Source organism: Phoenix dactylifera, chromosome 6, assembly GCF_051530095.1.
Source record: "Phoenix dactylifera cultivar Ajwa chromosome 6, Ajwa_hap1_PhDact_Kaust_v1.1, whole genome shotgun sequence".
In the NCBI taxonomy this organism is placed as follows: Eukaryota; Viridiplantae; Streptophyta; class Magnoliopsida; order Arecales; family Arecaceae; genus Phoenix; species Phoenix dactylifera.
Genome location: NC_143195.1, coordinates 22,833,087 through 22,977,265, shown reverse-complemented (window position 1 = coordinate 22,977,265; position 144,179 = coordinate 22,833,087). Strand labels below are relative to the sequence as shown.

The 144,179-nt window shown below is 40.2% G+C and overlaps 4 protein-coding genes and 1 long non-coding RNA gene across 7 annotated transcripts; all 5 read left to right on the top strand.

Annotated features, from left to right (window-relative positions):
* The first annotated feature begins 10,911 nt into the window (after nucleotides 1-10,911).
* Nucleotides 10,912-21,556, top strand: LOC103710307 (actin-depolymerizing factor). 3 transcript variants are annotated; one of them, XM_089923895.1, is made up of 3 exons: nucleotides 10,912-10,923; nucleotides 19,292-19,557; nucleotides 21,375-21,556. In XM_089923895.1, exons 2-3 carry the CDS (start codon nucleotides 19,310-19,312, stop codon nucleotides 21,523-21,525), a joined length of 399 nt encoding a protein of 132 aa, XP_089780021.1. In that variant the 5' UTR covers nucleotides 10,912-10,923; nucleotides 19,292-19,309; the 3' UTR covers nucleotides 21,526-21,556. The 3 variants fall into 3 exon arrangements, with proteins under 3 accessions (XP_089780021.1, XP_089780022.1, XP_088579516.1); XM_089923896.1 differs by lacking the exon at nucleotides 10,912-10,923 and adding an exon at nucleotides 11,839-11,847; XM_088723390.1 differs by lacking the exon at nucleotides 10,912-10,923 and adding an exon at nucleotides 18,286-18,294.
* A 9,671-nt stretch (nucleotides 21,557-31,227) lies between these two features.
* LOC103710306 (BEACH domain-containing protein C2-like) lies at nucleotides 31,228-91,651 on the top strand. The gene is made up of 32 exons (XM_039126789.3): nucleotides 31,228-31,352; nucleotides 31,614-33,573; nucleotides 36,621-37,402; nucleotides 38,144-38,869; nucleotides 40,564-40,698; nucleotides 41,546-41,650; nucleotides 45,414-45,527; nucleotides 49,031-49,107; nucleotides 49,546-49,627; nucleotides 50,803-51,135; nucleotides 52,011-52,630; nucleotides 60,059-60,143; nucleotides 63,352-63,546; nucleotides 66,124-66,672; nucleotides 66,752-66,895; nucleotides 67,014-67,505; nucleotides 70,568-70,710; nucleotides 72,107-72,176; nucleotides 72,299-72,382; nucleotides 72,472-72,528; nucleotides 72,620-72,688; nucleotides 72,775-72,861; nucleotides 72,951-73,067; nucleotides 85,062-85,211; nucleotides 85,388-85,472; nucleotides 85,559-85,679; nucleotides 86,229-86,325; nucleotides 86,408-86,521; nucleotides 88,739-89,108; nucleotides 89,874-90,676; nucleotides 90,784-90,906; nucleotides 91,182-91,651. The coding sequence occupies exons 2-32, from the start codon at nucleotides 31,623-31,625 to the stop codon at nucleotides 91,245-91,247; spliced, it is 8,946 nt and encodes a 2,981-aa protein (XP_038982717.3). The 5' UTR covers nucleotides 31,228-31,352; nucleotides 31,614-31,622; the 3' UTR covers nucleotides 91,248-91,651.
* An 8,395-nt stretch (nucleotides 91,652-100,046) lies between these two features.
* LOC103710305 (uncharacterized) lies at nucleotides 100,047-112,553 on the top strand. Its single transcript, XM_039126790.3, has 10 exons — nucleotides 100,047-100,575; nucleotides 100,693-101,690; nucleotides 110,319-110,403; nucleotides 110,517-110,612; nucleotides 110,721-110,873; nucleotides 110,984-111,091; nucleotides 111,613-111,732; nucleotides 111,839-111,964; nucleotides 112,123-112,206; nucleotides 112,289-112,553. Exons 2-10 carry the CDS (start codon nucleotides 100,702-100,704, stop codon nucleotides 112,412-112,414), a joined length of 1,887 nt encoding a protein of 628 aa, XP_038982718.2. The 5' UTR covers nucleotides 100,047-100,575; nucleotides 100,693-100,701; the 3' UTR covers nucleotides 112,415-112,553.
* Nucleotides 112,554-131,337: 18,784 nt separating this feature from the next.
* LOC103710322 (receptor-like protein EIX2) lies at nucleotides 131,338-134,569 on the top strand. Its single transcript, XM_008795994.5, has one exon. It carries the CDS (start codon nucleotides 131,463-131,465, stop codon nucleotides 134,310-134,312), a length of 2,850 nt encoding a protein of 949 aa, XP_008794216.5. The 5' UTR covers nucleotides 131,338-131,462; the 3' UTR covers nucleotides 134,313-134,569.
* A 6,042-nt stretch (nucleotides 134,570-140,611) lies between these two features.
* On the top strand, nucleotides 140,612-141,879 carry LOC148703163 (uncharacterized). The gene is made up of 3 exons (XR_016395733.1): nucleotides 140,612-141,439; nucleotides 141,556-141,759; nucleotides 141,862-141,879. It is a non-coding gene; the product is annotated as an uncharacterized LOC148703163 (long non-coding RNA).
* Nucleotides 141,880-144,179: the final 2,300 nt, after the last annotated feature.

The following is a 144,179-nucleotide window of genomic DNA, read 5'->3' as shown; positions in this document are numbered from 1 at the left end:
TACTGCGATAATAATGGCGCCATAGCTCTTGCTAAGGAGCCAATGTCTCATCAGAAGTCCAAGCACATAGAGCGGCGCTTTCACCTCATACGCGAATACCTCGAGAAGAAATATGTCGAGGTACAGAGAGTAGACTCCGCAGACAACGTGGCAGACCCGCTCACTAAGCAGTTAAATCAGCAGAAGACAGAAGCCCACCTTGAGAAGATGGGACTTAGATATATGTCTGATTGGCTTTAGTGCAAGTGGGAGATTGTTAGATGTATGCCCTAGAAGCCAATCTGGCGGACACATTATTAATTCTAGGACATAAATTTGTACTTGACTTTATTATTATCGAATAATAAATGGGCATCTTTTCATTCATATTGTTTATGTGTCTATGAATCGTCCAAGAAATTAATAAGATGATGGTACATATTCTCAAGAGTTGAGAATTTGAGCCATGTATCATTGGTGATTAATTTCTAAATGCTCATGATCAATGGATCATCACGAGGACGGTGATCGATCCGATCAGTGCACAGATCGCTTTCCTTATGGATGGACGAGACTCGAGTCCACAGTGTAGGGACACTGAAGTGATAGTGCAGGTGCTTGTTAGAGAACAAGGGTACTGAGCGTGACCAAGACAAGAAGTCACTTGGATGTCTATCCACTCGTCAGTGACTTGCTTGATGTTGCAGTAGTATGACTGGTCCTTTGACCTGCGGTGCTTCAGCTACTCACAGTGAGGTTATTGTAGTTTGACTACACGTATACATGGTCTCTAGCCATATGGGTCCTTGTAGTGTAGATTGGCTGCAGTAAGTTCACTGTAGGAGTAGGGTATGCACTTACATGGAATCTATTGACCTTGATAGAAGAGGAGTGATCCTATGTGATTTATTAGACTGAGTTCTAAGACCTTGGCCAGGGCAGTAATATAAAGTGGAGAAAGAGTTTTTCACTATCGAACTCAAGTCAAATAAATCTAGACATATGACAGACGACGGGGTTTGACGAGTTATCCATGACCTCCGGTCTGTAGGGATCCACGATAGAAGGACTATATCATACGATTGCTGCACCTAGAGGTTCATCATTCTATTCTGCTGGGTGGCCACTACATACTGCTAGGTGTCACTGGTGGATGGTGAGACTCACAGGGATCATCTCGATGGTCGATAATCCCAGGTGAGTTGAGTTGGAATTGTTTCAACCTATTGAAAGGAGTTTTCAATGATATTGTGATAGAGATCATAATATATCTCACTACCAGTCAGAATGGAACCTATGGGGTCACACACATTAGAGGTATTGACCTATCCAATGGTTGAATGTGATTAGGAATCACAAATAATCAATTAGATTGATAAATGAAAACCCGCTAAGAGTTAGTGGCTAGAAGAAGGAATAATTGTAATCGGATTGTAATTTAATTTAATTAATTGGATTTAATTAATTGGACTAGATCATGAGTCCTACTTGGAGTAGGATCTTTGGAGTCCTAATTGGATTAGAATTTCAAATTAAATTAGAATCCTATTTGGAATAGGATTTCTAAAGTCCAAATTGTCTTAGGGCTGAAAATTGAACAAGTCCTGATTAGATTAGGATTTTCTTAAGTCCTAATTAATTTTAAATTTAATCTAATTAATTTCATGACTCCTAATTGGATTAGGATTGAAGAGTTCAATAGAGTCAAGGCTCAATTAAATTCTAATTGGATTAGAAATTGGAGGAAATTGAAATGGGTTCATAAAAATCCTATTTTGACTAGGATTGGACTCATGCAATGGACCCAAATTAAAACCCCCTTTAATTTATTTAAATAGCAGATTTAAATGAACTTGAGGGAGGGGCCCACGCCCCTCCCCTTGGGGTGTGCGTGGGAGAAAGAGGAGGGGCGCACGCCCCTCCTTGTTAGCCAAAAGAAGAGATAAAGATGAGTTCCTAAAAAATAGGAACTCATCCTTATCTCTTAACTAATTAAAAGGGAGCATGGAATTTCGAAAAAAAAAGTAGGTTTTTTCTCCTCATTCCAGCCGTGAGCACCCTCCTCCATCTTCCTCCTTTGAGCCACAATCAAGAGAAGCAAAAGAAAAGCTTGGGACGCCCTCTTCCTTCTTCATCTTGGTTCGAAAAGGAAGAAAAAGAGAAAGGCTGCGGGTCTTGTTTTCTTCTTCCTAAATCCATCCTTCTTCTTCTTCCTCTCAAGCCAATCAAAGGTTGATTCAAAGGAGAGGACTTCAGCCATCCATAGTCATCTCTGCAAGGGAGCTAGCACCCCGGTGAGATCCAAAGGCTTCGATCGAGTCAGTACTTCGTGTGGATACCTGTAGAGGCCGGACGCGTGTGCGGCTTCCACTGAGCCTTGATCAAATACCACGTAAATCAGATTTGCGGAGACCATCTACCCGCACAAGGTGAAGATCTGATCTTCTTAATGATTTTAAAATGGTTTAAAATAATTTAATTCTAATCTATCTACAAATGAAAGGTTTTAAAACACATTCATGCGATGAACGGATCCCGCATATGTTTTTCCGCTGCAATCTGAAAATTATTTCGAATTTTTATGGCATATGTGGGATCCTAACAGCAACATGTTGGATGTGGAAAAAATTCAAGGTCGAGATGAGATCTCGTACCTTCCGAAGATACTCCTGCATTGTGGGGTCTCTGGCTTCGAAGTCACCCAGGATTTGGTTGACGACGAGCTGAGAATCGCTGAAGGCCCTCAGGTCTTTCACTCCTAGCTCTCTGGCTAACTTGAGCCCGGCGATGAGTGCTTCGTATTCCGCCATGTTGTTGGAAGCAGGAAACTCGAGGCGTAGAGCTTATTCGGCAACCACCCCATCCGGGCTGGTGAGGATGAGACCCGCTCTGCTGCCCCCCGAGTTTGAAGAACCATCGACGTGCAGAGCCCACGCCAAGCTCGGGGTCTGCTCTGTTGGCGCAGGCTCAGGTTCGGGCTTGGCCTCGTCCGGTACAGTGCACTCGACTATAAAGTCGGCGAGTGCCTACGCCTTGATCGCCAGTCTGGATCGGTACTCGAGGTCAAATTCTCCGAGCTCGACGGCCCACTTGGTGATCCGGCCTGCGCGGTCTGATCTTTGCAGGATCTGCTTTACTAGCTGGTCGGTCAGCACGACCATCGTATGGGCTTGAAAATAGAGCCGAAGCCTCCGAGCTAAGATGACCAAGGCATAAACAGTCTTCTCCAGCTTGGAGTATCGGGTCTCAGCATCCCTCAAGACCCGGCTGGTGTAATATACTGGTTTTTAGAGCTTGCCTTCCTCCCGAACCCGAACCGAGCTTACTGCTACAGGGGAAACAGCTAAGTAAAGGTAGAGGAGTTCACCCTGCCGAGGCTTTGTGAGCAGGGGAGGGGACGCAAGAAGGTGCTTGAGCTCTTCGAAAGATTGCTGGCACTCGGCCGACCATAGAAAGTTCTTTGGCTTCTTAAGAGTTGCAAAAAATGGAAGGCAGCGCTCGGCTGATCGGGAGATGAATCTCCCGAGGGCTGCGACTCAGCCCGTGAGCCGTTGTACCTTCTTGACTGTCCTTAGAGGCGTCATCTCTTGGAGTGCTCGGATCTTTTCAGGATTGGCTTCGATTCCCCGCTGCGTAATTACGAAGCCAAGGAATTTGCCCGAAGTGACTCCGAACGCACATTTGGCCGGGTTGAGCTTCATTTGGTACCTTCGGAGTGTGGAGAATGCTTCACCGAGGTCGGTCACATGATCTTGCGTCACCTTGCTTTTCACCAACATGTCATCAACATAGACCTCCATGTTTCGGCCTATTTGGGCTTTGAAGATCCGGCTGACCAGCCTCTGATAAGCTGCTCCGGCATTCTTTAAGCCGAATGGCATTACTTTGTAGCAATAGGTACCTCCGTCGGTGATGAAGGCCGTCTTTTCTTCATCTTCTGGCGCCATCCGGATCTGGTTGTATCCGGAGAAGGCGTCCATGAATGCCAACAGCTCGTGTCCCGAGGTGGAGTCCACGAGCTGGTCGATACTGGGGAGTGGAAAGCTGTCCTTTGGGCAGGCCTAATTTAAGTCGGTGTAGTCCACGCACATGCGCCATTTTTCGTTAGCCTTTTTAACGAGGACCACATTGGCGAGCCACTCTGGATAGGATATCTCCCGGATGAAGCCAGCCTTGAGAAGTTTATCAACTTCCTCGGCTGTTGCTCGTTGTCGTTCAGGAGCGGCACCTCGCTTTTTTTGTCGCACGGGCTTGCAGGACGGCTTTACTTGGAGTCGGTGGACCATGACCTCCGGATCTATCCCCGGCATATCCGTGGGCGACCAGGCGAAGACGTCCATGTTGTTCCGCAAGAAATTGACGAGGCGATCCCAGGCTCTACCCGATTCTTCTGAGGGCCGACCCGTGCCTCCAGGGTTTCAGCCGAAGGCTGGTCTGTTGTTGGGACCGACACCTCGGCCGGTCGCTTCGCCTCATGGGTCGCCATATAGCATCGTCTTGCTATCGCCTGGTCCCCACGGACTTCGCCAACTCCTTGGCTGGTGGGGAATCGCATAAGCAGGTGGTGAGTTGAAACCACGGCTCGAAGGGCGTTGAGCCCTGGTCTTCCAAGAATGGCATTATAAGCCGAGGGCAGGCATATCACAAGGAAGCCCATCCTCACGGTACTTTCCTAGGGGGCGAGCCCGACTGTGACCAGGAGATCGACCTCGCCCTCTACTGGGACCGAGTCTCCAGTAAATCCGACCAACGGAGCATTCATCCTCTGTAGTTGCTTTTCTGTCATCCCCATTTTACAATAGGCATCAAAATACAAAACGTTCGCCGAGCTTCCATTTATCGATTAAGATGCGTTTTACATCAAATCTATTCATGATCATAGAGATGACCACATCATCATCGTGGGGAGTTACGACTCCCTTCAAGTCTTCATCTGAGAATGAGATGGCTTCCGAGGCGCGTAGGCGCTTCGAGGAGGTCCCTTCCCCTGGAGCTTCTCCAACCGAGGCTCCGCCTCGGATGGTGTTGATGGTGCCGGCGATGGGCCTATTGGCGTTTGGATCTTCAGGTTGTGCGGCTCTTTCCGCTGGCCTTTTCTCTTCACGTCGGCCTCGTACAAACCGATCGAGCACCCCTCGGCGAATGAGTGCTTCGATCTCGTCCCGGAGCTGGAAGCAGTCCTCCATATCATGGCCATGATCCCGATGGAAATGGCAGTACTTCCGGAGATCGCGCCGGGCTCCGGGATCTCGTCTCGGGGGCGGGGGCCGAAAATAATCCCGGCCCTCAATCTCCATGAGGATTTCGGTCCGAGGAGCAGTAAGGGGAGTGTAGTTTTCATACCTCCCTTCGGGTATGCGGGCCCGTGGTGGAAACCTCGGGCGGAGCGGTGACCTCTGCCGAGGTGGTTCCCGTAATTGGGGTGGACTCTTCAGACGGGGCGGATTCTTGGCTCGGTGCGGGGACAGGCTTCTAAGATGGCCGCGCTCCTCGCGGCGCCTTTTCTGCTTCTTGGGAGTCTGCTCGGCCCCGCTTCGCCTAATGGCAACAGCTTCCTCGGCTTTTGCGTACTTCCGCGCTCGAACCAGCATTTCAGTGAGGTCCGCGGAAAAGTTCTTCTCAATGGAGAAGAGGAACCTGTAAGACCGGGCTCCAGTCTTTAGTGCTGACATGGCAATTGACTGGTCAAGCTCCCAGACTTTCCATGTCGCGGCGGTAAATCGGTCCAAATATTCCCTAAGGGACTCCCCCTCCTTTTGTTTTATATCAAGGAGGGAGTCCGAGGTCCGCCGCTGGGGTTGGCTGGCAGCGAAGTTGCTGGCGAATTGTCTGCCGAGCTGCTCGAAGGAGGAGACAGTGCTTGGCTTCAGCCCGGTAAACCAAAGCCGGGCTGGTCCTCGGAGTGTTGCCGGGAAGGCTTTGCACAGCATGGCCTCCGAGGCTCCCTGTAGGGCCATTGGGGCCCGATAGCTTTCCAGGTGGTCAAGGGGGTCGGTCCTGCCATTGTAAGGCTCCACCTGGGGCATCTTGAACCTTGGCGGGACCGGTTCATCTTCAATCTATTGGGAGAAGGGGGACTTCGTGGTGAACTCGAAGTCACCATCACGTCCCGACCTCCTTTCGTGGAGTGCCTGAATCTGGCGCTCCAGCTTCTCGACCTTCTTGTCGAGCTCATCATTCTGGGGGATCGCCGCGGCGGTCCGCTCCGGTACAGGTTGCCCTGGGACCGACTCAGCCTCTGATGGTTGTGGCCAGCCACCAGGACCCCTAACCGGATGCTCTCTCCAGAGGGAGGCCTGAACTTGAGAGTCCTGACCTCGAAGGGGGAGTCTGCTTGTAGGAGGCACCGGCTGAACTGGAGCTGGAGGGAGCGGTGCTGTCGGGATGCTCCTGGGTTGCAAGCTTTGGAAAGCAGTGGCCAAGGCCTGGACTTGTTGCACCAGGGCATCAAACTGCTCCGGCCGAACTTGAGGAGTTGACTCGGCCGGAGGTGGCGAGTTCTGGACGGAGTGTCCGGGACTGAGTGGAGGACGTCGAGAGGCATTGGAAACTCCTTTACTTCTCAATTTCATGGCTGCGACTCGGGCCCTTCCTCTAGCGCCAACTGTTGCTGGAAATTGGACCTGGGGGCGACCGTGGGCTGAGAGGGGAGGAGCTCCGCTGCTGGAACAGTAGGTGGCGGCGCGTCAGCTGGAGGCGTCCTCCTGGAGAGTCCTGCAAGAAGCCGGTGGCCGGGATCTCCGACGCCGGCCCTCCGATGCTTAAGTCAGAGGGGGGGCTAGTATATGAGTGGAGTAAAAGAGGAGAATGTTTGTTCTTGTGTCTGTCCCTTTCTTTTTTTCTCCAGGTTCCCTTTTATAGAAGGATATTATGTTACCTGAGAGGTGACAGGGCAAATTGTCTTTTTCGTGATAATTGGGCACGATCATGCTCATTAATGGCGTTGTGGAGAATAAGATCGGATCAGACCGGAGTCAGCGAATTATCATGGTTGATCGGACCTGTTGGAGTGGTTGAACCGCCGGCCGTGGTGGGCCTGGGGTTCGTAGATAGCAAGTGCATTAATTGCTGAGTGAACCGGTGATCAGGGAGAGCCATACGCTTTGATAGTCTAGTGATCCGGAGATCATCTTGAGCTGTGTTCATTTAATGGTTGAGTGCATTGAAGGCCCGCAGGGGTCATACGCATTAATGATAGGGCGTGCCGAAAGCCTGCGGAGGTCACGTGCCTTAATGGCTTGACGACGGCAACAGAGTACGGTGGAGTCAGGTATCTAGTTGTCAGATTCTCTAAGGGGTTAGGCTGGGGTCAAATATTTGGACAAGGCATAGGCTCGGCACCTGGTCGGGTGCCGAGCCGAGCCAGTTGCTCAGTGGAGGGCCTCCAGTTTGAGCGTTGCGAGGTCGGGCGCCTTTATGGTCGGCGCCTTCCTGGTCGAGCGCCTTTCTAGTCGGCGCCTTCCTGGTCGGGCGCCTTGGTCGAGCGCCTTCCTGGTCGGCGCTCCCTGGTCGAGCGCCTTCCGGGTTGGCACGACTTGGTTTTTTCCCCAATGGTCGGCGCCTTCCTGGTCGGGCGCCTTTCTGGTCGGCGCCTTCCTGGTCGGGCGCCTTGGTCGAGCGCCTTCCTGGTCGGCGCTCCCTAGTCGAGCGCCTTCCGGGTTGGCACGACTTGGTTTTTCCCCCCAATAAGTATTATTATCAATGATGAACTGCATCAATTAACTGTACCCCAATTAATACAACATGGGATTTATACTCCATCAATTAACTGTACCCCAATCAACTACAGCCAAAATGTTTCCTATCATAGTTGGAACATTAATATTATTTTTTTCTTGCATGAATCCATGTTATGACAGTGGAAGAGTACTTTCAATCCATATTTGATATCTGAGTAGCCAAACAATTTCTAATACCGTGGTTACTTGATGCTCGGTGGTATTAGGAGCATGCAGACACCCCTCTGCTATTCAATGACAAATTGCGATTGCTAACCTAGAACTGAACTTGGAATGGTAGTAACACTCCTATCTGCTCGGCAACTAAAAATTTTAGCTTCAATTATTTTTGATGATGCATTTCTAAAAATCTATGCCTTGATAATCAGAAATGCGGTCCCATAGGGGGCTGCTAATCACAAATGCCCCTGGTTAGCGGAGGCTAGAGAAAAGCTACCGATCATCATTGACCTTATCATTGGAAAAACAAAGAAAATAAAAGAAAATTGCTGCCTAAATACCAATGCTTCTGAAACCGGACCGACAGCGAACCAGCAAGCTGTCCAGTTCCTAGGTCGACTAGTCCGACCGCTTGGTTGACATCAGTAGACATCATGACATCATAATTATGTTTTATTTTAAAAAATATAAAAAAAGAGAAAAATCAAAAAATATAGAAAAAAATCTCAAAACATAGGGAGAAAAAATAGTTGTTTTTCTTGTTCTACAAGAAGAATGTTTATCCTACTGCAATGAAATGAATGTTGCTCTAAATTAAGACGAGATCAAGAAATTCCTCAAGATTTGCCCAATTTCCAAGTGAAAACAGAGAGAGAGAGAGAAAGAGAGAGGTCCGATCATCACAAGCATATAGGAATCAAGATATTCACCATAAGATGCGTACTATTTTCACATGAATCTAGCCACATTTAAAAAAAAAAAAAGAAAAAGAAATCAAGAAATCTTAAAGCAAACTGATCAAAAGTAGCACTCATTAAACAAAATGCAAAAGAAAGAGTAGCACAAGCAAATACTATTCTGAACGACATGGCTCCTCCTCCATCTCAAAGGCAGAGAGAGATGGATGAATGAATGAATAAAGAGAGGAACGGGGAGGTAGGGAGATTAAAAAGGCTGAGTAATTTGGTCGGAAAGGTGAACAAAAAAATAAAAAAAAGGAACAACAGAACAAAAGAATATTTTTTTTCTCTGTATTTTTTCAGAAAGAAAAAGAAAAAAGAAATCAAGAAAATATTTAGAGGAGAAAGATGGAGGAAGACCATGGACGAAGAAAAGGTAATTAAAGGAGAGGAAATAAATAATCCCAATCCCACTCACTGGCTCCCAAAAGACACTAACAGTAGTAGAGGGGAAAAAACTAGAGCGAATTTGTCATGCAAAGAAAAACTGGAAGAAAACGTTGGATCAGAATGAAAGGAGACGAGATTGGTGTACCTTCGATGATGAGTTTGAGGTGTCGATCTGGCGTCTTCTTCTCCTCCTCTTCTAAGTCAGCCGGGACTGCGGGCGGGGGTCAACGTAGGAATTCGGGTGGTCGGATTGGTGGAGATGGGACTCGGCGGAAGTGGATGGCGATTAGTTGGACCATCTAAGCCTTCGTAGAGGAATTAGGGTCCGATTAGTCAATCACATCGGCCCTAGGGTGAACCAAAAAAAAATGTAGGAATCGGACCGAAGCGGCCAAGGACGGTTGGAGGGAAGGAGGAGGGGCCAATGGCGGTGGAGTGGAAGGAGATATAAAAAAAAGGAAGGAAAGGTTTTAAGCATTGTTACGAGGCCCAAGAACTAATCCCCAAAAAGTTTTCTATGTCACCTATTGTACCATTATACTCGAATCACGTCAATCAAGTTGTGTGAGCAACCATTCTGGGGTCGTGTAGCATTCTAGACTAGTTTTTCTTTTTATTTTTTTTTAGTTTTTTTGAAACTTATTTGCATTCTTATAGGCCTCCAATGATGTGCTTTTAGAATAGCAGTTAGGGATGGAAATGAGTTCGGACCGGCCCGAAGCTCATCGGGCCAAGTTGACTTCGAATCGAGCTACGAGCTAAGTCCAAAAGAGTTTAGACCAGATTTGGACTTAAATATAGAGCTCATTTATTTTTCGCATTGGCTCAGATATTATTGACCTAGCTTGGGGTAGGCCTGGGCCCGAGACCGAACAAGACCCAAAATGGAGCCTGAATTCGGTCCAGACCTAGCCGTTTTAGTTCTTAAATAGTCCCATCCTCAGTGGCTCAGCCCGAGCCTTTTATATTATATGGCTTGATTAACTTATATTTGCTAATATCCCCATTGTTGAAGGCTCAATTGCTCGAACTGCTCAAATGAAGCGAAGTCTCCCATCTCCCCTCCTCCATGGCATTACTAGGGCCTTTTCTCCCATTCTACCTGCTGCCTCTCCCTACTCTTCCTCTTCGCCTTTGGTCCTATGCAAGAGCCTTGCCCTTCGAACTGTGTCGTCGTTGGTTGTCGATCACTATTCTTCAATCAAAGTAGGGCGGATGCCAAACGACCCTCCTCTCGTTGGTTGATGGATCTTCCATTCAACTATTGAGGGTTTTTGGCTTACTCCCTCCCTAGCCTATAACCTTCCTTGGCTTCTCTTGTGTTGAGTTCCTCCAAATCTTTCCATCCGTTGATGTTTCTAGGGTTTCATTCCATCCAAGTAAATCATATTGTGATCTCTCGATTTTATCCTTTCATTGCAGTGAATCCTGTTCTAATATATCTACCTTGCATTATATTAAGTGAAATAGCTTGATTTTTATATGGTTCTTGATGCGCTCTTTAGATCCTCCCCCACCCCTTCTTCTCTTGTAATTTCTTTAGATTAGGATAGTTCGTGCACTGGTTCTTTGAAATGGTTTGTAAGGTTCTCATTATTATTATCATGGAAAGAAAGCCTATGTTTAGAATGAAATGGTTCATTTTGTTAGTCACATTATAAAGGCTAGCTTCAATATCCATCTAAATTTGAGTTATAAAAAAAAAGAAAAGAAAGAAGCATATGCTTGGAGTTATGCAGCAAGATGTTAGAATCCCCTAAGAATGTTGTAGACTTTTTGGATTGCAGAAAGCATGGATAACAAAGTATCAACTAACAAAGTTGGGGTGTAAGAGTATATATCAAAATGAGAAATATGTAACAAATTGTTCAGTTGTATTTTACTTATAATCCTGTATACACATGCTATCTAGAACGGTTAGAATTGACCAAGACATGTGTAGATTAAATCTCACACTGAATATTTAACTTCAGTCATAGAGAACTAGTGAGACTATATCTCGAGTTATAGTCATAGAAAATGAGCCCAGCCAAATAAGATCACAAGCACCACTAGTAAAAACTAGAATGTGTCTCTGAGGGATATATTGGAACAACACACCAATGGATGCTTTATTGAGTTATTGTTAAAATCTAACCTAAAAGCTTAAACAACTAGGTGAATAAGCCTGTGAGTCTATAATCACTGGAACTACAACCACAATTTGCTTTTCTCTCCATTCTTCATTTTTATTCCTTCAAAACTTAAAAACAAAGACAAATCATGGCTATAATGAAATATATGGTACATTACTGCTTAAATTGGGAAAAGAGATGTCTGCTGATGTTGTCTTCTTTATAAACAATTCTTATGGATCATTCTCTTGTTCAACATGTGCCAACTAAGAAGCACACAATTGTACCAATCCAATATGGAACTATCCTTCAACACCATCCCTATCCAATATGGGACTATTCCTCAATACCACCCCTCACATGTAGAGAGAGAGGCAACGTGTGGATTAGTAAGTAGGAGCATGAAGATATTGGCAAGCAAAATGGATTGTGGCTCTAATACCATGTTAAAATCCAATCCAAAAGCTTGATTTAGTAGGTGGATGGGTCGAACCCATGAGTACATAAGCACCACTAGAATCCTTCACCTATCCAATATCGGACTATTCCTCAACAATTATAAAGGATGGTATATTACAAAGAACCACAATCCTCCCAAAGTCCAATTAAAACATAAGTAGTTATGGTGCTATAGGTCATAAAAAATCAATTGATATGGAAGAGATTTGATTTACATATAATAACATAAAGACCTAATTAGGACCCTCACCTGCTACACTGCAAGTTGTCATCTCACAAATCGCTCAAAATATTCCATATTATTGTGTATCTAAAAAGCTATAAAATGAATGTATTCTTTCTTGTAATAAGGCTTAATAGACAAACTATCTATTGTATCCACCAAATGCCATGTTGTTTACACTCTTTTATAGCTCACATCCAACTCATATAGCCTTCCAAAACTTCACAAGACAAGAAAGCTTGAAGACTAGCATTTTATAAATACACATTGATCAATGGATACCTGGTGGCTATATGATGTCGCCCCCTCCTCCCTCCCATATGTCACATTATCTTTTTGGATTTTATTAAACACCTTGATATACCATTAGAGGTCATCTCTCCTCATTTGAGCTGGATTGATATAGAACCCTATGTGTTAAATTGTAGCTAAAATTACTGACAAAACAACACATTAGCAACACCAAAAATGATCAAATTACCAATGGTCATTTGACAATGGATCTTTCAAAATGACTCAGTTCACACACATGACAGTCATTCACACATGTAGGAAGATTTCCAAAGTGGTAACTCCATTTCCACATGTGAATTGTGCGATAGAGAGTTGGGTTTGAGCTAAGGTTGAATTACCAGGAGGCCATAATGATGTAATTAGGTTGTTATGGGAATGCTTAGAAGAGAGATGGGTCATTAGGCTTTTTGAGTCTATGAGGGTATGATGGGTTTGGGATGTGTTTTTGATGGGCCTTAACACTGCTTGTTTTTAGAGGCTAATTACGCATGCTTGAATGAGAAGCATGGAGTGCTGCCGACCTAATTTGTAAAGTATCAAACAAATGCCTGCAAAAGTGGGCTTTGGTGAAGCAAGCCTATTAGGCTTAATATGCGCTTGCTTCCAAAGCAAACAAAAAGTTTTGGATGGATCAGTAGAAAAGCATATAGGTTGAAGTGGTCCATTGCCCTAACAATCTCTCTCTCTCTCTTATTAAATTTTCTAAGTTGGTAAAATTGATTCCAAACTATTTGCGAGGAAGCAAGTCAGCAAGCCTGTAGCCTTGCTATGGGCATGCTAGGAAGCTTGTTTCACAAGTCTCGGATCTAGAATGGATGCATGGGTGTGCCATCAATGTTGAGCTAGCCAAAAATAGGATAATCATAAGATCATAATGAGAGCTGCATAAATTTAGATGCCTTGACTTTCAAGAATTTTGCTAGCATCACACCACCTACTTCCGAAGAAAATAGATAAAGTTAGATAGGACATAGCCGAGGCTATGATAGAAGAGATCTACTATTGCTATTATACCTAAGAGTAAAGTAGAATACTATTGGTAAACTACGAACAAGCTAAAGTAAAAGTAAGGCAAAGATAGTTAAAGATAAATAGGATTCATTGATGTGTCCAACGATGTTTTCCTTTTAGCATTATAATATGATATTTATAAATGACCTTTATTAACTACTGTGATACTTTTTCTTACCATTGCATGCCATATAAGCCATTATTGCCAAGAGTAGTAGGTAATACTACCACTCCACTCACATCCGAGTTAGTGGTAAGATGAGTACCATTAATTAGTTCTTCCACTTATCCTGGTTATTGTACTACATGACCTACTATCCTTATGCATGGTAGGTAATGCCCCCATTCTTCTCACTTCTTAAGTAGTCTGACTACTCCCAAATAATGCATATGGAAACCACTATCCTCAGACTCCACTCCACTAAAGTTCTCATCCAAGGTCGATAGCTTTCATTTTCTTCTATCTACACTATAATCATTCAACCTACACCTTTGGTGTTTCAATCTATACTTTTGATCTGCACAACCCACTTGATTATCTACTACTTGGCCTACTCTAGAGGGCCTTCCAAGGCTTATTATTTGATCAACCTTTGGAATACCATTATTGTTTTGGATGTGGTGTAAACAATGCCTCCCACATCCCATCAGTCGATGGTTAGGAGGAGGTAATGGGATGCATCTGATAGTACATCCATCTATCTCTTTGATATCATTCAACTTGGCCGATTTGGGAAAAAAAAAGCCGATAGAGATCTTTCAAACTTGAGCAATTAGTAGAAATCATGAAACTTTAATAGAGGTAAGACCCATCGTCGTATTTTTCCACCAGCATAGAGACTTGATATATATATATATATATCAATCCAGGTAGCCTTGGAGATCTCCATTGAGAAAGTTGCCTTCCAACATGGAAATTCACCATGCATGGCTACTGATGAAGAGTAGGTGAGGGTACCCCTTAGGGTGGTTATTCTCCAGCCCTTGAAATAGAGGCAAGTTTTGTTGTTGGCTAGTTGAATTGTTGCTCACCATCTGTTGCCTCTAAGAGACAATAGTCCCTAATAATAGGGATTTGTCAGCATAATTCAACTAGCATTTCTTTTAACATCCATCGTGGACTAAGATGGTCGAAGTGTCCCTTGGGCTCTATTGTTAGCCTCATGCTGAATAGAACATGTGCAATCGCACATTCTGACTAACTCTTTCATCTAGCATTCTCTTAAGTAATCTCTCTTTCACCTCGATATTTAGGCCCCAAGGATTTTCCAAGATAAAATTTTCAACCACATCTTTCTAGTAAGCCAAAGCCCAAAAGTCAAGTTTTCTAAGAATCCTGATGCTTTTGTATTATAAAAAATGATGAGCCGTTATGTCCTTTTCAAAGGCATGGTCGGTTGGGTTTGTTGCATTATGCATCAAGTCATTCTACAACACATGGTACTCGATTTCAATAATCAAAATAAGCCTCTTGACTTGTTCCGCCATCACAACTGACGATGAAACATGTCGCTCCAGTAGTAGCCTTAGTGCCATGGCCACTTTGTTTATAGCTACTTTGTTGATTTTTTTGTGTAGTGATATGACAATGCTAACTATCCTATTAGGCATACCAAATAAAACTTATTCGTGAAGAAGCAAGCTGACAAGCTTGCAGCCTAGATATAGGCATGCCAGAAAGATTGTTTCACAAGTCTTATGGCAAGGGTAGGTGTGTATGCCTGCCACTGATGTTGGATTAGCCAAAAAAAAGATGATTATAGAGAGATAGTAAGAGTAGTATGGGTCCAAGTGCCTTGACCTTTAAGAACTTTAACTGCGGTCACATTGCCTACTTCAAAAAAAGATAGATGGGGTTGGGTGGGGTATAGCTGAGGCTATGATAGAAGAGACATACTATTATCACTACTTCTAAAGATAAAGTAGAGTCCAATTAGTAAACTATAAGCATGATAAAGTGAAGGTAATGCAAAGATAATTAAGGATAAACTAGGTTCATTGATGTATCCAAGGGTGTTTTTCCTTTAGCATTATAATATGACATTTATAAGTGACCCTCATTAACTATCTTGAGGCTCGTCCTTGGCCATGGCATGCTAAATAGGCCACTATTGTCAAGAGTGGCAAGTAGTGCTACCACTCCACTCACATCCTAGGTAGTAGTAAGATAAGGATCATCAACTAGTTCTGCCACTTGTTCTTGTTGATATACCACATGGCCCACTATTCCTATGCATGGTAGGTAGTGTAACCACTCTTCTCACATCTTGACCGGTTTGACTACTCCTCTCACATCATGGATATGGCAACCATCAACCTTGGACTATGCTCCACTAAAGTCCTCATCCTAGGTTAATAGTTCTCTTTCTCTTCAGTCTATATTACATTATTTGGCCTATACCCTTAATGTTTTAGCTTATATCATTGGTCTATACAACCTACTTGAAGACCTACTACTTGCTCTATGCCAGTGGATCTTCCAAGGCATTATTTGATTGGCCTTTGGAATACTATTGTCAAGCTAGATGTGGTATAAGCACAACCATTCATCACTCCATTAAAATGTCAGATTATGCTAAAAGTTAAATTGATGTTAGACTGTATCTACTTCTCTTTGCACTCCTCCTTTATTTATCCCTTCAACTATCCTTTGGACCAAAAACACCAAAATGGCTCCACTAAGCCTACATGAATGACCACAAGGTTTAGACCAAAAGTACTCCTTTATACAATAGTAGCAAGATCACCAAATTAGTATCGAGTGTTATACCAGCCAAGTACCACACCAACCCATGGTATACTGGAGGCTATCCCACGCATAATCTCGTGGAGGCTATCCCACACATAAGCTCGTGGAGGCTATCCCAATGTGTTAGCCCATGATACTGTAAAGATTTCATGCATAAACCTGTAGAGGTTATCTCATGCATAACCTCGTGGAGGCTATCCCCATGTGTCAACCTATTGTGCTATAAAGATTTCACGCTTAAACCCATGGAGGCTATCCGATGATGAGCTTAGTCCAAACCATACCTTGTTTGTTTAATTTACATATGGCTCTTGTCAAATCAGTTACCATTATATAACGATTTTTTTTCAAATTCAAAGTATCTTTGTTCACATAATTATGTTCTCAATAGCTAATATGTATGATAACCATACGAATATATTTGTACTGAAAGTTATTTACAACATACCATCATAGGCTAAACCAAATTTATCTATGCAAATCTCATGAAGTAAATCCAGCAATACAAACCAATGAACATATATATATATATAATGACCGAGTATAGAGATTCTTACCTCTACCGAATACTGACTAAACACAATGATTATTGACCCACTTCACGGTCTACGAGCTAGGGTGCAGAATACCCTAATCAGAACTGTCTTGCATATATGACTCCTCCTCTACAGAATTAAATTCGATTATCAAAATAAAATTAAACAGTGGACTGTAACTTAGACCACCTATCGACGTCCACTAGGGTCCATTACCTGATCCTCCAAGTCCTAGTTACCACCTACCCATGTCAAATAGAGAGAGACACCAATATAGAGAAAAAGAGGAAGAAGGAAGAGAGAGAAATAGAGAGGAGAGAGAAAGAGAGGGAAGAAGAGAGAGAAACTCTCTCTTCTCTCTTCACGAATGGGGAAGCTCGACTTCCCTCTTCTTCCCTCTTCTAGATCGCTCCTTCTCTCTCCTCTCTCTTCACGAATGGGGAAGCTCGACTTCTCCTTCTCCTTTCTCTTTCCCCGCAAGTCCAATAGGGTGGCAGCCATGGTGGCCTGGCCCCTACTCGACGACAGTCATGGGGGCCGCAGCCCTGGCTAAACTAGCGGCCGGCAGCAGTAAAACTTAAAAGAAGAAGCCAAAATAGGGCACCCCTATTTCACATCAAATCTCGACGATTTGCTAGTATAAAAATAAGGTAAATCATTACTAAAAGACCGGAAGAAATAAGGAAAGAGAGAAGTCGAAAATCATACCTCGGTCTAGCGAAGTTCCGATAACGTTTCTGGCGAGGAATCGAGGAAGGAAACTCAGGAATAAAACTCGGAATCGATGGCTATTCTTAACAATTCTGGTGGTGGAAATCAAAGGAGGGGGAGGGAATCCTTAAATAGACAAAAATCCTTATTTGTGTTGCCTTGAAACTTTGGATTTTCCGGCGTGAACGGACCGAGATCGAGGCGGAAGAAGACTCCCAGCCGGAGTCTTCCTCCTCATTCCCTCATGCGCCGCGCACGTGAGGCGTTGTGGGCCTAGCTACTTCGGGCTGGCGGACAAGCCAATGGACCACCATCACAGTTATAATTGAAAAATTTCAACAAGCAAGAGATATCATGAGAATTACAAATTTGGGTTGGGGGGGGGGGGTTAGAAATTAATTTGTAATTCTAGAATTTAAGAGTCGTATAATTCTAATATTTAATATTTTGGAAAGCCAGTGACATCTTAAGTAAACAAAGAGTTATGTAGAGATCAAAATGTCACTTTTGCATTCATAAGTGGTAGCCTAGGAGTCGCTTTTTATATCTATAAAAAGGTGGGCTAGAGTCTCAGCATGGACAAGCCATTGGGAGCCTCTTGTTCCACTCTAGTATGCATGAATAAAAATCCTCCGTGCTTCTCACTAAAAAATTCTCCTTATTTTATTTTTGTACCAAACAGAAACAGCAGGCACCATCTCGCTCCAGCGCTTGGCAACTCAAAACAGTCTCCAGGCAACGGATTTTCATTCAATGAGTTGAGAGCTACACTTCAAGGATGTGGTTTCGCCCCGTGCATGGTGCGTGGCTCCCTGAAGTTACCTACGGGACCCAGACCTCTAATTCGACTTCGTTTGGAACCCGCATCATTTATCCTTTTGAACTAACTCTAAATATGATAAACTAAAATGGGGGAGTACCGTTCTCCTTCATTCCTTTCGGGAAAAAAAAATGTTAATAACGGCTTTGAGTAGCCGTTATCATGGGATAGCTCTGGCTTCAGGAAACTCTCTCAACAGAGGATACGTTTGTTTCGGAATAACAAATACGTGCCGCATCCACATACGCAATGGAGTCATTACATGTCATTTGGCCAGCTCAAAAAGAGTGGCCCTCGTTCAAAAGGTGAGGATAGATATGGTGATGACCACCCCTAATTAGAGAGACTCGAAGAGTGGCTTAGAAGTTGGGTGGCTTTCAGGTAGTACATGTATTTTGGGAGGCGAACAGGACAGCAGACTGAGTCGCCTCCTTCAGAAAGTTTCTTTGGACATCTATAGGAGAGATTCCTTTCTCTTTGTACTTTTTATTTTCTCGTGATGTGATAGAATGTACTCACTTTAGAGCTATATAATTTGTCATTTGAAAAAAAAAAAAAAAAAAAAAAGAAGAAGAAGAAGAAGAAGAGAGAGAGTGGCCTTGCGTGCACATGTTCTTTGATGGGCTGCTTAGATGGGTAGAAAGGACATGGTGATGGTTTCCGAACTCGTATATCCATTCTAACTTCCCATGTACGAGGGCTCGGTCAAAGAGCCAAGAATGTATTGAACCAGGCTGTTCCCAGACGTGGCACCAAGCAAGTGCTTTGAGGACGTTACGCTGCTGCCGGCTCTCCATTCCCCCACTTTTTCCTCCTCCCCTCAAAGCCATTCCCTAAGAATATTCACCCAACCATCTTCCCAGTACTCCCTTTCCTTAATTCCCTCCCCTTCTTCCTTCCTTTCCCTCTCTCTCTCTCTCTTCCTCATTTCCCAGGGATTGGCCAATCCCTCGTCAGAAAGAAACCATGGTAACTCTCTCCCTCTCATGAATTTGATGGCTTCATATTAATTAAAACTTTTGGTCTTAATTCATTAGTCACATAAGGTTAGCAATATTTCTAAATTTGCTTCTCCAATACCCAACATGTTGCCATAATCATTAATTCTTAGAAGATACAATCTTGACTATGAAGCATTGGCAAAGTAGTATCCAGGTAACAAACCTCAGACAGTTGAAATAAAACTTGTTGCTTAATTATTTTTTTTTAATTTCTAATTTTGATCCAATTGCTTTGATGATACTTATTGCTATAAAAAAGTTTTTCTGAAAGGAAAAAGGATATTTATTATTATTCAAATGAAATTACAAGCTTTATATATATTCTTTTGGGGGTGATAATTGATCGTTTTCATATATTTTGCAAAGGCAAATTCTGCATCTGGAATGGCAGTGAATGATGAGTGTAAGCTCAAGTTTTTGGAGCTGAAGACAAAGAGGAACTTCCGTTTCATCATCTTCAAGATTGACGAGAAGATACAGCAGGTCTCTGTGGAGAAGCTTGGCCAGCCTGATGAAAGCTATGATGATTTCACCGCAAGCTTGCCTGCTGATGAGTGCCGCTATGCGGTGTTTGATTTTGATTTTGTCACTGATGAGAATTGCCAGAAGAGCAAGATCTTCTTCATTTCTTGGTAACGGATGCACCAACCAACATTTTGAAATCCATACATGAATTATTATGATGCTCATCTATTAGCCTTCTATGGAAAATCGATACTCTTTCTTGATTATTATTATTTTTTTTTTTTGATGTAAAATCGGTACTCATCGATTACCCATATCCATGGTTTTCTTCATTCTTCTTTCATAGAAGCAATTGAAGCTGCTTTAGTTGTCTCACTAGTGATATGAATAATACACGATCCAAATACTGCATTTATAGAAAATCCTTAAAAATCATCAGTGGGAAAAGGATTTCTTCTTGTCAGACCTTAAATCACTTTAAGAACGAGCCAAACCTTTGTGATGTCAGAAAGTATTTTATAGGGCTCCTTTATTCAGTCAACATGTCATGCCAAAATAAGAGATTCTTGGTTGCTAATGGGATATCTGAACTATGAAAACAAGTGGTGATCAAAAATTGAAGGTTTTTGGAATTTGCTTCTTGGAGAAGATCTGTTATGGCATTTTCATCATAATTTTAATATTTGTGTGGACTTCAAGGTATTGATTCATAAAGCTAGCTAATCGTTCATTTCTTTGAAGAAGAAGCAGTAGTGCGGTGGCAAGGTGAAACTCTTGATCAAGTGTAGTATAAGAGCATTCACGGGCTGGGGATGTTTCTGAAAGACAAGGAAGATGAGATCTCTTTTTGGTAGAAGATGAAGAAGAAAGTAATCGACCATCTTTCTCCCTTAAATTTCTGTTGAGACTTGCTCCTAAAGTTGCAATCTCTTTGATGAGGACAGAAAGCTACAAGCAATTGACCATATGACATATGAATGTAAATAAGCATCTAGTTTCATTGGAAGCCAAAGGTTCTTGTCACTATATATAAGATTGTTGAGGTTCAAATCAGAGATTAATTTAAGTGGGTAACTGAAAATAATAGGAGAACTAATCACCTGGTTCTTTAGTTCACTGCCATTTTATGTTTAGTCCTTACACACTTAGCATTTACAAATAAGCCAAATGACTGAGGCAGGACATCAGTCACACTAAATTTTGTTCAAAGGGATGACTACCTTTCCTCCTAACCAATTCCTCTGATGGAATGTGAGAAAGCAAGCAAGTCTATACCTTTTCTGATGTAGCAAGCGCAATTTTTCCTCAATCACTTATATGTTTGTAAGATTGCTCATAACTTGGTTGACCTGTATTAGCCAACCACACAAGGAAGAATATTTAATAATCGAGGAAGCAAATTTGGGTGAAACATGGGGAAACGCTAGAGTATTATAGGTATGAAGTTCATAGGAAACTGCAATTGCTTTCACAAGTTGATCCTTTTATTATTTCTTTCTTGTAATTGTAAGTGTTCCCAGCACCGTCATTTGTTGATCATGATTTTGTTGGACTGGATAGCATCATTCTCCCAATTTAACTCTTGATTCAGAACTTGAAAGATGTATGTTTATTTTGAAGAGAATTTGTTCTTGGCAAGCAGTTCTGTTCATGCTCTTCTTATCAGGGAAGAAAAGGTCTTCTCAAAAGCAAAAAGAAGAAAATCTCACCAATAAGTGATAAGAGTAGACTTTAGTAAACTAAACATGTTAATATTCTATCTACGATGTAATGCCGTTATCTGAATTTAAAAAGTAATCTACAATAAAAAGTTAATTTGATGCCAATTATTTCATCTAGATATACTGTAACAAATGCAAAATAATCTGCAAGGAGTGTCCGCAGAATACAACCATGATATGTGAATGATGCATACAAAGAAACTAATCTGTAAAATCTCCTGCCCAATATGTGGGCAAAATTTTACTGTTTTCTTTGTTCGCAGGTCTCCTGATACATCGAGGGTAAGGAGTAAGATGCTATATGCTAGCTCCAAGGACAGATTCAAGAGAGAACTTGATGGCATCCAAGTTGAACTACAAGCAACGGATCCAAGTGAGATGAGCCTCGATATTGTCAAAGGGCGAGCTTTCTGAAGAGCTGATTGTTTACCCTCTTTAGCTCTGGGCCAGAAGTTTCACTAAAATGAGTTACCGGTCTTTATATTCGATGATCTTTACGTGATTAATTCTTCAAACCATGCCAAAAATGTTATAATGTGTATTCCATTTTCTCATTTAAGTTTCTAAGAATTTCAAATGTGACTTGATTGTGACTAAAGGCATTATTTAATGTAAAATAGATATTCAGATTAAGCAATTGTTGTTTTCTTCTTTCATGAGTATACTATGCTTTATCAGTTTGAGCTTTGTGTTTTCCTTTGCCGAGAATCATTTGTAAAGAATAATAAATTTGAGCAATAACAATTTAGTCAGCTATTTTTCATATTTTCTTCTGTACTGAGCTTGGAGTTGGACAATGCCGCTATTAGTTTATCATATAACCATAGGCATACAGTTAAACCTCAGAACCCATGCCACCCATGAGATAATTATTACAAAGTATTTTCCATGAGTAATTCAATACGAGCACAAAGAATAAGATCATGATTGATTTTTGGCTTGATAGGATGTTAGACAAGTTGACTTTCATTCCCTCGAACAGGTGCCATCAGGATTGCCTGTCGCTTCCAATGCCAACAACAAAAAGGACGGAAGACTAAACAAGTCAACAACCATATCTGACCCACATTACTGAAGAACGAATATACAGTATCTCCCCCAAACCTCCTCTTGAATACGTTTTATAGACAATAAGAAATTCTCTAACTTCTTTGGTCATTAAAACCTCAGAAAATAGGTATTACACTCTAAACCTAGAGCATAATAAATGCCGCATACTTATAGAGTGGACCATACAAGCAAGCAAGGCTACTGATCAAATTATAATAATTTTAAAAATAATAATAATAATTTTTTAATTCTCAAAAATTAATTTAATCAAGATCCAATCAAATCATTCTCATAAACAAATATCCCAAAAAAACAAGAGTCATATTGTTCTAACAAATTATAGAAAACTAAATGACACTAAACTAAATCAAAGTAACGGGTCCAAATAATCATGAATATCGTCAGAAGATCTAGCGCACTCCCACATATCCCAAGCAATTCATGACTCAAGATCTGAAAAATAGAAAAAAAAAAAGATTAATAAGCTATACCGGCCCAATAAGTAATAAAACACTTTAAAGTGGAGTCTAAGCATGCAAGTAGATGGTGAATCAAATCTAATTTATAACATATAATTGACCGGACATATTAAACTTCAGAGAATAATATTCTTTTTACTGTTTAAGAGTTTCAAAAACTAATACTAAACCCATCATCAGACTATGGCTCTGTAACCCAATGGCATGTATCGATATAATAGATACAAGGTGCACAAAGTGCCTAGATAACAAATAGCACTATTTTAATTGGTGGCTTGATGCCAAAACTAGTTTCTCGGATTACAAGTCGACATGACTAATGTATAATCTCTATTGACGGGGTCAGATCATAGTCATGCTGAGAATATGTGTATAAAAAATAAATTTCATAAATAACCTAGTCAAATTTTCCAAAATCTATCTTACAAAAATATCAAAATACATAATATATTTTCAAATAATTATGACAGTAATAATAGCATAGTTGATCTGCTAAGTCAAATATAAAATAGAAATCATAACCAAATTTAATAAACTAATTAATTTTTTTTAAAGTTATTAGAAAACACACTTCGAAGCGTTAAGTTACTTATCTTTTCTCGCTTCAAATTTCTACTTCAATCCAGTAGATCAGATACACTTGTTCAAGATCATTGAAATTTAATAAATTTTATAGTCAATGTCTTAGAAGCCCAACGGATAAGAAACTTTGGAGAACCTAAACAGGTCAAGAAACCTAATTTGGCAGTTATATCAAAAAAAAAGAAAAACTATAACAAACACATATATTTAGAAATTAATTCATACATAATTAGTCCTAATGAATAAAAAAAATATGACAGATTTTATATATAGTCATTTACTTATACATTAACCTATTTTAATGTATAACATGGGGTTGGTTAGACCATAATGAATTCACCAAACTATATAAAAATAATTACAAAACTTACAACATATATCAAAAGCCTCATGCAACGACTACTCTACCTTGACAATTATTTGCAATTTCAAAGGACTACACTCCAGGGATCATGTAATTCCATTTTCTAAACGAAATAGTAATGACATAACTTATTCAACAAATGGAACTATTGTTTCTTGTGATGCAGGTCTCATGATACATCAAAGGTGAGTAAGATGGTATATGCCAGTTCAAAGGATAGATTCAGAAGAGAGCTTGATGGCATACAAGGGGAGTTGCAAACAACCAATCCAAGTGAGATGAGCATGGACATTGTAAAAGGGCGAGCTATATAAAGAAGGAACATGCCTTTTACTCTATTCTAAACACTCAGCCTTCTTTTCACCCAAGCGGTCATGGTGGCATTTATCTCTTAAAAATGGACTACGTTGAACTTTACCCTTGATGACCCTTGTGTGAGTAGAGCATCAACATCAACATCAACATCAACAATGTTATAATATCCATTTCTTTTACTTATAAATAATTTTAAAGATCATAAATCTTGTTGCCCTTAAATGATTATTTCTAAATATGCAAGAAAAATTTAAAACATTTATTAGTTTCTCTATGTTGACCCTAAAGGGTTGATTTTGATGATACAAAATAAATGAGTAAAAAAATAACTAATCTATTGCTTTAAGTTTAATTGATTGATTTCAGAAAACAAAAAAAGAAAGCCATCGGTTACTCCCAAATGAAGATTATCTATCTGAAGCTCCACATCAAGAAGCATAACTCTAAAAAGACCATAAAAATAATCCTTAGAAGCTCACATATGACTCTAAGAAGGATAACTCTAAATATGACTTTCCTTCGTTTCATCCTAAGGTACCTCAAGAGTCGACCCTAAGCTTGCAACGAGTAAACCCTGGCACACTGTCACTGACTAATATGCCTTCATGGGCCAACTCTAGAATAGACTTGGAAGATAGACAGAAAGTCATAAAATTTAACATACTCATGAGCAGACCCATGAAGTACACAAGCTGACTCTAATCAAATAAAAGTCGAGCCTAGAAAATAATGAGTCGACCCCTAAATGGCTATAGAAGAAAGATAGAGAGTAATAAAAGTTAGTTTGTTGAAGAGTCAACCCCTAAAAAATAATGAGTCGACTCCAGAACTGAGAAAGCTGACTCCATAATATATATAGAAGAAAGACAGAGAGTAGTAAAAGCAAAAGCAAGCTCGAACTGACTCTTGAAGATCATGAGTCGACTCCCAAAAATTACAAGACGACTCCTAAAGATCATAAGTTGACCCTTGAAGATGTCGAGTCGACGCCTCTACATCTAACAACAGAAATGACTAGTTTTGTTATGAGTCAAAATGGTTGTTTTTCATCTCATAATGGCTCTTTTACCTATCTAACAGCTAGGAGTATGTTCTAACATCTTCCAAAGGGTATAAATGTATGAGAACACTAAAGGATAATGAGAGCTCAAGTAGTACAAAGAAAAATTCAGTAGAGTAAGAAAAAAAAGAAAAAGAAGAGAGATTCAAACAGAAAATCATTTAAGACTATTCATAATGAGCTGAACGATCACATCTTCTAAGTGAAGGTGCTCAGTCGGTGACAATGTGCTGGGGCCAACTTGTTGCAAGCTCGGGGTCAACTCTTGAAGTAGCTCAGGAGAAAATTTTTAGTACTTGTCTGTGAGCTTTTAAGAAATGTTCTTATGGTCTTTTGGAGTTTGGCTTCTGATGTAGAGCTTCAGATGGAATCTTCTCTTGAAAGTAGCTGAAGATTTTCTTCTTTATTTTCTAAAATTTTTCACTTAAACTCAAAGCAAATAGATTAGTCAACTTTTGACTCAACTATTTTGCATTATCAAAATCAACTTTTTAGGTTCAACAATGGCACATCTGTGCATTGTGAATCTACCTTTAGCTATGAGACTTGTCAAACAAGCTTTCTGGCATGCCCATATCCAACCTTCTTGTGGGAAGATAGGGAGCATGAGAATCATTCATGGACAATGTTGCATAGCTTGAGGTAGAAGAAAATATATGCAAAATTAAAAATATGAATTCTAGCTAGAAAGTATCTCCTTCCATAGTTATATGATTTCTAAAGGTGGGATCTCTATAGATTGAAAGAATATGGAGGTAATTATAGATTACAACCCACCAACTAATGCATCTGAGGTTTGTGGCTTTCTCAGGCTGGCTAGAAATTACTAGAGGTTTGTTGAAGGATCTTCTTACATCGAAGTGCCTCTAACCTGCTCGGTTTATAAAGAAATTAAATTTGAGTGGATAAAAGAATGTGAAAAAATCTTTTAGGAGCCAAAAAAACTTCTTGTATTGTCCCCTATTGTCACACTAGTTGAGGCTTCACCCTTTATAGTAGTGCTATAAAGAAAAGTCAGCTACATGTCCTAATGTAGAAAGCAAGATGATGTTTTAAGCCTCCAAGTAGCTCAAGCCATGAAGTAGAACTACACTCTCTATAACTTGTAGTTGGCAATGATGTTTTTTGCCTTTAAAATTTGGAGATGCTAACCATATGAAACCTAAGAGGTTTTGAAGATCACAGGTTTCTGAAGTATATCTTCACTTAGAAAGAACTGAATTTGAGGTAGAGGAGGTGGTTGGGGCTACTAAAGGATTATGATCTAATTATCGATTATCACCAGGAAAAGTAAATATAATGGTAGATGCTTTGAATAGAAAATCCATGGGTGACTTAACAGCTTTGATCTCTTTATAGAAGCATCTTCTAGAAGATTTAAAGAAGTTAAGAATTGAACTGTGGCTGCATTTTTCTGATGCCCAACTTGCTACCTTTAGTATACATCCTTCCTTGATTGAGAAGATCATGGCATCTAAGGAAGACAATCTAGAATTATAGAAGATTGGAGAAGGGGCACAATCTAGCACTTAGTTAAAATTTAGAATATATGAAGATTGTTTTCTAAAAGTTGGTAACATGTAATATATCCTTAAGAATCTAAAGCTGAAGAAAGTGATTTTAGAGAAGGCCTATAACATTCTTTATACCATGCCCCATGGAGGTATAGAGACTTAGGAAAAAATTTTGGTGGAATGATGTGAAAAGGGAAATTACCTAGTTTATTGCATAGCGTTTGGTTTGTTAACAAGGAAAAAATGAGAATTAAAGGGCCACAACAACCGCCTCCTGCCCTAGAATGGAAATGAGAGCATGTAACTATGAACTTCATAACATGGCTACCTAATATTCTTAGTAGAAATTGGTGTTGTTTGGGTGACTGACTAATAAAGTCAGTACATTTATATTGATGAGATCATATTTTCTCGGTGCTTATTTTCTCTCGAAAGGATAGCAAACCTGTATATTGATGAGATCATAACACACCATGGTACTCTAAGACATCTATTGTATTTGATAAGCATATAAAATTACTCTCTCAAATTTGGAGAAATTTGCATCAAGCCATGAAAATGAAATTAGAGTACAACATAACCTTTCACCCTCAAACTGATAGGTAGTCATGGAGAATAATCTAGATTGTATAACATATGTTGAGGCCCCATATTTAGGATTTTAGCAGTTGTTGGGATGAGCACTTACCCTTAGTGGAATTTGCTTATATCAACAACTACTAGGCTAGCATCTAAATGGCTCCTTTTGAATCCGTGTATATGGGGTGATGTAGATCTTAAATATCGTACGACGATATTGGTGAAAGAATTATTGGGTTCAAAGATTGTGTAGCAGATAGTGAAAAAAATTCAGCTTATCAAGAGAGACTCCTTATGGCTCAAAGCAAATAGAAGAGCTGTGTGGATCATAGAAGGAGAAATCTTGAACTTTAGGTGAGAGAGAATGTGTTTCTTAAGGTGTCACCTACCAAGAGTGTAATGAGATTTGGAGTTCAGGATAAGCGGAACTCCAAATATGTGTGCCATTTTGAGATCTTAAAATCATAGAGGTAGCCATCGCCTAACTCTACTATCTACTTTTGTTAAAGTTAATATTGCATTTTATATCTCTATGTTCAAAAAAATGTGACATATCGTAGCTAGATGGTGTAATTCAAGTCTTCATAGCTCAAAAAAGATTTCTCTTATAAGGAGCAACCTATGAGAATTATGGATTGGAGGGAGCAGGTTTTGAGGTGATATACTATTTCATATGTTAAGGTTTAGTGGAGCAACTGTTTAGAGTACAAGGCAATTAAGGAGCATAAAGAGGAGATTAAGAAGAAGTACCCTAATCTTTTTGAAAACTTATGTATATCAAATTTTGAACATAGAATTTCTTCAACATGGTAGGATGAAACACCTAACTTCTCCTCCTCCTCCAAGTCCTCCACCTCTCCTTATTTTCTTGTATATCCTTCTTTTTGTTTCATTTCCTTCTTCTTCTTCCCAACTGAGCATCAAGTTCCTTCTTCTCTTCCCTTTTTCTTCTCCTTCCTTCTCTTCCTTCACTTCTTTCGTTCTCTCCTTTTCTTCCCTTCCTCTTCTTCTTCTTCCTCTTTCCTTCTTCTCTACCAAGTCAAGCCTCTTTCCTTATTCTTCTCCATTTTTTATACTTCTTTGTTATTTTTTCCACTTTTATTCCTTTTTCTCTTCTTCTTCTTTCCCCTTCTTTCCTCAACACTAGCCAACCAATAAGGCCACGTGAACCGCCTATGATTCTCCCCTCCTCGTTTCCTTTTTCACCCTTCTCCTTACATGCTAGTTCGCTCTATCTTTCTTTTTCTCTCCCTATGTGGATGTAGTATCCTCATAATCTCGTGCACCTTTCTTCTTTTCTTTATCTCACTATGTGCCCTCTCTGTGCTTTTGGTATGCCTCTTCTCCCTTTTCTTTCTCCCTTCTATGCATTTCTCCTTGTTTTCTTTTTTATTTTCTCCCTGGTGTGCACGACTTTTATCTCTTCCCCTCTCCCCCGACACAATATCTCGAATGCATGCCCCGCCTCTCTTTCTTTCTTTCCTTTCTCTTGCTACACTGCATGCCTCCCTTTCTCTTTCAATTTTCCTCAATGCATGCCTCCCTTTCTCTTTCAATTTTCCTTCTACATGACAGCATCTCCCTCTCTCACTCTTCGTCATTCTCTCCCTGCTAGACTCCTCCAACTCTCTCCCTTCCGGTTTATTCCTTCTTCTCCATGCTATCTCTCTCTTTCTCCTTTTCTTCATGTATGAGCATCATCGAGCACCATCTTACAATGCCATTGTATGAAGTACTCTTTCTCTATCTTCTCCCTCTCTCATTCACCAAGACATCTCTTTTTAATTTGCATACATGTTCTTTCCATTCACCCTTCAAGATAAAGAGGCTAGAGCCCATGATCTCCTTGCAACATCCATCTTTGAGGGTCAATTCGTGCACCTGAGATAATCACAAAACACCTTTTTGGCATAGATTAGTTTATTAATGTTTAGATTAGAGATTATTGCATGTTAAGAATAGATTAATTGATTAGTGATCCATATATTTTAGCTTAATGGATCATGTGCCAGCATTGGAAAAATAATATCTAGAGGTAGAGCTTCCAATTTCCATATTTAGGGTCAACTTTTCCAATCTAGAAGGATCCTAGGGTGGAGAACCCTGAGGGATCTTGTAACACCATAGGACCTTTTATATGCCTAAAAGTGAGAAAAATGTTAGAATGTATAATTATGCTTTAGGATTATCAAAGGAAGCCTAAGTGATTGATATAATTATTTTATATTGGAAAGAGTCTTTTGCTGAACAAATTTATGAATTTTGTTGCTCTTGATCTATAAATGCCTCTACTGCCCTAATGTTTCATCATGCATTTCATGCAAAATTATTAGAAACTTTATTTTTAATTTTTTATCTAGATTCAATGAAACCAGCATGATTACATCCCTAGTTTAAAATATGTATTTGTAAAATATAACAATTCTTAAAAATTGAAATTTAAGAAATTATTTATAAAATTAAAGAAAATAAGTATTATGCTTTGATTTACCTTACATCATTTTTAAAAAGTTGATCAAGCATGGAAAAATTTATTGAGCATGCTAATAGATTTTTCATGATGTAAATGTGTTAAAAAGAGACATGTTATATTGGTGTATCATGTTGAATCATGAAATTTTGCAATATTATGTTATTTTCATGTTGATACATCTGAAGAGCTTATGAGTATTTGAAAAATCTTGTATTTGAAAAATCTTGTATTTGTCACTAAAAAGATAGTTTGGAATTGATATGAAAAATTCTTGGTTAATCTCTAGTCTGACTATGACTGAGGCTTGGACACTAGGAGAGATTACTAGCAATCATGTTTTTTAGAAACTAGTTTCATTTAGACCTCCACACAAGATTAAATGTGATTTTGATCCTTGTCGCATGACTAATCATGGCAGTAGTCATAAGGAGTAGGAAAGGGTTGTATATGTAAATATTTCTTTGATAGTTTTATAAAGTTATTCTTTTCTCAATGGTTATATCAAACCAAGTTATTTTACTCTTACTTTGAAAGGTTAATTACTTCAATGTTTGAAATATTTATAAGCCAAGTATGAAATTCTTATCTTGGTTACAAATTATTTCCTTTATGAATCCATAGTGATATCTGCATATATCTAAGTAAAATTTTATTATATAATTGTTCCAATTAGTGGAGTTAGAGGTATCTTATTGCATTGTCATCCATTATTTATTTTACTTCATTTTCAGATCCTGAGTAGACTAGATTATAGGCTATGTTCTAGAGAGCTTAGGGTTCAGTTTTGGTTCCTTACTCGAACATATATATAAATTGGGAAAAAACCTATATATGATTAATTGGTGATCTAAAGACCATGTTTTTGGTTGATCTTAACTTGATATTTATGAATTATGAAACATTACTATTTAAATTCTTAAGTTTTTAGATGTTTCAATATTGTTTCCTGTTATAACTGTAATAACTCTTTTTGGAAGGTAGGCCTTGCAGGTCATGGGGCTAAGCCCCATGTAATGTGCAGCCTTTTGTCATAATACTTGGCTTACATCATTGTATTGCAGAGTGACAATAAATTTATCATGATGAGTTTATTTCTAAAGTGAATTTTTTCTACAATATCTATTATAAGTTTCTAATGGTATGCATAACATTTTGTTTATCCTTGCATAAAGAACTTTTAGATGAACGATTTTAAATTAATTGTCAAAAGAAATTTTCAGAAACGATGGATCTATTCCAAATTAACTACAGACTATTGCTTCTACCTATCTTACCAGAGCTTAGTCTACAAACATTTTAAAAGGATTACATTAGCTCTCAATTATATTATATTATATTTTATTATATTCTAATATGATAGTACTATATTATTATCATTATTATATCATAATAATTATATTTTAATAATATTATATTATTATATTTCTATAATGTTATAGTAATATGTTACTATGTTATACCATGTTAAAAAATTGACAATACTATGCCATGTATTTTATTGTCAGTTTTCGTACCAATTTTTTATTTTAATTTAGATATCAAATTGATGTTAAAATTTTATAATATTTTAAAAATATAATTACCAATCAGTAAATAGTTTTTTTTTTTGGTTAAAAATCTCTAGCAGCTCTATTGATAAAAGATTTATTATCTACGGCAACCGGGTAAATCAATTTAGCTGCGGAAGAGGTTGGAAGCAAACCAAATCAAGCCGGTTCATAGTCTATTCCCTCCCCATCCCAGTTTACCACCCTCCCCTTCCTCCTACCTTCTCTCCCCCTCCTCTCTCTGTTCCCGTCGCCATGCTTCTCCTCTTGTAATCCAGGTAAGATCTCAGTCTTTCTATTCCTTCTTCATCTCTCCCTCCGTTTTCCGCCCTCTCATTTCTTCCAATCCTTCTCAGATCTCATCCCGCACTCTCCTCTCCCTCTCCCTCCCCATTTCCCCTCTTTTTTCTCGGTCAGATCTATAAACGTTTAGTCCAACATCGGTTTCTTTTCTACCACTCGCTCTCGTCATCTTCTCTGACCCCATCGCCCTCTTTGTTTTATTTTATTTACATGTTCGGATGAACTCTTTGATCCAGAAAGAAACAATGGAAGAGGATCCGCAAGAACCCGCCGAAGCCTCCCCGGAAGCCTCCTCGTCGCAGACTCCGGCATCCAGCGGGCCCCATCCCCCGGCCGGCAGCTCCCCCGCGGGCCCCACTCCCGACGACGACCTCTTTGAGCCCGTCTCCCTGGGAGATCCCGACCGCCCCGCCCCCGATCCATCCGCCTCCGACCGTGCCCACGCCGTCGAGTCCGTCTGCTCCTCCACCTCCGACAACCTGAACCGATCCTCCGGCGCCGACGCCGTCTCCAATTCCTCCCCCGCTGCTGCGGCCGCGGCCGCCGCCGCCACGGCCGCGGAGCTCCACGACTCTCTCTCCGCCGACATGCAAAATTCTCCGCCCTACAGCCCCTCCGGCCCGGCGCTCAGGCCGTCGCCCTCCTCGGGCAGCTTTGACTCCTACACGTCCCCCGCTGGCTCGCCACAGAAGCCGAGTGCAAAGCCGGCCATGCCAAACATTCCCCTGGAGCTCGTGCATTTGGTTGACTCCGCCATAATGGGGAAGGCGGAGAGCATCGAGAAGCTCAAATCAATGGTGTCGGATGGCGGCGGCGGCGATATCGGGGACGTGTTGAAATCCGTGGTTGATGCGCTGCTTGTTACCATGGGAGGTGTGGAAGGGCTTGATGAGACTGAAGGCGGTGCGCCTGCAAATCCTCCGAGCGTGATGTCCAGTTCGAGAGCTGCGGTAGTTGCTGCTGAGCTCATCCCTTGGTTCCCCTGGGAAGGAGACTCGGAGACCCACATGTCTCCGAGAACAAGAATGGTTAAAGGTTTGCTTTTAATTTTGCAAGCTTGCACCAGAAATCGCGCGATGTGCTCAGCTGCGGGATTGCTTGGAGTCTTGCTGCAATCAGCAGAGCAAATATTTGTCGATTCCATTGATCGGGTATCCTGGGATGGGACACCATTGTGCCAAAGCATTCAGGTTTTAGCAGGGCATTCGTTGAGTGTGATCGATCTTCACCGCTGGCTTGGAGTGGTCAAGAAGGCATTCAGAACTGACTGGGCAGTGCCGCTGATGCTGGCACTGGAGAAGGCCATGCGGAGCAAGGAGGCGCGTGGCCCGGCCCACTCATTTGAATTTGATGGTGAGAGCTCTGGCTTGCTTGGTCCAGGGGAGAGCCGGTGGCCTTTCTCCAACGGATATGGATTTGCCACATGGATATACATTGAGTCGTTCGCTGATACTCTCAACACAGCGACTGCTGCTGCTGCCATTGCTGCTGCAGCAGCTGCATGGTCAGGGAAGACATCTGCTATGTCGGCAGCAGCTGCAGCAAGCGCGCTTGCAGGGGAGGGTACCACTCACATGCCGAGGCTTTTTAGCTTTCTGTCCTCCGATAACCATGGTTTGGAGGCCTACTTTCATGGCCAGTTCTTGGTAGTGGAGGTTAGTGGTGGGAAGGGTAAAAAGGCTTCTTTACATTTCACGTATGCATTCAAGCCGCAAACTTGGTATTTTGTTGGGTTAGAACATACTTGCAAGCAGGGTTTGCTTGGAAAGGTGGAGAGTGAATTGAGATTGTATGTAAATGGCAACTTGCATGAGAGCCGCACTTTTGAGTTCCCACGGATCTCGAAGCCATTGGCTTTTTGCTGCATAGGGACAAATCCACCACCCACGATTGCTGGTCTCCAGCGGCGTCGGAGGCAGTGCCCCCTGTTTGCAGAGATGGGGCCTGTTTATATCTTTAAGGAACCCATTGGGCCAGAGAGGATGGGTCGACTGGCTTCAAGGGGAGGAGATGCACTGCCTTGTTTTGGAAATGGTGCAGGTTTACCCTGGTTGGGAATGAATGAACATGTGAGGAGTCTGGCAGAAGAGAGCTCGAAGTTGGATGCTGAGATTGGAGGAAGCTTGCATCTTCTCTACCACCCCAGCTTGCTGAGTGGGCGTTTCTGTCCAGATGCATCTCCTTCTGGTGCAGCAGGTTGGTTAGTTTGTCATTTTTTTAATCTTATGCACTTTCTTGAACACTGAGGAACAATGAAATTTTGGTGGATTTGTTGACAGAAAGGCAATAATACAAGTTTAAATAAAAAAATCATGGCAAGATTTGTAGTGTTTATAAACATTTCCTAGATCATACTGTATGGAAACTCAACTTAAGGTAGTAATTTACCCCTGAAGCTAAATGGTCCACATTTACGTAGTAATTTACACAAAAAGATGCTTTATGATATTTCTTTGGGCACTGTTCCATTTCCATAATGCACAAATGGTTCAGTTGTTAAGTTGGGGCCAAAATGCTAACTTTGCCCTTGTGGTTCATAATAAAACGTGGGTTGAAGCCATTTTGGGGAGGTTTTGGGGGATAAAAGCATTTCCCATATTTCCTTCCCAATGAATAGAACTGTGGATCATTTTCCCTTTGATAACTGTTTTATGCTTTAAAACTTGAACACCATCTCAATGACCTGTTCATAGAATGTCTATTTTATCCTTGCATAGTGTACCTTTTTGCATTGACAAATCTGCTTAGTCAGGCTTAAGAAGGGCAGGAGAAAACATTGCTGAAAGTAAACATTACAGAATGAAGAAGACTGCCCCTAGGATAACCATTTGCATTTTGACCTAGTTTTAGAGCTCCATATATTAAGATTCCTGAACACCTCTGGGATACAATTGGGGTAACTTAACTTACAAATAACTAGTTTAGAAATTTCTAACACTAGCATTACTCAGAGAATGGGGTCGTGAAGATACTTGGACCTTCACTACTATTCATAAACCAAGTCCTTAGCCAACTGACGTTGAGCTCTTTGATGATTGTTCCTTACCAAACAAAATGTGACTTTTCACTGACCTTCCTCCTTTTCAACTTTTACCAATCATGAACATTTATAGTAATAAAGATAATTTAAAAAACTGCTTATTGAACTTATTATAGTTGACGAACACTCAACTTAAGTCTGTTGTGCTTCAACTTGCTATTATGTTTCACACAACTGACAATTTCTTATTTGTTATTGCATGTTAAATGAAAAATGCAATGTGATGTAGGACTTTATCTACAACAGAAGTTATGCACCCTAAAATCAAACGAATCTAAATCATTAAAATAGTGGTTGGTCTAGAATCTAGTTTTACTCCCTCTTATCTTTTTTGACAAGTATACGATCTCTCTACGCAACTGAATCTCAAATGTCTTCAAATCTGATTGCTGAACTGTTGTAGAGGGGATAATTTCAGCAGCTTCATTCCAGATTTAGCTTCAGATCTGTTAAAACAGCAATACCCTGCTTTGACATTGCAGAGTTTTGTCACAGCTGAGGGCAGAATTCATATATAAAGAGAAGAGAAGAGAAGAGAGAGAAAGAGAGGGATAATAAGAAACTTTGAGAAAGCTTGGAGAAGGGCAAGGGAATAAGAGAAATGGATGAAAATATAAGGGAAGGGGAGGCCTGCATCCCTTCAATTTTCATGTACTAATGTCTCATAAAAACCATGAAAAATAGCCAGCTCTACTCCCCCTTTCAAGAGCCTTGGTTGGATGTAGTTTCTGAACACTGTTTAAAGGAAAGTAATAAAATTGTAGGCTTGCCAACTATTGCTCTATGTCTGGTAATAGAACAGGGTGGCTTTGTTTGACCAACACTCCACTTTTTGATCTGCCCATGGAACGTACGAATTTCCTGGAGGGTGAGACAGAATGGGTGGGCATGAGCAGTCTGGTATCCGAGCCGGTTGGTTTGGTCAGACAATGACTATTGCATGTATTAGATTAATATTAGCCACCTATCCTGGAATAGACTGGGATGGAATAGAAAGAATGTGAAGCACAAAACTGCACAGCCACATAAGTTTTCTAATTGAGCCCTTTTTGGGACCTGTAATCGATTTGTAACTTTCTCACATTGGACACTTATGGCTTCCTTAAAAGTTTCCTCATTGTCAGATTTAATAGAAGTTCCAAATATTTATAAGAGGGCTTGCATCTCAAGCAAAGGGCAGGTCAAAACCATTTTTGACCACAGCGATCAGGGAACCAGCAACTACCTGATTGAACTGGTCCTTTGCACCAAGAATGACTAAATGGTCATCTTGAGGTCCAGAGGGTGGGGGGTTGGAGGAATCCTTGTTCTCCATTAAAAGAATCAGCGAAGAACTATTCAATTAGTCTGGAATTAGACGAGAGTTTAATGATTTATGCATGAAATAATCTTGAGTAATTCAAGAAGCCATAAGCCTTTACTCCATTACAAATAAGTGATGTGATATATTTTTATTAGTGGTGCTGCATTTGATATCACTTATGTTCTTGCATCTCTTATGCTTCTTTTTTATATGATAAATACATAAATATTTTGATAATTTTGTATGTTGTTTATTTTTTTCCTCAGGTTTAGTTTTCAAGTTTTTTTTCCAAACTTTCTTGTATTTTTCTTTTTTAAAATTTTCCAGATTCTGAATATTCATCACTATCCAAGTTGTTCCCGAATGCTGAACTTGTTACTATGATAATTGTTGCTCAAATGTGCAAAATATTTTTTTTCTTGTACCTCAAATGTGTTCATAATGATAGTAAATAGCATAGGAGATGCAAGAAAATTGTTGATTGTTTAATATTTGATATACCTCAAATTTCGAACAGGTCAGGCTTGTTCATGTTGGCCTATTGGCGAGAAGAATTTATGACTGTGTCTTGAGATTATAGTTATTGATGAGTTGCACTGTTCTTCTTTTTCCCACCATCTGAACCGTAAAATATCATCTGTGTGGAAATATAGGCGTTCTGAATCATACATACAATCCAACTTGATTTGATTGGTGCCTTCGTATTATAATGCATCATCTGGACTTCACCTTTTTAGCTTCAGGATGAAACATTCAGCTTCCCTGTCTTGGGTAATTAAATCAAATACATGTTGTTCTTAAATTGTTTCCATGATTCTTGAGGATTCCACATTATGGCTTACATGTTCTTAGGGTGCTTGCTGGTCAGATAATAGTTTATGCCTTTCTTGAACTTTTCAGGTATTCACCGGAGACCTGCTGAGGTCCTTGGGCAAGTTCATGTTGCTTCCCGAGTACGCCCAGCAGAATCTTTATGGGCCTTAGCATCTGGGGGACCATTGGCTTTACTTCCACTGACAGTCAGCAATGTGCAGATGGATAGCCTGGAACCTGTAATTGGTGATTTTCCGCTTGCAACAACTTCACTCTCCGCCCCTATTTTCAGAATTATCTCCATTGCAATTCAACATCCTGGAAATAATGAGGAGTTATGTCGAGCACGAGCACCTGAGCTTTTGTCAAGAATTTTACATTATCTTCTTCAAACTCTATCAGCACTGGAACTTGGAAAACAAAATGGATTGAGTGACGAGGAAATTGTTGCTGCAATTGTGTCCCTATGTCAATCTCAGAAAAATAATCATGAACTTAAAGTGCAGCTTTTTAGTACTTTGCTGTTAGATTTGAAGACGTGGAGTTTGTGCAATTATGGTTTACAGAAGAAGCTTCTGTCTTCACTTGCAGACATGGTGTTTACAGAATTATCGGCCATGCGGGATGCCAATGCCCTGCAAATGCTTCTTGATGGCTGCAGAAGGTGCTATTGGGTTATTCGTGAAAAAGATTCTGTTGATACTTTTTCACTTCATGGTGCCCCGAGACCTATGGGTGAAGTGAATGCCCTGGTTGATGAGCTCTTAGTGGTCATTGAGCTTTTAGTAGGAGCAGCATCATCTTCATTTGCCGCTGATGATGTCCGTTGCTTGATAGGTTTCATTCTTGACTGTCCACAACCTAACCAGGTAGATTCATAAATTGTCATCAAATCATTTATTATTCTAGTAAAATGTCATGATGCCTATGGCCTGGTCAATTCAAATAATTCTTCTCCTTGAAATTTTAGATTAGTTGTTATATCATTGCTTATATTGCTCTTTTATTTTTTTTAATAATTGTCTTAGTAGTTAATTGCATTTGTCTGCACTTTCTTTAAGCTTTTGTATCATTGATTGAGGAAGCTTATGTGCAGCTTTCTTGCATGGCTTCTTGAGATTGACTTTCCCAAAACACCTTGAGGCTTATGGTTGAGGCTTTACATGGTGAAATATATCATATAAATTAGCTTGCTTGAACCATATGTGTAGCATTATGAGTGCGCCTTAATTTTTTTCACCTAATATTCTTTGCATTACATTATATGTGGATTTAAGTTTTAAAACTAGGCCGAAACTTTTTATTTTATCAGTTCCAACCGAAACCTAACATCCTTTAACTTTCTTATATTCACACATTTTTCTTAAATTTTTGATTTTTTATTATTTTAAACTTTTTATTTTTTGATCATTGCATAATTCATACAATATAATTTGTAGACCTGATGTTTGAATTTCTTGTGATTGAGTCTACATGCTTAGTGAATATTAGTCAGTTTCACTCTAATCATTGTGCAGTTTTTAATTCTAATTTCTTTAGTAATATGCTTTGCACTAGAGTTCTACAAGTTATTTGGTTAAGAACGTTACTTAGTTATGTTTTTTTTTCAGGTTGCAAGAGTGTTACACCTAATCTATAGACTGGTTGTGCAGCCCAATACGTCTAGGGCTCACACATTTGCACAGTCATTTATATCTTGTGGTGGGATAGAAGCACTTCTTGTTCTTTTGCAGCGAGAAGCCAGAGCTGGTAATCATAATATTTTGGATAATTCTAGTGTATCTCACGCTGACAATGCATCCTGGGCATCTGGGAATGTGTCTAGGTTGGAAACTACTGGTGATGAACCAAAAAGCCAGGAGGATGAACTAGAATCTCCTGACCAGAAGGAATCTTGTTCCCATGAAGAGGGCACAAAATCTGGGTCATCAAGTACTCATAATGGTTTTTTTAAGGTTTCCTTGGGCATGAATATTGAAAGAATGGAATCTGCTTCTGATAACCAACTTTTAAAGAATTTGGGTGGCATTAGTTTCTCAATAAGTGCTGACAGTGCTAGGAACAATGTGTATAATATTGACAATGGTGATGGAATTATAGTGGGGATAATCACCCTATTGGGTGCTCTTGTCGCATCAGGTCATCTCAAGTTTAACTCAAATGCTGCTTCTTCAAGTTTGCCTAGTAACATTCTGAGTATTGCGGGCCCTGAAGAAGGGAGTACCATGTTTGAAGACAAAGTTGCTTTGTTACTTTTTGCATTACAAAAAGCACTGCAAGCAGCTCCACAAAGGCTTATGACTACCAACATGTATATGGCTTTATTGGCAGCAACAGTATGTACAGTTTGCACTAATTTGTCAATATCTTCTATTATGATTCCTTCCAGTATAGATTTAAATAGCTAAGCTATTTTGAAATGTCAATCATACACTACTTTATTGAGGATTTGGCATGAATAGTCTCACCTATGTGTATCATTTCTCAAAATGTTGAGACTCATACATGAGTGAAGTTAGCTGTTTTAAGTTAGCTGTTTTCATAGATTTTTTTCCTGCCACACTTTTCCACCTTATCAGGCTTTTCTTTTTTATTCATGACAATGAACTATTCGCTACTTGCTGGAAATGTTAAATTCTGAAATTTTTATGTATTCATTTCCTTGCTATTACTTTGTATTCAGATAATTAAAGTCCATCAGGTCATCTTGCATGATTTTCTAGTACTTTTCTATTTGGTTGTCCGACACCATTTGGTGCTTTTTCATCATGTTACTGTTATTACTCATAAAAACTCTTACATGGAGTTCAAGAAGCAATTTTTTTTTTGAGAAAAATGTTTGTCCACAGAAAAATATGTCCTGTACATGAAAATGTTGTTTAATACAAAGACGATATACTTGTCCAGTTGTCCCAGTACAGGTAAAAGATACTTCGGTAATATAGACATGAACAATCATGTCAGAGTTGTTGATAGACTTAGTCATGACTGCTATTGCAGAGCAGGTAAGTTGACCCATCTACACCTAAACATTTTAGTACAAATATAAGTATGTTAACTAGATTCTGAAAAGTGGCCCTCCATGGTTTTCTCACATGGTCTAGTTCTGAAATATGGACTAATTGAATCTGGAACCATTGTGCAGGCAGATATTTCAAAATTTTCTTAATGTTGCTAAAGCTGACTTATATTGCTGTCTTATAGTAAAGAGGTAAACCGTATAAAATAAAAATCTCTATAAAAGGTACTGCAGGAAGGATTTTGAAACTAGAAATTGATTTTAAAACACTTCATTGGTAAGACTATCTCTGTAATTAAAAATATACTGAAAGACGGTCTGGCTAAGCATAGGTTCTGTTAGATGGCTGAAGCTGGTTTGGCACTGCATAAGTTGCAAATATGAAAAGGAGAGAGTTTTAGGGCTATGCTGTTTTGCCCCTTTTTATTTTTTCACTAGAAATGCCTATACAGTGTGGCTGCAGCAATTCTCAGTTTGTTGGAGCAACTGATTTCTCAATACTATTAAAGGATGATAAGTGCACCTGATTTTCTATTTTGATTTGAGTTAAATCTCATTGGCCAGATATTTGGAAGTTAGAACATGTTATCTCTCACAGGAGAAGGAAAAATCTCCACAAATTTCATTAAATGTGGACTTCCATCCACTATGCATGGTTCCCTTGCTCTTTCTAGTATCACTTTTATGTGGTAATGATTTGGAAATTGCAGAGAATGTGGTGGTTATGGTGTTGTATTTTTATTTTTTATTTTTATGAAACCAGCAGCATTTAAGTGAACCCGAGCTAGTCCTACATCAGTTAACTATAAAAAGGCATTTACTTTTTTCAAAAAAATGCAGTTGGGTATTTTAAATTGATTTGCACAAAAAATACCTAGATAATATTTTGAATTCATATCTTAGTTTGGTTATGTTGATCCTAAACCTTAACATGTTCTTGCAGCATTCATACCCTTACTGAATCATTGGCGTGTGTAAATGCTAAACCACATTGTCTATCTTTTGATTCAGACAAATGTTTTGTCAACTGATGATGGCCTGAACCTGTATGATTCTGGTCACTGCTTTGAGCATCTCCAACTTTTGTTGGTCCTTCTCTGTTCGCTTCCCTATGCATCCAGGGCATTCCAGGTTCGAGCTATACAGGTAATATGCTAGGACCTCTTTTTGTAACTTCTGTATGGTTATTTCTTACAAGTACTTTATTTTGACCTCATGCCTATGTCGTGCATATCACACAACTGTATGTTTCTTTTTTCTAGTAATAGTTCTTTTATGAATGTCTTGTGGTACTATAGAAGCCATCCACTATGAGATTATCAATGTCGAGTCTTTGCTGATATCACTAGCCAGGCTTTTAGATTATTGATCTCGTTCATTCTGTGAAGCTTTTGTCTAATTTTGTTCTTGTTGACATGATAGTTCTATCATTGCATAAGGCTTTCTAATGATGTCATTGTTTATATATGATCATCATTTCTGTAAAAAAAAAAGGGAAATACAAAGGGGAGTAAATTTTTCTATAGACCCCTAATCATCTATTAGGATTGCATTCTCACTGAATCATCAAACTTCTACACGAGTATGCGGTAGCCTAGTCTGGTCTATTTTCTGTACATATAATGCAAAAAGTAAATATTCAAGTTGAATTGCTTATCATTTTTGTAATCCTGGTAGCATACTGAGGCAATAGCTGTTGCCATGTATAAACATGCATTAGTTGTCGACTTATGCTGCCATCTCTGCTCGTGCTTTATCCCTTCAAAAGCGCCATGACAAAATTAAATAAGATAATAGCCATGTTGTAATAATTATTAGACCTGTTGCCAATAATTTTATTGCACTTTTATATACATATGCTGCATTACTTTTCTTAAGATGCCCATAAATGTTTGGCTCATCAAGACAGTGCATAGGTGGTTTCACTTTTTAACAACTCTATTAACTTGCTGATATGTTGTTTAATAAGAAATTTTCCTTTATATGATTTCAGGATCTTCTGTTTTTGGCTTGCAGTCATCCAGAAAATAGAAGTAGTCTTACTTGCATGGCAGAATGGCCCGAGTGGATATTGGAGGTTCTAATATCTAATTATGAGGTAAAATGTTCTGTTATGGCATTGCATTCTGTATAATTACACACAAATGTTTTCATATATGTATTTTTGTTAAGAAAAGTGGCAACTCTATGCATGCTAGTATGCATTACCTTTTTGGTATGGTTGTATGCAAAGTTTTAAAAATTGGTACCGAGCTTGGTACTGGTTTTTGGTTGGACTAGTATGATACTGGGCCGTCCCATACAGACATGGTACAAGGCTTCGTACTAGTAGCATACCTGGATGGCCAGAAATCAATTTTCTATTTTTCTTTGCATCATTTTTTTGTTCTATGCATAGTTATATTTAACTAGACATTGTTTTCTATTTTTTTTACAAAAAAGACTCAATTATCAATCAGTTAACAATATTTATGAGTGATGAATAGCAAATATAATACAGTATTGAAGAATTATATTAACTCACTTTAATAGTCTAATGCCATGTAGAATGTTGATTCCTTTCATATATATCTGGGTCTTGCGATTAGTTCGGACCTGGAATGTTTACCTATTTGGATATTGTCCCCTCCCATGGGGTCATAAGATGTTGGCTAATCACCTGGCTATGACTCCTGATGTTGCAGGTGTGTGTATATCTGATACTACTTGATCTGAGATACTGCGGCCCGACATCCTCAATCACCTTCTTCATCAAACCCAAGATGTAGTTAGAATCATGAATCCAATTAGATGCAACAATCGAGGTGTGAGAGAAAGTTAGCTTGTCACAGTATGTTAGGAAGTTGGTGATGCTTCTCATAGTTGGCTCGGACCTTCCATCACATCAGTGTCATGCCCTATAACAAATACTGCTACTTATATTTTTTCTAACCCTTTACCTCTGCCTTCAATTATGGTCCATGTATCTCATATGAAATGGGAGACTCAGTACTTAGACCCTACTCCTACACTTCGGTGATCATGTTTCAGATGAAATTGTTTGCTGCAGCCATGCTAGTATTTGACTATAATGGAACCACTAGGCTATGGTGGCCCCTACTATATGCTTCTTGTTCTTCTTGATGTAGCTGGGCTGCTTAGCTATTTGGATTGGTAGGCTATCGGATGGATGCCATAATTTGTGGGACCTTACTTGGTATTCTTTGCTTTCCCTTTTTGAAACATTCCGAATGGGGATTTGACCCCCTTGCCACCTCCTTTATGCACCGGGTCCTATGTAGCTCAAGGCTGTCCCTGGCTGTGTGCCCTCCCTTGGATGCACCAGAACCACCATCCCTCTCATAATGCAAATACCAAAACTATCCATGATGCCTTCTGGCCTCCTCATACTCCCACTGTTTAGAGGCCCGGACGACCTGTATCTCAACTACCTCCATATTGCCTGGATCAGATTGCTTAGTCCCATTGGCTTCATCATCCCTGCCATGGTGATCAACAACCTCCATGGCCTGTGGTCGTGTTGAACCAACTCATATTTGCCCACCTATTTTGCTTTCTTTAAACTTTGAAGATGGTCCCTCATTGCCCAATTCACCTGCCTAGACACTTTGGTACACTTCTGCACATCACTATAGCCATTCACCGGGTGCTGCTTCAACCTTTTATTGTCCATTATCACAATAATTGCGTACCTAGTGATGTCTTTTTGTGTCCATCCTTCCATGGTGTCACCCAAGATTTATCGAACCGGTACTGGAGGGCGTTCCGGCTGGTGATTGGTTCGGCATGATATGGGTCCATATGGTGCCGTTTTGGGATGTACCGAAATAGGGCGAGCTGGAGATAGAAGGGAAGAGGGAGAGGGAGAATAGGAGAGAAGAAGAGAGAGAGGGAGAGGTAGGGAGGAAAGGAGGGAGGAAGGGGAGGGCCGAGGGAAACCCTAATCCTAACGTGAGTGAGTGAGAGAGAGGGGGAGGGAGGAAGGGGGAGGGCTGAGGGAAACCTAACTCTAACCTGAGAGAGAGGGAGGGAGGGAGGGAGGGAGGAGGGTGCCTACTAGTGGTGCCAAGGGGAGGGCGAGCAGCGTCTCGAGTGCTCTGAGCGGTCGCAAGCCTCGAAGGAGAGTGCTACAATCATGAGTGGCAGGGGAGGGGGGATTCTCTTGAAATTGCAAGCTGAGGGGGGACTGAGCTGGGAGGGGGGCCTTAATTGAGTTGGGTGAGGGGATTGAGCCAGGAGAGGAATTTTTTATTGAGCTAGGGTTTTTTTTTAATTGAACTCGGGGGTTGGTGGAGGGTTTGGATTCCGTTCTGAATCGGCAGAGGAACCATCCTCGTTTTCCATCGGTTTAGCTAGGTAAGTCCCGAACTAAGCAGTTCGAGACGTTACGGCCAACCATAGTGCCACCTAATATCGAGTTCTTTCTAGCCCTTCTTACTAGAAGCCATCTGCCAACTCCCTACACATCATCCACTTAAATCAATAATCAGACTTTTTTGATGCATATTTAGATTGCTAGAATTTTATCCTATTATTTATTGATAATCAATATCTTTTTTATTTAAAAAGTAATTTGAAGATTATGATATTTTTATCAATGAACAAAATGTAATTATTATTTTAGAATTGTTCTTAGTAATTATCAAATGCATGTTCTTCATTTTTAACAATTAAATAATTTTTATAACTATTTAGTAATTTTCCGTAAAAATTTTGTTGAAAATTATAAAATTATATGTTAATCAACAAAATACAAGATGACAATTTTAGAACTCATCTTTTTAATTATGAATGCATATTCCATAATTGTTACATTTAGCTAACATTTTTTAATTATTTATTTATTTTTCATTAAAAATAGTCCAAAAATCAGGAAAAATCCATTGCTATCGACATGCATGAAATTAAAATTTTAAGATTACATTTATACTTTAGGGCATCTTCTATTACATTTTAGATTTTAAGGAACTTGGTCATTTTAAATTATTTTCTTGATTTAGAAATTAGTTAAATGATTAAAACATATTTTCAAGAAGATATTCCAGCCATAAATATTTCAGCATGTGCATGCTATGAATGCAAGAATGTTACAGTTTTTGGACTAAATTGCAATATATTTCATTTTTATTAATATTTTAATGTGGGAATACATATTTTCTAATAATAACATATTGTTTGGAAAATTAAAAATACCATGTTGTTGGCTGCTGCCCAACCAGCAACATATCCAAAATTCAAATTGAAAAAAAATTGACATGGGTTTTTCTTTCTTTCAATTTTTGCCAACTTTGGGCCAAAAAAGGGGAGTTTGGAGGGCCTCACAAGAATGGAATGCCCTCCCCTGTTGCGGCGCTGGCAACCCCTCAGTAAGAGGAAAAACGCTCTCCTTCTCTCTTTCTTTCTCTCCTCTTCCTCTATCTTGTTTTCTCTCTCTCTCTCTACCCTCCTCTCTCTCACTCTTTCTCAAACATGATGAGGTTAGAAGGGCCTTACGAGGTGCCTAAAGGCATCTCTAAACCCAGCTGGCCTCCCCTTTTCCTTTAAAAAAGGATTCACGAGGTGTCCCGGTCAGGATAGCCTTTTACCAATAATATTGATTTTGGTAAAATCGATGCCAAACTGGTTTGGAAGGTATGACTGAACCGGATGGTTTGGAAGCCAGTACCAACCCGTTCCAGCGGCCCACCTGGGTTGGTTTTCAGCGACCTAGCCCTGGCCTGGTGCCTGAATTCTAGTGGAATGGTATGGTAATGCTGTACCATCCTGTTCCATTGATTTTTAGGACCATGGTTTTCTGTCTGATGTGGTTGAGGTTGCCTTTTGTTTTATTGGTTGTTTTAATATATCTCTTTCTTTTACAGGTGGGTTCAAGCAAAGATTCAACTTGTGTAAGCATTACTGAGATAGAGGACCTCATACACAACTTTCTCGTAATCATATTAGAGCATTCAATGCGGCAAAAAGATGGATGGAAGGTAAGCTTCTTTTATCTGTTGTTGCTAATTAGTTTCATTGCTCATTTCCCTATACTATCCCTAATTTTGTTGATGAATATTCCTTACTTTAGTGTTATGGTACTTACAGAGTAAGATCTGAAGGGTTAAGGTTGCAAGAACAATTCCACAAGGTTTATGACGTATTATGGAATGTAGTCAAAGTGATGACTTGGGCATACATTTTAGTGGCTATGTTTGTTCTTTTGAATTTGTTTTATAACCTAATGGAGGGGCTGATTAAGGAAAGCCTATAGAATTATAGCATTTCGATGAAGTAGAGTCCATCCTATTAAAAATAAGGAACAGAAGAAGTATAATTGTCAGAAAACAAATTAAAGCAAATTCGCCTTGCATTGTATTACTTGGGTTTTCTCATGGATTGAAATAGAAAACAAGCTTATGATTTTGTTACAACTTAGAAACTCACAATTGATGCAATTTGTATATTTGTCTGGACAGTAACTACAAGCAAATTTGAATTATTCTCACTAGCACCATGTACATGGGAAAGGTACGGACTGCTGTGATTACTCTAGGAGGCTGCATGAATATGGACCCAGGGTGGGGATTCTTTTGGGATATGCATGATCTTACTTTCTTGCTATTGTTAAAATGGTGCGTGTCTTGCAAGGAATAATATTATTAAAACAAGGCCTGATGTAAAGGCCTTAGAGGATGGATACACATGGCGGACTCCGGTTATAATATAGAATATGAATTCTTCTCTAACCATTTGAAGCTGCTCAAAAAGGGGTGGGTTTCATTTTCATTTAGCCGTTGTTATAAGTAAGGTAAGTTTTTCTAAAAGGTGGGAGTATCTGGTGAATTCCCACCCACTTTTCCTATGCAGTATTGTGAATGAAATTCATTTACAACTCTCACTTTTTTATGTCTAAGCAGCATTCACCTCTTCATATACAATAGTTGTGTTTGGCAAATTTTGGTCGCGCTTACAGTCTCCCCCTGTGTTTAGCACACTAAGTACTTGATCTTTTATGAGCTTGAGCCTTTGGATTTAAGAATTTTCAAATTCCGGAATGATTGGATATGGAGTCATTAGGACTCACAATTTAGATAAATCTATAATATTGGGGCTTATGTGTTATTCAGCTACATTGGGCCTAGAATTTGTGGCACAAAATTTTGACAATATTGTTTTCAGGAGAGAAGCTAAATGCATATATCATCCAAGGTTTGCTTGTCCTTGTCCAATTTAATGAACCACTTCTCACCACATACCACATTTGTTAGAAAGAACTATATAATTTAGAATTTGTGATTATGATCTAGTTAACTCTAATCTCCATGTTATTTCCTTTTTGAAGCCTAAGTTGGCCTGATATCTGGACTTTGAGGTGATGAGGCAATTGAAGGTTGCAAAAGGGGAAATTTATGTGCATTTTAGTCATGCACAGAAAGCATTATAAGCAATGATCAGGACCATAGGTTATGCTCTTCGTTCTGATAACAAATCAGAGTTTGAGTTTGAAAGGAAAAAGATTGGATCAGCAATCGGGATATGATGTAGAAAATGTTATTGAAGTTTGTTATACTACCAAATATAGATATATTTGGTTATTATGGGCATGTTTGTTGTTGCTTCTACTTTTCAGATAGTTCTTACATAAGAAACCTGGTCTAGGTTTTCTAGTTTCTTCTAAAAGCACTTTTTAAACTTTTTCTTCTAGTAAAAGTACTTTTCAGATATTGTTGCCAACTCGTATTTTTTCTAGTAAGCAAATTTTTGCTTCGGAAGTTGTAAAGTTCTGTTTTTTTCTAAGTAACACCAAGATACCCTATGCCAAGGTTGCAATGCCTTACAGAAGTATGTTAATGAGCTTACAATTTAAAATGAGGTTCCCTTGTGGAATTTGAGACAAAGTTCTATATAGATTATCCATAAGATTTTGATTGGAATGAAAGATGCATTTGATATTTACATGTTTATTGCAGGTCCGTTGCTGATGTTTTGTCAACCTGATAGGTCAACATTGGTCTAGCTATGCATAGATATTCTTTTCTACAGAATATTTTTTTACTGAGTATCAGTGTGATAGTGTTATAATATATTTAATTGTTTATAAAACTACACATACTACAGCCTACAAGTAGCATAAGTTAATTAGGTTAGTAGTTTTATAAATAATTAAATATATTGTAACACTATCATAAGGATACTCGGTAACAACTTATGCTACTTGTAAACTACTAAATTTGTAATATATTATGTGGCTGGACACTACATTTTTCCTAAAAAAGATACAACTTTGGGTTTTTATTTAAAGATATTTAGAAACTTGACTCAAAGTGGAGAAAGAACCAAATTCATCACATCTTTGAACCAAGATGGGGCATAGGAATTCTTAAAGTATAATGAACCAAAAAACTAAAGAATAGGTTATTGTTTCTGACACAGTGAGCTTGTCCTTTTAATATAGGTAACCTGTGATGTATGTGTAATAGATGAAGTGGAGTAGTTCTAGCTCCTGCCTCGAGATTAATGGTCAGACCAGTGGTTCAACAGGAAATATATTTAAAACATGTTCCCGTAATTTGTTAATTGATGAAATTCTATTTGTTTGGAAATTTAGATCTCTTCAAAAAATTTCATGAAGAACTGAATAAGTGAAACTTCAGTAGTTAAACTGAAGATTCCATTATGGGTACTAAAATAGCAAATGTGGCTGTACCTTTCACCATTCTCTTGATAAGCTTTCTACAAACTAATTGCATATTCTTGATTGTACAAGTGTATCTATATATTAAAATATATTGTAAGATATTTATGTATAAATATCTAATAATCTTCACTCTAGATGCCTACCTAGCTGTCTAGACTTTCTGCGTAGCCTTCAAGAGTATCATGATCTAGTAGGGGTGCAATCAAGCCGAGCCGAGTTGAGTAGCTCAACTCGATTCAAAATACTCGGGCTCAAAACTCGACTCGAGATCAATCGAGCCTCATTATCCAAGTTTGAACCCGACTCGATAAAAAAAAAGAAGCAATGTTCGAGATCAACTCGACTTGAGACAAATATCAACCGAGCCATATCGAGCTCGAATTGGCGTCTTGGTCATAAATAAAAAAGTATGGTTAAAACAAAATATAGCATAATATTATATTTTAATATTAAATTAATAAAATACATTATAAATAAAATAAAATATTATTAAAATATATATAGTCGACTAGTTTTGGGAGCTTTCGAGCCAACTATTTTGCTACTTGAGCTTGACTCGAAAAACTGTTCGAGCTACTCGAGCTCGGTAATAGTCGAATCGAGTTCATCTTGGACCTGAATCGAGCTCGAGTAGCTCGCCAGTTGCTCGGCTCATTTTCACCCCTACCACCTAGGACCACTTAGCTTTTTATACACTGTAGTATGCTGTTCATTGATATCAATTTACCATCCAGCAATTTTCTTACTGTTGCTTAGCATAAATCATGGATTATCATATTCATCTCATCTTTTCATTTATAGGATGTAGAAGCAACAATTCATTGTGCAGAATGGCTGTCAATGGTTGGGGGATCTAGTACAGGGGACCAACGAATCAGGTACCTATGTGAAGCAGTCATTTAAGAATCATATCATAAATGTTATTATCTCATACTAAATGTTAACATTGCTGTTTGTTCTGCCAAACTATCTCCAATCTTGTGGAGAGGACAAATTGTTAATGTATCTTTTTAACTGATGAAACCTTTCTTTTACTATACTGCTAATTATTAATATTCTAATTTTATCGCTCACTAATTTTATTAGTGGCAAAGATCATTAGAAGAAAAATGCAATTTCTGGTTAAAAATAAAAATGAAGATTTGTCTGAATTGTTGTACTTATCTTTTGAAAGACTAATGATGATGGGCTTTTACCTTGAAGCATATTGCTTCTGACAGACTATAACTTATATCCTTTTAGATTCGGTTTATGGACCTATGCTATGTAAAAATTATTTTACATCACCTTTATTAACTCGGTTCTTATATTTGAAGACGTGAAGAGGCATTACCTATCTTCAAAAGAAGACTGTTGGGCGACTTGCTAGACTTTGCTGCTAGGGAGCTTCAAGTTCAAGTAAATTCCAATTTCCAAATGTTTAATTTGCTATGTTATGCACTTAACTTTTAGTTAAACTCTTGTATTTCTTTTTTTTTCTAAATTCTACTATTGTATAATTCTTTTTCTTTAAATTCTTCATATTGTCACACCTGCAACTATTCTCAAATAGTATACTCTAAAAGAATCATATTGGATATTTTATCTTACTGGTGTCATTGATATTAAGTAATTTTGCATGATAAGGCTGTTATGTTTGTGGCAATATATCACTGAATCTAGAATGAAAAACATTTGTCTAGATGATATAATGATTTTCAGTTCAACTATCACCACAGATCTTGTGGTTACCAGATGTAATCATAAAACTCTAGGATCACACAACTTGCATGATGTTCTAGAACATTTTTTAGTCTATGAACAAATTGACTGGGGTCTAGTTTATTAGCAAATTATCTAAATAATGATATTACTTATGATTGCATCATGCATGCTCACAGAGGGTGTGGTAGCCACCGCATGCTCACAGGGGGTTGGCCTTATAAGCGTTCAAGGCATTCCACTTTTCAATGAATCAATATAACCTATAGACATCATGTAATTCATATACAGGTAATAGTGATTATCAGGACCACTAAACTATTAGAACAAAATAGCATATCCAGACATGCACTCCACTGCAAATCATAAACACGGGTCTCCTAAAATTTACAGCTCAAACTTCTAACATTTAAGTTTAGATATAACTCTAAACCACATTTTAGTATATATGAATGATCAAAACCAAGCATGCTAACTAGCAAGATGGCTTTACCTCTATTTACGCATCCCCAATTCTTGGTCCAGTAAGGATAACCCCAGCAAATTGTCATCCCATTGGTAATAACCAAGTTAAAAGCGCATGTGCTTGGTATTGCACTTAATCTTCTATACATGTGTTGTATAAAAATGTATATGAAGGGTGCTAAAGCAAATAATGCCTTCGTTCTGCCATTGGTCTCTGTCTTGTTTCTCTAATCTCTAGTTGAGTATTTTTCCTTTTTGTGCCTTTGCTGCAGGATATAGAATTGCCAACCATATATAGTGTCAATGCTTAAATTTTATCATGTTTCACAAGTTGAACCTAGTTTGCTGTTATTTGACAAATAGAGTTGCTGCAAGAGTATCTTCATCTAGCTCTTGTTTCGCTGCAGACTCAAGTTATTGCAGCAGCAGCTGCTGGTGTAGCAGCTGAGGGGTTGTCACCACAAGAGGCTAAAGCACAAGCCGAAAATGCTGCTCATCTTTCAGTTGCTTTAGCTGAGAATGCAATTGTAATTCTAATGCTTGTAGAAGATCACCTGCGGTTACAAGGGCAGCTATTTTGCACTTCCAAGTCAGTTGATGGCAATGGATCTCCTGCTGCAGTGACATCATCCACTGTTAGTCGCTCAAATTCTCTAGGTAGAACTGGCAGTGAATCTATGGATACCATTGGATCCAGGAGGACATCATTGTCCAGTGATACTGGTGGCCTTTCCCTTGATGTACGAATACTGATATCTCTGTAATTATTCTATTATTCACTGTGTGATAGTTGTTTTTATGGACTTTGCTTCTGATTAAGTGCCGGTTCATTTGTTGCTTCTGCTTTTATACTAGTATAATGAATTTATCTTGCTTTTTTCATTTAAGATGCCAATTGTTGCTTCGGGTAATGGGATGCTGGTATCAAATCACCCAGGAGCTGCTAAACACTGGATATGATTATGATTCTCAGTGAATTTCTGGTTATATCTACAGTTTTTAGAATTTTGTTGATAAATGTAAGAGGCTGCCTGTTAATTTTTTGCTTTTTTTTAACTTCTTTTTTTTCTTTAAAGCTCTGATGGAGTATTCCATTTGGTGACAAGATATCAATAATCTTTCCCTACGTGATTATATATCAGTATGTCTTAGTTTTCAGTATTCAATATATCAAAATTCTGTTTGAGTGGTGTAATTGTTCATTTTATGGTACCACACTAATTATTTTTGACAGAATATATGGGTTTTCCTTGGACACTCAACTTATGTTTGCATGAATTTTAATTTTTTTTTGTTACGTTAGAATTAGCTAACATTTCAAGCATACCAATGCCCACCAATTTGACACTTAATATGAGAAACAGTCTTTACATATCCATCTTTATAGCCATCAGCATGTATTTAGGTGTTCTTTGATGAAATGATTTTTCAAGAACGAAATTTTATATATCATATCTTGGTTGATTTGGGATATCGATACCAACATGTTGATGCATATATTTACATACACACATAAACATATTCAATTCTAATTAAATGACTTTATTTCTTGCTGAATCTGTTTTTCCATATCATCCTGTTCCTCTCTAATTATGTATACTGTGCTCCAAATCAGGTCCTTGCATCTATGGCTGATGCAAACGGCCAGATTTCTGCAGCAGTTATGGAGCGCCTTACTGCAGCAGCTGCTGCAGAGCCTTATGAATCTGTTCGGTGTGCATTTGTATCGTATGGGAGCTGTGTCTTGGATCTAGTTGAGGGTTGGAAGTATAGGAGCAAATTGTGGTATGGTGTTGGCCTTCTCCCAAACTCAACAGTCTTTGGTGGTGGGGGAAGTGGTTGGGAATCTTGGAGATCTGCTCTGGAGAAGGATTCAAATGGGAACTGGATTGAGCTTCCATTAGTGAAGAAATCAGTTGCCATGCTGCAGGCACTTCTGTTAGATGAATCTGGAATTGGTGGTGGTCTTGGTATTGGAGGTGGTTCTGGCACTGGGATGGGAGGAATGATAGCACTCTACCAGCTGTTGGACAGTGATCAGCCATTTTTATGCATGCTTCGGATGGTACTTTTGTCAATGAGGGAGGATGACAATGGTGAAGATGACATTTTCATGAGTATAAGCATAAAAGATGGCATATCACAAGGGTTGAATTATCAATCTGGGAACACCAAGCCATTAGATAGTAATAATCGCTTGTCAACAAGGAAACCTCGCTCAGCACTGCTTTGGAGGTAGCATTCTACTAAACCTATCTTGTCCATTACACTCATAATTGGTGCAACTTTGGATCTACATTTAATTGATACCGTATCTCTTCTACTAGATCAGTGTGTTGTTTCCTTTCCTCCGTTTGTAATAATATGCGATGCTATGTACTTCCAATGGCCATATTTAGGTCCTTTCTTTATCCCAGTGAATGAGGCCTATGTTTGTCCTCGAAGAGTCATGTTTCTCAATCCATTCTCATTCATTATATTTCTATAATGAACCACTGAAGTTTCTCATGGTTTACTATTTTTCTTAAATTACTCATTCAAGTTTTGTTGCAAATCCAACTCTGCATCTTGTCCATTACACTCATAATTGGTGCAACTTTGGATCTACATTTAATTGATACCGTATTTCTTCTACTAGATCAGTGTGTTGTTTCCTTTCCTCCGTTTGTAATAATATGCGATGCTATGTACTTCCAATGGCCATATTTAGGTCCTTTCTTTATCCCAGTGAATGAGGCCTATGTTTGTCCTCGGAGAGTCACGTTTCTCAATCCATTCTCATTCATTATATTTCCATAATGAACCACTGAAGCTTCTCATGGTTTGCTATTTTTCTTAAATTACTCATTCAAGTTTTGTTGCAAATCCAACTCTGCGTTTTGTCCTTGCACGGTGCATAGATTTAACACCTCATTAGTGCATAACTTGATATTTGTGGCATAAGAATAATATTTAGACTTTGATGTATTTTTTAATCAATATAAGATATTGCTTCAATTTACGGAAATAGCATATTTTGTCTTTTGTATCTCTTTCTCATGCTACAGTTCTGCTTTAACTTTTTGAATTCTCGGACTGCATTTGGTTGTGCAATAAGTTAACCTGGAGTAAATGGGTTATCTCACCCCTCACTCACTTTACTCTAGAATAAAATTCTCCATCTTTTTGGGTGGAATAATTTTCTCTCGGATAGGTGAAAAAAAGTACTTTTACCAACTTTGAAATCTCCACTTTTTCCTTGGAATAAATTGGTTTTCTAGTGTAAATGGGTTAAAGGAGCCTATGTTCCATTTAGTCCTTCTTTAACCCCTGACCATATACATCCTAGGACCTAAATGCCCTATGTCCATTTTTATCATAAGTAATGAACTATGTCAATGTGATTCTGCACATGAGATCAAGGTTTGCCGAACCAGGCCGTACCACCTGGTTCAGGCAGAACCGAACCGACCCGGTCCCAGAACCAGACCGGAACCAGTCCGGGTCGGTTCGCTATAGTAAAACGGTGGGCGAAACCTCAATGATATCGGCTGGAATCGGTAATTTTTTAGCCGAAACTGGCCAGAACCGGACGGTCCCATTCGGTTTGACTCAGACTCGGTTCGGAGGCCGGAACCTCAATGATACCGGCCGGATTTTTAGCCGAAACTGGTTGAAACTAAATGGTTCCATCCGGTTTGGCTCGGACTCAGTGCAAACTGACAGGAACTAGACGGTTCCATAGGGCTGTAGCCCCCATTGGCAATTATTGCCATAATGCGGGCGTTGTGGCGTGGCGTCGGCTTTTTGGTTCCACAGGGCTGTGCCCCCTATGGCAATTATTGCCATAATGCGGGCGTTGTGGCATGGCGTCGGCTTTAAAAACCGAACGCCATTGAAGGGGAAGACCCAAGAAGGCCTTCCTAACGATCAGCTCAAACCTCTCTTTCCAAAAAAAATCACAAGTAACACTGCTTCAGGCTATAAGAAGGAAGAGCCAAGGCTAAATAAGGCATGCTTTCTTTTTTCTATCTTCTTTCTTCTTTTTTTTAAGAGACTTTGAAAAAATAGCTCAAAAATTGCAAAATAAAAGAAGATTATGCTAAGTTTTTCGATTTGGGCTTGATTTTTTATATGTTGTAGATCTGTGGATGATGTATATGCTGACATAAAAATTTTTAATTTTTGGATTATATATAATTTTTAAAAATTAAAAATATATTTTCGAATTTAAAAAGAATATTTTTTTAAAATAAAAATATAAAATTAGAAATATATTTAGATGCATGCAAGCAACTCTATATAAAAATTTGGTGTCCATTCATTGAAGTTTTGATGTGATCGTGAGCACAGTAGCTTACACCTAAATTTGAAAAAAATAAAAAATAAATAACCTTTATGTATATCTGAGGGTCTAGAAAAATATATGTAACATCCATTATGGGATTCTATATGGGTTTGAACTGAAAATAATTTTTTAAATATATTATTATTTAAAAATTAATTTTAATTTAAAACTAATTTAAAATATATAATTAATACCAAAAATTAGTAGCACGTATTAGATAATTTAGAAGTAATTTCTGAGGAAGAAATATTATATTTCTGAATTTATGATATATAAACATTTTTTTAAACTAGAACTTATTAAAAATATATAAATAAATAAGAAAAATAAGAAAAATTAGGGTTATCTATTAGATAAATCAGATGTATTTTTTGAGGTAAAAAAATATCGTTCTCGTATTAATATTTTGCTAATTCTAAATAATTGATAAACTAGCGTACTTGATCAACTCGGTGTAGGAATGGAGCCATCAAGAAAAAAGAACCCAAAGCGTGATATTGGTTGGGAGCATGGGCAAATGCTATCGAGCCAGCACCAGTGGTAATGCAACTGGTGCAACACAGTTCAGGAAAGAAGGGATAACCAAGTTGAAGCAGCACTTAGGGGCAACCAGGTTAAAGCTATGTAATTAATTGTATCTTGATTTGAGAATTTTTTATGTTCATCTTATGATTTGTATCATTTTAAAGTAATAAGATGTATCATCTAGTTTAAACCGAAATCATAGAAACATCAAAAAACATGAAAAAAAAAATTAAATTAGACTTATTCATAGTAAAAGTACGAAAAGAGAGAACTTCAAAAAAAAAAAAATAGGGTGTGCCGGTTCGTGAACCAGCACGCGCAACCGGTTCGGTTCGGTTCCGTTCGGTCTGAACTGGTACTAAACTGTATCAGGTGCCGACTAGTACGACACCCAATACTGGTTCAACGAACCTTGCATGAGATAGAGACATCCTTTCAGGTTAGATTTTGGATGTAAGCTTCTATAGTTGCGTTTTTTTATTTTTATAATTATATTTATAGGGTTGTGATTCTTGTGAACTTCATCAGCATACATACATGAGAAAATTGTCTCACATAATTAGAAAAAAAATTATAGAATAGTTATTGTGATTATTGATATAATTCTATTTTTATCATGTGTATATGTATGTATCATGGTTGACAGAACCGTCCCAAACTGTCTAGTTTGGGGCGTACCGAGCTATACAGTGCTAGACGGGGATGGTTTTGCCAACAAAAATGAGAAATCAGTGATGGAGAGGGAGAAGGATAAGGAAAGAGAGGAAAAGAGAGGGAGAGCGAGAGGGAGAGGGAGAGGAAGGAAGAGAGAGGGAGGTGGAGGCTGGCCGGCGAAGGGACGGGGAGCCGTGCGGATGAGGCAGAGGCGGGGCTCTGCCTCCAAGAAAGCCTCATATTTTCTTGGATCTCAGAGGGCCACCTTTTTATTTTCACAATTTTTAAGTAAAGTCGGCAAACTCCTTAAAAAAAGTTTAGTGCAGTCGGCAAGGGGTTTGCTAACTTCACTTAAAAATAGCGAAAATAAAAAGGGGCCCGTTCGGAACCCTATTTTGAATGAAATAGGAGAATAGGTGGAGCCCTCCGCCCCTCCGCACGGCTCGCCGGCCCTCCGTCGGCCTCCACCACCCTCCTCTTTCCCTCCCTCTCTACCCGTTCTCTCTCCTTTTCTCTCTCTCATTCTTCCTCTCCCCCGCCCCCTCTACTGTGTTAGTATGGGTTTAGCACGGAATGGCATGGGACCGTGCCGACCCGTACCCTCGGACAACCGGTTTGGGCTCCAGTTCCAACAGGCCTTAGTATGTATGTTGGTGTAAAGATACAAAATGATTTTTTGACATGGAGGGCACATTATTTCTTGGGTGTATCTCTCCTATTGGTCCATCATTACCTGTTGGGACATTTTTAATCTTATACACTTTCTAGCATTACAATTGTAGAGTCAAGCTTTTTTTTCCTTAAAAAATACTTATTTGAAATATCCCTATATAAATTAAGTGAACTCCATAAAACTACATATGGACACTTTTCTACTAAATTAATGACATATTTTAAAATATGAATATAATATCTTCATAGAAATTCTAATTTATAGATAGATGGAAAAGTTGAAGACTTGAAGAATTGTTAGTTAATTTAATTTACACATGTTAAAGGGCTTCTAGCTGTCACAAGTCATTACTTGTCAAATTAGTTGTATAAATTAATATGTGATTATCGAAAGGTGCAGTGTCTTTTTAAACTTGCTGATGCTCAAATTTTAAGTCCCTCATGTTTGTTTACATGCTGCCTATAGTGGCATTGAATATACTAGTTTTAAATAAGTTAGTTGGTTGCTGATCTCTGTCGAAGAATTCCCGTTTAAATTTTGCCAGTTAATTCATACAAAAACGTCCTGTACTTATAGTCGACCCTTTGAGTTGGCCTGTGGTATCAGGGTTTCAGCAGCCTTCTCAGATTTGACACAGCTTCAGCAGTTGCTGTCACATTTGTATTAAACAGGGACAACTATCAGATTACATCTCGTGAAGCTCATATTGTTTATTTGCTTGTGTTTGGTTTAAACTTTGTAACTATATGTTTAAACATTCTCTTGTGTGGCTATTTCATATGATTATTGCCTTCTATTTGGCTCTCAATTATGTTGCCCAGTTGGTAGTATCACACTTCAGAGTCAGACATGTGGTACTTTACATGGTTCATGTCTTGCCATGCTTTAGCTGGCATTTTACACAGTTCATGTTGTGCCATGCTGATAGTTGATGCGCAATGTAACAAGAAATGCATATGTTAAAGACCATAACTGGCTTGCTAAGACAAATACCTTGTTTGTCTTTTCTAGTGCATATTTTCATTAATGCTAGTGTATAGATATATTTTAACAAATAAGTACAGTTTTTTGCTAATCTAACATTATAAATCATCTTGGATATCTATGTTGTATGTTATGTGTTGCATGGTTTGAAGTAAAATATGATAAACTAACATTAAATAATTGTATTTAGACGTTAACAGGCCTAGAATTAATGATAGCAACTATAGGGAAAAAATTTTATTGACAAAAATAGTTAGATACACGTGATCTAAGTGATGTCTGTGGATAAATAATATAGTTTGAGGCTTTGAGCCAAGGTCCACAGTCTCGATACTGGGTACCATATCGGTATCTTATTGGTTCAATATGGTACGGTACGGGATACTTGTGCCGAAATAGCTCTCTTACCTATTTTCTCAATTGTCATCTTGGTACGCACCTTGGCATGCCTCGGTACAGGTCAGTACGCCTCGGTACGAGATGATATAGCTTGGTATGGGCAGTACGGGGTTTGTACTGACTTGATTGTGTGTTTCGTACCGGTTTTCTTTCGGTGCGGTATGGTATGCTTTGTACCGAGTGATACGGAGCGGTACAACAGACCTTGGTTTGAGCTCTTTTCCGAAAAAGGATGTCAATTCTTTGTCTTGAATCTAGTCATGAATGCGCCATTTTCTTGGGATACACAAACAAGATCAGATGACTCTTTTCAGAGAAGATCAAACAATTGCATCTGACTTTTGGTCTAATACGTAGCAATAAGAGTTGGGACGTATGGCACACAATATTGTGCCCCTAAATTGTACCCTTCTCCATCAAGGACTTTGTATAGTAAGATACAACATGATACAAACCGACTAATTTTTGTTTCTCCAAATTAGTCGACTTTGATTCAAGGATTGAACCGAGCTGGTTTCAGGCTGGCATGCAACCGGCATGTGGTATTGACAATGTTGGTGCCAAGTAGTAGAATGGAGCTGGTATTGTACCAGTGTTGCATGCCAGTAAGGCACTGGCAGGGTGCATACCCTATTTCCATGCCATGCGACCAGCACTTATTTTTCTTATATCTCTCCGTACACGCTTGATATATTTGGGACAAATTCTGTTGTCTATAGTATCATGTCTGGCAGCTAAATCCTTTAGCTGTATTCATGCGTTCATGATTTTTGTTTGTATGGAGATCCAACAAGCCTACTCTTTTGGAGTGGTCACCGTCTAGCAACTTGTTAAAGTATTCTCCATTTTTCCTTACTAAAATGAGGCTAAGCTGTCCTGATGTATGGTGCATTAATATGGCTTATACTCTAAACATCTTTTAGTTTTGCCATCTTATAGATACTTTTCCTCATTAAGTTTCAGCTAAAGGGGGCTTTTTGGTAAGAGAGGAAATCACAGTGGGTGTAATCTGTCAATTTCTCATGTGTATGCCCATATTTATTTATTGATTTATCCAAAGCTAGTTGAAATTTATTACGGTATATATCAATCTTTCTGTGGGACAATGGTAATTGGTATGTAACAATGTTGGAGTTGGTTGACAAGATGAGCGAGAGAAAGAAATTGGACTATTATACTGTAGCACCTCAGGTGCTCGGTGCTTTTGTTCTCTTAACTTTGAGGAAGGGATGCTCAAAAGAACTAGGGAAATTAGGAAATCAAGTCTTAGCAGTCTAGTTGATGATCGTTGAAACCTCAAAACTAAGTGCATCAAGGATTTAGGTCCCATGCAGTGGGATGCTACCATCGGTACTGTATCATTTTGATAGGGAACCAGGACACTTGTGGGACACTAGTCAGCTGTTTCGAAATAAATAAAGAGAAGTGAGAAGTGGGGAGCCACACTCTCTTTCGCGTTGGCTTGGTCACAGGGGGCAGTGTGGGCAGAGATTGAAAAGAGAGGGAGAGATGGGGAGATGGAGAGAGGAAGAAGAGGATAAACGAGGGGAGGGAGGGCAGATCTGGCCTACCCTCATAGTGATCTAGTCTCCTTGATGCCAGAAACCTCCAGAAAAAACATGTCAATATTCGCTCAAATGCTCATTTAAGGCAAAAATTTAAAAAGAAATTGAACAAACAAATGAAAAGATGGCATCAAGGTATGGTACTGGATTTCAAACATCACGATCGGGACAAAACTGGTACATGGTCTGATACTGGTACCTAACCTTTTGTTGCATAAGGATAACTAATGCTGATGTGTAATATGTTAGAGATAATTAAAAATATTTACTGCAGCAGTTAGATAAAATAAGATGAATTTTCTGTTGCTAGTGAATTATGTTTAGCAAGCATGGACTTATTTTAGAAGTTTGGTAGTGAAGCTTTTACACGACAATGATGTGGTATTGGATATTTGTCAGAGATCTAAGACTCATTTTTGGTTTTAATTTGTTTTACTGCTGATGCTGTTCTGTTGTATCAAAATTTTGTAGATCATGCTGTCTGAGGGTTGGTGTATTTAAAAAAATTAATCTAATAATATTCTTCTGATTTACAGTGTACTTGCACCAATTTTGAACATGCCAATATCTGAATCCAAGAGACAAAGGGTGCTGGTTGCATGTTCTGTCCTGTACTCTGAGGTTAGTTAAATTTGTCATTTCTTTCACTTTTTCGATCTAAGTAAGATGTATTTACTTCTCTTTCTGGGAATGATCTAGTGATATGCCTAAACATGATTACAGATTTCAATTTGCAAGCATTTCATAACCTTTCATATTTGTATTCTAATGGTTTCTCTTGTTACTTATTTCAGTCTAAGATACTACTATCTATCCAATAAATCTGTAAATTGCTCCACTTTGTTTTTGCCTAAATTTCTAAGCTGTCACTATAATTTTATTTCTTTTGGAACCATTGGGACTTGCTTTTCTCTTCTCTCTTATCAGCTTGACATTCTTATAACAGGAATGCATTATTTTCTTAAAGATTAACAGAATTGAAACAGATATATGATGCAGAACTTGAGGGATAAAAATATGGTTGGATTTTCCCCCAAAAATTGTTGACGGAGAGCATTACTAAATTTTAGATCCTCTATCAGTATTATTTAGGTGAAATGAGAGATGTACAAGGTTATTATAACTTTAATGGGGGGAACAAGGGATATATGTATTAGTTGTGTAATTGGCACAGCTGGTGAACCATTAAGCATGATCACTGACGCTATTGTTTGGCTAGAAGTGTTGGATGTAGTAAAGACGAGAATGCTGTGATGTAGACATGGTAGAATGAAAAAAATGTAAGAAGTTGAATTCACTTTACGATCTAGAAATAGTTTTTATTTTTTATTTTTTTCAATTTGTATGCTGTTTTACTGTTGCTTTAGAACAGTAGTGGTGGAAATGACTATCTCTTGCTATTGTCTCTTCACCTGCACAGGTTGTACTATATACTGCATCATGTATCGGAAAAAAAGAGACTGTTTTAGACTCCATGATACAGTTGATTAACTTTAGTAATGCTTTAATGAGAACATGGATAAGGTGGAGATTAACAAGAATATGGTGTACTTATTGGATCATAGTTTGCTGTACCAGTCGGTACCGGGGGGTGTACCGAGTGTTGTATGCCGAACCGACCTCCATACCGGGTGTACCGATATAGTATTAAGATAGTACTGGTATGAGATCCAGTACCAAGATGGCGAACCTTGAGTCATTGGGTGCATAGACCAGTTGTTGGGTAGTGGCTATCTCCTTAACTATCTCCTTAACTAGTTAAGCATGAATAAATAGATACACACTTTAGTTTATGCACATCTCTTTTCTAGATATTATTTGAATAAAACCATGAACATGTTTTAATAAAATTAGATTGTGCATTTTAAATTAATTGATATATGCATTTACAACCTCATTTTGCAGCCTCAAAATGCTAATCCTAATGTATATGTATTTGTAGTTCAAAGTGAACCACCTTTTTGGCCCATATGTGGGCCTTACTTCATATCATATCCGCATATGAGGAATGTAGCATAGTCAGGGGATTGCAGCTGCATATGTGGCCACAGCTTCATGCACCACATTTTAAAACACCAATATCAACTGTTACTTCAAATATCCTCTACTTTGCTAGTATCATTTGGACTGTGGCACAGTACATGTTACGATGTATTATGTCGAGTTTTGAAATAGGGCTTAATAGTGTACAAATTTGTCAGTCTTAACCTTATCAGGGTTGGGATGATGATAAAGTTGGGTACTTGTTAAGTGTTTATGTGCCTCTTTTGATTTCAACTTGTTTACACTGCAGCTAGGTTATCACTCATCCTGGCCAAAGTATTCACAGAGAAAGAGAGAGAGAGTTGGGTTGAGGGATTGCAAATTGTGGGCTTATGGTCGAGGTTGAAAAAAGCTGTTCAATGTTAACCTCGTCGGCCAAAAACAGAGCACATAAACCAGGATCATATATGGCACAACAGAAAACATATTTAAATTGACACTGGATAAATACATGCTGATTTCAAAAAGCAATCCAAGAAGTGTAGTAAATAATTGCTGTCACGTTAAACAATCTGACAGCGAGCATAATGGTGTCTTGTAAGCTGCCAGATCACAAAAAGTGGAACATGAGTGATGATTTCATGGAAATTTTAAACAGAATTGAACTGTCAATGTAGAATATTAGAGAGCATGGTTTTATGCATCTAAAAGAGATAAGTGGAAAGGAACCAAAGACTTACTTTCGCTAAATACAATTAAGGTAAGAACAGTGCTTTGCTAACACATAAAAGATATGATGCTTTATGTTATATAATGTTGTATTATCCAAAATTCTAGACTTGAGGCAAAGATGTTAAAACATTATGTAGATGCTTTGTTTGAGATAGCTCTGACTATAACTGGTCGCATATCTCTTTCTTCTATGGGAACCTTAGAAGATCAAGAAATGCAAAAATTTGACATTCCAAATTTACTGCCCCATACAATGTCCTTTACTGCCCCATATTATGTACCATATTGACCCATATCGATCCATACTGTCATAGGTGTATCATCCATTCCAACAAGCCATGCGCAGATATGAGCGATTTACCATGAATTAAATATTGTCGAAATGGGATGGTACTACTGTGCTACGTGAAATCGGCATGAATACAAGCACCAGGATGCTGAAACATGAGAGATAGGGGCTGACAAATCTGAGAAGGAGAAAGAGGCGGCGGAAGCAAAGAAGGAGAAAGAGGCGATGTGGCCAGAGAAGGTGGCGGGGTGCCTAGAGAAGGCAGTGATTGGAGGTTCTAGAGGAGGTGAACAAGGGGGGGGGGGGGGGTTGGTGGCCTCGATTCACTTAATGGTACTTATTGGTACAAGGAAAGGCCTCTCTGCCATCGCTTCTCTGCTCCAGGCCAAGTGGGAGGAGGAGGTGGCCATGTAGGGAGATAGAATGGAGAGAGGCATAACTGGGGAATAGACAATGCATAGCTTCCGCAGCTCTTTGCTTCACAAGGAGGAGAGGAGGAATTGGGGTCCTCTCCCTCCCATTGCATACCGACCCATAGACCCAGTGAAAACAGTGCAATAGCTGCAGTGACCCATAGACCCGTACCACAGCTATTTTTGACCCATATCCTGTACATTTTGTCAAAAATAGCTGCAATAGATGGTCTATCCTCTTATTTTCCTAGTGTCAGTGCTTTGCAGTCACTGCAGTAGAAACTTTCCAACTAATGCTTTCATTTCCTTGGTCTGCAGTATTATTCCCATGTATGATTCATTATCATTATAATAAGATTTACTGCATCTTAAAAGGAAAAAGATTATGCTATTTATCAATCTCATGATGCAGGTATGGCATGCCATTGGCAGGGACAGAGAACCTCTTAGAAAACAGTATGTTGAGGCAATTTTACCACCATTTGTAGCCATTCTCAGACGGTGGCGACCCCTTTTGGCTGGAATTCATGAGCTTACTTCCTCGGATGGTCAAAATCCCCTCATTGTTGATGATCGTGCTTTGGCAGCAGACGCACTGCCGGTTGAGGTGAATAAATTTCAGCTTTGATTTAATTATTCCTTTTATATAGACATAACTTCAAATTGTTTCATAACTTGGAATTTTGCTGCCTAGGAACCATGATGTTTTTCCTGTTAATCTCCATGTTTTACTTTTGAAATTAATTTGCAGCAAAAACATTACCATTTTCTTGTCCCAACAAATTTCTGGATTATTTACATGAAATATAATGTAGATTCTGGTTTCTTTACTTAGGTTTTGAGAATTTTATTATAAAAGTTAAGCTAATTGACCATGATTTATTTGGATTGTAATTCAACAATAAATTGGCTTTTGAACTTCATACATTGCTTGATTGAAATTCATGTCTAAGCTTCCTTTCTGATGCATTGGCAGTTTCAGTTGATTTTAGGGAGTTAACTTGCGAGAGTAAATTTAGTTATCCTTTATTATTTAATTTTATCATTAAAACTCTCTGATTTTTTTTTAAACAAGTGATTTAATGTACTTGTAAAGACTTTCTAGAATTTGGCCTTGTCAATATTGAGACATTGAGCTTCTGTGGACATGTTTTCTCTGTGTCCATTTTTCTTTTCTACAAGCCTCAGTTAAGTCAATAATCTGCAAAAGAGCTCCTGCAACAATCATATTGGTTATTTCATCAAAACCTAAGTGTTTCATGAAAACAGTTTTTACCAACATTTTGTTTTATTTGCTGGATATCACTGCATGCAATAGATTTCCTTATGTTTTCTACCACTTATGCTTGACTTGTATGAGGGTTTTGGACATTGCTATTCATAATTGCTCCTCTGATATTCTTCTCTCTTGTCCCTTCCAACCAAGTGTTTGCTGTTAATTTATTATGGTGCTTGTGTACTAGTTTCCCAACATCCCAGCCTGTGTAGCCTGAGTATCTGGCTTGATGCAACATTCGTTGTTAAACCTTTAGCTGTTTCCAGCTGATAGTTAATTAGCTAATTTTACGCATAAATGACTAATCTACTTGAACAGGCTAACATTTTGAGGAAGATAATGATGGGTATAATATTATTTAAGGGTTGCTACATCAGTTGATGAATTTATGTGATAGTCTTTTTGGATCATATATTTCTTAATCTATTTACATTGATGGACTAAGGGAGTACCAAAAACTTACACTGGTATTAGACAATATGAGAACATTTATGATATGGTTTTGGGATATATTTCAGTGCACTATTTTCCATAATCTGGTATTCATGTGCTTCAACTAGTTGTAAAAGCATTTCCAGTCCTACTAAAAACATTAATTAGACCTAAAGATAGGTTTAAGTTTAACTACATATTTTCATCCAAGCATGATTTATATTTTACAATGGATTATTTAGTTTAGATGATCTATTTCCAAATTAAATAGTTTTGGAGTTTGTTATCATTTATCTTATGATGCAATAGCTGATAATAATTAGAAAAATCATTGTACAAAGATTTGATTTGAAACATCATTTACTGCACTCTGCATATGTAGATGATTCTGAACAATTTTAGACTGTTACCTGCTAATTGCGTGTACCTCATTTTGACCGCTTCAATAATTTGTTCTAAGGTCTACTTGGTATATGTTCATACATGTAATGCATGCGGCACACCTATTAGTTATGCTTGGAATGATAATGATGACCTGTTACTTGTCATCTACTATACTTATTATTGAATATACAAAATTTACAGATCTGGAGGTCTGTAACCCTACATTTAATGATCTACAGTTTGATATGATGCTTCGCAGTTTATTCATGCCAACGTTTTATACTTGTGACATACTCTAGAGTTTCTTATTGTGTAATAAATTTGTTCTTTGGGTACCATAATATGCCAAATATCTTGTTCAAATGTACCAAAAGAGTATCTGAACTTTACTGTTGATTTACCTGGCATGGTTTCAGTTTATTTCCTGGTAATTACAAGTTTATTGTCTAACTTCATACAATATCATTTCCAATTTTATATCATTAATAATTCGTATAAACTATACTCAAAACTTGGTTCTGGCACTAGTTGTTGCACCTTTGCTCTCTGCATAGTCTTGTCATTTGTTTTCTGAGCTTGTATACTCTTATATAGTGAATTGGATTTTCCTGATGCCATTTTTCTAAAAAGCAGCTTCAGGTTATTTTCGTCGCCATTTTTATGAAATATTGATATTGCTCTAAATTTTTTTTCTCTCTCCGAATATTTCTTTTATGTCTTGGTAATACATCATCGATGGCCGAACTCAGGTCCTTGATTGGTTAACAAGGTAAAAATTGCTTTGTAAAGCTAACACCATATTCTATGGTCAGGTTTGTCTTCTTCTATTGTATTCCCTGCGTAAACTTGATATTTGTTTTCTGTGCTTGTATACTCTTAAATTGGATTTTCCTGATGCCACTTTTCTAAGTGCACCTTCAAGATGTTCTCATTTTCATTTTTATGAAATATTGATATTGCTCTATATTTTTTCCATTCTCTCTGATTATGTCTTCTATGTCTTTGTAATACATCATTGATGACCAAACTGAGGCTCTTGGTGGGAAAATATGGTAAAATTTCTTGATTAATAATTTGCTAACGTCATTTTAGGCCGCTCTTTCGATGATATCCCCTGGCTGGGCTGCTGCTTTTGCATCACCTCCTGCTGCAATGGCATTAGCAATGATTGCTGCAGGTGCTGGTGGTGGAGAAGCTGTGACATCTGCAAGAAATATCCCACTTAAGCGTGACACATCATTGCTTGAGCGCAGAACAGCTAGACTGCATACATTTTCAAGCTTCCAGAAGCCTCCTGATACACCTAACAAATCTTCACCAGTACCAAAGGACAAAGCGGCTGCAAAGGCTGCTGCATTGGCTGCTTCTCGTGATCTTGAACGTAATGCCAAGATTGGCTCTGGTAGAGGTCTTAGTGCTGTAGCAATGGCAACATCAGCACAAAGGAGGAGTGCAAGTGATTTTGAGCGTGCAAAGAGATGGAACATATCTGAAGCCATGGGTGCTGCCTGGACAGAATGCCTCCAGTCAGTTGATTCAAAAACAATATCAGGGAGGGATTTCTTTTCTGCATTGTCCTATAAATATGTTGCAGTCCTTGTCACAAGCTTTGCTTCAGCAAGAAACATGCAGCGCATGGAGGTGCGTTTGGCATGCTACTTCTTCCTCTTGTCATGTTTCTAAATAGTGATATAGCATATTATAACATTCAGACTTGCAGATGGATAGGCATGCACAAGTTGATGTATTAGATAGATATCGTGTATCCACTGGGACTCGTGCATGGAGGAAGCTTCTTCATTGCCTAATAGAGACGAATGGGCTTTTTGGACCTTTCGGAGATTTCCTGTCTAATCCTGAGCGTGTATGTCTAGTGTTATTTCTTAAATTATTGTGGTTCCTGTATTTTCTTTTCTCATCTGTATCATATTTTTTTTAAACAATATTAAATTTAGAAAATCTATGAATGTTTTAATATGCAGGTTTTTTGGAAATTAGATCTTACAGAAAGTTCTTCAAGGATGAGAAGATTTTTGAAGAGGAATTACCGGGGATCTGACCATTTGGGTGCAGCTGCTGATTACGAAGATCGATTGCATGTTAAATATGGTGAAGAATTAGATGTATGTAGTGCTGATCCTGATGCTTCGTTGACCACCAACCTTTCTTCTACAGCTTCCATTATAATATCAGAGGCAACGTCAATGGAGGAAAGGAATGAAGACGATGAGCAGATGGAAAATGAGAGCACTGAGAATAGTATGGACAACCGGAGGCTTTCTTCAGCTGCAGATCAATCTTCAAAGGCATCATTAGATTCTAGAATTTCTGGAGCTTCTGGTGATCAAAATTTGGTTCAATCCACATCAGTGGTTGCTCCTGGGTATGTGCCTAGTGAAACTGATGAAAGAATTATTTTTGAACTAACTTCATTGATGGTGCGGCCTTTGAAGGTTGTACGTGGAACCTTCCAAGTAAGTGTATATGTGACATTTATGCTTATGCTTAAGCTTTATGCTTTGATATGCAGTGGTCCAAGCTTTTGGACATCTATCCTGCTCATTTTAATACTCATATGAATTGAATGTGCTGGTATGCACTAATCTAGTCTTCTTGTCAAACATTTCCTTGCAGTTTTGAGTTTTCATCTGAATTGGAAGTCTTCGAGTTTGAATTCTTTAGAGTTTTCTGAGCTCACAAGATATTATGTCACAAGGTTTTGCAACAATCATATAACTAACACATTGTGGTTTTGGTTTCAGTGGGACTGAATGTCTAAGTGTACCTAACAAGCTACATCCATTGTTCGTGCTATTTCTATGTGGTTTGATTTGAAATGAGATTTTGATGGAAACTTTTATATCTTCAATATTTGAAATTTTATTTTTTTTGAGGTTTACTGTTCCAGCCTGCTTAGACTCTCAATTGGTGGATATTTGGAACCTCCTGTTGTTGTGGGGATTGGCTGGTATTAAAAGGGAGCAGAAAGGATTAAAGAAATTGGGAAGGTCTACGGACTCGAATCCCTAGATCTCATGGTTACCAAATTATATTTGTCATGCAATTTAGTATTCTGAGGGTCTAAAGATTGTAGAATTGCTAAACTTTTGATCTTCTAGACGTATTGCTTCTGCCACCATCTCCTATTTGCTTCACACTTAAAATTTATCTTCAGACATACGATTGGATATCCAAGTTGTTACCCAGTACTAGGTATTGAACCAGTACCTTATTGGTGTAGTATGATACACCTAGTATGGTATATCTAGTACGATATGGTACAGTACGTCAGATATGGTACAATATAGCTCCAATATTGTCACAGGGTCGAGAGACCTTTTTCTCGTACTTAACTATGGTATTACTCAGAATTCGTTGAACTGGTACTAGGATCCATACTAGTAGGCAGTCGATTTAGTACCGAACTGACACGGTATGCAGAGGCATGCTGGTTCTAAAACCTCGTCGAATGACGATGCCTTTTAAAGATATTCGGACCATTAGCATAATAAAGAGGCACATCAACCCATCTCTCTAGCCAAGTGACATTATAGTCCTGAATGCTCATTCCATAAGAAATGCGCTCTGGGTTATAACCAGTCTCAGATCTCTTATTGAAGCTCTGACTCTAAGAAATATCATTTGGCCGATAATACGACTGTGGAGGGGCCTATTTGAATTTGTTGGTAGCTAAATATGACCCATAAAATAATTTGGATTGCGTAGGACAAAAGCCACCGGAAGATGATGCCTTATGCGTACCATATCCATATTTGTATCTGTATGGGTCATAAGTTGTCTGTGGTTGCGGGTAATAGGATTCACACTCTCCATCGGGGCTGCAACTGTTTTTTTTTTCTTTTTTGCTACGCTGAGCAATTGTTTGCTTTTTCTTTGTGTCGCTCTCTATCTGGCTACGTTGGAAGGATGGATGTTGCTAAGATCTGTGATTTCAGTATCGAATACTGTATCGGTACCTTATCGGTTCAGTACAGTACGGTACGGTACACCTCTGTTCCAAAATATCTCTAGCCAATTTTCTTAATTTTTATCTCGGTATGCCTCGGTACAGACCGGCAGCACCAGTATGCACCTCGGGACGCCTCGGCATAGGTCCGTACACCTTGGTACGGGGCGGTACGCCTCGATATCGGTGATATAGAGCTTGTACCAATAGGTAGGTATGTTTCATACTGGTTTTCTTTTGGTACGGTACGCTCCGTATAGGGCAGTATGGGGTGGTACGGCAGACCATGGATGTTGCCCTCCTAATCGAGTGGACCGGGTAGTGTGGTGGCCTCGTTTAAGCAACTCTTGATCATATCTTTAGGAAGATGTCTTGGACAATGAGTCATATGATAATCGGCACCCCAGCGACCCCCGTGGCCGTGGCTGAATCATCTGTAAGGATGCATGAAATGTTGCGATCTGCCCATTGCCCTGTATGCACCCTAGTCTCACTGGTTACGAAATTGGCATGTCGTGGAGCCGATCCTGACTCATCAAACTTTGACTCTTGTTGTTAGCCCACAAGCCATCTAATCATTAGATCATCCTCATCGTCAACAAAAGTGTTGTGAATCGGATCTATGTGCTTTAGCTTCACTTCCTTCTGAATATACTTCAATCTCAACCTCAGATTGTAGTGAATATATACAAGATTATTGAGGTGCTTCTATGATAGACAGTTCCTCTGTTTGTTGTGGATCGTCGAAAGCAGTGCGCCTTTGGCCTGAGGGGGGAGTGTTTGAAAAAATCGTAAAGGAAGGCTTGGCCTTCCCACTAGTTAAAAAGAAAGGGGGGAAGGGAGAACTAGTTCGGACCGGTTTGAACCGGTGCAAACCGCCATGTTCACACTCAAAACCGTCCGGCTCGGATTGGTTATGAGTGATTTGGGGCCGGTTCCATATTCCACCACCGAACCAACCGGTCCTATGCCGGTTCGGTTTGGTACGTCTCGAACCGCCCAGTTCGACAGTCCCTGGTACCACTCAAATTGGGCAATATGGATTAGTACAACATGAAACCGAGTGGAAGTGGTTGGTTCCAGTTGGTACGAGCTAGTTTGGCCTCTGTATCGTTATTGAACTTATTGGTGCAGTGCGCTATGCATGGTATGGGACGTTAGGGGTCAATATGATGAACCTTGGTTTTTGTCATTGTTTGCAAAATGGAAATAGACCCGTCATGTTCTTTCATTTGTCTCATGTTTATCCAACCCACCAACCCCACCAACCCTTCTTTCCCAGCCAAATACAGTCAAGTAGACGGGACCTAAAATAACGCTAGGGTTGTCAGTTTCTCTAGTCTCTTTAACCGCATTTCTAATGTTACAAACTTTTTTGTTTAGGAAATATGTTATAATTTTAAAAATCTCTACTCTGTATATTGCTTATTATTGTATTATCAAAATGCTCCACAATAGAAATTCCATTGAATTATCTTGTTCTTTCTTGAATCATTTAGTTCATTTTGCAGCATCTAATAATTTTTGTATTCATAAAATTTTAATCTAATTTACTTTGCCACTTTCTAGATAACAACAAAGAGAATTAATTTCATAATCGATGAGCGCACCAAGGATACTTCAATGGAAGAGTCTGTGACTGCTTGTTGTAAAGAGCAGGACAAGGATCGAAGCTGGTTGATATCATCCCTTCATCAAATGTTCAGTAGAAGGTAAATGTGGTTTTACTATTATTTTTATTGCAATTATAGTCTGTCCCCATAAGTCTTTTTGTCATGTAGATTAATATGTGTTCTAAAGCAAGAAAAAAGAAACAAGAGGTTTGGTACAGACTGTCTTTCCTGCCACCCATAATTTGCAGTTTTGTCAAAACTCCAAATCCACAACAGAAAGGTTTCAGTTTTGAATGGTCTGAGTTTCCACTGAAACTAACTTATAAGGTCAATTATAATAATTATGTCTTTTTCCTTTTCTTTTTTTTTGTTATTGTTGATGGAAAGAAGAATTTATTTCTTGATCTTGTGGGAAGAAAGACACCCCCAATTTAAACCCTAACATTTCTCGCCAGGGAAAGGGCCCAATTACAACCACCATGACTAGCCCATGGCCAGCCTTAAAGGGGCTTATGCTATAGTGTCCCCTAGCTACATGGGCTCTGGACTAGGTCCTCTGATACCGTTTCTAACGACCTAGGATCTCATCTAAAAAGGGCTAGCCAGAAGCTACTAATTGGGATCGTTGGCCTTGCTTAACTACCCAAGGCCTCCTTAATGGACATTAAATGCGAGACTCAACACATGCTTGCACAGGTCCTCACATTCTCCCTGTTTAATACCTAGCATCCTCACCAAGGGAAAGGTCTAATCACAAACAATGTGACTGGCTCATGGTGAGCTCTAATAGGGTTGATGCTACAATGTGTTGGCTTCAATACCATTTATTATGACCCAAGACCTCAACAAAAAATGGTCAGCAAGAAATTACTAAATTAGATCCTTGGCCCTGCTTTGGGTACTTAAGTAGTGCCAAGTACCCTAATTAATAACTTTTTGGCTAGCCTTTTCGGATGAGGTCCGGGTCTTTACAATTATGTCTGGTTTGATTAAACTTTTATACATTGTTCCAATCAAACAATCACTATGCTTATGCCAAGAGGGCAACTTTGACCATCATATTGTGATCATTGGGTATGATAAAATGGAAAAATTGCAGCTCAAGAAACAAGCTGCTTGTATACGATATATGTACTGAAATATACTTGCACAGAATACCTTGAATGCAATTGTTACAGATATTTACAGGCAGACTTCTACCAATTAATGTATGTGCTAATAATGGTTTTGCTTCTTATATATGGTCTTATAGGTACTTGTAACAAAGAAAATTGTTATTTTGGTGCTTGTTATTCTGGTGATTTTTGCTGGAGAATATGTAATGTATAGTGCATTTTTCATCTATATATGATTGACAGATGTATTTAACCATAAATGCATTTGTATATGAGTAAAGTTGCTTCTTTGATTGATTTAATACTCTGCAGCCCCATTAACTTTTAAAGTATTTAATGGTTAACATGGTCTCTGTCATTCTGTGACATGTCCTTTGCAGATATCTTTTAAGAAGGAGTGCTTTGGAGTTGTTTATGGTTGACCGGTCAAATTTTTTCTTTGACTTTGGGGTAAAAATTATGTGATCTATAGGTTTTTTCTCTTCTCATATTTCATGATCACATGACATGCTTGCTGCAACTGGCCATCATATTGCATAACTATGTTGAACCTTTTTTGCAATTCAATCCAGAGTATCGAAGGACGCAAGAATGCCTACCGTGCTATTGTTCAAGCTCGGCCTCCTCATCTAAATAATATATATCTGGCTACACAGGTCCTTTTGTTCGCATTACGATGAATAACTTATCATTGTTGTGGTCTAGTTCATATCAATCATCATTGCAACTTTTTAATTGTTTGCAGAGACCTGAACAAATTCTCAAAAGAACTCAGCTCATGGAACGTTGGGCAAGGTGGGAGGTAAAAGATAAGACTGTATTCTTTTTGATTCCATAGTTGTTACGTTTTAGGGATTCAATGTTAATAATGAAGTACAATCACATCACTACAGATTAGCAATTTTGAGTATTTAATGGAACTCAACACTCTGGCTGGGCGTAGTTACAATGACATCACCCAGGTCAGTTTGCTGGATGGCTTCTTTTAGTTATTTTTTGATTAATTTCCTCGTAAGTCAGTTCCTGAATAACCTTTTATTCTTTGTAGTATCCTGTTTTCCCATGGATCCTGGCAGATTATTGTTCAAAGGCATTGGATCTTGCAGATCCTGCTTCATACAGAGATCTTTCGAAGGTAGACTTCGTTTTTTTTTCAAGGTCATGCTTGTACCTACTATCTATAATTCAATTCTATGCTTGACCAGACTAAATATAATCATGCAGCCAATTGGTGCATTGAATCCTGAAAGGCTAAAGAAGTTCCAAGAGAGGTACTCCAGCTTTGATGATCCAGTTATCCCCAAGTTCCATTATGGTTCGCATTATTCTAGTGCGGGAACGGTAATTATTTTCTTTCTAATTTAACCTACGTGACCATCTTGGCTATCATGAAGCTACAAGAGTAGGCACATGAATCTGTGCATCCATAACCTATGTCCATTTCCTCCTTTTGTTTATGCCTTCATGCCTTCATGCCTTTATTTGCTCTGCCTAATTTTCTCAATATGAGTTCTCATTTCCTCATACTGTAGCATGGATATCATAGAACTTGTTGCTTTGATTTCATCGGGTAGGATCTACATTGTCACAAAAAATGTCAGAGAATTATACATGATAAAATATTAGAACTCCAGAGCTAACCAGTTGTATGTACCGGCTTTAATAAATTGTGTAGCAGATTGATGCACTGTAGAGATTGATGAATTTGAATTGTGACTAAGCCTTAGATCATTCAAATTTTTCCTGTCATGTGCTTGACTATCTGGTATCATTCATGTCCTTTAGGCACTACAGTTTAACCTTAAAGGCATTGACCATTGAGCTTCTCTACCGTTGGTGCGTCTTATAAAGTTAGTGTTTCTTATCATTTATGTAGGGTATGCAAGGTTTAGAAGAGAGCCTAGACTAGACCTCTTCACTGTCAGTCACGAGATTATCTCCTCTGCTGTAATCCTCACTCCTGATCAAGGTCCGCTGAACCGGTACCGGAACCTATACCAGTCGACGCGCGGTATGGTTCGGTACTGGTTCTGTACTGTACCGAACCAGTATGGATAGGGCGTGCCGATTTATAGACCAGCATGCCTAATATTTTTTTTTGAGTTTGCAAGAATATTTAATTGGTAATCACTTTTTTTTGACCTTTTGCAATGAATGTAAGTCTAATTTGATTTTTTTTTGATGTTTTTGAGGGTTTTTTAATGTATTTTGATATTTCTATAATCTCGATTTAACCTAGATGATGTATCTTATGCTTTAAAATGATACAAATCATAAAATGAATAACATAAAATATTCTCAAATCAAGTAGTGATGTAAAAATTAAAAAATAATATAATCAATTATATATATTTAAAGTCTAATATACATACTGATATATAAAGTCGGGTTGAGTGGCGATGCCTCGTAGATATCCGGATCATCAGTATAGTCAGGAGGCACATCAGTCCATCCCTCTAATCAAGCGGCGTTGTAGTCTTGTATGTTCATTCCATAAGGAACGCGCGCCAGGTTATAAGCACTCTCGGATCTTTCGCTGAAGCTTTGACTTTGAGAGGTGTTCTCTAGCTGATAATACAGTTGTGAAGGGGCCATCTGAATATCTCGGCAGTAAAATTCGATCCGTAAGATGCTCCTAGCTGCATAGGATAGTAGCCACTAGAAGATGCCTCAGATGCACCATAACTATATTCGTATCCGTATAGGTCATAGGCTGCCTGTGGCTACGGATAATAGGATCTAGTATACAACTTAGAATCTGATACGTCTATGGATTCTAATCCACATGCGAGGTTATCTGCAGCTGCATCATGTCCTGAATGACCTCGAGGAGTCTGTTTTTTATATACAATCGTACTCTCACGGGCTCTATCAGATCGTGCACCGTAATTCCTATTCTGTATAGTATGCGTAAGCTGAAACTCACTGGTGAATTGAAGACCACCCTATGGCTGTCTCATAAATAGTGGTCTCCTGTCATTCACTCCTCTGGCCGGTAGATTTATGACCACCAGAATTGTCATCGCTGCTACTTTGGATCTCTGAATCTGAGTATACTGACTCCTCAACACTCTCCATTGGGACTGCAGGTGCCTTTTGTTTTCTTTGATGTGTTGGGCAATTGCCTTCTTACCCTCGTGATTCTCTCTGCCTAGCTATGCTGAAAGGATATATGTCGCCCTCTTGATCAAGTCGACCGGATAGTATAGTGGCCTCGTCTAAGCATCTCTCGATAATATCTTTGAGAGTGTCTTGGACAAGGAGTCATATGGTGACTGGCTCCTCTGTGGTTGTGACTGATCAGCTGGAAGAACGCGTGGAATATTGCGCTCAACTTATTGCCCTGTATGACCTTAGCCTTGCTGGCTACGAAACTGGTCGGTTGTGGAGGTGATCCTTGCTTATTAAGCTCTGGCTCTGGCTCTAGCTCCTGCACTGGCCCACAAGTCATCCGATCATAGGATCATCTCATCATCAACGAAAGTACTATAGATTGGATCTGTATACTTGAACTCTATTTTCTCCTGAATGCACTTCAGTCTCAACCTCAGAGTGAACATATACATGGTCGTTGAGGTGCTTCTGTGTCAAAACGGATCCTCTTCTTGCTGTGCATGGGGGTTAAGGTGGATAAGTTGCGCTCACAGCCACTCGAGGATATCGTCTAAGAGAGAATCCGGATAGCTAGCCGCTTTAGATTTTCCGCGGACAGCGTAAAATGAATCCACCATTCAGCTGCAAAAATATTGAAGAAAATTACATATAAGAAGTACCATATTAGTAACCATTTAATGCCAAATAAATGTCCTCCTAATATGCTACATACCTGGATTCATACTTTTCTTACTTACGACAATTGCCGAGACTCCAAAGCTGTCGATGCCCTCTCTAAATATTTTAGTTTGTGAAAAAAATCGTATTGTACTATATTAACAATAGAAGATACCAGTAACTTATACTTGTCACTTAAGTTAATCCGAATATATATTTTAATCTGAAAATATATTTTTAATTTTGAAAAATTATATATAATCCAAAAATTAAAAATTTTTATGTTTCTGTGTAGATCGTCTATAGATCTACAACATATAAAAAAATCAAGCCCAAATCGAAAAGTTTGGCATGATTTCTCCTTATTTTCAATTTTTGAGCTATTTTTTTAAGTCTTCAAAAAAATGAGGGAATGAGGTAGGAGAGAGGAAGCACACCTTATTTAGCCTTGGATCTTCCTTCTGATAGTCTGAATCGATGTTATTTTTGAAGTATTTGGGAAGGAGAGGTGGTGGAGCTGCTTTCAAATACTATTGGGAAGGCCTTCTCGGGCCTTCTCAATGGCCGCCTGATGCTTTAAAAGCATCAGGTGGCAATCATTCAAGGAACGGTGTCAACCCGGTTCGAAATTGGGTTGACTCGGTGCGAACTAGCGGGTTTGCACCGAGTCTGCACCGAACTGATTGGTTCCGGCCGGTTTGGATACTTACTGACTGGTTTCCGGCCGGTTTGGTAGAGGTTCTGGCCGGTACGGGGCCGGAACCAAAAATATTAGTCGAACCAATCCGGTTTCGCATTGGGTCGGCTCGTCCTTGCTCAAACCGGGTGATTCGGGTCTGTTCGGTAGACATTGCTCCTGATGGTATTTTCCCCTTTCTGCTTGAGTGCTCAAAATAGGAGTTGTTGGCAAGGAAATCTAGAGGAGTAAGCATTGTCGTTGAAGAGAAGAGTTATTTGTATCCCTCTCAAATCGTCCCTATATATGCAAATACATATACATGCATTATATATATGTATTTATGTATGTGTATATGCATATGTGCCTTATGTATATGTATACGTGTGTGCATGTGTGTGATATCTAACTGTTGCTGGAAATTGGACCCGGGGGTGACCGCGGACCGAGTGGGAGGAGCTCCGATTGGTGGTGCGGCGGCGGACGACTGTCTCCGGCGGACCTGCAAGAAGCTTGTGGCCGGGGGTTCCTGCGCAGGCCCTCCGATGCTTAAGTCAGAGAGGGTTTTAATGGAGAGAAGAAAAGCAAAGGCATGGATGTGTTTTCAGGCCAGGGCGGAAGAGCCGCCCCCTTGCCTAGAGCTCCCCCTCTTGTTATAGGAGGGAGGGGCGGTTACCTGTGATCGGGCGTGATCAGGCGAATTGATGAGTTACCATAAACGATCCGAGATTTCGGGCTAGCTGGCGATTCGTCGAAATCGTGAGTATTCAAATGTTGACAGCCGTTAAGGCGGAGATCGTGGGATTTGATCCCAGAGATGGAGGGCTTAATTTTTGGTGTAGAGGGGGAAGTCAATTTCTTCCTTTGACTGGATCTTTCTTGGTCATGAGGCTGATCGGGCTCAATTCTGTCGAGATCGAAGTCGTGAGCTCTGTGGCTGTCGGTGCCGAGACCGGGTGCTCTGATGTCGGGCGTTCTGAGGTCGGGCGCTCTGTGGTCGGGACTGCCGAGAGCATGTTCGCCATTGTTACCTTCGCCGCCGAGTGCTGGCAGTTTGTCCGCATGCTTGGAGTGATCTATTTTTCCCCCAATACTACCCTCCGACTTCCGAGTTCGAGATATTTCAGAGCTCGGGCGAAGGAAGTAATTCATCTTTATCATGCGGATGAGATCAGGTGGATTTGAATCGTTTTGTCGTTTCGAATGGAGGGGGAAAGGGCGCTTTTGGGCGTCTTTAATGAGAACATAAGGTGGCGGCTTTTTGCTTTTCGAGGCGATTTCGAGCCGTGGGCTCATGATGAGGCTCCAGTATTCGACGAGACGCCGCTTCGATTCTGCTTTTTAAGCGATGATCCGAGTTGATACGCTGCTTTGGTTTCTGGGGTCGGGCACATGGCGCGATCTGGACGGGAGGCACGGTTCGCCTTCGTTGATCTGAGCCATTAGGAGGGTCTATATAAACCCTGGCCTGGCCCTAAAAGTTTTCATTTGGCTGTCATAGTCCTTGTCTCCTTCCTTTTTTGCCTTCTTCTCTCGGTCCTTATTCAGCTTCCTCTGGCGGCGTTCTGAGCTGTTTTCTGGTCATCGCCTTAATCCCTCGCTTCCGGCCGTCGGCGTTTTCGGTGAAACCTACAGTAGATCTCTTACTCACGTTTGCTCGGAGGGCTATCATTTTTCTTTTTCTTCTCCTTTATTTTCTTCTATTTGGTGAGCACGGCAATGTCGGGTGGTGCTTCATCTTCCGGCAGGGACCTTTCTCGTCAGAGGGAGGTCGCATCGGAGATGGGCCATTGCCCAGACGGAGTCGGGTCGAACTTGGCCGAGGAGTTGGATTTGATTCGAGCCCGGTTTTTTCCTCAGCACGGGTTCCGCCTTGAGCCTGCGAGGTCGGAAGACCGGATGACGAGACCTCCGGGTCGGATCGGAGTGTACATAGAAACACTCTAGGTCGGCCTGCGGTTCCCTCTGCACGGGTTTGTGAACGAGCTCTTGGCGGCGTACCAGCTCGTCCCGGTGCAGCTCGCTCCGAACTCATGAAGGACCATCATCGGCTTTTTGTCACTTTGCCTGGCGCACGAGATTTCGACCACGGTAAATGTTTTCCACTCATGTTTTATGTTGAAATCCAACCCCGCTGACGGAGAATGGCTTTATCTCGCCCTTCGGGGTGGTAAGCCGTTTTTCTGAGGTGCTACTTCCTCCATTCGTGGGTGGAAGGAAAAATTTTTCTTCCTCTCCTTCGAGCGCACGTGGGAGTTCGACCCATCATGGGGGCTACCCCAGCTCAAGGCCATCAACAAGCCCCTCAAGCTTTCGGTGAGCGAGCAGAAGATTCTCGACGCTCTTCGCAGCATCGAGGGGAACATTCTTCTGAACGACCTCCTGAGCGAGGAGGCTCTGGTGAACGTTGGCCTGAGCTCGGTGCGCCCTATGGGTAAGGGTGGTCGTATTGCTCCCCTTCTGTTCCGTTGCTTTAATATTTCTTTCCCTCTTTATTTCCTCAGGACTTTGCTTGGCTTTAGCTCTTTTCTTTTTTCCAGAAGTTTCGAGGATGGTGTCAGCAACAACGCTCTCCTTGCCCGGTACAACAAGAGGGTGGCAGAAGCTGGCGGAGCTCGTCCAGTCCCAAGGAAGAAGCCTAGGACTACCTCGACTTCTGCTCCCATCGAAGATCTTGAGGTTGAAATCCCTCAGCTTGTTCGAAAGAGCAGCCGAAAGGGGGCTGGGGAGTCTGGGCCGGAGGAGGCTTGAGCGCGTTACCTTTGTCGAGCGCACAGTTTCTGCTGAGGCCGCGGAGAAGCCATGGGGGCACGTGCTTGCCCGACCTCGGGCCCTTCTAGGGCCCGCACGGTCATTCGTCTGCAGGCGCTCAGGACCCGAGGCGGGGAGCGGTCTAGGGGTCTCGAACTCTTCTCGGACTCCTTTGCCGGGTCCTCCGGGGCCCGATGTTCCGAGCTCCTGGGGGGTTGAAGATCGCTTCGAGAGAAAGCTCTATTGCCCTGAGTGGGCAATCTTCGAGGATGACTCCGCACTTCATAATAGCGAGGTCACTTGCCAAGTCATCCACGGCGCCCTTCTTCCGGCTGACCGCACCAAGCTACATGCCATCGGAGTCAGCGACTTTGTTGATCAGGCCTACTGTTCGGCTATCAGGGTAAGTTCCTTCCTGCTCTTTCATTTTCATGCCCCGTCGGATTTCCAATCTTGGTTGACCTTTGCTTGTTTTTGTTATAGCACTTCCATGATATAGATATGTTTGTCTCTGCGGTGGCTGACTACCAGGCTCGAGCTCGGAGAAGCTAGAGAGGGGAGGAGGTCGCGATGAAGAAGCTCGCTGAGGGCGAGGCCAGGTGGAAAGAATCCATCATGAAGGTGGAAGCTCTCGAAGCCGAGCTCAAGCTTATGGCTGAGCGTTTTCAGGAGGTGGCGGCTTCGCACACCCTCGTTAGGTCAACTCTTCGTGCGGCTGAGGCCCGCTTGGCTGATGCTCAGTTCGAGCTCTCGGGCCTTAGGCACGAAGAGGGAGTCCTCCAGCTGAGAATCGAGCAGCTCGCGGTTCGAGAGAAAAGGACGACAGAGCAAGCCCGGAATGCGGTGCAGATCTTTCGTGAATCAGCCGAGTTTCGGAACTTGATAGAGGAGGCAGTTGACGCGCTTATCCGCAGCTTCGAAGACTGCCGGTCCCAAGTGTGGAAACTTTGCCCAAAGCTCGACCTCAGCGGTCTACGACCCCGCCTAGGGGTCGCTGAGGACGACGATGCACCTGGGAGCCCTGAGGATGACAGCACGCTTGACAGCGAGCCCGAGAGTCCTGAGGCCGAGACTGAGCATGCCGTCGCCGAGGCCGGGGTCGGGGTAGCTGAACAAGTTGCTCGTGAGGTCCTTCTGGAGGAGTGACTCTTGAGTCTGCTCCTGAGTTCGCACATGAAGCTGCTCCCGAGGCCGCGCCTGAGGCCGCTTCTGAGGTCGCACCTGAGGTCGCTCCTGAGATCGCACCGGAGGCCGCTTCCGAAGTCACACCTGTGGTTGCTCCCGAAGTCGGCTCTGCATCAGAGGCAGCCTGATTCCCCTTTTCTTTTTCTCCCACTTGTATTTTGCCAGTGAGGTTGGCTGCTGAAAGCATTGTACGGGCCAACCTCAGTTTTTGTACTTAGCCTTAAAGGCTTTTTCATTAATGAAGGCAATGTGTTTTTCAATTTTGTTGTGCTTCTGAACTTGTTTTTGCTTTACTTATCTGGTCCCCTCGAACTTCGCCAACTCCTCATTCGGTATGGAACCACACGAGCAGATGGTAAGTCGAGACTACGGCTCGGAGGGCATGGAGTCCTGATCGGCCGAGGATAGCGTTGTAGACTGAAAGCAGGCGGACCACTAGGAAGTCTGTCTTCACGATGCTTTCTCGGGGAGCGAGCTCGGCCGTAATGGGTAAGTTAATTACACCTTCATCCGAGATTGAATCTACGGTGAATACGACCAGCGGAGCATTCATTCTTCGGAGCTGGCCCTCTGTCATTCCCATTTTTTGGAAAGCATCATAATACGAAATGTTTGCCGAGCTTCCATTATCAACTAAAATGCGTTTTATATCAAATTTATTTATGACCATAGAAACGACCACAGCGTCATCATGAGGAGTTTCAACTCCTTTTATGTTCTCGTCTGAGAACGAGATGGCTTCAAAGGTGCGCTGACGCTTCAGAGGGGCTTTCCTCTCGGTCAGTTCTTCAGCTGAGCTTCCTTCGGTCGGGCCCCTCCCTATGGTATTGATGGTGCCAGCGATAGGCCTGTTGTCGTTTTGACCCTCAGAAGGCGCAGTACTCTCTGCTGGTCTTCCTTCGTCACGCAGGTTTTGTATGAACTGGTTCAGCATCCCGCGGCGTATGAGTGCTTCGATCTCGTCTCGGAGTCGGAAGCACTCCTCGGTGTCGTGACAGTGGTCTCAGTGGAAGCGACAATACTTCCTAAAACGTTGCCGAGCTTCTGAGTCCCGCATCGGTAGCGGCGGTTGGAGATAGCCTTGGCCTTCTATTTCCATGAGAATCTCGAACCGAGTAGCAGTGAGGGGGGTATAATTCCCGTACCCTCTTGGGGGTGTTCTCTGCCGAGGCGGTGATCTTGGCCGGGGCCGCGGTCTCGGGCGAGGGGGACTCCTCAGCCGAGGTATGTTTTTCTCGCGGCGGGGTGACCGGCTCCTCGGTTGACCATGTTCTTCATGACGTCTCTTCTGCCCTTTGTGGGTTTTTCAGTGGCATCGTGCCAAGAAGCCATGGCTTCCTCGGCCTTCGCATACTTTCGAGCTCGGGCTAGCATCTCCGTGAAGTCGGCGGAAAAATTCTTCTCGAGGGAGAACAGGAACCTGTAGGACCGGGCTCTTATTTTCAGCGCAGACATGGCGATCGACTGATCGAGCTCGCGGATCTTCCAGGTTGCAGCGGTGAAGCGGTCGATGTAGTCTTTGAGGGATTCTCCTTCCTTTTGCTTGATGTCGAGGAAGAATCTGACGTTCGTCGCTGGCGTCGGCTGGCGGCAAACTGTCTACCCAGCTGCTCGAAGGATGATACGGTGCTCGGCTTTAGGCCGTAGAACCAAAGCCGAGTCGTTCCTCGGAGAGTTGCGGGAAAAGCCTTGCAGAGCATGGCCTACGAGGAACCATGTAGCGCCATGAGGGCTCGGTAACTCTCCAAGTGGTCCAGGAGATCGGTGGTCCTGCTGTAGGGCTCTATCTGAGGCATCTTAAACGTCGGTGGGACCAGCTCGTCCTAGATCTGGTGGAAAAAAGGTGACTTAGTGGTGAACTCAAGGTCGCCCTCGCGCCTTGCTCTCTGGTCTTGGAGGACCTTTTTATCGAGTTCTCTGCCTTGGAAATCGCTACGGTGGTCTGCTCCGGTATTGACCGACCCGGGGTCGATTCGGCTTCGGAAGGCTGTGGCCTTTTGTCCTGGTTCTTCCCTGGTGGTTCTCTCTGGGGGGACGATCGGGTCGAACCCTGGTGACAGCGCTGTTCTCCATTGTTGACCCTTGAAGAGTCATGTGAATTTCGGCCCTGGGACACAGGTCCATCTGGAAGAAGCACCGATTGGACATGAACCCGCAGAGGGGGCACGGGAGGGCCCTCCACGCATTGCAGGCCTTGGACTGCTGCTGCTAGGGTCTGGACTTGCTGCACCAGCGTGTTGAATTGCTCTGGCTAGATCTGAGGAACTTGATCTGCCGGAGGCCCTGGTGGCGGGTTCTGGACCGAATGGCCAGGACTCGGCGCACGATGCCGGGAGGCATTAGAGGCTCCTCTGCTCCTCAATCTTATGATCACGACTCGTGTCCTTCCTCTAGCGCCGACTGTTGCTGGAAATTGGACCCAGGGGTGACCGCGGACCGAGGGGGAGGAGCTCCGGTTGGTGGTGCGGCGGCGGACGGCTGTCTCCGGCGGACCTGCAAGAAGCCTGTGGCCGGGGGTTCCGGCGCAGGCCCTCCGATGCTTAAGTCAGAGAGGATTTTAATAGAGAGAAGAAAAGCAAAGGCATGGATGTGTTTTCAGGCCGGGGCGGAAGAGCCGTCCCCTTGCCTAGAGCTCCCCCTCTTTTTGTAGGAGGGAGGGGCGGTTACCTGTGATCGGGCGTGATCGTGCGAATTGATGAGTTTACCATAAACGACCCGAGATTCCGGGCTAGCTGGCGATTCGTCGAGATCGTGAGTATTCAAATGTTGACAGCCGTTAAGGCAGAGATTGTGGAATTTGATCCCGAAGATGGAGGGCTTGATTTTCTGTGTAGAGGGGGAGGTCTGCTTCTTCCTTTGACTGGGTCTTTCTTGGTCATGAGGCTGATCCGGTTCAATTCTGTCGAGATTGAAGTCGTGAGCTCTGTGGCTGTCGGTGCCGAGACCGGGTGCTCTGAGGTCGGGCGCTCTGTGGTCGGGACTGCCGAGAGCATATTCGCCGTTGTTACTGCCAAGAGCATGTTCGCCGTTGTTACCTTCGCCGCCGAGTGTCGGCAGTTTGTCTGCATGCTTGGAGTGATCCATTTTCCCCCCAACACTAACCATTTTCTCTCCACTCTTATTGTTGATGCTTGTGGGGCTCACCTATTTAGATGCTGGTTAGAATGTGATCTCTTCCAGAAAGGATAATTATTCCAAAGCTGTGAGAGTAAACTCTAGATCAAGTTGCTGAGAGCTGGAAATGATTAATCCAGTCTGGTGCTTCTTCTAAGGTTAATGTAGAACAGTAAAAGTTATTTTTGATGATTGTTAAACATTGCAGATATTAGATAGTAAATAGGCATGCTTTTGGGCCTTTGTTGATCAGTCCATGATATTCATACTGATAAACAGTGAACCTCCTTTTGCTATGACTGTAAACTTCTTTTCAAATCTCTCTGGTTCTTTAGAAGTTTTAAGATTTTGCAGAGTAATTAAAACCTGCAAGAATAAAATATATTTTCTGTAAGTATATTAACAACTTTTGTTATAACAAACTTGACTTTGATCATGTTGCCATATTGTCTTGGAAAAACATGGTACTTGTAAAATTTTTTGAATGCCAAACAACTTAATATGAAATAAGTAGAAGGTACTCTATATTTTTTATTGGATAATTCTCATAAAAAACAAGAGAAATTACAAACTCTCTTGAATCTCCTAAGATATTTATTTGCCAATGAGAACCTGGGCACAATTATTTGTCCTACATTTATGAACCTGCTGCTAATGTAGGATATTTTATTTTTTGACACTTGAATAGTGGCTGCATTGAAAATTAAAGCAAGAGTGTTTCCTTCAATCTTGCAATTGTTCTATCTTCTTGTACCTTTTCTCCTTTTATTTCTATTTTCTTTGATTTTCTATTCATTTTTCGGATTGTTTATGTACTTTGAGGGGAATAAATCAGATAGCAGTTATAGATGCGATATTCTAGGTTGTCTGCATGTTGCGGTTTGAAGGAAACTATCTTGATCATGGTATGTCAAACCGGCCCGTACCGGCCGGTACGGGCCAGTACGAACCAGTCCGGCCAGCTACCGGTACGCTAGAGCCATGAAACCGATACGGGCTAGTTCTGTGCCGGAGACGAAGAAGACGAAGAGAAGGAGAGAGAGAGTGGGGAAGAGGGGGATGGAGGAGACCTGTGGCCGCCATTGGAGAGCCGCGGAGGGGCGGCGGTTGCCGACTTCACTTAAAAACCCCAACTTAAAAACCCGTGGTCGCGTCCCTTGTTTCTTTCGAAACAGGGGACGCGGCCGCGGCCTCGGCCTCCGCCGCGCCCCCGCGGGTTTCCATGCCCCCCGGCCTCCGCTGCCCCTCCAGGGCTCTCCGATGGCGGCCACAGGTCTCCTTCCTCCCTTTCTTGCCCACGCTCTCTCTCGTTCTCTTCTTCTTCCCCGGCTCCGGCGGGAAAGAGCTGGTCGGTTCGTACCGCCCGATTTCGGTACGAATCGGAGCCGTACCGGTTCAATTGGCGACCGTTCGCCTACCGGATCCGGTATGGCGGACCTTGATCTTGATTGTTATTGAGAGAGACCTTTTGAAGCTTTAGAAAGAATTTCATGATTATGAAAGAAACAATGTGGAGGTGTTTTCTAGGAGTATGCCAAGCTAGTTTTTACTTGCATCAGTTAGGCAGTAGAACATTTACTTGTTTGCATCATTGATTAACTCTAGAAAGTCATTAGATGCTCATCTTTTTTTTTGTACAAATTATTGCTTTAATGCTTCCAATTACCACTATGATTGAAGTGGATGTTTCCAATTAGTGGTTGATGAAATTGCCCTCTTGCATTTTATATGGAATTCCTGAGTAATTCTGTGCTTTGACAACCAATCATTTAACATTGTTTGGGAAGGGATAGTACATTGTTAAATTTGTTTCCTTCTGTCATTCTGTTCTGATGCAGGTCTTGTACTACCTCGTTAGCGTGGAACCATTTACTACTCTTGCTATTCAACTCCAAGGCGGAAAATTTGATCATGCTGATCGTATGTTTTCCGATATTAGCAGTACTTGGAATGGTGTCCTTGAGGACATGAGTGATGTGAAAGAGTTGGTATGGATTTGCATATGCAATGCATAAAAGCAATTTCATTTCAGTTTATATTTCCTTAGTGATGTAGATAATTATAGATTTGGATGCCATCCATCATTTCTTCCTTTTGGTCATTACTGTTTTATGTGAAGCTAAATGTGGCTTTTCATATCTAAGTTCTTATTTTGTGCCTTCAGGTTCCAGAGATGTTTTACCTCCCTGAGGTACTAACTAATGTGAACTCAATTGATTTTGGGACCACACAACTTGGAGGAAAGCTGGGTATGTACATTTTGATAGCCATACAGATGCAATCTAGCTGATGCAAATCTGCAAACTGAGCATTTACCTCAAGTCATGCTTTGCAGATTCTGTCAAATTGCCTCCTTGGGCTGACAGCCCTGTTGATTTTATCCATAAGCATCAGATGGCTCTTGAGAGTGAGCATGTATCTGCTCATCTGCATGAATGGATTGACCTTATATTTGGGTATGTTAGTTATGTTCAAAACATATACTTAGCAGGTGTTCTGCTTTCTTTACTCTTGACGCTGTAACTTCAAATGTGATGGTAGGAGTTATATGTAAGGAGGCCCGGTATTTGTTCTTCTTGGCCTTCTTTTATTTATTTGTGTCTCTTTGTAGTAGAACCCACCAAGATATGTCCGTAACAACTTTGCCACTACATAGGTCTAATAGGCCAAATAGTTAGTATGGGTCACTCTGAACAGGTAAGACCATGAAAACCAACAACCCATCATGTTGATAGCCATAGTAGGCAGCCCTATTCAACCAATAATACCATCAAATGCAGGATATCTATGGGACTTTAACTAGTGTTAACCTTTCCGTACATCACCCTACATGGCACACCTGTCATAGAGCTTCAGGAATTTCAAATTCCAGCGCATCTCAATGGGATTGAAAACCAAATCCTCCAAATGGAGAGTACCCATATCTGGGCTGAGCACCTGTTTGTAATTTTTTTATCGTATAGCTTTGATCATTGACTATTCGGATGGATAAATTGATGTTTCAGATACAAGCAGCGAGGCAAAGAAGCTGTGGCGGCAAATAATGTTTTTTTCTACATTACTTACGAAGGGACAATTGACATTGATAAAATTGCAGACCCAGTAAGCTTATTGAAGTTTGTTTCTTGTTAATTTTCATAATTGGATATGATGGTTGTTTATATACCTTTTAAAACATATAAAGGTGCAACAACGTGCAACACAAGACCAGATAGCATACTTTGGACAAACTCCGTCTCAGTTATTGACTGCTCCGCACCTAAAGAAAAAACCACTTTCAGATGTATTGCACTTACAGGTACTCCATGATGCATTTCTATGATACACTTTGTTTCTCTTTTTTCTTTTCTTCTTTTATTTAATATTTTGATACAGGCTTCCCATTAACATGAGTTGTTATATAAATTCTTTTTCTTTCTTCTGTCAGTATGTTTTCCTGACAATGATTATTCGGAAAATATTTCCATGGACCTAATCTTACCCATCTATCATAGGGCCAAAAGCACATGCCAATGCCCAAAGTTGACTAAGGATGATGTGGTTTCTTGTACATTCATAAAATTGAAACTAGTAATACAAAGGGTTTAAAGCATGGTACGCTATACTGGTCCAAACGGGGCAATACGGGGCTTTCCGTACCATACCAGTTCGGTACTGGCACATGGTGCGAGAGGTATACTGATACTCGGTATGCCAAATAGATCCCACACTATACCGTACCGACGCAGTACAAGTGTGGCACCAGTATGGGGGCTGGTATTGAGATGGTGAACCTTGGTTTAAAGTATAAATGTTGTTAAATATGGTATGTTTAATGTAAAATTTAGTAGGAAAGCTGACATTTATATATTTTTTGGTATATGGCAACTGCTTGATGCTAAATAATTTAAGCATTTTTATCCAACTTACAGTATAAGTCAACATTAAGAAACATTGTCCCCCTGGTGTGTGTTTGTCTCTTAGGGCTGATTAGAATGGGAAACTCGATGTAATACCCATGTTTAAGTAACAGGTGCTAAGATTGTGAACCTTGGTTTAAAGTATAAATGTTGTTAAATATGGTATGTTTAATGTAAAATTTAGTAGGAAAGCTGACATTTATATATTTTTTGGTATATGGCAACTGCTTGATGCTAAATAATTTAAGCATTTTTATCCAACTTACAGTATAAGTCAACATTAAGAAACATTGTCCCCCTGGTGTGTGTTTGTCTCTTAGGGCTGATTAGAATGGGAAACTCGATGTAATACCCATGTTTAAGTAACAGGTGCTAAGATTTATGTTGTTTGACCATGTCCTAAAGAAAGGTGGAAAGTGCATATGTTATTGAAGATTACAACAAATTTTGGATATTGATATAGCAGAAATAATAGTCGGCAGTATGTAAGATGATTATCAAGATAGTCACTTTATTCTCATTATGGTCCGGAGTCATCAAATATTGTTTATTCATTGCAATTCTATCATCATTGCTATAACCTTCTGAGTGGAGGAGGGCTAGTAAGTTCATTCGCATTGTTGTCTTTGCTTCATGTTAGCATCATGAGTCTTGTTTCACAGTTCTTCCAGACGATATCTTCTAGAATTTTAGACATCTTCCCCCAAGATCTAATCATGCTTGGCTTAATGAAATTGTTGCACATGAAAGTTGCTCCCACCATCAGATGTAGAGGCCTTACTTGATTGTCTTATCCTTTGCCTATCATATGTTCTAGAAGATCTCCATTCCAGTAACCATCTTCAATTTGGATTTCCTAAAGAAATTCAGATTATCCTCCAATATAAGTTTCTAATATCAAACTCTTGGATTTGTTTTTTGCCAATCATGCTGGTTTTACAAAATAGGTTACTTGTGGATCATATCATGGAGTGCTTTGAGAGGCAGGTTTGGCTTCTTTCATTGATCTGTAGTCACGTCATCACTATGACTATCCAAATTGTTGTTTTCTAACAACAGTAAAGCCCATCGATCTCTGCTCTTGAAGTCACTTAATTGTATTTCAGATGTTCATTGATAGAGTATCTTACTCCACTGCAGAAACACAAGAAGCACTGAATAAACTTTTGAAAGTCGGTTAATGTGTGATTTGTAATTCCATAGGATAACATTCTATTTTTTATAGACTTGTTTCCTTTTAAAAACAGATTTTTATGTCATCCTTTCAACAGTTAGTAATAACAGCTCAATGGTAATAGTCTGTATGCGACAAACAGTTCTTCCACTTGTTCGTATTTGCAATACAAGTCATTTGCTACCCTGAAGGTAACAATCAATTTAAATGCGCATTATAAACAGTTTGAGACATACAGACTTGTCATGGATTTCAATTTGTGAATTGTTTTCTCATTGTCTTGTAATATTATATGTGACATAGTGATTGATTTTTTCCTTTTGTACATAATGATTTTCACTTTCTCTGCTGGAATTATGTTAATTTTCTTAGGCATGGAGTATGGTGGATAAGGAGCTGATCCCTGCTTGGAGTTTCTAAGTGTTTCTGCCTTTTTTTTCAGACAATATTTCGGAATCCTAGTGAAGTTAGGCCTTATGTGGTTCCAAATCCAGAACGCTGCAATGTTCCTGCTGCTGCTATGTTAGCATCACATGATTCTGTCATAGTTGTAGATGTAAATGCACCTGCAGCAAAGGTAGCACTGCACAAATGGCAACCGAATACACCTGATGGCCAAGGAACACCTTTCCTGTTTCAACATGGGAAAGCTTCTGCAAGTTCCACAGGTGGAGCACTCATGCGCATGTTCAAAGGACCAGGGGGATCTGGGGCAGAAGACTGGCAATTCCCTCGGGCATTAGCATTTGCTGCATCTGGAATACGGAGTTCAGCTGTTGTTGCAATAACATGTGACAAAGAAATTATCACTGGTAGGTGTTTTCTATTCATCTTTTACCATTTATCCTAAATTGAATTTCAACTGGTTGAGCACCTTTTCCCATTTCTCCTAGAGACTTTTTTTTGAAGATTATCACCTGTTTTAACATTCTCTTTTATTAGCAGATATGTCAGATTATGATATTAATTTCTAGATGGAGCATGTTATTTAAATCATCCAAATTTTGATTTATACTGATCTCATTGACATCATAATTATGGACAATACAATTGTTTTATATTTTTGGATAAGTTCATACCATCAATGCTATACTTCTAACAGGTATAGTTCAGTTATGCAGCATGATGAGAATATGCATGCTTTCAAAGCTTCTCGCTTTTCAGTTGAAAGTCTTATTTATATGTTGGAATAGCATCAATATTAAATGCATTGGTTGTTTACTAATATGGAAATGTTTAGACCACCAAAGCTAGCATGCTACATTGGTTTAGGTTGTTATTTTGAGCATTCTGAGTCAATTCACTCAAGGAAACATCTCCTTGTAATATATCAGTTGTCAATCCAAACTTCTAGTTGAAAAACATAAGACAAACTACTGACCAGTTTATTATTTTATAGATGATTTTGTTTCCTGTTCAAATATGGCTTTTCATTGTCCTGTGCGGCAGATGCATTAGTCTATCAAAGACAGTGTCCTCTTTATCTGTCTTTCTTATATAGTGAGAGGATTGCATGTTAGGACCTTTGCTGCCTAACTGTATGTTCATCCTTCTGACTGTTTGTACTGCGTATATAGGTGGGCATGCTGATAATTCTGTCAAATTGATATCCTCTGATGGAGCCAAGACTATTGAAACTGCAGCAGGACATTGTGCACCTGTTACTTGTCTATCTCTCTCTCCGGACAGTAAATATCTGGTTACAGGTTCACGTGACACGACAGTAATACTTTGGAGAATCCATCGGATATCCCCTTTGCACATGAATAGTGTTTCAGAATCTTCCTCGACTACACCTGCAACTCCAACAAGTCCTAATGCAGGTGTTAGTAGCTCAAACAGTATCCCAGAAACTAGGAGGCGCCGGATTGAAGGGCCTATGCATGTATTAAGAGGTCATCTTGGGGTAGTAACATGCTGTTCTGTTAGTTCCGACCTAGGCATTATTGCTTCCTGCTCAAACACATCTGGTGTTCTTCTGCATTCATTGAGGAGAGGTCGGTTGATGCGAATGCTAGATATTAGAGGAGTCCATGCAGTCTGCCTCTCATCTCAAGGAGTTGTATTAATTTGGGACAAGTTGGGGAAAAAACTTTCCACCTTTACAGTCAATGGGATCCCCATTGCTACCACAAATCTATCACCTTTCTGTGGCACAATCAGTTGCATTGAGATTTCTGTTGATGGAAAAAATGCTTTAATTGGGACCTGTTCTTGTAGAGATGATGACCCAAGAGAAGAGAGTTCTTCAAAAGATGATTCGCAATTGAATATGCCCAAATGTAGTGCAACTATTTCCCATCCAAATGAAGCCACTGCTGAGCAAAGACAATCCATTCCTGTGCCTTCAATTTGTTTCCTTAATTTGCATACTCTGAAGGTAAAGAAAATAGTTTCAAAAAGGAACTACTAAGGCTGATTTTCAAAATTTTCTCATTATCGTTGTTCTTTTTTGGAATGGTCTGAATTAACAGAATTGCCGTGCAGGTATTTCACACCTTGACAATAGGAGAAGGTCAAAATATCACTGCTATAGCTCTGAACAAGGATAACACCAATCTTTTGGTTTCAACAGCAGATAAACAGCTCGTAGTCTTCACCGATCCTGCTGTAAGTGTTTCTAAAATAAATTTTGCATATTTTTTTGTCTGCCTATTAGATTTTTGTATTGGTGACTGGAATTTTAGATTTTTGCTTTGTGGTTAATTTTGACATATTAGAAATGGAAACTCTATGATAAAGTTGAATCTTATCCTCTTCTCTCAACCTTTATGATTCAATCCTCGATGTCAACCCCTAGTGTGGATGTTTTAGTGGTATGCATGCATGGACTCGTTATCCACTGTTTCTCAGGGTTGTTGATTATCGTCTTCTCATCATTGCAGTTAAGCCTGAAGGTAGTGGATCAGATGCTTCGGCTTGGTTGGGAAGGTGATGGGCTACTTCGGTGATGAGCAAATGCAAGATGATTAGTAAAATTTTTGGAACTTTGGCCAATCTTGGCCTGCTGTGGTTCAATCACACAAGTTAGAAAAGTCACCACATGTGCAAAGAGTAGGTTGATATACTGTTTAAAATGTTGTTCGAAGCAGGGAAAGTGAGGCCTGAAGGATCAGTTGCTTGTTTTTTTCCATTTTTACCTATTTGTGTAATCTTATTCTTTTAGATATAAGAAAATCAGTTTTGTGATAATTTCCCTCTTGACTTTTATTTTCCTAGATTTTCTGGCCATTCTAACAATTCAAATGTAGTTGAAGTGTACAATTGAAATAATGCACTGTACTGGCTTTAGATTATAGCCATAATCTTGATAAACTGCTGGAGAAAGGTTTTTTTATAAATTTTCCTTGAAACAGAATCCAATCTGCCACTCCTTTCCAGGACCCTGCATGTATTCTGTACAATTTCTCAGTATCTTTGAAGTCATGTGCATTTATTAATGTATGTTATCCTGGACAACTGCCACATTAATGCTGAACAAAATCTTTCTTAAATCATAAGCAAATGACATTATTATATCTGCTCGTGTATGGTTGGGACCTGCTGGTAATGCTCATGTGGTAGAGAGATTGAAAGATAGAAATAGGAGAGTTTTTGTTTGGAGACTAGCTTCTAATCTAATAAAAAACATCCAGTTTTTCTGATTGAGTTGGTCCCAAGTTACCTTAAGCTGGAGTAGTACACGGCTCAATTTAAGCATGTGTTTTGTGATTTCTACATTGTATCTCTGTTGCTGTACACATTTTGTCTCCAAGTGAACTGATAAGAACTTCCCATCTTTTTCCTTCAAAAAGAGGGGGAAAAAAAAAGAAAATGCATGTATTCTGTTTAGTCTTGTTTCACAATATTATCAAATCATGTCGAGTTTTATATATTCGTATTAAGTCCTTTTGAGGGCCAAATGCCACTAACATTGAGCAAAATCAGCAAGTTCCAATTATTATATGAACTCATGTCAACTATTTTTCTACGGACTCCACAAATATTGGGTGGCGTAGTTGCTCAACCTCCTAAACGGCGGTAGGGTAACTCAAAAAGTAAACCCAAGAAATAGAGGTGAGATCAAGTTGTCGGGTCTGGGTTTCAATGAATCCAGAAAACTACCCTTTGGGGTTTCTAATCTAAATTTTGTTCCATACCTGGAGCATTGGAGGATCAAGTTTGAGTTCAAATAGCAAAAATTCATCTGGTCTTCGAGGCAGGTTCAGGTATGTTAAGACCTGTGCCGTACTTTGTGTGCATTGTTCAGGTAGATAATGGATCAAGTACAAGATCTCATTAGGTACTAAAGAATATATTTAGAATAAGTAGTCAAGCTAAAACCATCCATATTTTGAGAAGTTTATCAATGAAATATCCAATTAAATATTCTAAAATTAAATCATGAACAATAAACACTTTGGATCTAAGTTCCTGTTGGGTACTAAAATGTATATTTGCTTGGTCGGTCAATCAAGCTAAAGCCTTTCATGCTTTGAGAAGTTTGCCAATGAAACATTCGGTTTAATACTTTGAAAATTAAATTATTAGCAATAAGCTTTAGATAGTTAACAATATATCAATGATTGTACTTAGTTTAAGGTTAAGAACAAGCATCTAATTGTTTTCATTCTTTCTACCCTGTTAACTATGTAGATAAGATTGATATTAAATATATATGTATATAAATAGACCTAGTAATTTATTGGGACTAGGTTTACTCTGACTCTAAAAAACTCAAACCTAGACCTGACAAGTGTTTTAAAAACCTACCGCAATCGACTAGGTGATTACATGGTGCACATACAGTATGCGGACAACATACATAGGCTCGTGTGCGATTACTATTCATAATATTTACAAATAAATGACATGTAAGATAAATATTAGATGGCCAAGAATTAGAACTTAATCAATCTAAATTAGAAATAACAAAAACTAAATATACACATTCAGACATGTTCGCCTAATAAAATGACTATAAAGATGTTTGTGTGTGTGTATCATCCTATATATGTAAACCTTGCTTAAAGTTCAAATATGGTAATGAAATTTAAAGTAACAAATCCCCAAATTGTCTTCACCAATGAACTCAAAATATAAACTACAAAGTAAAATATAAATTGTAACAGAGCATCGTGAGAAATGCACGACAAAGTTTAAACATTGAAGTATATACTTCATAAATAAAAGTGACAAAACATAGGTTTGCAATAAAGTTTAAGCTTTACATTACATACTTATAAACAAAAGTGATATAGTGCACGGGTGCATCTACAGCTGCATAGGTAGTATGTGACTGCATGTATACATAGCCTGCTTATGTGATCGCATATATAAGGGACCACATATGGTATATATGCATGCATACATACTAGGGGCGACCTCTTTATATACAGCTGCATAAAGTGCTTTTTAAAATAGTAGACTAGACTTAAAATTTTGCATGGTTTAACTTTGGACCATGCCCAACCAATTTATTTATGGCTTGGAGTCAACTATCGGCTTTGCGGGTTGAAGTGACCGCCCTACCATTTAGCTAACATAGAGATTTCCTGTTGGCCCTTTTCAATTCATACAACATAATTTCACATGATGATAGTTTTGCTATTAGATTTATAAGTTTATGAATCATTTTCCTTCTGAAATTGCAGCATTTCCATACTTCTTGAGAAAGTAGTTGGATGGTAATGCCCAATAGCTGTAGTTGGGCGACTGGTTATAGCAGGCGACGAATAGAATCAAGGACGGTTGAATGCATTTGGAGTCCTAAGACGATCACATTAAGGAGGTCCTTTTTTTTTGAAAAGTAATAGAAAAATTTTAATAAGTACAAAATACTTTTAAAAATTATTTAAAAATAATTCGTCTAGCTTTTTTATATGCAAAATTATTAATCGAACTTTTGTACTCAAGATTCATTAAAATACTATTTTCAATCGATAATATAGCTAATCCATTTAATATTTCTTGTGATATAATTGATTGTAAATAAGAGTTTATCAACTTTAATTTTGAAAAACTTCTTTTAGCAGGAGCAACTGTTATAGTTTTTGTTAACAATATCCTGTATGCAATGCATGCATTTGAAATATAATATATTTTTTTATAAAATTTAAAATATCAATAGGAGTACTAGTTTCTGTTTGTAAAACTTCTTTTAAAACTTTTTAACTCTAAAAACAGATCAAGACGGTTATTTTTGAGAGTCTTTTATCAATAGGTAAAGTGGGGGTTTTATTTAGGCTGGGGCTTAGGCGGCTGCCTCAATCGCCTTAGGGTTGAGCTGGACCTGAATAGAATTTCCATGTCAAGGTAACAACTTTTATGAGGTTGCAAAAACTTTAGCTCCAGTTTGGATGGCATCTTGCTGATTTTAAATAATCATCTATGCCTCTTTTTTTTTGTGAGATTTGCAGGGAGTCTTATCCGAAGAGTCCCACCTGTATAAGTACAGAGCTGGTATGAGAATTGAATTAGGATTTTCACTTAGAGGGGAAGCTCACTTGTAGAAGGATTCACCATCAATTTAGCTCGGCCTAATTTTCAGGATACCCTACTCAAAATTCGAATATTTTTCCCAGATTCCAATTGATAATTACTCTAAATATCAGACAACATATGTCCATGTTGTGCCTAAAAGATTATGTCCAACAAGAGTCTAGCACATATATATGCTATGTGCACATTCATAAAAACAGAAAGAGAAAAATTATTGCTTATTTAAATATTGATAGTCTTACTTATTAAAAAAAGATAGATGAAAATAAAGAGCCCAAGGAATCTTTATCTCACATGAGATCAAAGTAGCACAAGAAAAGTGAAATTGAAGTTAAAATCAAACTATAAGCAAAAAAATATAAAGCAATAACTAAGGTCTGGCACCTTTTCTTTGTAATGGACCTTTAGTATTACATCTCTTCTCAAACCATTGCCTTGCACCGCAGGCTCTTGACTAGCCTCTTGAGAAGAATCTTAAAAGAAAAGGAAATCCTCTATTAATTACCATGATAAAAATGAAATAAATATAGAGGTATTTATAGGTTCCAAGGCTCCTACAATAAAAGAAACTAAAACTAAAAGGTCTCCCTTTAAGGGAACAATAAGGATTAGAACATCGATTTCCTATGGATGGCAGTCGTTATGCTATTTGTTTCATTGGATGGTGGATGGGACATAATTGATTCTTCATGGTCCCAATTCATGTTAAAGTCAGCCCCAGTTTGCTTTGATAGTAGGGCGGTGTCATTGTCCGTTGGCTCTAATGGCTAGATCTTCTATTTTTAGTTGGTTCTAACGAGGGGCTTGGGTTGCCTTTTGTTGGCCATCGACTTTGTACTTCTATTCTGGTCATTCTTTCTTCATCTATAAGGAGGCTCAGACTCCATTAGGGTGTTTGTTCAATATTCAATGTTAGTTATAGCCTCTTCTGCTTCTTGGTGCACCAATGGCTTGCATCCTAGTGATAATCTTAGGAAATAGTAAAGGGGGAGTCGTTCTAGAGCATGGAGTTGCATACTAAATTGTTGCCCTTTTATATGAAAGAAATGCACTCAGGGAACATCAAGAAAAAGATTAAAAATTTGTAAGAGGAAGCTAGGCATTCATGTCTAAGCTTCCTAAGTAGTGTTCTCATGCCCTTTAATTGGTTGTTCAATGCAAAAATCAAAGAATGTGAGGAGACCCTTTAGTTAGATAAAATATCTATTCTATGCCTCTCCAACCATCAATATCTTCTCTATTTTTGCACTTGTACCACCTCCAATTCCTCTTTCACCTCAACACTTCTACCCTCTTTTCTCTTCTCTATTTCTTTTCATCTCCTTCTTCCCTTTTCCCCTCCCTCTATTTCGAAACTACAACTCCAAGGGTGGTGAAAATGAAATCTCAAATCCAACTAAACAAATATCTAGAAGTTTCATGAAAAATAAAAAGCTCAAGCTCAAAATATCGTAAGTAATAAAAAAATTTGAATTTAAAAAACTTAAGTCATCCAACAAGAGGAATAGCGAATAACAAACCATGGGAGAGGTCTCTCTCTCTCTATTGCATGCTCCCTCATTTAGTAGGAAGGGCCCTAAGAAGTCCAAATTGCAATCTTTCCAAGGTTCCCAAACTCAAAACCAAATTATGAATGAGAATAGGCTCTTATTAAGAAGTCTGTACTTGATAAAGTTTACTTAAAAGAAAAAAAAACTGCAAAATAAGAAAATCAATAGAGTTCACTTTTAAAAAAGATTCAACAAAAGTATGAACCATATAAATTTGGTATTTCTATCATAACAGGAGGTCGTGAGAGACATGAAGCTAGTGGCACCCTAAATTAGCAGTGCACCTTGAATACCTATGAGCATTTGTTAGTGTAAAAAATTTTTTGAAGGAGAAATGGATAAACCAGTTGCTTGGAGCATGGGAGTTGGGGCATGAGAAGATAAAAAATGCTTTTAAGGTACTTGTTATGCACAGACGATGTAATACCCTCCATCCTTAACCCTGACTCGACCCCAACTTAGTTGAGTTGACTGAGTCAACCTAGTGGTGAGACTTGTCAGCAAGTGATCGAGTGCCAACAAAGCAGCAAGATCCCATCACTAGGCTAGAAGGCTAGGGCTCTATTGTGTGTAATGGGCTGGTGTGACTTTCAGAAGATTTTTGGGTCAATTGCCACCACGAGTTGTCCAATGAGGGCATGCGAAAATATTCAGAACCCTCACCGCCTTCTCCCTTCCCCCTCGTTTTCCCTTGAATCCTCTCCTCCACTGCTTTAATCCATTGTCTCTCCACCTTCTCCAACCTCAATAGACCTCGATTGTGATTGCCGGCCCTTCTCTTCATTTGAATTTATAATGATCAACCCCTTTCTTCCTTTCCTATTTCAAGATTGAGACGGTTTTCTTCCACTATTTTGAAAGTAAGGCGTTAGCCCTCTTTTCGTGTTTCCACCCATACCTCCTCCATGTCGGATGCTTATGGAGTGGTCGTACTCAGCAGATCTCGCTACTCGGTAGTGGTTGATCTCGAGTTAATTTGGGAAATCTTGTTTTGAGACAAGGCACCCTATTTTCCTCTTGTTTCAATTTTATCTCTCATTGAACCGGCCACCTATCTCCCTGCCACCACTTGTGCCAATGGCATGTGCATTAGGTCTTGCCCATTGCAAGGTTGAGCAAGCCCCCTTCCCTATGACCCTATTTCATGGCAAGACTCCTATCTGAGGATATGGAACACCCACCATTTTCCGATTTAGAAAGGTCAGACCTCTCTTCCTTTGACCTTTCTCCTTCTCTTTGTTGCAAATCAAACCACCACTGATTGTCAAACCTCATTGCTCTACTAGGAAGCTAACCATGCTTTGAATTCTTGGCCTCGTTTTTCTCTATCTTAGTGATTGAATGCCCAGTTTTGCTGGATCGATCTCTCATCATCCCTTCTCTATCTCTTTCTCTAGGGATGTTGAGCCACTGGACCTCACGTCTAGATTGGCGATTGACAAAACTTAAACCATTTGAGTTTTCCGTATTTTATCTTTTTTCCTTTTTGATCCAACATGTTCCTAGCTCTTTCCAAGCTACCACCTGACTTCACCATCATGTCTCTCTAATCAGTCTTTCTTTCATCGGTTAGCTCCATTCATGCCACCTCCACCGCTTGATCATCAATCTTCATCTAACCTTATATATTGAGCCATCGACGAATGTTGTCTCTACTCAGATTGAATCCCTACCCCTAACCTTGTTGGATGTAGATCTAATAAATTTCCGGCCATCGGGCACCACTACCTAATTGGTCTTGTACTCTCTCTCTCTCATTTTATTTTCACTATTGCCTTTCTTTAATCAATTTTGATTTTGTGTAGGGGTGCAATCATTTGATTGAGGAGCGGTCTAGCAAGAGAAATTCTACACTTGAACCTTTCAATTGAAGATAAAGATCTAATCTTCTCAATTATTTTAATTTAGATAATTAGTTTGGAAAGAACTTGCAGAGTAGAGTTAGTTTTGTTGGATTTTGATGTGAATTATTAGTTTTTCTATTTTTGATAAATTTTACGATCAAATTGATTAGATATGCTAGAGGGACATATGGACTATTAAATGTCGTGCTTAGGTTTTGTTATCGATAGAGGTAAGAATCTCCTTTACATGCTTACTTGTGTAAATGTGTAATTTTGATATATAAATACACAATTACGATATGAGCATATATATTATCGAAAAAAATGAGTTTGATTGTATATAGAAAGTGATAATAATGTTGCATGTTGTGATGTAAATATGTTGCGCATGTATGTTATAGAAAAAAACAAGAAATTAAAATTATGATTAAAAATTAATAATATTTTGTATTCTATAATGTGAGCATATTGAAATATTTAATTAATAATTAAGACTTACATAGCTAGATTATTGGATGGAGTGCTTTGAACTGGCCATGTTATTATCAACTGCCCTGTAATGGATTAGAAATATGGTATTATCGATTGCCCTATTATGGATAAGAAATGTGATATTGTCGATTACTCCATCATGGACGATAAATATGATTATGGTTTAGTCTAAAGCCAAAGATAATTTAATATAATTGATATGCATTCTTGAAATAAATGGATGGATATGAGCTCTAGATTAACCATGTTAATTATGGATTGCCAGTCACATGCCAAAGCATGGCATTATGAATAATAGAAATACGATACTATCAATTACCTTGCCATGGGTAGAAATATAGTACTATAAATTGTCCTGTCACATATGAAAAATGTGATCATGGTTAATCTAAAACCAAAATAAAATATTAAAATATTAGATATATGTATGTAAACCTGTTTGGAGAATATGGACTTTGGGCTAATCTTGTTATTATTGATTGCCTCATTATAGACTAGAAATGTGGTATTATCAATTGCTCCATCACAGATTGGAAACATCACCAAAGTTAGCCTAAAGTCAAAAGATAATTGTTGTTGGAGATAGACCGTATTGATCAAAAAATGATGAATAAGTTATTTAAAATAGTTAATTTGATGTTACATGGAATATCATTTCTAAATAGAATGGTCATTTTGATATATGATGTATATATGTCTTTTTTGTTTTATTCGAGTCATGTTGGATTGTTGATAAGTGATTTTATAATAATTGTATATATTTTGGTGTAAATCATTTGCTATTTTATATTTTTAAATTATTTATGATCATGTGTGCATATGAAAATTCCTACTAAGCCGTAAGCTCATGTCATTGCTTTTCTCTTTTTTTTTTGAAGAACCACAGAATATTGAGCATTTAGATAAGGTAGAGAGGTGGAAGGCAAATCAATATCTCTGATACTATTGAAAAAATGTATTTGGATTGCTCTTGTTACTTAGTAAAGTTGAAACCACTTGTTCATTTGAAATTGATGGAATTATTATGAAATTTTATTATCATGTAGACTTTGCACATTTCATAGGGTCATGCTTTGTACAGCCGTATCGTGTGCCAATTTAAAGGGCGAATTTGGGATGTGCTAGATTCGGTAACTCCATGATCAACCAATCCCCGTGATGGGCAATGCATTCAGCAAGTTGTATGAAAATCCTCTTGCTGTATGATCAAAGAATTGTTAGTTGCAACAATGAGGATTTCGTAGCATTACTCTTAGGTAGCCGTGTATGGCTCTATAACTTAATCTTTGTTGCTATATTTTTTCATGGAAACCAAAAATGAAGGAGATTTTGATTGTAATCTCAACCTATAACTTTTGGTCTATACCACATTCTCAACCTGTGAAACTAGCTCATGCTGTTAAAGAACCGCTTTATTTTATTTGCTGGAATCCAGTTCTCTGTGCGACTTCACCAATTTTGCTCCCCCCCTCTCCCTTCATGGATATAGTTGACCGGACGGCGGTCACGTCAGGTTCAGGGTCTCCGTCGGTCAGGTCAGGCCGGTCAAGCTGAGTGGCCCGGTCCGAGCCATCCTGGCCCTGACCTGGCCCCCTTGCGTCTCCTCCGCGGTCACTTTCTCCCCCTGGCGTGCGGAACCCCACCACGCGCTGCGTTCAAACATTCCGGTCCGGTCAGAGACCGCGGACGGCGCAACCCCCCACCCTCCCACAGCTCCTATAAATAACCCCACCGAAAAAAGATGCGTCGAACTCGTCTCCACCCCCTTTCTCGACCATCCTCCCTCCCTCTCTCTTTCTCTTAATTTTTTTTTTAATTTTTCCAAGGTTTCTTCAGCAATCCGCAAAGCAAGCTCGGTATTCTCTCTTTCGATCCCTTCTCCAATCCCCGATCTCGAGCAAAAAAAAAAAAAGGTAAATTGTGGGGTCCTGATCCATTCCAACCGCTCCGATCCCCCTTTTTTGCTTCAATTTTTGTTAAAATTTTCCAATTCTTGGATCTTAAACCCCGGATCTCATCGAAATTTTAAGGAATTCGAGATGTTGGAGCAGCTGCTGATCTTCACGCGGGGCGGGCTGATCCTGTGGACCTACCGGGAGCTCGGTAACGCCCTTAAGGGCTCCCCCGTCGACGCCCTCATTCGCTCCTGCCTCCTCGAGGAGCGCTCCGCCGAGACCTCCTTCAGCTACGAAGCCCCCGCCGGGGGCGGCTCCTACACCCTCAAGTGGGCCTTCCACAACGACCTTGGCCTCGTCTTCGTCGCCATCTACCAGCGGATCCTCCACCTCCTCTACGTCGACGACCTCCTCGCCGCCGTCCGCCGCGAGTTCTCGCAGATATACGACCCCAAGCGCACGGCGTACGATGAGTTCGATGAGATCTTCCGGCAGCTACAAAAGGAGGCCGAGGCTCGCGCCGAGGAGATGAGGAAGTCGAAGCAGTTTAATCGGGCCCCTCTCGTCGCTGGAAAGAAGCAGAGACCGGGCCAGAGGGCTGGGTCGCAGGGAAACGGGAAGCAGAAAGGCGGTAAAGTTGGTTCTGGTAAAGATGATGCTGATGGTGAGTCGGGAAAAGGGCGTGGATTATCAAACGGGAGTTCGAACGGGCAGGAGAATGGAATCAAGGAGCCTTCTCGTGCCCCGAGTGTTCTTGTTAAGGGAAAAGAGAACGGAGCCCCCGAAGTGGGGGCTTTCGATGTAAATAAGCTACAGAAGTTACGCCCCAAAGGTGGGAAGAAGACGGATGCAGGTGGTGGTGGTGGGAAGGCTTCGAAGGCGGAGTCAAAGAAGATGGTGAAGAAAAATAGGGTTTGGGATGATTCACCTCCCGAGTCGAGGCTGGATTTTACAGATCCAGCAGATGAGAAAGGGGACAGCATCGTAGATGTTGTGGCAACAGATCAGGGGGAGAGCATGATGGACAAGGAGGAAATAGTCAGCAGTGAGAGCGAGAGCGAGGAAGATGAGGGAGTGGAGAGTGCCAAACCTGGCACCAAGAAGAAGGGATGGTTCTCATCAATGTTTCAGAGGTAAGAATTTTTTTATGTTACTCTCCATGCTACTTGGCTATGTAGGTGGTTGTGATAGGATGATTTATCGTATATAAGCTTAATAAGTCATGAATGCTTTTTGTAGGGGTGGAAATAATGAATTGGATGATATCCATCCATATCTGTTTCCATATCCAAATCTATTTGCATGTGGGTATAAATTTTAACATCTGACGATATCTGTATATGTGTTTGTGTCCATGAGAAAAACAAATATAGATATAGATACAGAAATATTTGATCCAAATCCAGATATTAGACTATATTTGCAGTCATATTTGGTGTCATATATCTCTCATTAGTTCCTAAAGAGAGTAAATAACAACATCAGTGCCTTTAGTTTAATTTTTCTGTATAGTGGTGGCATCTTTGATATGGTGAATTCCATCCTTGACTGTCAGCTTTTAATCCAAAGTATGCAACTTAGCAAAATTATTAGGGTCCACTAAAGAGTCTGGTGATTAAATGAGTGCAGCTGTATCTTTGTCAATTTTTCATATGACCATTTATTTGTTTTTGAGATAGAATGAAAGAAAGTTGTGGAGAGGTTTGTATACTTATTTTAAGTAACCAAAATATAATGTAGTATAATATTCTATCCAAGGTCCGCCGTACCAGTACCGGTTGGCGTACCGGTGGCCGGATCGGTATGGCGAGCCGGGTTTTGGATTTCTTTTTTTTTTAAGTGTTGTCTCTGTTGGATCTTAAATTAAGTAAAGTTTGATGTTTTTTTATTGCTTTTTTCATGATTTTTGATGTTTCTATGTTTAAATTTAGGGTTGAAACATAGATGATGCATGTTATTACTTCCTTCCATTCCAAATGATAAAATGATATATATAAAATATCTTCAAATTAAGATATAATCATTTATATACATTTAAAGCACTCGCGGATATCTAAAATCGGGACGAGTGCCGATGGCTCTCGTAAATATCCGGATCATAAATATAGTCAGAATGAGGCAGATTAATCCAATTAGAAGGAACGCGCGCCAGGTTATAAGAACTGTCGGATCTCCCGCTCACGCTCTGGCTCTAAGAGGTGTCCTCTGATTGTGTAGGGGCCCATCTGAATATGGCGGAAGCAAAATTCGATGCATCATATCCATATTCGTCAGGCTGAGACTGTGGATAATAGAATTCGTATCCGTATGCGAGCTCATTTGCAGCTGTATCTTGTCTTCCTGAACGATCTCCAGGAGCCCGTCTTTTATATCCAATGATATCCTCACGGAATCTATCAGATGGTCGATCGTGGTCCGTATCCTATGTAGCACCCGTAAATTAGAACTCACTGATGAAATGAAGACTACCCTCCGGCTGTGTCTCATAAGTACTATACTGTCCTCCGCTCCTTCCATGGCTAGAAGATCCATCACCACCAGAATCTTCATCGCTGCTGGTCCAAGTCTCCTCCTCGACACTCTCCATTGGGACCCTTTGCTTTTCTTTCCTGGCCCTCTCTGTCTAGCTATGTCGCCCTTCTCTGCTGAGCATCTCTTGATCAGCTCTCTCGGAGGGTGTCTCATACCAATCATGTGGTGACTGGCTCCTCTGTGCCTGCGACTGATCAGCTCTGGGAGTGCGTGGAATATTGCGTTCAGCTCATTGCTCTGGATCGACCATAGCCTCGGTAGCTATGAAGCTAGCTGGTCGTGGAGGCAATCCTGGCTCATCAAACTCAGGCTCTTGCGGCTGGCCTACAAGCCAGCCGAGCAGTGGATCATCGTCATCATCGGTGAAGGTCCCGTAAATTGGATCTGCATACTTGAGCTCTACTTCCTCCTGAATGCACTTTAGCCTCAACCGCAGATTATAGTGCACATAAACAAGGTCATTGAGGCGCTTTTGTGTCAAACGGTTTCTTTGTTTGATGTGGCTGAGGGCGAAGGTGGACCAGTTGCGCTCACAGCCACTAGAGGAGACTGTTTGGGAGAGGATCCGGATAGTTATCCGCTTTAGATTTTTCGCGGACCCACCAAAATGCACCCACCATTTAGCTGCAAAAATATTTATGAAAATTACATATATGATAGTTCCATATTAGTAACCAAGTAACATCAGGTGAATGTCTTTCTGATGTGTGACGTACCTGGATTCATATTGTATTTACTGACGACAGCCGCTCGGCCAAAACTGTAGCTGCGCTCTCTAAATATTTTGCTCTGTGAAAAAGAAGCGTGTTCTACCATGTTAATAATTGAAGATGCCGGTATACTTACAAATACTGGTAATTACTAAATCATAGTTACCTCTTCCAGACATAGGGCTGCTTTTTCTAGATCATGCTCTATCTTGTAAATCACATTACGTAAAGCATCCAGAAGTATTTCATCCATACCAATTCCATCTATGTTGTACTGAAACTGAGGGTTTAGGTAGTATGCTGCACACATACGAGACTATCTTAGCATAATTATATAAGTACATCCATCACTATAATTGTCAATATTCTTGCTCATCTGCTAGATGTAATTTTCTACCCATTTGCGCTCTCCACCGTCGCTCAAGGATGTTGATGTATGACTAGCCATGCGCTGGATCTGCCTCCACAATCTGATCCTTTGCCTTGACTATCATGTGATACAAAAATTCCATCTGGGGGTAGATCTCGCTATATACGACCCGCAACACTTCATATAATGGTTTGATAGTTTTAACTATTGTAGTGGCCCGTTGCCAGAATGACTGTCTCGTCACCAAGTCTTCTATCTTGCTCCTTTTAGTGTCGGCATAAGAATATCTACTATCATGCCACTCGGGACTGACAAACATCTGACGTAGGGCTCCTCTCTTCTCGAGAATGCTATTAAGTGCGATGAAGTTGGTAGCAAACCGTGTAACTCCTGGTCTCAGAATCTCTCTCCCTGCATACTTTTTCATTAGTGAAAGGATCCAGTTATGGTTATAAATATACCTGGTGATGCGTTGGGCTGTCTCCACTGTTTGCTGCATCCTACGGATCTTTTCAATGTCCATCAGCATGAGATCGATACAATGTGCAGCACATGGGGTACAGAAAATATGTGGTCGCCGCTCCATCAAGATCTTCCTGGAAGCCTTGTATTGCGGCCCATTATCAGTAACGACCTGCACGACATTCTCCTCTCCTACCAGATCAATCACATCCTTCATAAGTTTCAGCATATACGCAGTGTTGTGCACATAAGCCGAAGTATCAACCGACTTGTGGAAGAAGGTCTTCGCATCACAGTATGTCAGGAAGTTGATGATGCTCCGCTAGGTCGGACCGGTCCAACCATCGCACATGATGGTTAGTCAATATATGGGCTACTTGCTCTGCTAGGAGTCAATCCAATTCTCCAGCTTCTCCTTATTGTTGTCAAGAAGCTCACCGTAGATGTCCTTCGGGCCTGAAGGAACTACATCGAGACCGGCAGCTTGTATGGCGGCAATGGCAGACCTATAGTACGTATTGTCTATCACATATGCTGGGATGTGGCTGAAGTGAAACCAAGATCCAATAGCTCGCCATATAGTTTTCTTCTTATCTTTCATCTACATTATATCTACCCTCAGCTGCCTTGAATTTCTGCATGCGGATCTATATCATGAATTGTCGCTCCTTGTGGAATTTCTCTAGATGACTTTTTTCAGCTACCAAAACTACCCAACATAGGTGCAATCCGGCCACGTTCTTTGCCGACGCCCTCCCTGACTGAAGTTGTCCTCAAGAACTCTAGATCTTGTTTAGTGCTCCCAGAACCGCTGCCCGACTCGTATGCAGAAGGCCCAAATCGAGTCCTATGCTTGGCCACCTCCTCCTGCTGCTACTGATCATTCAGGCTTGCCTGCATGGCCGCCTGAATATCTGCCTCCTCATCTAGATCCTCAACCTCCTCTGGCTCCCTAGAGTGATAGAAAGGTGGCTTTGCTGCTCGGCGATCCACCTCCGCCCTTTTCTTGGAAACTTTCTCCTTCCCTTCTTTGACCTCAGCAAGATTCTGCCTCATCAGCACACGAATCTCGCCTAGACAATTCGGGCACGTAGCAACTTCACCGGAATTTCCGGCTAAGTGTTACTTCAACCTGATTACCCCTCTTCCTTTAAAGACCTTGTCGCAAAAGTTGCATTGAAACTGGTGCCATTGCTCCTCTCTTCCAAGTCTTCGCCTATAAGACCAGCCAATATCATGCTTTATAGGGTTCGTTTTTCTTGATGGCTCCATTCCTATCATAAATGTACAACATATCAAAAAATTAAGTTAATGGAGTAAATTTTGGCATGATCTTATTTTTCTAAATAATTTATAAACTATTTTTTTTAAGCTACTTATTAACAAAATTAATGAAATAATATAGGACAAAGAAACCACACGTTAAATAGTTTCCGCTAGATTTTTTGGGAAGGATCTCCTCCTGAATTTGTGGGCTATCTCTCAAATCTTCCCTTCTTCGGTTACCTCTAAGAGGCTCGCTGGATTTAAGAACTCTGGATGCTCTCGTTCGGTTTTTATAGCCGAACGAGTGAGGAAGGCCGAGGAGCAGGACGAGTGCCGGTGCCATTGCCTGCTGTCTCGGTCATCAAATTTAAAAAAAGAAGCGGCGATTGTCGGCCACTTCTTTTTTTCAAAAGAATGAGAAGTGGCTGAGGCCACTTCTTTTTTTCAAAACAAACAGAAGTGGCCTCTCGGCCACTTCTTTTATTGTGGTCGAAAGGCCACAGCTTTTTTTTTTAAAAAAGAAGTGGCCCACATGGCCACTTCTTTCTGAAACCACGCGCGGTGCAAACACCGGTACGATTCCGGTACTAAGCAGTACCGGCTGGTACGGACTACGTACTGGTTGGCTCTTCTATAAAAACCACCTGGTACCGGATTCCACGTGGATCCGGTATTGGTTTAGGGCCAGACCGGTACGTACCAGCCTGTACCGGCAGACCATGATCCTATCCATAATGCTTGGCTATCCGATTTATGACCGTGCACTTGTGAATAACTGATTGATATCTCTTTATGTTTAAAACAAATATGGTTTAGGTCCGCTACAAGGTGGAAACCAAGTTTCCCGGGGCTGTTTGCTATACAAGGAAGACTTTGAGATTCTGAAACCGCTTTCGAAAAGGTTTTGGCGCTCTGCTTAACACGGGATCTCATTTTGAAATCTCGAAGTCTGCCATGGATGGCAAATTGGCCCAAAGTGGAAATTTGGTTTCCAGTTAACGGTATAGTTAAACTGCATGCTGATTGGTGTTTGTAGCCATATTTCTACTAACCAAATAAAAATGGATATGAAAATCGATCTTAGATGGATAACATATCTGCTTCAGAATCTACTTGAAATTTCAAACTTACACCTGCTTCCTAAGTGCTTTCTTGCGCAAGGTGTTTCTAAACCATCCACTTCTTGTAACTGCTCTTGATGCTGGAAACTAAGAAATGCATATATTGCTATTCATCCATGTCCATTCCGTTCTTAGGCCTATTGCTTTGCTTCGATTAGTATAACATAGTTCTTTTTCTTATTACTTCGGTAATTGTTTTATGTTGCATATGCTTTCTTCTGATGATGAATAAAAACTATAATTATGATTTTGAAGCAAATACATTGATTTCTGGAGCATAATTACCTATACTGGTTAACTTCATTTTAGTTCCTGTTTAACATTCCGACAATTAATTTACAAGTTTAGAGAATTTATATGCTAGAGGTGAATTTACATATTTTGTATTTATTGCTTCAGTATACTTAAGTCTGCAATATGTGCTGACTTTGCATGTGATTTGTTGATCAGATATTTAAATTTTATCTAAGGTATATGATAAAAGGTCAGGAGTGATAAATCAGTGCTAGAACATGTGTTGCCTCCTGTCCTTTTTTCTTTCTGAGTAAAACATAGTTAGCAGCCTATAGACGATGCATCACTATAAAACACTTGTTGGATTTGATTGTAATGGATTACTAAAACTGCCCTTATATCTGCAAGTCTTCCACCCCTTACTGCTAATAATGATGCTACCAAAAAGAGAAATTGATGTTTGTATACGGTCTGAGAAAATCACACTTATATGGAGGTGACAAATGGACCTTCAGTTGGATGATCCTGATATGTAATCCTAGTTTTGCTTTTGACAACTCTTTTTAAGAAAGTGCTACTTTCTGTGCTGCAGGTAATGTAAAATTTTAATGATCTTTCATGAAACCTTTGCTCAATGGGTTGAGTATTTGGTCATGATTCCATAATTTAGACAATTGGATCTGCAAAGCAGAGTCCTCTCTTAAGCACACATTCTAGGTATACAGCCAGGGTTGTGCTTGTTGCAACCATTGGAAGGGGTTGCTTGGTTAGTAGAGTCATAATATTATCTGAAATGATGAATTTCTCTTCTGATTCATGATCCTTAGTTTCTTGCTCCTTTTGATATTAGTTGAAAAATTGATTTATGAAGCATTTACAGGAGTTGGGAGTCAAATGAAGAAACAAGATGATTTAAAGAGAATTGTAGTTGAGAAAATTTTGAAAAGATATTCAATGCTTATAAATTTGAGTATGATGAGGTACTGATGAAGTGGGTGAGATATAAGCAAGTTGCATTTGGAGTGTAAATTCATTATATGGAGGAGATGACTGCAACCTTGGTTTCTTTTGATTTTGAAGTTTAATATTCTTTTCATGAAGTAGTAAACTTTAGGGGTTCTGTATTTGCAAAGTATTGATGTCAAGAAAGAGGCTTACAAAACTTGATGAATGTCATGTCAAAGATTATATCGTACTTTCAAGTTTCAAACTATCTTTTCTTTGTTCTGCTGAGAGTTAGGTTGGCTCACATGTGGGGACTCCTAAAAAATAATAATAATAATAAAACTTCATGTTTCTATATGTTAAAATGCTGCTTCGTATATGGGAAATGATGTAGAAGTTGCTTCTTTCTTAAACTGGATATTTTAAGCAATGCTTGAATATTTGGTTCGCATTGAATAAGGTTACCTTATATGCAAGTTAGTTGTATGAGAGAATCCTTAAGATTGTGTTGCCTCAACTTCAAGTGGTGTTGGAAGTTTATTAAGTTGGAGGGCCTTTGTAGTTAAACTTTGTCTCAATATCTGCAATGATCTGGATGGGTATGTTGTTGGCTTGTATCTAGAGTTGAGATTGTTGCAACCTAGTTGCTGCTAGGCTTGTAGAATAATAACAATAAGCTCTGAAATAATGAATATATTTTCTATTTATTTCTGTTTTTTAATCAACCAATGGTTCCTTTTACTTGATTTGTTAAGTTTCAACAAATATTGTTTAATTATTAAGTTTTTATGTTATATTTGTGAAATTACTGTTAAATGTTAGGTAATCAGTGTTTGATATGGCGTTGGCGTCAGTGCTCTATCCCTTTGCTTGTTACCTATTACTGTGAGGAAACTAGAAGAGGCGTGTGTTGATACACAAACCCTTTCCTATTCCCATGGTTGGCATTGCAGATCAAGGCATGACTTCATAAAAGTCTGCAAATGTGTTACTACCAGATCTTGAATTTATGTCAACCCTTTGTGTTGGTACCAAATATCTAATTAAGTTTGGGCTATAAAGCAAGTTGCTGGATACAGAAACCTATCTCACTTGTTATACAATTAAGCTCATGTAATTAGGGAGGAGTGTTTTAATTAAGAAAAAAATTATCATACATCGACACATACATGCATGATTGCATGCATGCATGCATAATGAACACTGTATTGTGGACAAATATGTTTTTGGTAAACATGTGCAATCAGATTTGTATTGCAGTTAGAGATAGATGGAGAGTTTTTACTGGAATAGAAAGTTATGTCTAAGAATGTAGGTGAATTGGACCTATCATTATGTTTTAAGAAGAATGAATCCAGGTCTCCAGTATTAAGCCCTCAGAATTGTAGATATGATGATCTTTGTTATGTTGTATATTTTGAAAATATAAATGATGCTGAAACAAGTTACTGACATGTTAAAACCTAAAAGGGGATTTGTTTCCAGAAGCAAGCTTCAATTGGTCATGATATTTGGCCATGCTAATATTAAATGGACATGGTTGTGCTTCTGGGGTGCTGTTTCTGGTTCTCCAGTATAATGAATCTCTTTTATTTTTGAGTTCATTGGCACATGAACATTGATGCCAGACTATTGCCTTTGGAGATCAAACTTAGATTGCCTTAAGGAAAATTCTAAAAAGATGCAGAATTGAAGAACATTATCGGTAACACCTGTTTTTTTGAGACTTCTGATTTATCAATAGTAGAGAATCATCTTAATGTTATAAGACTAATGTACCTGATTCATATTTTGTAAAGGAAAAGAACTCTCTATTTCTTCTTGTCATCTTTCACTCGATATTTATGAAGAGGAGGGTTCTGAGTAGCCCTACCAATTTGCCAGTTTAATTTAAAAGAAAATGTGTAGATTGAGCTACCTATGAAAAAAATTATCATATGTAAATTGATAAAAAAAGGATGACCTCTCGTTGCAGGATATCTCCTATTTTAGTGTAGCTAATGAGATTTACATTCTTTTGTTAACATTATTTCTGTAGCTATTTATTTAATTTAATCAGGAAATATGGTGAACCATTTGTACTAACAATTATTTTTCTCCCTTGTATGTTCCTGAATTCAGCATTGCAGGTAATGCTGTTTTGGAGAAGTCGGACTTGACACCAGCATTGAAAGCTCTTAAGGATAGGTTGATGACTAAAAACGTGGTATGTGTCTGGTCATCATATATGCTCATTTACATGCCTATCCAAGTATGATGCTTGTTTTGTTTCAGTCCTTGACTCCACTTCTGGAGTTACTAAGTCATAGCATTTTGCAGGCAGAGGAAATAGCTGAGAAGCTTTGTGAATCAGTAGCAGCTAGTCTTGAAGGGAAAAAGCTGGGATCATTCACGAGAGTTTCCTCAACTGTCCAGGTTTGTTAATGACATTCCTTTTTAGTTATTCATTATTGATTGTCAACTGCATTCTGCTTTTGTGGAAACTTCCAGAACCCTATTTCCTGTTGTTAAATAACTATGCAGACAGCAATGGAGGAGGCTCTTCTTCGCATTTTAACTCCAAAACGATCCATTGACATTTTGAGAGATGTACATGCTGCTAAAGAGCAAGGAAAGCCATATGTTGTAGTTTTTGTTGGTGTTAATGGAGTTGGGAAATCTACCAATCTCGCCAAGGTTAAAATAAATATATTCTTTTTTTTACTTTTTACTTAAGTATGAAACTTGGATCAGTTTGAATAAGCCCCAGCACTTATGCTATGTCTTCTCTTACATACAATGCACAGGTTGCATACTGGCTCCTCCAGCATAATATCAGTGTCATGATGGCAGCATGTGACACATTTAGGTCAGGTGCTGTTGAGCAGCTCCGTACGCATGCACGCAGACTCCAGGTATGACTTTAACACACTTTTCTCTTGTCATAATCACATCTTTTTGATGGTGTATGTAAGAAATGTCGAGTGATTCAGATTAAACATGAAAAGGGTTATATCTTTCAGTCCAAAAAGTGTGTGCATATATTGCTGTCTTTCTGGCTCTTAGATTAACCAATAAGATTTCAGCCTACTCATGCCAAAAGATTGCAGTAGTTCCTTAAGCATGCTGTTAGTAGAGTGCTTAATTTGCTTTTTGGCATGACAACACCAAAATCACCCATCACGAGTCCATTCAATTGATTATAAAATATCTCTGACTTGCAATGGTTCCCAGTACTTAATTCAGAGGGAACTATAGATGATTACAGTTCCGGTATTTGCAATTGTCTCAAAGTGCTACATAGGTGTCCTATAAATATCTACTACTTATACTCAAGACAATAGTCAGTTGGGATGACAAATATTAAATATATTTTCCAATTTGTAAGTCTGCTGTGTGATGAGAAACATCGGTGATAATTGAAACTTCTCTGCAGATACCTATATTTGAGAAAGGTTATGAAAAAGACCCAGCACTTGTAGCAAGAGAAGCTATTCAGGATGCTTGTCGTCATAGTTCAGATGTTGTTCTTGTTGATACAGCTGGCCGGATGCAGGTATAGATTGATTGAGGCGTCCTTTTCTTTTCCTTTTCCCTCTCTGTCCCTGTCTTCTGACTGCAAAACTATTTGTGCATTTCTGAATAACTATGTGAAATATCAGGACAATGAACCACTGATGAGGGCACTCTCCAAGCTCATCAATCTCAACAACCCAGATTTAGTTCTTTTTGTTGGAGAAGCATTGGTTGGAAATGATGCAGTCGATCAACTATCAAAGTTTAATCAGGTACCGAAATTCTTGTGGTTAACTGATTCTAATTTTGCTTGAAAGGGCTTGGAGTATTGTGCAAAAATACCTATTGAAGGGGGAAGAAAAATGTTTTGTTGTTTCACATTTACTGTTTGACAGTTATAGTAATCACTTGGTGCAAAACCTTTGTGCAGAAATTAGCAGACCTATCAACAGTTCCTAATGCTAGGTTGATTGATGGCATCCTGCTTACCAAGTTCGATACAATCGATGATAAGGTTATAAGCTGTTAGGCATTGAAGTTTACATTAAATTTATCTGTTGGTTTCTTTTCTTAGCTCACTTGTAAATTACTTGCAGGTTGGTGCAGCCCTTTCCATGGTTTACATTTCTGGAGCTCCTGTAATGTTTGTTGGCTGTGGTCAGTCCTATACGGACCTCAAGAAGCTCAACGTCAAGTCCATTGTCAAAACTCTTCTGAAGTGAATGCTGTTCCGCATACTCTCACATGACTGGCTGTTGTTTCTTTGCAAACTTAAGTCCCCCATGACCTCATCATATTGACTTTGGAAGTGGAATCAATCTGCTTTTGTTTAAATCCATATCATCAATTTATCTTTTGGTATATGCCGTCTCTGTTTATTTTTCGCTCTTTTCGATCAGATGTGTGCCAAAACGAAATGAATCTGTTGTTGATAAATGCATAGGCATATGCTACATATAGTAAATGGCAGGGAGAGGACTATATCTGCATTATGGATAGTTTTCTTTTTTGGTACAATAAATTATAGTAGTTTACGGTAGACCAAATTAACTGTTTTCAAAAGTAGATTTAGGCCATTGAACGTCGAATGTCAAAATCAATTGTTGGTGCAATTTTTTTAATTTTCATTTTTTTTATTTTTTGTACGAGGTGCCGAAAAGAACATCTCCTTCACACATGGATAAGTCAGTGACTGGAAAACTATATATCTGTGTTCGAAACCAGTAATTTTTAGGGGTATTTGTCGGTTTTCATGATTAGATCGCTAATCACTTGGTGAGTTTGTGAGATTTTATGTTTGGTGTGTGTGGGCATGAAAACTATTTAGTCGTCATGGCTCTCTACTCTGTTGAGGTGCTAACAGCGTCCAAGTAGATGTTCTTGTTTTTTTTTGTTTTGCTTTTTTTTTTTTTGGTGTACCGGCATTTTACTACAAACTATGAGAACACCTAGAATAATTAAAAAGCAAAACATGCTCTAGTGCCACCGGCATTCGCTCCAAACTCCTCCATAGGATGGCTCCAGAGTAGTGTGCTGCGAATGAGGCGATCTAATCCGCCGCACTATTCATCTTATGAAAGACATGCATGGCTCGGAAGGAGTCCAACTCCCCCACAAGATGGCATATATCATGGATGTTCTATTTTTGTTGGCACGGCTGTAGCTGTGCATGAATTTGAAGGAGCACAATGAATATAAGTACATGTCAATGTAGAGCTTGCCATAAAATTGACTCCCGAGTCAGATGATGGGTTATGTTTAACTAATGGGTACATTAGGTGTTGTATTCCAAAAAGACTCGGATAGAAAGTTGAGCATCCATCTAGGGGATGTTGGTGTGACGATAGTATTCATGATATCAGTATCACCAAAGGATGGAAGGATAGTTGTTATCAAGCCTATCAAGTTGGGTCTACTCATAGTGCGCACACGAAAGCAGATACACAATGCATGGATAATGTAATACTATTCTCTGACTGTGTCTATGCTTTATATGCATTGGGCTTAGTATTGCTATTTCTTGGTATAAAAATGACTTCGAGTAATTTTAATCCTTCAATGGAAATTTTGAGAGAAGATAAGTTGATTGATCGTGACTATGTCACTTGGAGATGTAATTTGGATTTGTTGTGGAGAACCTTAACTAGGTGTTGGCAGAGGGAGTCCTAACATATTCTGATGGTGCTAACCTCATAGATCAGTAGAAAGAAGTATCTGAGAGTTGGGACTATGCTAACAAAAAGGTAAGGATTATTATTCTGATCAGTACATCAGATATTCTGAATGTGTTGCTCATGCATCTAGAGTGATCCCATCAACTCCTCAATGGTCAATCATCGAAGATTTTGGACTCTTCGATTACCATCACCACATGCTCAGATTTAGAGGTGAGAGAAGGAAACATCATTTTGATAACATGAACATCTTCTATTTTTCTCTGTATCTTAACATTATTCATGATCACAGTAATCACGAAAATTAATCAGAGATATTTCCTTTTTCCTTCATATGAACTACCTCAAACTCACTACCGAGTGTCTACAAGTGCACTCGATTGACTGACACATCCACTTACTTGCAGATGGTGCCTACGATGTCCCTTGCTTGCTAGGTGTCGCTTCAAGAACCATCTCAAATGATGTCTCGTCCTACTATTTTCAGAGTAAGAGGAAAGCCTTCTGTCAATCTTCCTTTGATCTAAAGACTCATTTGGTTTATGAATTTTTTTTTTCCAGAAATATTCTTCTTGAAAAGTTGATGCCCACACAAGTAATGACTGAAAAACTGCTTTTTGCATATATGATTGACCATGAGAAATTAGCACATTTCAAAGTGGCTTATATTTGGTTGAGCATCTACTTTCTTAGCAAAGTTGTAACCTATTATACCGTTAACAAAGAAAAAAATCTTTATCCTATTCTATTTAAATGCCTAAGGGCACTTTTGGAAAAAAAATTAACTCAATTCCAAGCTAATGGGAATTGGATTTTTCTCATATTCTTTATGGTTTTTTTTTGTTTCCATGAGATGTGAGAATCTTATTTTCATAGAAAAGTTACTTTTCCATCCCTCTACTTTGAAAACTTCAATTAAACATGAGGCATCTCTATTTTTCAGTTGACTCCACTTTCTATCTCTTTTTTTAAGAAACGAGTCCTAAAAATGCTATGCTGCTCTGCTATCTAGGTAGCCTCTTGCACTCATTGCTTATACTTATTCAAAAACCAAATATTTTGATTTGGATACTCTAGTTGTTATAGTTCTCCTTTGTCAATCTTGGGAGAAAAGGTTGAATAAGATTTTAGGCCATCTTTTGTACTAAGGACTTGTTTGGTTCGTAGAAAAAGAAGGAAGAAAAGTATGGTCAATAGAGAAATAAAAAAATGCCTCTTGTTTGGTTGAAGTTTTCAAAGAAGAAAGATGGAAAAGTAGCATTCCCATGAAAATAAGATTCCCATATTTCATGAAAAATAAAAATCAATAGGGGCATGGAAAAGCTACTTTCTCACCTGTTAAGAATTGGAATTTCTTTTTTTTCAAAAGTATCCTTAAGCCATCAAATCAATGGATATGGTTTTTTTTCTTTATCAAGGGTATAATACGTATTTCATACAATATTCTCAAAAAAATAAATGTTCAACCAAATATAAGCCATTTTGGAATGTGTCGCTTTTCCATGATCAACCAAATATGCTCAACCAAATGAGTTTGCACCCAGTGACCGGGTTACCAAACCTTCTTCTCGCTCGACCTATATGAGGAGATTTTGAGGGTCGGGTTAAGACTTCCCATTCACCCTTTTTTCATCTAGCTGATGAGGGTCTACTGCCTCGTTCCAACCTAACTGGTTCTGAACTCTTAGCGGATCCTCGTTAGCTTTCTCTCCTTTTGCCTTCTTTGGAATATTCCTGCCTTGGTTTCGCTTTACTGAGGATGCTTCACTTTGAAAAGGCATCATCGGGATAGTAGCTGGTGGTACTTTTCTCCTTGAAAAGGTCATTGGTTGATTTGCGGTACTCCGTCTTCCATCCATGAATAGAAGGGGAGGTTCTTCTTCGTCTCCTTCGAGTAGCCATGGTGGTTTGAAACCATATGGAGGACACCTCAAAGAAATTTGAATCGGCCCCCGAGGCTTTCTAGCGATGATCAAAGGGCCTTGGCCAAACTTCTCTAGTCTCAATTCGAGATTCCTACCTTGCAGGAGTTGTTGTCCGAGGAAATACTGATCAACATTGGTCGGAGCCCAGCCGACCCTCAGGGTAAGCTTCTTCTGAATTTCTCTATCTTTTCACCTTGTCTCATTCTTTTATAGCCTTGTCCTCGGTTTTGCAGCTATCGTAGCGATGAAGACTAACAAGGTCATGATCCGCAAGAAGATGCGAAAGAGGGCGATCGGGGCATCCAGGGTCGAAGCCCCCCAAAGGAAGAAGTAGGGGGGGGGGGATTCCTCATTAGCCCCTACCGCCGAAGTTATCGCCAAGGTTACTGTCGAGGCCTCGATTCCTACCGTCGAAGCCACCACCATGGTCCCTGCCAAGCCTCGGTTTCCGAGGCCTCCCTCGAGGTGCCTGTACCTTGGGGGGAGAATGTGGCGCTCAACCCCGAGGTCGAGGTTGTATTTCCAATTAGGTTGGCCCCTTCGGAGGGGGTCGTCCTCGTACAATCTTTTGTCGCTGCCACATCTTTGTGTCGTCTCCCTCTAAGGCCCATGGGTTAGCTTGGATAAGTCCGAGCTCGTCTGCTCCAGCCGAGGAGGCCCCTTCAACTCCAGCCCATACCTTAAGGACCTACTACTCGAGGTTCTCAGTCCAAGAGTCCAATTCGGCTCTAGCGATCCTCAGGGTGGCGAAAGAGATGGTCCGAGCCATGCGGCTCCAGGCTGATAGGGAGATCATGCGTCCCCTCAGCGCCGGTGAGCTGTTCAATGGGGCCTTCGCCTTGATCATCTGGGTAAGTTTCTAACTTACAAATTTTCATTAAGTTGTTCACTTTGGAATTAACCCTTCTTCCTCTTTTCAGTAAGCCCACAAGATCGGCATATGTATGAGTCGATCACGACGCTCACGAAGTGTGGCTTGGAGCTCAGGTCAAGGTGGGAAGCTACCAAGGGGAGCAAGCCCGGTGGCTCGATGTGAGGGTGGAGGCTGTAGAGGAGCGGGGCCGACAGCTCGAGGAGAGGGCAAAGGATGCAGAAGACAATTGAGCATTTTAGAAACTGAGCGTATTGAGGTTTAGGTTTGGGAGGAAATCTCCCACTCTGTAATTTTCAATTTTTATAGTGAAGCATTTGTATCATCTCTACCCATGAATGTACATCAATAGACTGAACCACATAAATATTACTTGCTCTTGTTTTTTTTCCTTTTTTTCACTTCGTATTTCATTATTCTCTTTTCCTGCCGCAGTAGATACCACTAATGATATTGAGGAGACACCAAAACAAAATTGCTCATCTTCTTCAAGTCATGTTACTCCATCCCACCAGGTGTCTAGTTGCACCTTTAATCGTTGCATTCTTATTAGCCCTATTTAAAAATTCTATACACTTTTTTAATTTGGTTTTTATGCTGCTAAAATATGCTCTATGCTTCTCATTTATGACTTAAATAAGCTAGTAAGTAAGCCAAATACTTGAAGAAAACACTCAAATTTATTGTATGAGATAGATTTATTTATACTGGTCAAATAAGTTGATTCTTCTATAGAGGGTCAGTGAAAGAGAGAGAGAGACAGAAAGAGAGAGATGAGAAAGGATCAACCAATTGCTCGGAAATCCCGGCTGCATTTACAACACGGCAGATTGAAATAGAGAGATGTCAGTTGTTTGTCTGGATTCTGGGTTTCGTGGAAGTTTCGTTTCGGCTCCATCTCCGGGAATTTCGCCTCAAATCTCTCAACTTAGTTTTCACCTACGTTAAAATTTTTCTTTGTTGTTTTGCGACTCCAATCTATGATACTTACGTGAACATTTACATTATCGCCACATATTCATGAATTGATACAACTCATGTTTGTTAATTATTTACTGACATCCTTATATTTTATGCAATCTAAGATATCTTTATCTTATTTCTGTAGGAAGATTTGTCTACGTACACGAAACAGATCATATAATAAACACAGCTGGGATATTCTTTGAACACATTCAACAGGGACATCTTTATAAACTCAAGGCCATAGAATGATAAATGATAAAGATTCCAATCTAGTCGATTGGGTTGTACATGTAAATGGGGAATCTTTTGTTTTGGTTCTCTCTTTCTTAATCAAAGTTTCGCAGAATAAATCTTGCAGTTTGGTGGTTACTGTGTTAAATGATTTTGGGGATCCTCAAAAGGCCATAATTGCTTCAACCCCGGACTCCACATGTTTGCATCAAGAGAAGTATTTTAGCGGCATAGGATGGTGTGTTGAACTTGTTTAATGTACCTGCTAGGCCTGCAAATAATGTAATGTTGTCACTTACCACTTGTATCCTCATGATGGAAGACGGTTTTACATGCCCACTTGGTGGTGCCTGATGAACAGTAAGGTCACTGATGTTTTGAATATTTATCGGTCTGATATCGGTATAATTAAACCGAAGTTATGGTAACCTTGGTAAAGACTAAAATAAATTTTATATTAGTACTGGCCGAGATGCTGGATGGACCTCGAAAACTTTCTCGTAGGATACTTGTTTCACTGTCGGAAATCTGAACGTAGGATGGTGTCTGCCTCGAAAATTTTGCCAATTTTGCTTTCAAGTCACAGTCCACTGGTACTTTTTTTTGTTTGAAGCCTCCTATTTCCACCAACTTGAGCGTGGGTTTTGGTCTGGCCCCGCGCGCCGACCTCATCCAATTTTAATCTGCATGGACAATAAGGTCACTGATGTGTTGAATATTTGTTCGTCCGATATCAGTATAAGCCAAAATTATGGTAACCTCGGTAAAGATTAAAACAAATTTTACCTCAGTATTGGCCAAGGTGCTGGATGGACCTCGAAAACTTCACCTTTGTAGGATGCTTAAAGATTTATTCTTTACATCTTGCAACTTATGTTTTCACTGTTTTCCTAACTCGTATCATCGTAGTATACTTGTCAGCTAGCAGTATTGTCGTAGATTCCCGGATTGAGGTTGGAGCGCAGCTTAGTGGACACTAGGGTCGACAGAAACTGAGCTAATCGAGGCGTCCAAGGTGTAGGGGAGTAGATCTTCTATAGAGATGGCCTGCAAGAAGCCTACTCGCTAGAGAGTTTTCGGAGGGGACTCTCTGATGCCTAAGTTAGGACAGAACGACTGTATGGAAAAGAAAAATTTTAGCGGAGTACTATTCTCTAAGTGAACATAACTTAATATCACATACCTGAGGACCCCTATACTGCGTTTTTGTATTGGGTAGTTCATTTTGTCATTATCTGAGTTGATGCGACGTATGTTAATAGTCTATCGTACATTTACAACGTGGGCATCATTTCGCGTGGGTGGCATATCGCACTGATCGTGCGTTAACTACAGTGCTGCCAAATCCACCGATTGTTAGAACTGTCAGTCTTTGTCGGCATGTGCCGATTGGTTCCTCGGCTTTCGTTGGATTCACTCACCTCAGTTTATATCAAGGTCAAGTTGGTCGGTCCTATCCGAGGTTAAGGTGCCCAATATTTTCTCCAGTCACTTGCTCCCTACTTTCAAGGCCGAGCTGCATTTCAGTTTGAGCGACGGAAGTCATGTCGTCATCTCGATCGAGGACAAGGCTTTTGTCAGAGTGCATTAAATGCATTGGTTAATCTTCTCGAACCGTTACCTAATCCGAGCTATCCCGAGACATTATTATTATAGAGTTATTCCAAGGAACTATTAACACAGTGATCCTGTTGAACCACTCATGTCATATCTCGAGCTAACACATAGCTAAATTTGCATGGGTAGCTGAACTGTTGCTTTGATCAGGGTCGTCTGTGCCTCTATATAAGGGTAACCCTCCCTCTAATTGAACTCTTGCTTTATTTGCAAAGCTTCCTAAGTGCTCAAGCTTCCGGGTGGTGCTTTGGTAAAGTTCCTCTTCTCCGGCACCGGCATCTTTCGTGCTCCTCCATTCTCTGGTGGGTATCTATTCTTGGCTGCTCGGCCTTCCCTTTTTTTGAATCTTCTCCTTTGTCTTTTTCTTCTTCTCCTCCACCGCCATGCGTGAAGCCGAGGTCAACACCTCGGAGGAGAGTTGGTTGTTTGACTACTCTCCTCGAGCTAGGCAATCATCACGTTTGGGTGGGGCTGAGCCTGATGTCCGATAAGGCTAGGACTATGAGGTGTCCATCCTCACCCAAGGAGAAATGGGCCTCATCAAACTCAACACTTTATACCTCATGAGTAAACCTTGGAGCAAATCGGTCCTGATGATCGGGTAACCAGTCTCCCACATTCTCGGCTTGGCCTATACAACGAGACTCACAGGGTCGTGTTGAGACTGCCCCTCCACCCTTTCTTTATTCAGTTGATGAGGGTTTACAGCCTCGTCCTGACCTAGCTAGTCCCGAACTTTGGGTGGGTCCTCATCAGTTTTTTTTCTTTTTGTCTTTTCTAGAATAGCTGGGCCTCAGTTTCCCTCTTTCAAGGATGGTTTACTCTGAAGAGACATCCTCAGAACTGCAAAGGATGGTACTTTTCTCATCAGAAAGGCTACCAATTGATCCGAGGTACTCCCTTTTCTATCTATAGATGGAATGGGAGATTCTTTTTCTTTCCTCTGAGCAGTCATAGTGGTTGGAAACCCTATGGAGGACACCTTGAAGATCTTTGAATCAGCCTCCAAGATTGTCTGGCAATGATCAACAGTACTTGGACACACTTCTTAATTTCCAATCCAAGATTCTTGCATTACAAGAATTGTTTTTCGAGGAGACGCTGATCAATGTCGGTTTAAGCCCAGCAGATCCTTAGAGTAAACTTCTTTTGAATTTTTTCTATATTTTCACTTCGTCATATTCTTCTTTGACCTTTTCTGCAGCCTTGTGGCTATCGCAACAATGAAGACCGACCGACCTGGTGCTAATCGGCAAGAAGATGCAAAATAGGTCGATAGCGGTGTCCGAGAGTGAAACTTCCTAAAAACAAGAAGTCGAGGGGAGAGACCTCCTCAGCCCCTACCGCTGAAGTTGCCACTAAAGCTATTGCTGAGCCTCAGTTCCTGAGGTCTCCCTCGAGGTGCTGAAACCTCGGGCAGAGAATGTGGACCTCGACCCGGTGGTCGAGATCATATCACCGATCATGTTGGCCCCTCTAAAGGGGTTCATTTGGCTCAGCCATCTGCTGTTGGCTCATACATGCATCCGTTGTCTCATACATGCATCCGTCATCATTCGAGTCGTGTACTTTGGCTTAGACTAGTCCGTGTTCATTTGCCCCAATCGAGGGCAACCCTTCGAGCCTCTAGGGCCTCCAAGACGACAAGAAGCTCATGCGCTCCTTCAATGTCAATGAGCTGATCGATGGAGCCTTCTCCTCGGTCATCTAGGTAAGCCCCTGATTTGCAAATCTTCACCAAGTCATTCGCTTCGGTTGCTAATCCTTCTTCTTCTTTTCATCATGCTTACGAGATGAGCTATATGTTCAAGTCAATCTCGGTGCTCAAGAGGCATTGCTCGGAGCTCGGGATGAAGTGGGAGGCTATCGAGGAGTGGACCCGGTGGGCTGAGGAGAGGGCAAAGGCGGTCGAAGATAAGATGGTGTCAGCAGAAGCCTAAGCCTTGGCTGTATAGACCTAGAAAACGATCAAGGAGAGCCAATTGTCCATGGCTAGGGAGGCTATCCTGGCTGCCGAGCAGAGGGTCGCGGAGCTTTCTGAGACTATCTTGTTTCGGCTACTCGGTATGGGACATCCCAATTTAGGCTCAATTGTTTGAGATCTCCTAGTTGTGACACTTCGGTCTTCCTCAAGACGAGATCACTAGATCGAAAGAGCTTCTCTTGACTCTTGAATTGTAGTACTGAGCCGCTTTCTATGAATTTGTCGCCATGCCAATTCAAGCTCTTTCTTTGATTTTTTTTCTTATAGATAAAGGTTAGTTCGGAGCTGATTTGAGTTTGTTTGATCGACGAAGCTTTCTACCCAAGGTGACCAAAGCTCGATCTCTAGTGGAATCACCGCCTCCATTCCGAAAGCAATGTTGAATGGCATCTCCTCGGTGCAAACTCGATGCATCGTTTGATATGCCCACAAGACATTGTATAGCTCTTCGGCCCACAATCCTTTTGCTCAGTCCAGCCTTGCTTTTAACCCCAACGGGATCGTTCGGTTGGTCACCTTAGCCTCTCCATTTGTCTACGAGTGTGCTACGGAAGTGAACTGATGGTCGATTTCAAGCTCGGTACAGAATTCTTTGAATCAGATATTGTTGAACTAATGTCAATTATATGTGATGAATACCTGAGGAAGTCTGAACCTACAACTTATGTATTTATAATTGTAACCAAGTATAGGGATCCTTACCTCTATTGAAGACTAACTAAACACAGTAATTATAGACCCATATCATGATCTATGAGTTCGGGTACAGAGTACTCCAACCAGAACCTTCTTACACAGAAGACTCTCTCACTAAAGAATCAAACTCGAATATCAAAAAAAAAAAATACATGAATTAGTAACCTAGACCACCTACCGACGTCCATAAGGGATTCATCACTAGGTCCCCCGAGTCCCTCCTACCACTTACCTGGGTCAACTAGAGAGAGACAAAGAAACCATAAGAGAGAGAGAAAGAGAGAAGGAAGCTCTTAACAACTTCTTTCTATAGACAAAGCCTTATTAACAACTTCTTTATAAGTAGGTAGCTCAAATGCAGTAACCTACTGCTGGATCCGCCCCTCGAGTCCATTCTCAAATTTTCTACCTAGGTCACTTTCCTCTAATATTAAGGTTGGAGCATATTGAGACATCTTCTTGAACTTTGTTGCATACTGGCCAAATGTCATGTTGCCCATCTCTAGCTGATCAAACTCATGAAATTTTAGAAATCGGATACTCTGAGAAAAATACGTCTCATAGAAGACTTTTTTAAATTCTTCCTAAGTAAAGGGGGCATCATTCAGACCGAGCTTCCCTTTCTCCATCTCTGACCAATCAGCAGCCTCCCCTTGTAATATGAATGCAGCAAAAATGACTTTCTCTTCATCAAGGCATCTCAAGGCCCGAAAGACTTTCTCTGTCACCTTCAGCTAGTTCTCAGCCTCCATCATATTAGCAATGCCCTTGAAAGCTAGTGTTGCACACTTTTTGAAATCAATCAAACTAACTTGATGCTCCAACTGGACCCCATTGCCCTATAGATGTTGTTGTTGCTGCAGTTGTTATTGATACAACACTTGCTACTGCTGCAACTACTGCTGGAAGAACTGTTGTTGTTGTTGCATAAATTGTTGTTGTTGTTATTGCTGCTATATCTCCATCACCTTTATCATGTTTGCCCTAGCAGCATTCTGTTGTTGCATCATCACTTGCATCAGCTCTACAACACTAATTGTTCCCCAAGCTGAACTTTGAGTCCCCTAGAAGATTTTATCCCCGGAGTTCCCCTCTCCGGAGTACTGCCAGTGGGGTCAATGGGGTGTTCCTGCTGATGTGTACCTCGGCAAGGGTGGAGCACCATTTTGCTATTTAGATGATGCCCAAGCAATAGAGCCATCTGCAAATCGCGTCGACCTCCTAGCACACCTATGTGTACTCCCTCACGCCATATCAACCTACATATATCTCCAGCATCAAGAATGTTTAATTTAGATTATTTAAGTATAGATATTGCATCTACCATGTCATAACATCATTTATTTATGTTCACCCTACTTACACTTACTTCAAATCTAACCCTAGAATACTTAAAACTTAAGCTTTGGTACCACTTCGGTCATGCCCAAACCTATCACCCGGGTCGACCACATGACATACCCACATAATCCCTAAAGTGAAGCCCTAGAGATAATGTAAGGCCTAAGATGAACAATATCCACATAATACCAATAATAATCAAATGAATCTAATAAACTACTAACATTAAATAATCAATTAATTCAATTACAAAGTTTCAAATGTCTATCGGTATCAAAAAAATAAAAGAGATAACTACCTAATTAACTGCTAGCTACACAAACTCTTCATCCCTCCCATTGCAATCTATGCCTCATGTGACTTTGAAAAAAATGAAAGGAAGAATAAGAGCTTGATGGGGACATCAGAGCCCTTTATCCAGATGATCCTGAGCCCCTGGATTGAGTCAGACCCGTTTATTTGCATATTTATTTTATTTTTATTTTTGGGCTTGTTTGCATTTTAGGGCTTATTTGTGTTATTTGTGGGTTTATTAGGAGTTATTTTTGTGTAAGGAGGTTTTATATTAATTGTGTTTATTTGGCCCTATATATAGGGGACTATTTTTATGATTAGGATTTTAATGAAGTGATTTGGAATTTTCTTCCCCCTACGTTCTTTCTTCTTTTTTTCTCCTCTCCTCCTCTATTCTTCCTGCGTCTCTACAACCTCTTCTTTCTTCTTCTTCTCTTATTCTTCCTTCTTCTCCTCTTCCCCCGCATTGGTGCTGCATTAACTTGGTATCAGAGCCCTGGCTTTGCCCCGTTGCCAAAGCCACAATCGAGCATTTTCTCCCTCAACCTCCTACGGTCCACTGGCCCTATTCATTCACTCCACCAAAATCCCACCCGAGACATCATCTCTCTCTTCCCCTGGGTGCTCACCAGAAGAACACACACACACACACACAAAAAAAAAAGAGGGAAGGTCCCTCCCTCCCTCTCGGTTCTCATCAGAGAAAAAAAAAAAAGAGGGGAAGACCCCTGTTCGTCGGCCCTTTCCCGCCGGCCGCCAAGCCCGCAGCCACCACTCCCACGCTCCACTGCCGCTGCATCACGCCACCGCCAAGCCGAGCGCCCCCCCTCCGAAGTGTCGCCGCGCCCTCCGAGCGCTCCGCCACAATCGGGCACCCTATTGCCGCCTGCGGAAGCCTGAGATCGGCCGCTTGCGTCGTATCCGCATAGGGGACCGCCGCCGTGGAGCCCCGCGGTCGGTCGCCGCAAGCTCGCAGCCGCTGCTGCGCCCTCCGTTCGCCAGCAGCCGCCGCCACGATTATCGGCATGCCCTCCCGTAACCATAGGGAGGTTGAAGAAAGCCCTAGTGGGTAAGTACCGAGCCCGTTAACCCACGACCCGTTAGCCCGGTTCCGTTCCAAAAAAAAAAAAAGAGCAAAGAAAAAAAAAACTTACCTCTATCCTGACGAAGAGGAAACCCTAAGGGGTTTCCGCCGCCGCCGCCATCAACGCTGCCAACGTCGCCGCATCCTCGTCGCAGCGCCGCCATCTGCCACCGCCGCCGACACGCAGCGCCGCCCTGTGCTGCGACCACCTCCACCGCAGCGCCGTCCTCTTCCTCCATCGGCCGCCGCCCAATACTCCCTACCGCTTCATCCACCATCGGTTCCCTCGCCCTGCCTCCCTTCGGCCTCATCCCACCTGAGGCACCCCGCCTCCCTCGCCCCGTCGTATGCCCACTTTCGTCGCCGCCCACAGGCTGTCCGCTGCCGGCTGCCAAGTACCCCTTCTTCACCGTCCCCGCTTTCGTCCACCATCCGCCGCTTCGCCACCCAAGAGCGCCGCTTCCTCGCCCCGCCTCCCTTCGGTCGCTTCCTCCTCCCACCAAGCACCATCACTTCGTCACCTCCTTCCCTCGGTCACCCACCCCCCCCCCCCTGTCGCATTCATCCAAGCCACCATCGCGGGCTTCCTTAGGCCCACCTTCCACCAACCCCCCCCTTTTTGGCCCTGTTGTCACTTGTCCAGCAGGCCACCAGCCCAGTCCACCTCTACAGCCCGAATCTGTTCCGACAGCCCAGCCGTTTACTGTAGCGCGGTCCAAGGCCCTTGCCCGCAGGCCCTATTTCAGGCCCGATCCAGAGTGTACTTCAGCCCCGTTCAACAGCCCAGGAATCCTTGTGCTGTAGATCCAGGTCCACAACTCCAGCTAGCTCTGCCCGGCGCCAACTTCGTGTTCGAGACTCCACAACGGACGCTTCCGGTTGACTGCATCCGCCACAGGTGATAGGTTTCTACTTTTTTTGGCTTGTTCATTTAATTATGTTCTGGTTCTCTTGCATGATAGCCACATTTTGAAAACTTATATTGCTGTCAAAATTCAGAACATTAAACTTTTCACTTTCGAACCCATCCTATTACCCATTAAATCTTGATATTAAATTAGCACACCCTAGCAACATGATGTTTCTCAACATTATTCGCTCAAATTACTTTAGGATCAGAACAACTAAACTACTTGATTGCAATCTAATTTCTTAAATTGAATAATCTTAATCCTTAATTCTGAATAACCGAAGTAAAAATCAGCAACATTTAAATTTTAAGTTATTATTGTGAAGACTTGCTGATTTCTGAAATCATAATAGATTGCATTAGTAGGTTGTCCTGCATCAAATTTGGTCCTGCATTATAGTTATTAGGATTTCATTAGTGACACTGCATTTCACATCATCACCTAGTGTCATCATTGCATGCCAACCTGTAGTGATATGGAGTACTATCTCAGTCAACCTAAAACCCCTGTAGCTACCATAAATTCCGACATTTTGAGGTCTATCAAGGGACAGATCGTTGCCATGCGGGCTGGATACAAGGAATTCACACAAGAGATCCGTGAACTCATGCAAAATTCTAGGACCCCTACACCGCCAACCCCTGTTGCAGCCCAACCTAAAATCGGTTTGGTTGCACCACCTGTAATCCTTCCCCATTTTCTTGGGCACCAAACCCAATGCTCAAGGTGTCAACAATTCGACCACATAGCATCCCAATGTTCCATTAGGACCTACCTGATTACTGAACCAGAAGCTAGGAGCCAAGAGGTCGAATATGTCGAAGAAGTCTATGAACCAAATATAGAAGACTATGAAGAAGACTTGGAAGACGAACCTATAGAATTAGATTTTGTCCAAAATGATTCCAAAAGGGAGACTATTGATCTAAGTACAATCAAGCCACTTCACATCACTACTGTGGAAGAGGTAGTGACAGATATTGAGAGCCAGTCACCTGAATTGGCACTTGTAGCTAAAGATACCCATGTGGAGTCCAATCTTGAATATTCCCCTATAGTAGTTTTCCTTCTAGAGGAGTTTAATGATGTAGTCCCTGATAATCTTCCGGATGCACTTTCTCCGATGCGTGATATCCAACACGCAATTGATCTAGTTCCCGGAGTATTTCTGCCCAACTTTCCACATCATAGGCTCAACCCAAATGCATATGCTAGGACCTGGGATTTAATATTATCGACAGTTGAGTTTGCATATCATAGTTCAGTTAACAAGTCCATAGGTATGAGTTCATTCGAAGTGGTGCATGATTACAAACTTAGGCAACCCATAGACTTGTTTTTCATGTCTCATCAGTATAGAGTCGTTGAGTCTGCACAATCAATTGCATCACATCCATGTTCATTGCATCAAGAAATCAGCAATTGTAGTCACTTTAATAACTTAAAATATAAATTCCTTACTAATTTACACAGATGTTATAAAGAGTAAAAAGATTACGTCATGATAAGAATTAGGCTTGAACGATTTTCTTCAAATACGTTTAAGAAATTGCAAACTTGTAGTGCAGAACCGTTCAAAATCTTAAAGAAAATCAATTCGAATACATATGTTGTGGATCTTCCTGATGACTATGGGATTAGTGCGATATTTAATATTGAAGATTTAGTCCCATACAAAAAGATAATATTCATGCCTTCTGACCCCTTTATTGATATACCTGCCCATGTTGGACACCCTAACCTATTACCTGTTGTTGAGCCACCACCTCTCAAATTTCATGCACACAGAGAACAAATAGAACATATTTTGGATGAGCAGGTTATTTCAACCAGGAGCGGTGGTTACCAACATTATCTTGTTCGGTGGAAAGGTCGACCAAAGTCTGATATGACGTAGATTTCCAAAGCACAATTGCAGCGCCTTGACCTGGATCTTCTGGAGCAGTACGACAGCCGGCCAGACCTGTACTCGACGGGGTCGAGTTTTTCTCACCCGGAAAGAGTTGATGGGGACATCAGAGCCCTTCATCCAGATGATCCTGAGCTCCCAGATTGAGTCAGACCCGTTTATTTGCATATTTATTTTATTTTTATTTTTGGGCTTGTTTGCATTTTAGGGCTTATTTGTGTTATTTGTGGATTTATTAGGAGTTATTTTTGTGTAAGAGGGTTTTATATTAATTGTGTGCCCTATATATAGGGGACTATTTTCATGATTAGGATTTTAATGAAGTGATTTGGAATTTTTTTTTCCCTACGTTCTTTCTTCTCTTTTTCTCCTCTCCTCCTCTATTCTTCTTGCATCTCTACAACCTCTTCTTCCTTCTCCTTCTCTTGTTCTTCCTTCTTCTCCTCTTCCCCCTCACTGGTGCTGCATCAGAACTTTTTCAGCCCAGTAAGAATTCCGAACCACTACACTATAAGTTATAATCAAATGAACAATACCAGAAAGAATGAATACTATATCAATACCCAAAAAGCTCATATAAATAACAAGCACGTAAGCCTTCATTATCACCTTAGTAAAGAAGCATACACACACACACACATATATATCTTAAATTTAACCAATTGTTCAATAATAGTTCCTTATATCATGTCATCCATTTTTCATTAACTTGATTTTCAGGTTTCATAGCAATACTTTTCTAGCATTAGGCTAACCAAGATCATAACCCAATCCAAGACTGACAAAATCTCAAGTATAAGCCCATGGATGTTGTTCCACACATAAGCTCGTGCAGGCTATCCCATGCATAAACTCATAGATGCTATCCCATACATAAGCTCGTGAGGCTATCTCACACATAAGTTCATGAAGGCTATCCCATCTGTAAAGCCTTGGAGCTATTCTACGTGGAGGCTATCCCATAATATGATTAGTCGAAACCATTCTTATCCATCTGATTTACATGTTGTTACTCTTGTGAAATCAATTTCCACTTATATAGTGCATTTTTTTCGAATTCAAGTATTATTGTTCACATAATCATATTTTCAATATTTGATACATATAATAACTGTACAAATATATTTGTACTGAAAATTATATAACACAAACCATCATATGCTAAACCAAATTTATCAATGTATATCTTATAATGTAAATCCAGTAGTACAAATCAATAACATGTATATATATATATATAACGATAACTAAGTAAATGGATCTTTATCTCTACCAAAGACTGACTAAACACAATAATCATAGACCCACATTACGATCTATGAGTTGGGGTGTAGAGTACCCCAATCAGAACCTTCTCGCATAGAAGACTCCTCCCACTTAAGAATCAAGCTCGAATATCAGGAAAAAAAGTACATAGACTAGTAACCTAGACCACCTACTGACATCCATAAGAGATCCATCACTAAGACCCCGAGTCCCTCCTACCACTTACTTGGGTCAACTAGAGAGACAAAGAAACCATGAGAGAGAAAAACTAGCGAGAGAAGTAGAGAGAGGAGAGAGAAAGATAGAAGGAAAAGAAGAGAGAAATGTATCTTCTCTCTTCATGAATAGAGGGATTCATCACTTCCTCCCTTCGGTCAGCACCAGGGGCAGCCATGGTGGCACAGCCCTCCCCCCTAATGGCGGCCATAGGCGGCCTGCAACGTCAGCCACAATTATTGCCGACGACGGTGGCGGACCGGTGCATAGAAGAAGAAGGGAAGAAAAAGAAGTCGGCACCAATCAAGCCATCAGTTCAGCCATTACAGTAGCTGTTTTGCTAACCCAGCACCATGTGATATCAGGGTTACCCAGGGGTAGCAAGGCTCGACCAAATCAAGTGGCCGATGGGGGCGAGCATAGGAAGAAAAGAGACCGAAATAGGGCACCCCTATTTCAAATAAATTTCCAGTGATTTGCTGGCCCCATAAACAATGCCTAGAAGACCAGGAAAGACAGAGAAGATAGCGAGGAACACTTACTTCAGTCCGGCGAGGTGGTCTAGTAACTTCTCCAACGACGAGTCGAGGAACAAAGATTCGGAAGAGGAGCTTGGGATCGGCGGTTTGCTTCGACGGATTTGCAATGGTTTCAATAGGGGAGGAAGAGATCTTAAATAGAAGAGATCCTATCTCTTGGCGGTCTTTGATCACCCTAAAACTCTAGGGTTCCATGATTGGCGAGGTTGGAGTCTTCTTCTCTACCTCTCCACGATCGGTCGACTGCAATAACTGCCAATGGGCCTATCCTTTTCAGGCCAGCCCATTAGCTTACATTTGTTGTTGGCAGGCCTGTTAACGAGCCAAACTGCTCGGGCTCGGCTCGGGCTCGACCCAGTAAAAGCTTGGCTTATTAGTCAAACGAGCCCGAGCTCGAGCCCAAAATGAAGCCCGTTTAAACCCGAGCCCGAGCCCGAGCTTGAGTCTGAGTAGCTCACGAGCCCAAACGAAGCTCGTGAGCCCTCATTAAATTTTCCAAACCCGACCCCCGCCATCTCAGTCCAAGACTAAAACCCTCGGCTCTCACACAGTCCCCACTTTCCTCTAGGGTTTATGCCCTCTCTTCGATCTGATGGTTTTCGAAACGCTCGAGGAGGAGAAGAAGAGCTCAGAGGACAAATCTCCTCCAGTGGTGGAGGAGGCAGCAAGGGATCCGGCGGTGGAGGAGGCAGTGGCCAGAGGAGAGGCGAGTAAGGAGGCAGAGAAATGAGAGGAGGTGGAGGAGGAGTAGGAGGAGGAGGAGGAGTGGAAGCGGAAGAGGAGGGATGCGGTGGAGAAGGGTGAGGAGAAAGGGATGGAGAAAAAGGAGAGGAAGTGGGGGAACCAACGTATGCTTCTCCCAGCACAAGAGCTCGAGCCAAGCCTGAGCAGCACAAGAGCCATGTCCCACGTCTAGCACGAGAGCATCAAGGCCCAGATCTGGGACACTGCCGGCCAAGAGAGGTACCTCCTCCCAAATCTTAGACTTCCGATGCGGTTCTCGTTCTCTTCTATTCTCGGATTTGTTCCATTTTGTCTTCTTTAGTGTGGAACTCCTTGGATCCAGTAATAGCATCTTGTTTCTCGTTGGTGTTTGAGTTTGAATCTATGTGGTCGTATTTAGTATTTGAGTCGAGATTTCGGGGGCGGCTTCGGGATCCGACAGTCCCTGGATCCCAGTGGGGACGTTGGCTCCCCGTCGGGGTGGGGAGGAGGTGATGTTGGTAGGTAGGTCTGTTAACGAGCCGAGCCGAGCCCGAGCCTGAGCCTTTACTTTACCAAGCAAGCCTGAGCTCGAGCCCAATACAGAGCTCCGTACCAAACCCGAGCCCGAGCTCGAACCTGAGATTCTGTGAAACAAGCCGAGCCCAGGTCTTGGGCTCGGCTCGGCTCGGCTCGTTAACAAGTCTAGTTGTTGGGTGGTCAGTCTTTTTTTTTTTTGTTTTTTTCGGTACGAAGTTTCGTGATTCTTTTGCTTGATTGACTTGACTGCAGAAGTCATCTTGTACCTTTTTTTTTTTTTTGGTACCAAGTTCCCGTGATTTTTTTGCTCGACTGACTTGACTGCAGATGTCATCTGGCACGGGTTTTTTTTTGGTACAAAGTTCCCGTGAGTTTTTTGCTTGACTGACCAACTGCAGAAATCATCTGGTACTATTAACCTATATATCTTCCTATAATAAGGGACCTAGCTAATGTTCATTCCTTGCATTGTAGAAAAGAGGATATCCTAAGCATTCCAGAGCCATGAGTGGATCACTCTTCTTGTCAGTAGTTCTATTTCTTGGTTACTTATGCACTGCAACCAGTGCCGTCTCACTTTTAGGTTGCGTCAAGTTTGAGAGACTGGCTCTTCTCAAGCTGAAACAAAGCCTGAAAGATCCAATGAATGAGCTTGCTTCATGGAAGGGCATCAACTGCTGCAGTTGGGGAGGAGTAGGCTGCCACAATCGCAGTGGCCATGTTTTCAGGCTCACGCTTGACAGCATGTCCTTGGGAGGTGAGATCAATCCTTCTTTACTAGAATTGAAGCATTTGAGGTCTCTGGATCTCAGCATGAATGATTTCAATGGAACTAACATCCCAGAATTCATTGGTTCGCTCCCAAAACTAAAGTATCTTAATCTTTCGAATGCGAATTTTGGCGGTCCTATTCCTCATCAGCTTGGTAATCTCTCTAGCCTTCGCTACCTTGACCTTGGCTCGAACGACATTCCTCCCACTCGTGGGCTTCAGGATCATGATCTTGGATGGGTTTCCAACCTTTCTTCTTTGCGATATCTCGACATGAGTGTTGCAAACCTCCCAAAAGCGGGTAATTGGTTTTATGCAATGAACAAGATTCCATCTCTGTCAGCGCTACGGTTATCATCCTGTGAGATAGAATACATTCCTCGATCTGTCCCATACCTGAATCTTACATCTCTTGCTATTCTTGATCTCTCTAGGAACAACTTGAATTGCACATTACCCAAATGGTTGCAAAACATGACCAACCTCAACCTTCTGGACTTCAGTGAACAGAATTCTCTTCATGGTCCGATTCCTGATGTTTTTGGGAGCATGACTTCTCTGTCTGTCCTTAACCTCAACTTGAATCAACTTGAGGGTGAGATACCACAAACCATGGGAAATCTCTGCAGCTTGGAGGGTTTGGATCTATCATGGAACAACATTACTGGACAGATGACCCAACTAGTGGTAGGGTTGTCTCGATGCTTTTCCAATTCATCACCCCAGATAAGTTCACTTAATCTTGCCCACAACTCGCTCTCCGGTCCCATTCCTTTGACAATAGAGAAGCTATCATCTTTGGAATTTCTGTATCTGCAGTCTAACCAGTTAATTGGGACTGTTCCAGAGGGTATAGGGCGGTTCTCGAAGCTTATTGTTTTAGATGTATCCTCCAATTCCTTGACCGGCGTTGTTTCTGAAGCTCATTTCGCCAACCTTGGTGTACTGAAGGAACTGTACATGTCTCTGAATAACTTGTCTCTTAAGGTGAACTCCAATTGGGTTCCTCCGTTTGAGCTTAATTTTATTTATTTGCCATCTTGTCAACTGGGTCCACTTTTTCCCTCATGGCTTCAGACACAGAAGGGCTTCTCAAAACTAGATTTATCCAAAGCTGGTATATCAGATACAATGCCACACTGGTTTTGGAGCTTGACCACGGAGATCATGTACTTGAATCTCTCTCAGAACCAAATCAAGGGTAGCCTACCATTGTCCTTGGAAAGTATAAGCATTTCTCTTGTGGATTTGAGTTCGAACTGTTTTGAAGGCCCTCTGCCTCGTTTTGGTCGCGATACACTAGTGTTGCATCTCTACGACAACTCATTTGAGGGGCCCCTTCCTGCAGACATTGGAGAAGCAATGCCTGTGTTGAGAAATTTATTGGTTTCTAATAACCTCATCAATGGTAGCATTCCTCAGTCCATCTGTACAATGGAAAATTTGGAGGTTCTTGGGCTCGCCGATAATCTTTTGTCAGGAAGACTCCCTCATTGCTGGAGCGATTCACAAATTCTCATGGTAGTGGATTTGGGAAATAATAACATATCTGGAATTATTCCTGGGACAATGGGTTCCTTACTTTCCCTAGCATCGCTGCACTTGAACAACAACAGTCTCTCAGGTGAACTCCCTTCGTCTCTGAAAAATTGCACAAGTTTGGTTGCACTCGATCTAGGCGAGAACCAAATATCTGGAAATATACCATCTTGGATTGGAAGCAGCCTACCAAACTTGGTGATCCTTCGCCTGCGGTCAAATAAGTTTACTGGGGGCATCCCTCCTGAGCTATCCTATCTTAGTTCTCTTCAAGTGCGGGACATTGCACAAAATAGTCTTTCAGGAATCATCCCGAGATCTTTCGGCAATCTTACTGCTATGACCAAAATACAGGAGAAGGGATTTATTTTATATGAAAATTGGGGCAGCTACCTGGACAATGTGTTGGTCTACATGAAAGGAAGAGAGCTCGAATACAGCAAGACACTAGGACTGGTCACGAGTGTGGACCTATCAAGCAATAAATTGCATGGGAAGATCCCGGAAGAACTAACGAGTCTCTTCGGTTTGCTTGCTCTCAACCTCTCTGAAAATGCGCTGACAGGAGAGATTCCGAAGAAGATTGGTAACTTAAGGTGGTTGGAGTCATTAGATCTTTCGAGAAACAATCTCTCTGGTGAAATCCCTTCAAGCATGTCCTCTTTGACTTCTTTAAGTCGCTTGAACTTGTCATATAACAATCTGAAGGGAAGAATTCCTTCAGGCTTCCAACTCCAGACCCTCAATGATCCTTCTATCTATATTGGAAACCAGGATCTATGTGGTCCTCCATTAACTGATGGCTGTCCAGGTGATGGTGAATCTCCTCCAAGCAGAAATTCTAGTATTACTGGTGAAGAAGATGGATCTGAGTTCTTGTGGTATTACTCTGGCTTTTCGCCAGGATTTGCAGTGGCAATCTTGGGGGTATTCAGTGTGTTATTTTTCATGCCATCTTGGAGGTACGCCCTCTTTATATTAGTTGATGACATCGTTGACTGGTTCTACGTAACCACAACAGTGACAATGGCCAAGTTGAGGTGATTGTTTAAGAGGAGGCATTTGATATGGATCATTATCATTTATTTCGAAATTAAGTCTCCTGTCATGAAGTCGGCTTTTTGTGCTCAGTATGTGGTGGGTCATGTCAATGCCGGAGTTGTTAGTTTTGATAAGCATGTTACTGTAATTTAAGAACCTTATAAGTTTGCATATCTCAACTAGATTTGTCACAGTAATTTGTCACAGTATATGGTTATTAATAAGATGATATAAAATCGTATAATGTGATTCTGTACCAATATTAATCAGTCTTTTCTCTTTCTTATGTGATAAAATTTGGGCTCGTACCCGGCTTCATTTCACGAAGAGTGAAAAGCAGCAGCACGGAAAGCAAAAAAGAAAGGTCTGGTCCCCTATGACAGAATATCAGACAAATAAAAAGCATAAATGTAAAACTTCTGGTCCTCTAATCCCTTCCCTTGATCGACCTATCTAGTACGTGATATATGCACCAGTACACCTCCAGCTGTTGTTTCCTTGCACACCTCTAGCTGTTGTTTCCTTGCTTATCAGCACAGCTTACATTCCTTGTATAGTGCATAGTTTTAGCCTATAATCGTGTAGTCCTAGCTCTATATATTCCTTGTACAGCCTTTTTCCATTCAATATGAGATAATATCCTTCTCTATTCAATGTGTGATATTCCTTTTCTATCATGGTATCAGAGCAGTCTTCTTCATGAGACTCTAATCAGCCTCATCTCTTGCAGGCCATTAGTGATGTCGCATCTCCTTATTTTATTCATTCGGTTGATCATCCGAATGCTATTCTTGTCTCTTCCTTACTCACAGGAGACAACTGTTCTACTTGGCGTCGCTCCATGAAAATGGCTCTCAAGCTTGATTTTGTTGATGGAACACTAAAAAAACCAACTGATGATACTGCTGCAATTCAGTTGTGGGATCGGTGCAATGATATGCTACTCTAGCTCTTGGCTTTTGAATAGCATCGATAAATCTCTCACTGGTAGTTTAATATATTGCAGCAACCCACACAAGGCAGATTTTCTCAAAGCAACAATCCACGAGTCTTCCGCCTCAAACGTGATATCGCAACTCTCCGCCAAGATACCATGTCTCTCGCTCAATATTACAATACAGTCAAAACTTATTGGGAGGAATTGAGCGCTTTGCAAACCCCACCATCTTGCACTTGTGGTGGACTCAAGGAACTTGCTGCACTTCAAGCTACAGGGAGAGTTTTTCAATTTTTAATGGGCCTGAATGATTTCTATGCATCTATTCGTAGCCAAATTTTGGCCATGGACTCACTCCCTCCAGTTGGCAGGGTATATTCAATCCTACATCACGAAGAAATCCAACGGAACCTCCATCTCCCTTTACCAACAGCAGAAATTCAAGCTATGTCTATCAATCGCTCGTTGCCCTCTTTTACTGATTCTAAACTATGAGAATCTGTGCGGGCGTATGTTTAGTCCCACATCGGTTATTCGCTGGGTAGATCTTAGGTACTTATATAGGATCAAGGAACCTAAATAATACCTTCCGGCTAACCATTTTGGGTGAAGTCCTAGGTTGTTACAAATGGTATTAAAGCGGACCTAGCCCATAACCTATGTGGACTAGAGGACACTGCAGCACGGATCCATTAGGGCTGACCATGGACCAATTGTAGTGTTTGTGAATAGATTTGAACCCTTTACTTGACGAGGACGTCAGGGCTTGAATGGGAGGAGTATGTGAGGACCCGTGTGGGCGTGTGTTTAGTCCCACATCGGTTATTCACTGGATAGATCTTGGGTACTTATACAGGATCAAGAAACCCAAATAATACCTTCCGGCTAGCCATTTTGGGTAAGGTCCTGAGTTGTTACATAAACAAAGAGGCCGTGGGCGACCCAATTAAGTGTGATCAATGTGGTAAGCCCAGGCATTTAAAGGAATCACTACAGTAAAAGTGTGAAAAGCCGACGCTTAAATGCCGATGCTAGGGAAAAGCGTCGGCATTTTCTGCTCCCGCGCCAAGCTTTCCCGACGCTCTTGGTGAGCGTGGGTAATTTGAAGCAGTGGACGACGCTTAAACGCGTCGTCGTAGACTTGATGCTAAAACGACGCTCATAAGCGTCGCCAAGGCCCCCTTAAAACCCAGCGCCCGACCCCAACCCGCATACTTGCCCTAGCTACTCCCGATACCCCTTATTTTCCTCTTCGGCACTGCCCTTGCCTTCGTCTCCGGCGCTGCCCCCATCTCCCTCCTCTCCGGCGGCTGAAAGCCACGAATGGGACTTCCTTGACGCCAACGGCCACGTTCCAGAAGGCCTACCTCCTCTCCGGCGTCGACCGACCGACCCCAACGCGCTCCGCCCGAGGTAGTTTCTCCTACTCCATCCTCTCCCTCCGTCTCGCTTGTTCTCCTCCTTCTCCTCCTTCCTCAACACGCTCCTTCTCCTCTTCTTTGGTATAAGCCTTGATCGAGCTTCACCTCCGCCGGAGGATCTTCTCCTCCTCCCTCCTCTCCGGCGTCGACCGACCGGCCCGAAGTCCCGATCGATCCAGGCCTGCCTCCGCCCGAGGATTTCTAATTTTACTGGCCTGCCTCCGCCGGAGGATTTCTAATTCTCGTAATTTAGTTTCCCTTAGTTTCCCTTATGTGATTTATGGTTATCGGTTCGATTGAAATAGGAATCAGATACAAGATGCAGCCTTATGCACTGCATTTTAAAACACTGGCATTAATTATTAATCGTTCTGTAGACTTGTTGCATTAAGTTGCTTCAAGTATTAAATATGATCTTTCTTTGATGATTAATTAGTCATGCTGCACAAACTGTGGGGAAAATTTGCAAATTTACAAGTCAATGTATTTTGTTACAATGTAATTGTTTCTCAAATAGATGTAAAAAGTTCCTTAAATTACCTAATCACTCTAATTTCTCTTAATTTATTTCTGATTTTCTGTTTTCATATTTTTTTGAATTTTTTTTTAGATATTGGGTGTTCAGGTATTGGCCTAGGCCTCGACCTTCTGCCTAAGGGTTAAGCTGTCCCTTGAATGCTGCATATTGCAACTAAATGATCTTGTTGTGTCATGTTGAAAACTCAAGTGGATCAAAGCAGTTATAATTAAATCATTACCCAACATTCAGATCGATAAAATACGACCTATTATTAACTTATGAATGGTAGTATAGTACACATCTCAGGAGGGCCAAATTCATGAAGCAGTTTGCTATTTTTTCTTATGTTCTTAGTTCTTTTTGGAATCTGCAGAAGACAGCTTCTATGATATATAGAGGTCTTAAAAGAGTTTGATGTAGTAGCTCTGTGCTAATGTTTTAAGTTTTCCTATGACTTTGAATTGTAAGTGTCATAGATTTCATTGTTTAAGAAGCCATATAAGGCCATACTTTGCTTTGCATCTAGAGGTAAGCCTCTTCAAAAATGCGTCGAGGCTCGTTAGCAAGGCTTTATAGGTGTGAAGGATATCATATCAGGTTAAAAGGTGTGTAACATGCAAACCCTGTACTTCTATGTTATGCCTTATTTGAGAATTTTAGCAGTTAGACCTTTATTATTTTCACAACCAAATATAATGAAAAACACGGTGTTTTTTTTTAAATTTTTGCATACTCAAATTTCAAACTGTGGTGCAGTGCGTTAGTGTAGCTGTTCATTATTATTTGGTTAGTGGAATTTGATCCTCCAGATTATCCTTGGTAATAAAGTAACAAGAATATTTAATTATTTGCCATTATCATAGATTTTATGATTTACTCATGAATTGCCCATGACTGATTCAAAAACTTTGATGCCTTACAAATTAATGATGCTCTATGTTGTTACTGGTGGTCTTGTTTTTGCTACTATTTATGGTTAGTTCTCACCAATTCTATTTTTCTTGTGAAGAAATATAATAGATAGTTCAATAATCAAAGTTTCTTTATTTTTGTTGTTTTTCTAATCTTTGATCATCAGAAATCTTTCCAAACGTGAATTGTCCTCATTAGCTGATTTCCATCAGCTCATTTAATGGGGCATTTGTACTTGTACCCTTACTAAGTTGCTAAGCCTTTGTTCTGTAGGAGCTGGAAAAATAATCACAGTTCCCAATGACTTATAGCTGGATGGTCCATATAAAGTTTTGTTCCTGCTTTTTGCTTTCCCTTTGAGTGTCTGTCTACCTTCGCTATATGGATTGTTTGGTTTCCTAGTTTATTGTTAATTATTTCTTTTCTTCCTGTATTTTTCTTATTATTCGACAACATAGTAGATTTTATGTATACAATGCTAATGCTTTTACATAAGTGGCACTGCTTATGCATTGGGTGAATTGAGAAATATGACCCTACGGTGAATAATGGGAACTGTAACAGTTCTAGGTCAACTTGGGAGCTTGGATCATTTTTTTCTCCGCGTTATAAAATTTATACTTTCACCTGGCATGTTGGTACCCACAATGGTATCATATGTGATTTTACTAGCCGCTTGTTTTGCTAGTTACCTTTTATATGCGAAGCAATTCAGTTTCTTATCCATGATTGCTGACCACAAATTTGGATGTATTAAGCAACAATCCTTTATGCAGGTCAGCCTTTTGCATATTCCACATAATTTAGATTTCAGATAAATTTAATATAACAAACTAGCGAGGATTTTTGTATGCTATATAATTTTGACATACTGATTTTGGATATTAATTTATTTGTTTAAGAAGTGGAGGTATTGTAACAGAATATTAATGTTTGTGTACTATTGTAAATAATTTGTCTTTATGGTGGAACAAAGCTTCAAAGTAGTTCACAACATCTTTTTTCTTTTTATTTTTTTCTTATCTTTTTTCCTTTTTTAAAAAAATCCTATGGAATCTCCGTGTTATCTTTTCTCGACCAATTAAATTGTAATATTAAAATTTAAATTCTCATAACTTGTAATATCCAATCTGTGCACTTGTGCTTCTGTCACATATTTGGTAGTTTTCCCGTTAAGGATGCTTTTTCAAATCATAGAGTGGAAAAGTTTGACTTGTCTAACTTAGAATGGATTGAGAAGATCCCAGAGTGTCCTGTATTCTCCTCCTCCTCCCTCCTCTCCGGCGCCGTCCGAGCAGGCCTCAAGACTCGATCGAGCGGTATCCCTCCTGTCCGGAGACCTGCGTCGACCGACCGGCCTGAAGCAACGAGGTAATGCATTATGCTCTTGTATTGTTCTTTCTACGTGTGTTTCTGTTGGATTTAAATTTTGTTATTTGAGAAAGGATTGGACATCCATATTAGAATGGTTTTAAGCATATCTGTTCTCAGTGCAATTTGACTATACCTATCTTGCAATATATATGTTAGTTGATAATAGAATGGTTTCAAGCATATCTGTTCTCAGTGCATGTCTTGGTCCTCATAATCTCTACAGAAAAATAATAATATATGGGAAAAGGAAACATATGTTAGCTAAGTGCTTGCAGAGCTCTTTGTTGAATTTAGAGGATCTTCTTGTGCAGCTATGAAGTGACAATTTTAGTACTCTTAATGCTGTAGTTTGTACTAGATTCTGCTCCAGTGGGGTCATATATTTTTTTTTTTGTTGTATTTTTTTATTCCACCTTTTGCAGTATATGTGGCAACTGGCCCTGATTTTCTTTTCCAGAGAGGACTATTAAGTTGCTTTTGTTATGAAACTTAGTATGATTAACATTAATGCTTTTGCAATTTGTGGTATTTATGTGCATCAGCATTTTTATTTTGTCCCACAGTGGTAACTACGACAGCAAATCGAGGGCTATGCTATATTTTATACAGAAGGTGCTGAGTGCATTTTTGTGGTTGTTGACCACAATTGGATAAGTTAAATCTAATCCTTGTACATATTTGTTAACATGTCAATGTTTTTCACCATTAACAGCATTGTTACTATTCATACTAGCATAAAAGCTTTACTGTTCATATTAGCACAAAGGAGCATTATTAGGTCATATGGACAGAAAGTATTTAAGGTTGCGAATGGGAAGAAGTGCATCTTCATTGCTTACTTGAATACAATAAATGCTTCCATCAAACAAAGCTCATCCTTTTGCTTGAGGATGTCTTTCGGGCAGCCATGAATGCTCTAGTGTGAAAATAATGCAGGTTGAGGTCTGAATAATCCATGGTGTTAAATGGTCTAACTCATCCAGAACCATTTTAGGGTTTTACATATCGAACTGTTGTTGTGTCTGTCATGGATCAGTCTTGAGGTGGTGGGACTTTTTTGCCACCCTTTGACAATCGTGACAGGGAGTGTAATTATTCTAGGGTAAAGTTGGTGCAAGGTAGTAACTGTACTCATATCGAAAGGTTGTCGTTAGGCACCATCTGGTAACCTGCAAAAGCAGAATTTAACTAATTCCAGGAACTGAATTCTCAAGTATGTCTTTGCAGTGTTATTCCCTCACAAAAAAAAAAAATCTTTGCACTGATATTTCATCAAGATGTCCAGTAGAAGTACTTTACTTAATTTAAGGAGTTTCATGTTTCAATGTCAATGACTGCATCAAAAAATCTGTGAAGGATGCGGAGAATATTCTAGTTAAAATAGTTGAGATTGGTTTAGGACAGGACTTGCCGGAAATGTCAAACCTGCTTGGATCCAAATATTGATTCTTTTTTGTGCATACCAGGTAACAATATGCCCCGAGGGAGACGATTTAGAGATGTGGAGTTCCAACATTCTCAGGTGGGATCTACTTCTGATCAGTCCCTAAAGTCCCAGCAGCCATGTGAGCATCAGCAGCACGAGTCAGGATCTCAGCGCGAGCCTCCTGCTGATTGCCCGGAGGATGAGCTCCGGATCCAGGGTAATTCGATTTAAAGTTCATATTTTATGTTCATATTTGTCTTCAACTTTTTAAGACATATTTTATTTAATTTTAATAGATGGACAAGGGACGGTGAGGACGAGACGGGGACCCACTCAAGCAAAGGATGTGTGGAAGCTTCCTCCGGGTGAGAAGATTATCATCCAATGTAACGAATTGGGGCAGCCCATCAATAGAGCTGGAAGTCTACTATCAAGCTTTTTAGGATCGGTTGCACGCAAGGGTCAGCTGTGTCCACTCAACTAACGAAGTGGAATGACATGCTTCCTTCGTATAAGGTTGAGCTTCTTAGACTTATACAGGTAATGAATTGAATTTATTCTTTTTAATTCGACACCTCCTGTATATTAATTTGCTTAGTATCATAATTTTATTTTAGATGTTTAATATTATTATAACATTCTGAATCTTGTTGTAGGGTAAGTTTGTACTCCCTCCAGAGAGCCATGATTGGGTGCTAAAGTCCCTCAATCGCAAATGGAAAGAATATAAAGCAAAACTGAAGACGGACTTCAAGCGCGAAGGTATGACAGAGGAGGAGGTTGCTCGTGTGACTCCTCCTGATGTATACCCTCAGCAGTGGAGGGAGCTTGTTCATTACTGGTTTTCTGAAAGAGGACAGGTCACGTATATTGTTTCAATATCCTCTATTATCTTTATTATTAATATAGATTGCAAATATATACATTGAATCATATTATATTGTGTGCTTTTATTTTGGCAGACATATTCTAATATTGGCTGCACGAGCATCTCAAGCAGTTCCTCATACTTCAGGCTCGAAGAGTTATGCGAGACGTAGAAATGAATTCGTAAGTTCTTTTGAAACTATTTGAAACTCTACTAACATATAGCACGTATCATAATATATAGTTTGCCCATATACTTTCCGTATGTGTAGATAGTAGAGCATGGAAGGGAGCCTGGTGAGGTAGAGTTTTATAAGATGACCCACACTCACCGAGATGGCAGCTTTGTCCGGGACGAGTCGAGAGATATAGTTGTATGTATTATGTATTCATTTTTTATTTTATCATAATTTTTTAATTAATTTTACTTCTTTTAAATTATTAATGTGACTGTTTGTTTTTTTGAGAGAGATATAGGAAAGAGCTACAAATCTTATTTCAGAGCGCATCGGGGAGTCATCATCATCCGACGCGGCCAGTCGCATCGAGGCTCAGGTCTATGCCGAATTGATGGGCCCAGAACGTTATGGTCGCGTGAGGGGTTACGGTATCGGAGTTACCCCCACTCAGCTGTCTGCAGTGAGCCGATATACCCAAGATGCCAGACAAGGTACTAGCACTGCAGAGGTTTGTAGTTTGAAGACAGAGATGGCACAGATAAAGCAGTCTATGAGACAAGGATAGAGGAGATGAGGCAGAGTCATATGACTGATATGGCGGAGTTGAAGCAAAGCCAAGAGTTGAAGATACAATCTTTGCAGGACCAGCTTGACCATATTTCATCCTTTTTACAAAGATTTGCTCCTCCGGTACATAACTAAATCTATTTGAATATTTTATGTAATTATAATGTATTCTTGTATGAGCGTGATGACTTTCGTATTTTTAGTTTCTAAAATATTTTTTTTTCTTGTAGGTTGATGATACTTCATCTACTCGTAGAGATGATGATGCCGACCCTTGATACATATTGTAGATTGTGTACTTAGGAATTTGACTTGTATGTTTTTAGAATGTTTTTGAAGTACAATGTAATCAAATATGATAATATTTGATGTAATCAAAGTTCTTGTTTGTGACTCGTATTTTGTTATATATGTGATTCAGTGTATTTGTTTCTATTGTTTTGTTAGAATTTAATGTACACAGAGTATTTAAAAATTACTTTTATAAATTTTTTTTTAAAAAAAAATTTAATGCCGACGCTTATAAGCGTCGGAAAAAGCAACCGGAATGTAAACTGGCACGCCTTTAACGACGCTTATAAGTAACCAACGTTCTCGCCGACGCTTATAAGCGTCGGAGTATTATAAAAGGAACGACGCTTAAAAGCGTCGGGATAGACCTACACCTCGCCGATGCTTATAAGCGTCGGAGTCTTATAAAAGGAACGACGCTTAAAAGCGTCGGGATAGACCGACGACGCTTTTTTGACGCGTCGGGTTAAACCCGACCTACGCCCACCTGCCCGACGTCTGACCCACATTTTGTGAAGCGTGGGCTGGAAATTCGCCGACGCTTATAAGCGTCGGTAAAGACAAAAAAAACTGCCGAAAGTTATTTCTTCTTTTGTAGTGAATCTTGCTATCGGATTATTGGTTATCCAGCACATTGGAATCAGAACAAACCAAACCAGCTTATAGAATCAAGCAAACAACCAGTTGCCAACAATGTGTCCCCTGGTCCGATTGTTTCTCAATCTGAAAGTGGTATTCCTGGCCTTACGAGTAAGCAATACAAACAATTGATGGACCTTCTTACTCCACCAGCAGCCAATTTTGTTGGTAATTCTATTGTTCCTATTTGTTCTTCGGCTTCTAATTGCTCTATTGATTGGGTTATAGATAGTGGTGCTTCTGACCATATGTCTAACCAAAAATCTATCTCCACTAAGCCAAAAATAGTGAGCCGTCCTACTCCAGTAAAGTTACCCACAGGTGATGTTGATCCTGCCTCCCATGTCGGCACATTCCATTTGTCTACTATTTTGATGCTTCATAATGTGCTCTTTGTGCCCAATTTTCAATTTAATCTTTTGTCCATTAGCAAAATCACCAAATCTCTTAACTGTGTTGCCATATTTTTCTCCACCTTTTGTGTTTTTCCTGACCTAACCACGAGGAAGCTAATTGGAGTGGGCGAGGAACGTGATGGGCCTACTACTGCAAGCTAGTTCCTACTTCAGCTTTTCATGCTACTCGTGTTTCCCCTTCATCCCTTTGGCACCAGCGTTTCGGTCATCCCTCTGGCATCAGCGTTTCGGTCATCCCTCAAATTCTCGTTCACCTAAGTCTTTAGTTTATTCAAATAAGATTGATCATTGTGATATTTGTGCTCGTGGTAAACACACTAG

Bases quoted from the DNA above. Each gene is read 5' to 3' on its own strand.
- LOC103710307 (XM_089923895.1), top strand. From the start codon at position 19,310: ATGGCAGTGAATGATGAGTGTAAGCTCAAGTTTTTGGAGCTGAAGACA. The intron at 19,558-21,374 runs GTAACGGATGCA...CTTTGTTCGCAG, and splicing joins AAGATCTTCTTCATTTCTTG to GTCTCCTGATACATCGAGGG.
- LOC103710306 (XM_039126789.3), top strand. From the start codon at position 31,623: ATGGAAGAGGATCCGCAAGAACCCGCCGAAGCCTCCCCGGAAGCCTCC. The intron at 51,136-52,010 runs GTACGAATACTG...GCTCCAAATCAG, and splicing joins CTGGTGGCCTTTCCCTTGAT to GTCCTTGCATCTATGGCTGA. The intron at 72,862-72,950 runs GTAGACTTCGTT...ATAATCATGCAG, and splicing joins CATACAGAGATCTTTCGAAG to CCAATTGGTGCATTGAATCC.
- LOC103710305 (XM_039126790.3), top strand. From the start codon at position 100,702: ATGTTGGAGCAGCTGCTGATCTTCACGCGGGGCGGGCTGATCCTGTGG. The intron at 110,874-110,983 runs GTTAAAATAAAT...TACAATGCACAG, and splicing joins AATCTACCAATCTCGCCAAG to GTTGCATACTGGCTCCTCCA. The intron at 111,965-112,122 runs GTACCGAAATTC...ACCTTTGTGCAG, and splicing joins AACTATCAAAGTTTAATCAG to AAATTAGCAGACCTATCAAC.
- LOC103710322 (XM_008795994.5), top strand. From the start codon at position 131,463: ATGAGTGGATCACTCTTCTTGTCAGTAGTTCTATTTCTTGGTTACTTA.